Below are 144,179 nucleotides of genomic sequence, written 5' to 3' on the forward strand. Positions count from 1 at the left end.
TCATGAGGTAGAAACAAGGGAGTTCATGAAAGCTGGTGTCAAAAGAGAGTCCTTAAGGTTGTTTAAGAAAGTGGGAGAACTTTCACTGCGACTGTTTGGAGACTGGTTTGTTTTCTGCATAGAGGTGTCTGCTGTCAAAAATGATCTATGGGTACATGCCTCAGGCACTCCACTGTCAATCATCTGCATAAGATCCTGAACTTGTATTGTATTAACTCAAAATATTATTTTATAGTTTCTGATTTTGCCAAAACATAACTTTTGCTTAATACTTTTTCTTTTGCATTTTGTCATGTGCAACAGTGCTTCAGTTTTAAATATCATGCGTTGTGTTATTTAAATTGTTTATATTTTGAACATACTAGCAATCTTAACGGTCTTGCAAACCAGTTATTCATTTCCTCATACATATGTGAGGAAAACACCTAAAACATACTGTTTCAAGAGATGGCAGCCAGCCAAGTAAGGTTGAGAAAATGTTCCAGAGATAATTACTGTGTGCCTAAGTTGTAAATACAATTGCGTATAGTTCAATGTGTTTTGCAAAAACCAAGTATTTTTCACAACCAAAGATGCCTTAAAATATTACCAGTGATAACAAAAAACAATACCAAAAGTACCAACATAAACAAAGGAAAACCAGTTGAGGAAAAGTTATATAGGAAATAATTATGTTGCATTTTATTTGCATTGGAACTCTGACCTCAGATTTGGGAATACATCACAAATGAGTTGAGTGTGTTCTCTGTAAGTCAGAAGAAGATTGGTATTTAATGTTTGTTGTGGTGCTAATTACTAATAGCCAATACCAATTATAATTTATTTCTTCTCATTCTGTGTGTTTAAATGCTAGAAGAACATGGGTGCAAACAGAGGTTGAATGTACTGGGTTCACCACTGGTTTTATTAGATAAAAACAACCAGAAGGGCTAATAAAATGTTTATACTTGCAAGCTATATTTTATCATATTGGGTTACAAACGTAGGGCTAAACAATAAACATTTTCCTAGTCATTTGTATGAAAATGTCTGTACATTTGTAGTAGACACAAAAAGCTGCAGGGTAATCAGAAAATGGCTGTAGTATGAGTAAATGAGGGGAGAGTAAAGGGCACTGTCCTAAAAACAGTGACATGCAAAATCTGAATCCTTTGGGCTTCTTTGGTAGTCAGAACAACAGTAGACCGTCGCCCTCCACTGTTTTGCCCCTTCATTTTATCACATGACACTTCTTACACCTGACTTTTACTTTTACCCAAATCACATGCAAATCTGGCAGTAAATCTCCCTTAACTGCCTCCACATGTAAATTTGTCCCTTGCCAATTCTTACCTATGTATTGCCATATTTTCCTATCCTACTTTTATTTGTAACTCTGAACAAACTATTTTCTACCCTTGTACGTAAATCATGGTGCATAAGTTTATTGTTTTCATTTGTAGTTCAAATGCTCTTTACATTTTGGAGATAATTAATTAATTTAATTTAGCTCTATATTATTACCTGAAAACATTGTGTTATACTCTGTTCCCATGTATTTTGGTTTTGATGCACATTTTGTATACATAATGCTTATTATACAGGGGTTGGACAATGAAACTGAAACACCTGGTTTTAGACCACAATAATTTATTAGTATGGTGTAAGGCCTCCTTTTGCGGCCAATACAGCGTCAATTCGTCTTGGGAATGACATATACAAGTCCTGCACAGTGGTCAGAGGGATTTTAAGCCATTCTTCTTGCAGGATAGTGGGAGATGTTCAACTTCACTTTCATGTTCATCAAACCAATCTTTCACCAGTCTCGCTGTGTATATTGGTGCATTGTCATCCTGATACACGGCACCGCTTTCAGGATACAATGTTTGAACCATTGGATGCACATGGTCCTCAAGAATGGTTCGGTAGTCCTTGGCAGTGACACTCCCATCTAGCACAAGTATTGGGCCAAGGGAATGCCATGATATGGCAGCCCAAACCATCACTGATCCACCCCCATGCTTCACTTTGGGCATGCAACAGTCTGGGTGGTACGCTTCTTTGGGGCTTCTCCACACCGTAACTCTCCCGGATGTGGGGAAAACAGTAAAGGTGGACTCATCAGAGAACAACACATGTTTCACATTGTCCAAAGCCCAAGATTTGTGCTCCTTGCACCATTGAAACCGACGTTTGGCATTGGCATGAGTGACCAAAGGTTTGGCTATAGCAGTCCGCCGTGTATATTGACCCTGTGGAGCTCCCGACGGACAGTTCTGGTGGAAACAGAAGAGTTGAGGTGCACATTTAATTCTGCTGTGATTTGGGCAGCCATGGTTTTATGTTTTTGGGATACAATCCGGGTTAGCACCTGAACATCCCTTTCAGACAGCTTCCTCTTGCGTCCACAGTTAATCCTGTTGGATGTGGTTTGTCCTTCTTGGTGGTACCCTGGATACCGTGGCTCTTGATGCATCACAAAGACTTGCTGTCTTGGTCACAGATGCACTAGCAAGACGTGCACCAACAATTTGTCCTCTTTTGAACTCTGGTATGTCACCCATAATGTTGTGTGCATTTCAATATTTTGAGCAAAACTGTGCTTTTACCCTGGTAATTGAACCTTCACACTCTGCTCTTACTGGTGCAATGTGCAATCAATGAAGACTGGCTACCAGGCTGGTCCAATTTAGCCATGAAACCTCCCACACTAAAATGACAGGTGTTTCAGTTTCATTGTCCAACCCCTGTATATGACTGATTATTATATTTAATTAAACCAAAATAACCCTGACCAAGTTTTTGCTGATGAATAATTTTTTATTGGAGTCATTTGATCACATTTCCATACAGTATGTGGGTAACTGTGACAGTATTAGGGGTTCTGTCCTGTAAGTGGTGGGTTGCCGGTTCGAACCCTCGCTTCGTCCATCTCAGTCAGTGTGTCTTTGGGCAACACTTCACTCACCTTGCCTACTGATGGTGGTCAGTGGGCCTGGTAGCATCGATTATATGGCAGCCTTGCTTCTGTCAGTCGGCCCCATGGCAGCTATGGCTAATACTGTCAGTGTGTGAATGGGTGAACGACTGATTGTGGTGTAAAGCACTCTGGGGTTCTCAGACTAGATAAATACTTATACTCATACTCGCTGTCTTCCGCTTAAGACTTCCCTCTCCCCAGACACCTCCTCCAGCTTTTCCGGGTGGAGCCCAAGGCATTCCCAGGCCAGCTGAGAAACATAGTCCCTCCAGCGTGTTTCGGGCCTCCTCCCGGTGGGACGTGCCTGGAACACCTCCCAAGGAAGGCGTCCAGGAGGCATCCGGTAAAGATGCGCAAGCCACCTCAACTGGCTCCTTTCAAAGTGGAGGAGCAGTGGCTCTACTCCGCGCTCCTCCCGAATGGCCAAGCTCCTTACCCTATCTCTAAGGGAGTGCCCAGCCACCCTATGGAGGAAGCTCATTTCAGCCGCTTGTATCTGGGACTGACCGGTAAATCAAGAGCTTATAATAGTATAGTTATCCCACTATGGTTGGAACGCACCTTCCGGTCACCATCTTATGAAGGGTGACCACCACCCTGGTCTGCCAGTCCAAAGGCACTGTCCCCGACCGCCATGCAATGTTGAAGAGGCGTGTCAGCCATGACACCCCCACAACATCCAGAGACTTCAGGAAGTCCCCAAGCAGAATAACGGAGTCCTCGGGGGGGCACTATGCAGCACCCCCGACAGGGACATCGAGAAGGCCGGGTACTCCGCACTGCCGCTCGGCAGTTAGAGACCTGACCCCGACCCAAAGGCGCAGGGATGGGACCCTTCACTGGGGTAAATTCCAACACAAGACGGCTGAGCTGGGGAGCAACAAGCCAACCCACCCCAGCTCACTGCCTCTCCTCACGGACCACTCCAGAGTAGTAGAGAGTCCAGCCTCTCTCAAGGACCTGGGTTCCAGAGCCCATGCTGTGCGTGGAGGCTAGCCCGACTATTTCAGGTTGATATCTCTCGACCTTCCACACAAGCCTAGGCTCCTTCCCCCCCAGCGAGGTGACATTCCACATCCCTAGAGCCAGCCTAAGCATCCAGAGATCGGGCCATCGAGGTCTCCACCTTCATCCCGCTGCCCAATCCTCTTTGCACCGGTCCCTCGTGGTTCCCCCTGCAGGTGGAGGGCCCCTGGGGATGGCCGTGCATCACTTGTTCGGGCTTGGCCCAGCCGGGCCCTGAAGGAGCAACCCAGCCACCGAGCGCTGTCCGACAAGTCCCGACCCCAGGCCCGGCTCCAGGGTGGGACCCCGCTGCCGCTGTACCGGCGTACGTCAAGTGCCTTGATTGGGTGGTGCTCATGAAGGCGTCTTGAACCGCTTTGTCTGACCCGTCACCCAGAGCCTGTTTGCCTTTGGAGACCCTACCAGGGGCATTTAAGCCTCAGACAACATAGCCTCTTGGATCATTCGTATACCCAAACCCCTCTACCATATTATGGTGGTTCAAGGAGGGGACTAGATAAATAAAACATATAAATTTCTTCACTTTGACAATCAACTCTTATTGATTGTCGAAGTGTAGAAAACGGCTTTCAAAGAAAAACTTTGAAGAACACTTCCGAGGCAGGTGCAAACTGGCAAGTGGGCAGCACTAAACATCACATTTACTGTGACCCATAGCACTACTGTAACCTATCATTGAGCAAAGGATTTCCAATTGCCTTCCTGCTGGTTCCTAAGAACAAAGCCACATTTAGCATCATATACTGTATTCCATTGACTTCCACACAACAACCTATTATTCAGTTTTTGTTTTTGTTTATTTATTTATTTAACCGTGTCCTGTCCGTCAGAGTAGCACTCAGAATTGTTGTCTGAGTGCCAAGAGGAGTCCAGCTGATTTACTTCCAAGTGGAGCATTACGGCTCCACTTGTGATAGGTTAGGGCAATCCTATTATTCAGTTTGATGGAAAACTTCAATCTTTCGGTTAATCCAGCTGGGGTCATTCTGTCAGGGCGTTTATCTGTTGAAAAGTCATGGACAGTGTGCAGATGGTCAGAAGAGCATTTTTCATAGCAACAAAATGGTTTGAGTAGAGATTTGTGAAATAATAGTATGCAGCAATGACATGGAAACATAAGTGGTTTAAATAAACTGCTGCATGATCTCCCGTAAAATGTCTGTCTTTCTCTTTAAAATGTATCCTCCTGAGCATCTGTTTTAGAGTAAGTTGCACATGTCGAACACTGCTCAAGCAGGTGCTCCTTATTCCCATATTTGTAGTTTGACATGTGGTAAATTATTCTATTGAAAGATCTAGATGGTTCTTAGAACACCTTTGGTTTCAACCCTAACATTTATTTTACTGGTAACAAGCTCCATAGCTATTAAAGTTGTACAAAATGGAACAATCTCTCTTACCCCGGAATGATTTTTCATCTTCCTTATGGCTGCTTGTCATATCAGGAATGCTTTTTCACGTTTCAAGCACCCCTGTAAATGTTCCACAGGGTTGAGGTCAGACTACAAGAGTCTTCACTCCTTTGTGAGTCTTACAGCTCATTATCTTACTGCAGCATGAATCCTTCTCTGCAAAGATGAAAAGCAGATGTTGTCTCATCGCTTATCTTTAGTTACAGTTTATTTAATTCAGTGCAAGACGAGACATCAACGTCAACCCGTGGTATATGAGTGCTAGGTCAGGACCCTGTGACATTTTTTTAAACACATTCTGTCCTTTCGCATGACTGGATCCCACTGTGTGCTATAAATAATAACTGTTTCTTAAATAAGTAGTTCAAGAGATAGCGTAGAAGAAAAAAACTGTTTGTTTTATATTTCCCTTTCTCCTGTTTGCAAAATCAACCATACTGTAAAGCCATTGACTCCAGTGATAGTTCAGATACTGTATGTGTGAAAACAGAGGCATATTTTCATTTGTATTACGAAGTCTTAGTTAGGACTTGTTTTCTTTAGCAGGAACAAAAGTGATATGTGAAATTAATACAGTTTGCTTTTCAACAATTGAGCATATTCCTCAAAACAACAACCCTGTCAAACATTTCATCGATACTGCATTTAAGTGAAGAAGTGCTTAGGGGCATGGGATTCTGGTGCAGGCAGTTTGAGCGCTGCTCTGATAATAGGACTGAAATATGGTTTTCATCCCGACCTTACAGGGACGTGCACATACATTTCCCATCCCAAGTATTTTCAGGTTTGCTAAAGTATGTGTATATATTGTGAAAAGCAATTCTATTTGGACCCGTATGCTAGCAGTATGTAAAGTTATTAGCTAGGCCATTTGTTAACCTGGTATATTCTTTCCTAACCCCCACTTTAAAATGTATGTATTTTGCTAACAGTCACAAAGTGTTTGCGTTTCTTTGTTTAACCACCTATAATTTTTTTTTTGGCTTACCAATTGTTTTGGTCATTTGTAAACATATATAAAAAAAGTTAACAATGAACCATCCATCCATTTTTTTTAACCTGCTGTTAGAACAACTTAACACAAGATTAAGACCAACAAATCTGCAAGGCATACAGAACAGAGATCTAGTTGACATAAAATAGTTCAGGAGGATTTACATGATTTAACACGACACCATATCCACGTCTGCTCATATCATTTCATATCAGGATAAACACATCAGTAGCACCGCAATGCTCCTGGTGTTATCTTAAGTGGATGAGTTTGTTCATTTAAGATATCTTTAGCATTTAAGGTACTAGTTAGAGGAAGCTAGTTGTAGCTATGTTGTGCTTTAGCACTTTCACTAAAGGACTGGTCACAAATTCAGTATATAAGCCCAAAAAATAGCCATACCCCTGTCAGATTTATGTTGAACGTTATCCTAAAATGTTTCATATGTCTTGACATAATCGTAATGTTTTGGAGTAGCCCAGCCAGAGTTTCAACTTGTATGCTACAGAGATTCTGTGGAAGGAGCTAAATGATTAGGGAGTAGGTGTCAAAGTCCAGTACTTGAGGGCTGGTGTCCTGTAACTTTTAGATACGTCTGCATCAGCACATCTGAATCCAAAGGCTGGATTATTAGGAGGACTCTGTAAAGTTGCAGTTGTAAGTTGCAGGATACCGGCCCTCAGTGAGTCTCACTGAGACTTTGACACCCCTGGATAAGGGTGATGGCAAGAAACCTTCCAACCTCAAAGACTTTGAGATAATTCCAAGTGACGAGATTCAAAACTGTTATATCCAGTCAGAAACAAAATTCTTAGATGGATGAAAATACATAAAAATCAAATTCTGCAGGCTGCACAGTGGCACAATTTCTGCATGGACTTTGTATTTTCTCTGTGTGCATGCATGGGTACCTTCGGGTGCTTCCTACCACAGTCAAAAGCAAGAATGTTAGGTTAATTGGTCTCTCTAAAATTGCCCTTAGGTATAAATGGGCGTGTTCATTGTTGTTTGTCTCTGTGTTGCCCTGCGATGGAAAAGGCAACCTGTCCAGGATGTAAACCGCCTCTTGCCCGCAGTACACAGGAGATGGGCACCAGCTCCCCCCAATCCTGTACACAAGAGGCAGGTATAGAAAATGGATGGATGGATCAAATTCTGCTCAGTAGCCAGATGACTCAAGGTAGGAAGAAACTTGGGGAGCAAAGATTTACCAGATAGAGTTAACTTGGTACCTTTCAAGAAAAAGAAGCAACCAGATTCCTTTTCCAAAAGCACAAATAGGACTGGAAAATTATCCTGTTTTCCATTCATTAGTCAGGCGAAGTTGCACCGGCAGTGAAACATCCACCAGACTGATAAGGATCTTTCACCAGATAAAAAATAATTTTAGGGAAAAACTGGACAAAAGACATAAAATATTCTTGTTTTAACCTTTTACTGACCATTTATCATCCTAGAGCTGTAACAGTGAGCAGTTTAAAGCTCTGAAGTTACATATGGGTGGGCTAGTTATCAAATTGTTTCTCTCCAGATTCCACAGAAAGTACTAAGCAAAATTTAATTACTTAGGTACAGCTTACACATAGAAATTATAGGAAAGTTAATGTTTCTTCTGGGTTCAGGGATGGGGTCCAGGATGGCACAGAGAAAGAGAGGCACAGTAAATGAGTGCTTGGTGAAGTAGTGTATGACAGTTGATGATGATGGAATATTGGTTCTTACCGTTTTCTGAAAAGGTGGAGTTCCAGGAGGGAGGTGAGTATACCCACAGAAGCTTTGTTATTTTTTCAAGGAGAAGATAGCAATGGTGGTGAAACATTGGAGGGTGGACATACAGGTAAGTGGTGGAGTTTAGGAGGAGTCCAGATAGTGAAACTACAGGTTCAATGAAAAGATTAACAGAGGGAACCTTGGAATGAGTTCTCCAGTGAACTCTGATGACAAGGAGGCAGTGGACTGAAATCCAAGAAGAACCCATGGACAGGAGCAAGGGTTTCTGAAAGGAAGACAATAAGGTGGTACGCTGTGGAAACATAAAAAAGCAGGAGCAGCAAATGATCGGAGGCCTATTTACCGCTCAGTGAATAAAAACACTGCCTCAGGAAACCTGCTCCTCTTTACACTCCTCCTGAATGGACTTGATGACCTTCAGCTGAGAGGAATCACCTGCCAGTCACAACCTGCGAGGGTTAGAAGAGCTGAAGCACACACATACACACCTGTGTTTGGGTCATCCATTTTGGTCACACCTTTTGACATGCGCAGCTCAACAGGCGTCACAGCTGTGACGTCACCAAGAGTGTAAAACCCCCAGGAGACGAAAGTGTCATTGCCATTTCCAGCGTGTCTCACAGGATAGCGCAACGGAGGCGCATATCCGGAGAGACAAAAGCTCGCAGGTGAAGTTTTGCTCCACAAGGTCATTCCCGGAAGAGCTTGAAAGCTGGAAATCTGTCTGATACAAGAAGATCAGCAGATTTATTCGGCGATCGAAGACCGCGCTGACACCCGGCGTAGGTGAAACCACCACAGAGGTTCTATTTCCTAGGAGATAAGTTTCCTCCTTGTTATTCAGTCGACTAAAGGTTCTTCATCTTTTCCCCTCCCGGACGGATGAGAAATTACTGTTTTTTTTTGTTTTGTTTATTTGATCACGGACGCGTGGTGTCCCACCCCCTCATTTTTCTTCAGACCTGATCCCTCCTCAACTGGTGGAGAGAAGAAATCAACGTCAAAGTAATTTCGTTCTTTTTATGTTAAACCGGATAGGTATATTTAGAGGTCTGGGCAGGATGAGGCATAGTTAAGGTGATTTAGAATCACCAGTAGTTTTATCTAAGGTATCAACTTGTTGCATGCAATACTGATTGAAGTATTTTATGCTGAGCTGTGTTTTGATTTGCTGTGCAAGCGCTGCTGAATCGTGCATGTTCATGTTTTGTCCGGCTGATCTCAAATCAGCCAGGAGTTAGAAGTTGTACTTTTAAAAGTTTTTTTATTCAAAGTAACTGCGGTCTGGGCCTTGCCTGACCGCTCCTTTGTTACAGTTTTATTACTGGAGTTTTTCCACCGAGTTCCCGCCTCAGAGTTTTATGACTCTTTGTTCAAGATTTGGGCTAATCTGCTGTATGCCTAAAGGAGCGTGGCCCCACCATTTTACCAGGTGATTGCTGCAATCGAGACATCAGCACACCAGGAGGACTTCTCTTCCCATTTAACCCAAATTGCACATTTTGTCTATAAAACTGCTGGTTTGATCTTCATAGACACTAAATGCATATATATTTTTCTTCTATTATTATTGTTTGGTAGTCATTCTTATTCCCTTTGGGTAGAATGATGCTTGTTAGTTAGGTGAAGGTTTTTGGACCAGAATAATGGTATATCAGGATTATTTGGCTTCAATAAATCTTCATATATATAATTAAGAGAAGCATTTGTGTTTATGTTGTGCAAGAGTGATTTATCTGTCAAAACAAGGTCGAAGTTCCCCCGCCTTTGGTGCAGCGGTTGAATAAACAGTGACAGTTTGTGGTTTTGGTTAATAATTTGTAATTATTAAAGAGCTTTGAGGCCATAATCACAACACCAGAGGACATCTCTGATTTCTATTTGTACGTAATGATTTTTGGTTAAGAAATAAAAACATTTTAAATTATGATTTTAAATTATAATTCTTGATAAATATTAATTAATCAATAATCATAATCCTTACACCTGCAAACAGCCCTGGGGATATGACAAACATTTATTTGACACTGCAACAATAGGCAAGGGCAAACGAGTCATCTATCTGTGTTTTTAATCTAATTTAGAAGAAATTTCAAAAATTTCTACGGCAATTTTGGCTGTGTTTTGTTTCCCATCTGAATACTGCAAGAACCAATAACAACTGAGTGAGTGGTTTGTTTTGCCAGTTAGGCATAATGGATTCTAAATGTTATGATATTATTGAATTCAAGTCATCATGCAGCTAATACCTCTGAATGAACTGTTCCATAGTTAAGTTTCTGAAGGAAATATTTGTCTGTATTAGTTTGGATTTGAAACATTCTTTGTGTGTTGCTAGATAGTTAGAAACTAATTTTACAGATTACTTGTGTGTGTAGGCAAAAATAAAGCTAGCAAAGCATCAGGGATACGTAAACAATTCCTTGATTTCAATAAATGTTACATTTAGGATACAGGATAGTAAAGACTGTGCTGAACTGTGATATACTGATATGTTGATGAAGCCATTATAGAAAAGAGGCTGAAGGCGATGTACTCCCTCTGGTTTATTGGCTATTAGAGTCTGGTGCTTAAAGGGCAACAAAGATTTACTGTAATTTAATCACATAATGTAATGTGATTAAACCAAAATTGAGGTATTTTGCAATAAGGACCATTGTTACATCTAGAGGAAAAAGGGAGAAAACCTAAGAACAGCGTCCCACATGTGAAATACGTTGAGTAGGTTCTGCAAGAGGGACTGGTGGACTTTATAAAATACATGTCATCATGAGGAAAGAATATGCTTCAACATCACAACATATCAGCCAGGAAGTTAAAGTTTGGCCACATGGCCAAGTCTTTCTAATGGACAATGACCGAATAATCCACCAAATTAGTTACAGAGTGGCTTAAGGGTAACAGAGAGGCATCACAAAACCCTGATCTCAGTCCTATGAGTGCACCTGAGATTGTGTAAATAAGCAGGGTGGCCTGCAAACCTGACTCAGTTACACCGGTTAACTCAGAGGCAATTGGCAAAAATGTCCAACAAGCTGTAGTGAGAATCTTATAGAAGGACACCCAAAAAACGTTTGACTCCAATTGGGAAGGTATAGTGACCAAATTATCTGTCATTTTTTCTGACATTTGGCAATATAAATATGTTTGGTAATCCTAACTGACCCAGAACAAGGAAGTTTAGTTTGAAAAAATGTCAGACAGGCAGAAAAAAAGGGTATGCCTTTTCATAGTGTATGTAAACATCAAGTTTCAATTGTATTTTTCTTTACATAACTGAATGGTGCCTTAAAATGGCAGTTTGACTTTGTTTTCCACTGCAGTTCTGTAGAGATGTCATGAGAACCCAGCAGTAGGATATCTGCAGTAGGTAGATCTCTAAATGACGTCACTTTGAATAAACACATCACAAGCTGATTTCTAGAATCCTAAAACAATTTAGTAGTTTAGTAGTTTTAAATGCCACTTTTCTGTTGGATTACCCATTTATTTACATAAGGTGCAGACCCCTCACTGTTCTGTATCCCAATTTAATATAGAAATTATGTAATTTTACCACTACTAACTTCCATTTTATACTAAGAAACCGTTTTGTACCTATGCACTTAAATTTTTCCTTTTTTTGTTCAGTTTTCCCTCTAGTTAGCTATCGTTAATAATTATGGTGATTAAAAAGTAATAAAAATTGGCCAAATCTCATGTAAATTTAAATTTAATTGTACATTACAGCCTATTTACAATGACTGCAGTTCTGATCCCCAACTGGGCCTGTTAACTCTTATGACATATGATAGATTATTTTCCAGCATCAGTCCAAAATAACTAAATGTCTTTTTTGGCCTAAATTTACTCATTGTAAATCTTTGGCAGCACCATTTCATACGCAAAAATATCAGTTAAGAAACTACCAAAACTATGAAGGTACAAAATGAAGAGGAGCAAAAACTACCAGCACCTTACCAACATTGTTTCATGTAAAACACGTGTACCAAAGGAAGATGTGTACACTGCAGTTACTAAAATCATCTGAGGCTAAATTGCATTTCTTTAAAATGTTTTATGTATAAAATGCAGTACTTTTCAATCAGACAATGTAAATGGTAAATGGACTGAACTTATATAGCGCTTTTCCAGTCATATAGACCGTTCAAAGCGCTTTACACTAGAGCCACATTCACCCAATTGCACTCACTAACGCTCACACATTCATACACCGATATGCAGATCGGTAGGCAACTTGAGGTTAAGTGCCTTGCCCAGGGGCACATCGACCTATGGCAGGAGGAAGCTGGAATCGAACCCACAACCTTCTGATTCCAAGATGACTACTCTTCCTACTGAGCCACAGTCACGATGTAACGTATTAGAAGACATGAACTGGACGGCAGATAAACTGTATCAGGATAACTGGCTTTAGAATTCTTATAAAAGAGCATTTTTCAGATTGGGGCTGTTTTAAGATGTCAGACCTTTTCTTAGGTACTGGACCCTGCTGGTTGGTTTCGTTGTACAGAACCTAAACTGTCTTTCTTAAAACTGAAATCATTCTGTCTCTACTTAAAAAACATAAAACAAACATGTAAATAACATTTGGATACATGTACTTTATTAATAATTCATATATGCTTGTTTACATTTATACAAAAATACACAATACAGTGGAGTTTTTTTTATGTTTTTTTTTTTCTTTTTTTTTTTGCCCAGAATATCAGCTGGGCTACAATTACATTGGCTTTTTGGCACCCAGACTTATTTCCTGCCTAGAACCACTTGATTCACCCACTCCATCGGGTTGAATTGGATCACTCGTGCCCAAAAGCACTGTTCAGAATGCGGGTCTACTCTCTTACGCTACCAAACAACACACATGGGAGCAGTATTTAAGGGCAGTCATTCTCTTGACTAATGCATGACACTGCTTTCCTTCTGGCCTCTATGCATCAGACATACCAACGGTTTCTGGCTTCAATGTAGACAGGAAAATGGGAGACCATGTTATTAATTTGTATTTGTTCACAGCTTAGACCTGGTACAGCTTTTACATTTGTCTAGACTACATATAAAAAGCAACTAAATGCTGTATGCCTTGTTTGTTAGGTTTTGGCCAGACTAACCTGTGTCTCTGGATAGAGTCAATGAAACTGCATGGAATGACAGACAACTTTATTTTTATTTATTGAAGTAGAAAAGTTCTATTTAATAATGATGGAAGAGAAAGTCACTGGTCTAAACTGCTATAGATATATTACTCCAATATTGTTTACAAATACATCTTCAAATATATAAAAATCTCAGTTTTTTACCACTAATTTCTGATAATCCTCCTTGGAGTACTTGCACAGTTGTGGTATATTTAGGTAACAAAGACTTAGCTCTAAACTGCCATAGAGATTATGGCACAGTTGATGCTTTACCACTCATAATTTTCAGTAAAAATTAATTTTTGTATGAATATTGTTATCTGGCAGCCTAACACAAAAAAACAATACTTTACCACACCAAAGGAGTTCCAGCTATTTGAGCTGAAAATTACTGCTCATCAGAAACATATGAACACCAATGTGGTATACATTTTCTTCTTTAAATCACATAATCAAACTTGCACAATATACTCTTGTCTTCTATAAGAAAAATTCCCAGTATATAGCTCCAATTACACAGGAAACAAGCAGTTGCTGGCTGAAATGGTTTCTAAAGGTTACAAAAGTTAACAAGTAACGTGAAAAGAAATGTTACAGCCACTGTAATTTGTTCTGCTGATGTAAAAGTACTGCTTTACCAGAAAAAAAAAGTATCAATTTATGACTGATAATGGGTTTAGCTGACTGACCTCTCATTTAGCAGAGGTGAGTGACCTGGGAGGATGTTTCTGCTACCATGAAGACACACAGATAGGCTGCAGACTTTTACACGAGTCAAACACACTAATCAAACAAGGCACGAAACCAAGATTGGAAATCGAACAATATAAGACCACAAATATGATGATGATAATGTGAAATGTTCAGTAACAGATTCTACTGTCCTGTCACTTCTGAGACTATCAGCTAGTTGCCTAACTGGAAAGGTCACAGCCAGCGTGTCCTGTTCTCATTCCTACTTCTTTACTGATTATCAGTTGTAAATCACATTCATCTAATTTTCTGCAATTCATTTCTGACCTACTTGGTTCTTGTTAGTTCAAGGCTCACTTTTCGTTTGACCTTAAAGCCTTTCTCCAAAGTAGTTTTACTGTGCGTGGTGATCACAAAGGGAAGCCCCTTGCATATCAGATCGGTGTGCATCAAAAAAAGGAAGAGCAGAAACATGCATATTAATTTTAATTAAGGTGGACTGATGAGTCGCCGACTGCTTTGACTATACCCTCATTAATTAAAAAGTCTGTCAGCTGTTAAGACCAAAACCTTTTGCAGCCATATAATATTAATAAGAGATCACAGTGCACTTGCTTTGACAGTGTTTTAAGGCAAAAAAACAAAACAGGTGGACATTTTGGTTGGCATGGTATTTCCCTGTGGTGAGCTTAGTTGTTTATGAAGCCAATTAAGCATTTACCATTAACTTTATATTTTAACCTTGACAATGGATTATATTATGCAATCACAACACTTGGTCAGAAATCGATAGGGACAGAATAAGAGGCAGCTTTAACATTCAAGAGCAGGATTAATAAATAGCGCTTAACTTAATCATGTCCTGTCAAATCACTTTTAAATGGCAACAGATATTACTTCACTTCAGGAATGGTGTTATTAAAGGTGGAATGGAGCTTATTCACAGTGAGTCTATAGCATGCAGCAACTTACAACATGCGGTCGCCTACCGTAAGTAAAGACTTGGTATATCTGCCACTAGAGTTTGTAAATGAAGAGCCTGGGTTGGATTGATGAGATTATTGACTACATATGATCCCATTGCAGTCCAAAACAAAAATTGGTTCAGATGAATGTCCATCAAAGATCTTCCTGGTAACAGATTTTGCCATCCAAAGCATATATTTACATATATGCTTTGGATGTTGAGTAAAAAATAATGGTCATAACAAACTTTTACTAGGGCAAGCCAGTTGTTGTTATTATTAGCCAGTTGTTAATCATATTCTTTGGCTGATTAACCTTTATAATCTGAAAATAGTGTGGAGACACATGTGTCATCCCTGTTTATGGGTTAGCAGAATATCATTGTAGTTTTGAACAGCCTAAATGTGAGTTAGTCAAAGCAACATACTTTAAGTGCATGCTTAATCTCCATGTAATAATTCACATTTTCAAAATTGCCCAAGTCATATATATGTCAACTACATTGAAAAAGACAGCGTAATTTGCTAAAGTGAATAATGTGTTCAGTTTTACAATATGTTGTTACAGAAATTATTCTTTTTAAATGTGATCCAAACATAAAAGGTGCCCTTAAATGAAATCTTTCAGCTCTGGAAAAGCAGCCTCTGAGTGTGCCACCACCAATAAATAAATGCACCCTCCCCCCATGGGAACATACACAAGCAAGACTACTGTGGCTAAACGTTGGGACAACCACACTCAGCATTGGTATTCTTTGGAGAACCTTGGACTTGAAAAAGTGGGGAAACTGTTGAAGATGTGGTTAACATGAAGCGTTACCAGAGGTAGTAATTCATGCCCCAGTTCAAACTAGATATTATTGTCTTTTCTTTTTGAAGACTGAGAAGCAGGCATTAAAAGGAAAAAAAAACACGGCAGGCTGAGTGAAGAAAAAGTCGATAAATAAGCAACGTTTTTCCCAGAGGGTTGAAGAAGCAGCAGGTCATGATGGATGACAGTTTGGAGCCTGGAGCCTCTAGGGCTTGGTGGGTGTGTGTGTGTGTGTGTGTGGGTGGGGGTGGGGGTGGGGGGGGTGGGGGTGGGTGGGGGGGGGTGGGGGGGTGGTGTTATCTGCTAAATCTTTGTCCTTTTCAGAAGCATTGGGTTTATTTAGTCTTATAAAAAGGCAAAAACAGTGTCAGGTTTGATTTAACCAGACAACTCGCAGTCATTGTTTGCCACCGTGAATCTGGAGCGCAGTCAAAACAGGCCTTTCAACTCAGCAGTCTCACTTTGGTTCGCAGGTTTGTGTTTGTTTTTCACCTTTAAACACCAACAGGAGAAAAAAAGTGTCCAGCCCTGGGGGTGGGGGAAGAGAACGTAGAGAAACGTGTTACAGAAGTACAATTTCTTTCTTTTTTCAGCATTCATCCGAAACATAAAGGGAAAAAACTTACCAAATGTGAGGATGCACTAGAATCTGCAGATGTTTACACTGTTGCACAGATGTTCAGCACATTTCTGTAAAAGGATAGCAAGATAAACATTGGACAATATCCACACAGACTGTTGGTAATGTTGCAGGAGCACCTTAATGGGGAGAAAATGTAAGCATCTCTATCATTAGAGGAGTTCTAGTGCCTTATGATTTGAAAATAGTATTAATGGACTTTAAACTTTTTTTTTGCATTATTGTTAGAACTGCAAACATTAATGAATGTCAGTGAAATGTTTTTGTGAGACCAACACAAAATCACACATTATAAAATGGAAAGACAATTAAATGTGATTATAAATTAGCTTTTTTTTAAATTACAAACACTGCACATCACACACAAGACAGTTTCCGCACAGTGAGATGTAGTGGTGGGGGCATCATGCTGTGGTATGCTTTGCTATATCACAGGGATGAGGAAGATGGTCAGAGTTGATGGGAAAATGAGTGGAGCTAATAGAGGCTGCAAGAGACATGAGACCATGGTGGAGGTTCACCTTCCAGCTGGACAACAGTAAATATAGATTTAGAGCAACAGTAGAATGGTTAGCTCAAAGCATTTTCATGTAATAGAACCCAATCCAATCCAATCTTATTTATAAAATTTTATAAAGCCCTCAAAGGGAACAAAGTGCTGTACAGTACAAGCAAGAGTAATATTCATGAATATAATAATTAAAACAAAAAAAACAAAAAAAAACTATTAAAATAAAGAAGCAAAAATACCATGAAATCAACAAATTAAAAGGTAGAGAAAGCCATAGTAAAAAGATGAGTTTGAGGTGACGATTTAAAGGTATCTAACGAGGAGGCCTGTCTGATTATGGGTAATGGCAGGTCATTCCATAACTTAGGGCCCAACACAGCAAAAGCCCGATCTCCTCTGAAGTTAAACCTGGTTCTGGTCACATTTAGAATCAGCTGATTAGCAGATCTGGGAGAACGGGAAGGTGTGTAAGCGTGTTGTAGCTCAGAAAGGTATGGAGGAGCAAAACTATTTAAAGATTTAAAAACAAATAGAAGTTTAAAACAAATTCTAAAATGGATTGGCAACCAGTGCAAGGATTTCCAGATAGGTGTAATGTGGTTAAACTTCCTTGTGCCGGTTAGAAGTTGTGCAGCAGCATTTTCACCATCTGAAAACGGACTACAGCAGGCTCAGTGATCCCGCCATAAAGGGCATTGCAGTAGTCAAGCCAAGTAGTGACAAAGGCATGGGCTACTATTTCAAAGAGATGCCATGGAATAATGGGCCTTAAATGAAAGAAAATGGACTTCATTACCTTTATCTGGCTAAGATGACTGTCAGTTTTAACTACTAAATTTGTAATTGTTGGCTTTACAAAGCGGGTAGGGAGTCAAGGTCTAAGGAGAGAGAGGTGCAGAAAACTATTACCTCATTTTTCTTTTCATTAAGCTTAAAACGTTTAAGGACATCCAAGCCCGGACCTCATCAATTCAATTCAATTCAATTCAATTCAAAAATACTTTATTAATCCCAAAGGGAATTTAAATGTTGTTGTAGCTCATTATGAGGGTTTCCTCAAAGAGCCGTTGTAGATGTTGATGGCTGTGGGCAGGAAGGATCTCCTGTAGCGCTCCGTCATACAGCAGATCTGAAGAAGCCTTTGACTGAAGACACTCTGTTGTTGTAGGACAGTCTCATGAAGAGGATGCTCAGGGTTCTCCATAATGTTCTTCATTTTATGAGGGATCCGTCTTTCCACAATGATTTCTAGAGGTTCCAGAGGAGTCCCCAGTACAGAGCCAGACTTCTTTATCAGCTTGTTGAGCTTTTTTAAGTCCCTGGCTCTGATGCTGTTTCCCCAGCACATGATGGCAGAAGAGATCAAACTCTCCACAACAGACTTATAGAAGATATGCAGCATCTTGCTGCAAACACCAAAGAACCTAAGCTTCCTCAAGAAGTACAGTCTGCTCTGTCCCTTCTTGTAGATGGCTTCACAGTTGCATCTCCACTCTAGTCTGTTGTCCAGGTGAACACCGAAGTATTTATACTCATCCACCACCTCCACTTCTTCTCCTATGATAGAAATAGTTTTTGACTTATTCCTGTTTCTCTTAAAATCTACAATCATCTCCTTTGTTTTAGTCACGTTCAAAATGAGATGATTGTTTCCACACCATGCCACAAAGCGGTCCACCACCTTCCTGTACTCAGCTTCTTGTCCATCTCTGATCCACCCCACGACTGCAGAATCATCCGAGTATTTCTGCAGATGACAGGAGTCTGTCTTGTACTGGAAGTCTGAGGTGTACAGAGTGAAGAGGAATGGTGAGAGTACCGTCCCCTGTGGTGCTCCTGTGCTGCTGACTACCTGGTTACACTCATAACCCTTCAGTCTCACAAACTGTGGTCTGTTTGTCAGGTAGTATTTGATCCAGGAGATTGTTGAGGCCTTCACCTGAGTCTTCTGGAGTTTCTGACAAAGCAAATCAGGTTGGCTTGTATTAAATGCACTGGAGAAATCAAAGAACATGATCCTCACAGTGCTACTGGCTTTGTCCAGATGACAGTGGGTTTGTTAAAGCAGGTGTATGATGGCATCTTCAACTCCAACTCCACGATAAGCAAACTGAAGGGGGTCCTGATGGTTTACTGTTTGCTTACTCAGGTGGGCCAACATGAGTCTCTCTAGGACCTTCATGATGTGGGATGTCAGGGCTATAGTCATTGAGGACCGATGGGTGAGTTTTCTTTGGTACCGGAATAAGACAGGAGGTCTTCCACAACACCGGAACCTTCTTTTGGGCCAGTTCTTCTGTGTTCAGTTCATTGGCTCTGTCCAGACCTCCATCGGTCTGATTATCCTTCTGCTTGAAGCCTGTGATCTTCTTCATCCCTGTCCACACATCTCTGATATTATTTTGCTGGAGCTTGCTCTCCAGCTTCTTCTTGTACACCTCCTTGCTGTCTCTTATCTTGACTTTAAGTTTCTTCTGTAAACTCCTCAATAATTCTCTGTTTCCCTCTCTGAAGGCTCTATTTTTCTTGTTAAGCAGGTCCTTCAGGTCACTGGTGATCCAAGGTTTGTTATTTGGGAAGCATCTCACGGTTCTAGTGGGGAGGATGTTATCCACACAGAAGTTTATATAGTCGGTTACACACTCAGTCATGGCATTGATGTCCTCTCCATGTGACTGGCACAGTGCGTCCCAGTCTGTAGCCTCAAAGCAGCCTGGCAGAGCTTCTTTAGCTTCCTGTGACCATTTTCTCACAGTCCTCTTTATTACAGATTGCCTCTGAACAAGGGGCTTATATTTCGAGCAGAGAAAAACAAGATTGTGATCTGATTTGCCTACAGGAGGTCTTGCTGTAGAGATGTATGAGTCCTTGACATTTGCATAAAATAAATCCAATGTTTTGTTTTCTCTGGTAGAGCAGCTGACAAACTGTTGAAACGTTGGAAGTGTAGCAGAGAGTGAAGCATGGTTAAAATCACCAGAAATTGCCACAAAAGCATTGGGGTTTTGTGTCTGTAGCTTAGCAACAACTGAGCTGATGGCATCACATGCAGTGTAGGCAACAGCAGAAGGTGGAACGTAAACTGTTGCCAAAATAACACTGGTGAACTCTCTGGGTAAATAATATGGACGAAAACTTACTGCCAACAGTTCAATATCTGGACTGCAGAGATGACACTTCACAGTTACATGTCCTGGATTACACCATCTGTTCACAAATACTGCCAGTCCACCTCCTTTACATTTGCCACTCCTCTTTAAATCTCTGTCTGCTCGTATGGTTAAAAAGCCTGGCAGAGAGATGCTGGAGTCGGGGATTTGATCCTGCAGCCATGTCTCAGTAAAACACATAATACTGCATGCCCGGTACTCTGGCTGGGTCCTTTGTAGGGCTTGGAGTTCATTCAACTTGTTTCCCAGCGATCTCACATTGCCCATCATAATCGACGGAAGAGATCGTTTGAACTTCCTCCTTCTCTCTCTTCTTTTAGCTCCTACTCTGCATCCACGGCGTCTCCTTTTCAACTCATCAGGGATTTGGGGTTGTAGTTGAAGTATTATTTGAGCTTTTGAGATATTAATCAGCTGCTCCCGGTTGTAAGAAGCAATCCCTTTGCCATGGCAATGCATCATAACAAATGTCCAAAAATAGAAAGTATTAAGAAAAATCCTCCAAGCTGCACAGCATCAGACATCGGAGTGGACAGTCGTCCAAAAAAAATCAACTGTATCCACCAAAAGAGGAATAGTTCCCAAAAAAGAATAAATCAGAATCAAAAGTAACAGAGCTACTCCAACCTGCTGCCACCTTGAGCGGTGCAATTCTAGAAAAAATCAAGGCAGTTAAGTATGCGTCACACTGATACGGTGTCCTTTCTGCTGAGAGGCAGGTAAATTTGAGTGTCATCTGCATAACAGTAGAAAAGTATGCTACGCTTCCTCAGAAAAGAGCAGGGGGAAAGGAGGTAGAGAGAAAATAAAAGGGCCTTAAGGAACCCAACTCACAAGGTGGACAGAAAAGGATGAATGAAGACTTACAGAGGCTGACACAGAGTGTCATTTTGAAGGCATAAATGATGGATTTTTAGGTACTACCCAACATGCTTCTATAATCTCATACCCATTTACTGTCTATAGCAGTATATTACAGTTGTTGCTGGGAATTGAAGTAAAGTTGAGGGGTTTACAAATTCAATACACATTGTCAGAGCTCAAACAACGGCGCCACTGTGATCAAGATTTATTGTTTTGTTTCTATGATTTAAGTTCGTTAACCTTCCATAATGTAACTGTATTGTCTCTGTACTTTTGGACAAATTCCCAAATCTATCAAAACCTACCACTCCACAGTTTTTACAGTGCAAATTTCTCATTCAAGAGCACACCCGCTTTTTATCAAGTCTCCATTACTACTTTTTTCTTGTTCACTGCAGATTTTGCTATTCTGGGAAGTCACAAGATCTCACATTTTTGATGACTATTTACAGAAATAGAGAAAATAATAAAAAACAAAACATTAAAACTAAGCAGTAATAATGCATATTCAATTCTCATTAACCCTCTGGTGTGTCCACTTGCAGTGTGAAGACGTTGACAGAAAATGACAACAAAAACAACAACAGAAAAAACTTACTTTTCTGATGTTTCCCCATCTAGCGGAGGTGCCATCTGTTCTGTAAAGAAGTCTTCTTCTCCAGGATTTGGCTGAGGATGGTCTACGTTCCTTCTTGATCTGACCTGTACAGGGTTAAAAACATATTTAATACTTACTACACAACTAAGCTGCAGTTGAAAGTTGAAAGGCGCTGACAATTATAATAAATGTCATGGAAGAAAGTAATGTCTTCCAACAATACCATGAGAAACAGATATGATATCTGAAGTTTTTATGACTTTGAGTCAGGGGTTAAACATTGGCTCACCTTCCACACAAGCAGGAAGATAAGGGCCAGCAGTGGAATAAACAGTAAGGAGAAAAGACTTTTCTCTACCACCTCGCGAAGAGGACTTGGCGGATCATCTGGAATGGAAAAACATTTAAATAAACTCTTAAAATTCCTAATAACAAGTTTTAATTCTTTAAAGCATTGTTAAACCTTTTGCATCTAGCCAATACTGGATTGGACATACAATAAACAAATGATTAAATGTGTGATTTTTGTTTGTCTTTTTTCAGCTTTTCAAGAAAGGACCACCATTGTACACTTGTCCTGCATAACATTATGATCCAATTTGGAAAAGCTTGGTCTGTTCCAGCAAAATCCGCACTTTACTGTTGAAGTAGAACTAACATTAGACATCTGGTCTGCTGTGGTATCTGGAACCAACCAGTCTGTGGCAGATCCATTAAATTGCATAAGTTACTAGCTGGAATCTTTATGGTACATGCTTGTTTGTCCAGTAAATCCCTCAGATGATCAGTTGGGTTGGCGCTGGAGAATTTTGAAGGCTAAGTTAACACCTCAAGCAAGTTGTTTTCTCCCCTTGATTGTTGACTGGTTCTTGCAGCATGGTATATTAGATTTTAAAGCCAAAATAGGCCCTTGTGGTTAATTATTCCACAGATGCATATAGTTTTGTAGGAAACAGTATTTTGTTTATGTTAAAACTAAAACACCCAGATTCTGGCAGATTCCAGGATATCTCAGTAGACCACTGGGTATGTTGAAAAATAGATGCCATATATACCACATAACAGCAAGACTGCGATGGATATTATACTAGAGCTAATCAAATGTCACAGCAACACAAAAATTGTTACTTCATCTCAAGCTATGTTATGCATGTGCTCTGTCTGTTGCCTTCATCGGCTTCAAAGATTTATTAATCTTAATTCTATGACTACGGGAAGTAGTGATACATCAGCAACATTAGTAAAATCACTCCAAATGTTATGGAAACATGAAACCATAAATAAATTTAACATAAGTAAGCTATCACAGACTGTCTATTACATGTGGCCTGAGGGGCATGAAAGGGAAGTCTTGTTACAAGACAATGGTTTACAGCAGATATGTCAAACACAAACTCTGTAAGTAAAATCAATTAGTAAATGTATACAATTAAAATAATCTTAATAAACACAACCTAAATGACTGGACCTGGTCAAGTATTTTTACGAGATCACATACACATCCACAGAGGCAGTTATTTTTGAAATCGCATTAAAGCTTTTCCTTCATGAATATGCAGTTTTCTATAGAGCATCACATAGGGTAATAATGTTTTGTTATGGTTCTTTGTTAACAGTCTACTCCAGTATTGCTGATGTTGGTGTGAACAGTTGATGTAGTCAGAAAAACCTGTGCTGCAGCCAGACCCATTGGCAGGTAAAATTTCTGTAATATGGTTGTAACTGAAATTGTGAGCTGTTTGAATAAAAATAGAAAGCTAATCAAACAATGCAGGGAATACTCAACGAATGAGAAATGTTCAGCACCCTCCAGACCTCAAAGCTCTACCCCATACCCCCACCTCCCCAACCTCAAGAGGGGCCTTGGCACCTCCAACCCCCACCAGCCCCCTACCCACGCCGAGGACGGCTCTTTCCATCCAGGAGAGGGACGTCAACAAACTCTTCAGGAGACAGAACCCCCGGAAAGCTGCTGGTCCGGATTCTGTCTCACCAGCCAGCCTGAAGCACTGCGCTGATCAGCTGTCTCCAGTCTTCACAGACATTTTTAACACCTCACTGGAGACATGTCATGTGCCAGCCTGCTTCAAGTCCTCCACCATCGTCCCTGTTCCCAAGAAGCCAAGGACCACAGGGCTTAATGACTTCAGACCCGTCGCCCTGACCTCTGTGGTGATGAAGTCCTTTGAGCGCCTTGTGCTCTCACACCTCAAAGACATCACCGACCCCCTCCTTGACCCCCTGCAGTTTGCCTACAGAGCCAACAGGTCTGTAGATGATGCAGTCAACCTAGCCCTTCACTTCATCCTCCGGCACCTGGACTCCACAGGAACCTATGCCAGGATCCTGTTTGTGGATTTCAGCTCTGCCTTCAACACCATCGTCCCAGCTCTGCTCCAGGAGAAGCTCTCCCAGCTGAGTGTGCCCGACTCCACCTGCAGGTGGATCACTGACTTCCTGTCTGACAGGAAGCAGCGCGTGAGGCTGGGGAAGCACGTCTCTGACTCCCTGACCATCAGCACCGGTTCCCCCCAAGGCTGTGTTCTCTCTCCTCTGCTCTTCTCCCTGTACACCAACAGCTGCACCTCCAGTCACCAGTCTGTCAAGCTTCTGAAGTTTGCGGACGACACCACCCTGATCGGACTCATCTCTGATGGTGACGAGTCCGCGTACAGATGGGAAGTGGACCATCTGTTGGACTGGTGCAGCCAGAACAACCTTGAGCTCAACGCTCTAAAGACAGTGGAGATGGTTGTGAACTTCAGGCAGAACCCAGCCCCACCTGCCCCCATCACCCTCTGTGACTCCACAATTGACACTGTGGAATCTTTCCGCTTCCTGGGAACCATCATCTCCCAGGATCTCAAGTGGGAGCCAAACATCAGCTCCCTCATCAAGAAAGCCCAGCAGAGGATGTTCTTCCTGCGGCAGCTGAAGAAATTCAACCTGCCAAAGACTATGATGGTGCACTTCTACACAGCCATCATTGAGTCCATCCTCACCTCCTCCATCACCATCTGGTACGCCGCTGCTACAGCCAAGGATAAGGGCAGGCTGCAGCGTGTCATTCGGTCTGCTGAGAAGGTGATTGGCTGCAGTCTACTGTCGCTCCAGGAACTGTACACCTCCAGGACCCTGAAGCGGGCAGGGAAGATTCTGGCTGATCCCTCCCACCCCGGTCACAGACTCTTTGAGACTCTCCCCTCTGGCAGGAGGCTGCGGTCCATCCGGACCAAAACCTCACGCCACAAGAACAGTTTTTTCCCATCTGCCACCAGCCTGGTTAACAAAGCCCGGAAACCACCCTGACATTCCCCCTTTCCCCCACACCCCCCCTTTTTTTGCTGACAGGACACCTGTAACCTGTAACTCTATGCGTTACATTAACGCTCAGCTTGGACTCCTGCTTTACTTGCACAATGATCATCTGCACTGTTGTATTGCTCTTGCATCTTATACTGCTCTATATTTACTCTCACTCACTTAAAACTGTGCACTTATATTTATATTATATTGTAGATATGTTTGTACTGTTTAATTTGTACTGTATTGCACCGACTACGCCAAAACAAATTCCTTGTATGTCCAAAAACGTACTTGGCAATAAAGCTTTTCTGATTCTGATTCTGATTCTGATAATCACGAAAGTACTTCCTTCCAGTCTGAGCTGTTTTCTGGGATAGAAACCTCTGAAACTCCTAAATCTTATTTGGCTCAGCTTGTGCAGTTGCAAAAAATAGGCTAAAAAAACTCAAGAAAAATAAAAGGTTTCTGTAGTTGAAATACACCTTTACCTGTTGAGTGCGTCAAACTCTCTTCTTTAGTGGTGAGAGAGGGTGATTTGGGAATTTGATCTGTAAAAATAGGAAAAAATGGGAGTTCAGCTCTGGAAAGAGACAATGACAATAACTGAAAACATAAGAGAGACGGAGTGAAACATCACTGTCTGATGATGAAAACATTCATTGTTAGGTGCTAAATAGTCACTTCAGTGCCACTCTCTTTACCCTCCCCATAACAACACACAAAAACACCTGATCTGGCAACAAAAAAAGAAAAGCGTTTGAAAGATTGGAAGATTGCTCTGTAATCAACACGTATACAATCAGGTTTCAGCCCTTTTCTTCCTTTTAACATTGCATTACCTTGGGACATCTTCCCTTAGTCCTGTGACTCAACGTGGTCTCAATGGCCATTCTAAGCACTGGGTTTTTATCTTGCAGAGTTCTTGTGTAGAAATAATGGTAGCAGATTAAAAGCTTCTCCTAAAAAGCCACAGGAGAACTGTCCTAAATACAGCTTGTTCACAATGGTCCAAACTAGGAGGCAAGCGGGAGGCTGGTATGCTGCTAGTTAGAATTTAGAGATGAGTTTCAGGTGGAAAGCAAGTGTGAGCCACATTGTGAACTGCTTCCCTCAGCGGCTCCAGTGGGATGCCGGAATTTTACCCCATTTGCCATTTTGTGTTTTTGGTCATTTTGTAGCTTGTTTTGGTATGAAATGAAAGCATCTTCTAGGGCAGTTATTCTTAACTGGTAGGTTAGGACCCAAAAGTAGGTACATTTTCAGTTGGTTGAGGAGCTTTGTGCAAAAACAAAAATCCACACAGATTTATTTACTCATATTTCCAAACAGTAGATCCTTTAATGGGAGCTAACAACACCAACCGAGTCTTTTAACAAGGCCTGTTACATATTAGGTCAGCCTGTAGATAACTGATTGAACAGTAGGACACTGTTATTATTCAATGAGTGATTAGTCAGCTGAAGCTACATGTTTTAAGTCTATTAGAAACTCAGTAAAATGACGTCTTTGTCAGAATCCTGCAGCTAACCATTTTACCGCCAGGTGCCGTTGCCTGGAGGTGCTGGAGAAGGGACAGGTACAGCTCATCAGGCTTATCAACTGGGCAGTATATGAAGAGGCCGCACCTGCACTTCTTTGCCTGAGCATTTTGCCCTTGTGGTACAGCTACTGGCCTCCCTGAAATCTACTCTCATAGTTCGTTCGTCATCTTCCGCTTATCCAGGACCGGGTCGCGGGGGCAGCAGACTCAGCAGAGACGCCCAGACGTTTCTCTCTCCAGACACCTCCTCCAGCTCCTCCAGGGGGAGCCCAAGGCGTTCCCAGGCCAGCCGAGAGACATAGTCCATACTCTCATAGTTTGAAAGTTATTTCTGAAATTTTCTGTAAACTTGCACTGATTTTGCCTGTCCTGACACTTCCAGGTGCCTTACCTCTGGATCCGATGGAGTTGACCAGAGATTTAAAGAATCGGTCTGAACCGAGTCCCAAATTGAACCTTCAGCCTGACTCTTCTGTGAGCCACCAGCAAAGTGAATCCTGTCCGCCCTCCCAGCACCTTCTGTCGGCCCCGTCTCAACAAACACGGCGGTCAAGGCAAGCCACTCTCTCTTACACCACTGGATCTATGACTATTCCCCCTGGTGGGTTTCCCTGCGCTTACCTGTAAGCTGTACAATCAGTTCTGATGCGTTTTCTGAGGTCCAGTTTGTAACTCTGCTCTTCTCCCGCAGCCAGACCCGTTCCAGTCTTGTTTCCAGTTCCCAGGATCATTTGTTTAAATAAACATTCACTAATCTCATCTGTCTCTGGTTGTTCTCTGCATGTGGGTCAGGTCGGCAGTTAACATCATGACAGAACGCTCAGGCCAGCCGGACCCCGCGGAGAACCTCCAGAGGACCCTAGCTGAGCACAGCCAGCAGATCCGTTCACATGATTCTACCCTCCGGGAGATTCTGGATCAGCAGCGGCAGACTAGTCAGCAGGTAGAGCAGCTGGCTTCGCTCCTCCAGCAGGCTTGTAACCAGACCACCTCAGCACCAGAGCCCTCCACTCCGGTAGGGGGCGCAGCCCTTACCTTCCGCCTCAGCAACACCAGCACTTCCGCGATGTAACCTCCCCCAATCCCGAAAGATATTCGGGGGAGGTTGTCGCGGTTTTCTGCTTCAGTGCTCTTTAGTTTTTAATAGGTCGCCCCATTCTTTTCCTCATGATGAGGGAAAGATCTCTTATATTCTGGGCTTATTAACTGGGAGGGCACTCCAGTGGGCAGAGGCGAGGTTTTCTTCCACAAACAGTTTCCAGATATCATATGCAGACTTTGAGTCAGAGTTTAGAAGAACATTTGAGTTAGGTTTTGATCAGACCAGTCTTGCTCGCAGGTTCTGGACATTAAAACAGCGTGATCGCCCAGTGGCTGAGTTTTCTATAGATTTCGGCACTTTAGCTGCGGCTTCTGGCTGGAACACTAGCGCATTAAAGGCAGCATTTTTTCAGTCTTTGGACGAGGCATTAAAAGACGAGTTAGCCCTAGTGGAGGAACCTAAAGATAACTCATCGCACTCTGCCTCTTGAGTTAGTGGTCTCAGGTAATCATAGGGAAATAATTTATTTTTCAGTCTTCCCAATAGCTCAAAGCTCGTTGGTTCTCGGGTTTCCCTGGTTGCGGCTCCATATTAATTGGGCTGAATGCCGGGTGGAGGCCTGGTCTGAGAGCTTCCTGCAGTCGTGTTTACAATCTGCCGTCTGCCCCAGTTCTGCTCCCGTTATTTGTAACGAGGAGGAGACTCCGGACTTGGCCGAGTCCCTCCCGAGTATCATGACCTCAGACCAGTGTTCAATAAATCACGAGCCCTGTCATTGCCCCTCCACCGGCCCTATGATTGCACAATAGATCTTGTTCCTGGTGCTCCCCTGCCTTCTAGCCATCTATATAAGATCTCTGGTCCTGAAAGACGGGTTATGAAAAACTATATAGCGGAGTCCCTAGCAACTGGTATAATCCACCCATCATCCTCACCCCTGGCTGTGGGTTTTTTCTTTGTTGGTAAGAAGGATGGCACTTTACGCCCCTGTATAGATTACAGGGGTCTTAACACTATAACTGTTAAGAACAAGTACCCTTTGCCGCTCCTAGCCTCCGCTTTCGAGCCCGTTCACGGGGCCACTGTGTTTTCTAACCTGGACCTCAGAAACGCCTACCACCTTGTCAGGATCCGCCAGGGGGACGAGTGGAAGATGGCGTTTAAGATCCCCCTCGGCCACTTTGAGTATCTAGTCTTGCCTTTTGGCCTGTGCAATGCACCAGCGGTGTTTCAGGCCCTGGTCAATGACGTGCGAAGAGACTTCCTGAATATCTTTGTATATTTGGACGATATTTTAATCTATTCTAGAGAGCTCAAGGAGCACCGCCGCCATGTCCGGCTAGTCCTTCAGCACCTCCTGGAGAACAGACTATTCGTCAAGGTGGAGAAGTGTGCCTTCCACCAGTCCACTGTCATCTTCCTTGGATTCATTTTGGAGGGTGGACAGGTTTACGCTGATCCCTAGAAGGTGAGAGCAGTGTTAGAGGGGCCAGTTCCGGATTCATGCAAGAAGCTTCAACAGTTCTTGGGATTCGTAAACTTCTACCAGAGGTTCATCCAGAACTACAGCCAGGTAGCAGCACCCCTTACAGCGCTGACTTCCATCAAGTTGCCATTCAGCTAGAACACTGACGCCGAGGCCGCTTTCACCCGCCTGAAGGAGAGGTTCTCTCAGGCCCCAGTTCTGATCCACCCTGATCCCTGCCTGATCAAAGCAGTTTACCCTGGAGGTGGATGCCTTGGACACCGGGGTGGGAGCGGCCCTGTCCCAGCTTTCTGGCCACGACGGACGACTTCATCCGTGCGCCTTTTTCTTCCGTCGCCTGACGTCTGCTAAACGGAATTACGAGGTGGGAGACCGCAAACTACTGGCCATCAAGCTGGCCTTGGAGGAGTGGAGGGATTGGTTGGAGGGAGCTGAACATCCCGTACTGGTTTGGACAGACCACAAGAATCTGTCCTACATTCAGTCAGCTAAACGCTTAAATTCTAGACAGTCACGTTGGTCACTTTTCTTTTCCCCTTTTTAACCTGTCCATTTCTTTTAGACCCGGCACAAGGAACCTTAAGCCTGATGCTCTCTCCTGCCAGTTTGGACCTGAAGAGTCTGAAAAGAAGGCTGAGCCCATCCTACCTCCCACTTGGGAGATTGAGAACCTGATGCAGCGAGCCCTACCGACTGACCCTGGACCTGGTACCGAACCCCCGGGACGGAAGTACGTACCCGAATCGGTGCGATCCAAACTCATCAGCTGGTTTCATTGCGCCAAGCTCTCCCTCCACCCGGGCGTCAGCCGAACCGTTGCTTCCGTTTCCAGAAGGTTCTGGTGGCCGTCCCTGCACAAGGATATCAGAGACTTTGCGAACGCCTGTACTGTTTGCGCCAGGAACAAGACACCTAACCGCCCTCCTGCCGGCCTCCTCCAGCCTCTTAGTGTACCCACTCGACCATGGTCTCTGCCCAACTCCCATGGGATGACCGTAATCCTAACCATAATAGATTGATTCTCTAAGGCCTGTCATCTGGTTCCGCTACAGAAGCTGCCATCTGCATCACAGACAGCTAAGCTGATGACCAAGCACGTCTTCCGTCTCCATGGCATCCCGCAAAGTTTGCTGTCTGATCGGGGACCCCAGTTCACCTCCCAGGTCTGGAGACACTTATGCACTGCCCTGGGGGCCAAGGTGGCGCTGACCTCTGGCCACCATCCCCAGACTAATGGCCAGGTCAAGCGCCTTAATCAAGAGCTGGAGGCAGCTTTACGATGTGTGACCTCAACCAACCCTGCCGACTGGAGCTCTCACTTGGCCTGGGTCGAATACTCACACAATTCTCACGTCTCAGTAGCCACCGGCCACACCCCCTTGGAGGCCTCCCTCGGTTATCAGCCACCCTAGTTCCCGGCCGACGAAGCTGCTATTGCGGTACCTTCAGTTCAACGTCACATCCGGAGATGCAAGCGGATTTGGGATGCAATGGTTCAAGCGTTCATTGGACGTCTGCCCATAACAAGCGCTATGCTGATCGATGACGTGTTCCCGCACCTACGTACCGCCCAGGTCAGAAAGTCTGGCTCGCTGCTTGGGACATCCCATTAAAGTCCCTATCCCGTAAGCTCTCCCTCAGGTTTATTGGGCTGTACGTAATAGAGTCCCTAGTGGGACCCAATTCTGTCCACCTTCGTCTGCCTTCATGTTTCCGGGTTCACCCAGTTTTTCATGTCTCCCAACTGAAACCTGTCCTGACCAGTACGCTCTGCCCTCCGGCCGTGCCCCCTCCTCCCCTCCTCCCCCCCGGGACTTCCAGGGCCACCCTGCCTACACCGTCCGCCGGATTGTGGCTTCCCCACAGCGGGGAGGTGGGTGGCAGTACCTTGTCGACTGGGAGGGCTACGGTCCTGAGGGTCGCACCTGGGTGCCCAGCTCCTTCATCCTGGATCCTGCTCTGCTCCGTGACTTCCGTGCAGCCCGACCTGCTGTTCCTGGGCCGCCAGGAGGCGGCCGTTGAGGGGGAGGTGATGTCAGAATCTGTGGTGTGTCTGCCTGCAGCTAACCATTTGACCGCCAGGCGCCGTTGCCTGGAGGTGCTGGAGAAGGGACAGGTGCAGCTCATCAGGCTTATCAACTGGGCAGTATATGAAGAGGCCGCGCCTGCACTTCGTTGCCTGAGCGTTTTGCCCTTGCTTTGCCCTTGCGGTACAGCTACTGGCCTCCCCTGAGATCTACTCGCGTTGTTTGAAAGTTATTTCTGAACTTTTCTGTAAACTTGCACTGATTTTGCCTGTCCTGACACTTCCAGGTGCCTTACCTCTGGGTCCGACGGAGTTGACCAGAGATTTAAAGAATCGATCTGAACCGAGTCCCAAATTGAACCTTCAGGCTGACTCTTCTGTGAGCCACCAGCAAAGCGAATATTGTGCGCCCTCCCAGCACCTTCTGTCGGCCCCGTCTCAACGAACACGGCGATCAAGGCGAGCCTCTCTCTCTTACACCACTGGATCTATGACCATTCCCTGTGCTTACCTGTAAGCTGCACAATCAGTTCTGGTGCGTTTTCTGAGGTCCAGTTTGTAACTCTACTCTTCTCCCGCAGCCACACGGTTCCAGTCTTGTTTCCCGTTCCCAGGATCATTTGTTTAAATAAACATTCACTAATCTCATCTCTCTCTGGTTGTTCTCTGCATGTGGGTCAGGTCGGCAGTTAACATTATGACAGTCTTTATTTCATGGTTGTGCTTACATGCAAGGTTAAATCAGTTGTTTCTGAAGTGTTTTGACTTTAACTGATATACTGCTAAGCGTGGAAGGGAACATTTCTCTCTATATGGTCTCACAACCTCCTGGTGATTTTGCTCTATAATTATGCTTGATTTGTTTTTGGGTTTTTGAGATTCTTATCTAAAAATTGTGAGAAATTGATAGGTTTTTAATGTTTGTTCTTAAGGGATAGTGGCAGGTCCTAAAGCCAGACAAGATGAGAATCACTGCTCTAAAACAAATTTTATACCAACCAGACCTTAATTTCTACAAGTCAGGAGAATGTTTGGTACCATTTCTAACACCTAAGGGGTTTAACAAGATCTTGCGCCATGAGACCTGGTGATATTAAAATTTCACATTATTTATCATCAAAGGCAGTCTATCTTGCAAAGAGGTATCCATTTTTTGCCACCATGTGACTCTGTCTGGTAAAATAAGTCTAAATTGGTGATGGCTTTAGGCTTGACGAATTAGTATATTTTTGAGCCTTTTTATTGTAGTTAAAAGGGATGTTGGTCTTGAGTAGTTGCCACTGTTGTGTATACAGGGTTGGGTAATAAAAACGTCTTGTCAGGATACTGAAGCAGCCTCCAAGTCACTTTAACCCACTTGTGATACAGAAAAATGGTGGCAGAGTAACAGACAAGAGACCGTGCTCACAAACAGGATGTAAGCACTATGAAAATGACTCGATTGGCTAACCATCGCAAACAGCAATTTAAAGCTTCTAATTAGTGCTAAACTAAGGACTATTCTATAGTTTGTAAGAGTCTAATTGTTTAAAAATCATATACTACATGATATAAAATGGGGTTGCTACATTAGTTTTTTCGGAGTATATTGCAGAGAGGAGCTTGTCGGCCAGTTTATGTTAAGCTTTTCTTTCCATAAAGTGCAAAACCCACAGCTATGTCTAATCTACACTACCAGTCAAATGTTTCAGAAAAACTTTCTAATTTAATGGCTTTCTTTATATTTATGACTATTTATATTGAATTTAAATTCTCACTGAAAGCATCAAAACTATGGATGAACACAAATCAAATTATGTAGCAAATGAAAAATTTTAAAATAACTTTAAATATGGTTTATATTTTAGATTCCTTAAAGTAGTAAACCTTTGGCCATCTCTCAATGAACCTCTAGGACGTTCTTTCAAGACTCTTTGGAAAACCATTTCAGGTGACCACCTCATCAAACTCATGGAGAGAATGCCAAGAGAGCAAAGCAGTAATCAAAGCAAAGGGTGGCAATTTGGAAGAATCTAAAATATAAAAATGTTTAGAGTTATTTCACACCTTCTGGTAGTGTATGTTCCGCTATACATGCGGTCTTCTCTGTTTTTTCTAAGTCCATAGGATGAAGGATTTACATGTGCTGAGACACCCTCTGGTTTAAAAGAAAAAAACTCTGTAATTTGTTTTAGAAGAATTTAAGCCACCAGTGAGCAATTAAAGAGGATCAGTCCCTTACATCGTAAGTGACAGCTAATATAGTAAAGTTTTTAAGCTAAAGTTCTCCAACAGTCTGAGTTAAGATAACCTTTGTAGTTCTCGAAGAAGCATCAGTTGTAGCATTTTACTTTATGATTGGTGCCATAAATAAATATTCCACAAAACCAGCAGAAACATTTCAAATAGCTAAAACTCTCACTTTTTGAAAAAGGGAACAGCTTCCATTTATGCACATTAAAAGGTCAGTTAATGACCAGAATGCACTGTTGTTTAGATGTTTTGTTTCAGAAGGCTTGCAATATGAATCAGTTATCAAAGGTATAATGAAGTAGCTTTCCTTCTTTCTTAGCAAATCAGAAATAAAGCTGAATATTATTGATAGCAGTAAAACTAACCCAAAACCCAAACTAACATACTGTAGTTCACCCACAAGTCACACACATAACCTTTGAGACATTTTCTGCAAAACATGTTGTTTGATTCTTATTCAGCTTCACTTATAAGCTTATGTTTTCTAAATTAAGAATTAATCAACAATACCTGTTGAATATTCTTTTGTTGGTACTGGTGTTGTGGGACATGGAGGAGGTTCACATTCCTCTGAATAGCTTTCATTCTCTGCAGCTCTAAAGAGCTCATTGACAAAGTCAAAGTATTTCCCAGTATCCCACCTCTCTTCTCTGTAGTGGCACATAAAGTCTAACATAAGTCCTTCCTGTAAGGATGAAAATTTCACTTAGTTCAGATGCTCAGTGTTATCTTTCTGAAAAAAAGGTTAAATATTGAAGTGAAATAACTTAAAATTTCACAGTTTTTCAGTTTTGTGTCAAAGTTGAATAACTTCCATCATGAATAATAAATTACCTAAAAATACAGTTACATGTGAAAAAAATTCATTATTTATATGGTATTAAAAATATTAACTCACCATATCAACATTATTTTGGATGTTTAGCCTTTCTTCTTGAAGGTAATGGATGACTAATTTTATGATATCTTTATTCGATGAAATGTTTCCAAACTTTTTGGATAAATCGCCTAAACTCTGCTCAAGGACGAAAACGTTTAACTTTACCCAACACATCTCACCCTAGAAGAAAAAGAGAGGGAAAAAAGCATATAATCTGTGAAAATGTGCAAAAGCCTTTGTAATAAAATATATCTCAGGACAGTTAGTATCATTTAAAGAAATTCTTCAAGTGGGTTTACACATTTGGGTGTAACAGTATGACCACCTATGACCACCATTATTCTTGAGCAAGTGTAGGAGCTTTGATCAAGTAAGACACATAAATAGCCTGGAAGGGGGCATGGGTCGTCTGACACTGGGGACAATAGAGTCGTCAAGACTGATAGATGATTACCTGGGTTCTTCGTGAATTGGGGTTCCATCAGATGAAACTTATAGGGTCCATCAGGTGCCATAAGTTTGATATCTTAGGGGTCTAAAGAGGGTTACATGGCCTTGAACAACTTTTGTGTCATATTCTTTGACCTTCTCTTAAATTGATTTACTTGTCCCATTGTTGCCTTGTTAAGACTGCTATGGAAGGAGAAGGTGATTTCCATTTTGGGGATTGTCCATAACAAAGTTTGGGTTGTTGGAATTGTAAGAGTAACATTTATATGTGTATCATATTGCCTGTTTACAAGTGCTACTTTGGCTGTCAGTGGTCATAATGTTTTGGCAGTGGAAGTTTTATTTTTCAACTTAAAGATATCCCATAGACAAGCCAAATTGTCAGTAGGATTTTCCTTTATGTATCAATGTTTATACAGGAAGAAATAAAGATGACTTACCTTTTCTTTGGGAATGTACTTTAAGGGAATTTTGTAATCTTTTGGAATATTTTGTCTCTGTTAAAACAAAGAAATACAACAATGAAGAAAACTCTCAAATCAAGGAAACAGTCAAACATTATTTTGCTTTATTTAAAATTTTGAAAACTGGAACGGTATATGCAGTTAAAGCCAGATGTTAAACAAATACTGTATAAAAAGACACACTTTTTCCTACTGACTGGCATAAAATCAGACAAAATATTTCCTGTTTTACGTCAGTTAGGATTACCAAACACACTGCATCCTCATGAGATATCATGGGGCAATCAAATTAACTCAGCCAAAATGTCGGGAAGACAATTGAAGGTATCCAAAAGACTGGATTATCCAGTTCAAAAATGTATACCCAAGTATAAACAGCATTGGAAATATCCAGCAATCATACTTTCAGGAAGGAGATGGGTTTTGTCAGAAAGATAACTGTATTTTTGTGAAATGTGTGTAAACAAAGGAAAAACCCCCTTGAAGATGTTGGCTGAAGCTAGTAAGCTTCATTATCCACAGTGAAATAAGACATATGCTGATAAACCAGTTTTCTTAAAGCAACATAAAACAGCCGGATTACAGTTTGCAAATGCATAGAAGGGGCAAAGACCTTATTTTTTGGTGGTCCAGTGGTCTGATGAAGCTGAAATTAGTTTTTTGTCATTAGAAAAAGGGAGAAGCTTGCAAGCCTGAGAACACCACCTCAAATGTGAAGTAAGGTGGTGGCAGTCTCATGTAGGGTCTCATGCAGGAGGGATTGGAGGTACCATGCAGAAATTTTAAAGCAACATTTGTAGATATATATTTTACCAAATACCAAGTAAATATATTTAAATTTCTACTCTTCATTATTCTGATATTTAGTAAAATGCCTAAAATGTTTTCAAACCTTACCAAAATAGGGAGTTCTCTGTCAATATCATTGGTCACTTTTCCAATTGTAGCTGAATGTACCCCAAGCGTCATGAACAGCAGGAAATGGACACAGACGTGTATCCAACTCTGTAAATGAAGAGAGACAAGAATTGGCAGTCAGTTGAACCATGTCCAATCTCATTATGAACAGATAATTGAAATAGTGATGCCACAAGAAACTGACTTGTGACCCGAATCTGACTATTTTTGTGGCTCGATTGGATAAGTAAACAACCCATACCTCAACGTAATGGGTCACACTGAAATAAACACTATTCAGCCTAAAAGTTCTTACTGAGTGAAGAAGGATTAAAGGGGACCTATTATGCAAAATTCACTTTTTGGTCATTTTTATGCTTCCATTTGGGTTTCTAATGTTTCTACAAACAGTCTAAATGCAAAAAAAAAAAAAAAAAAAAACACATTCAGCCATTTTTTGGCTATTAATGAATGTTTTAAAAGCTATGTAATTGTGATGTCAAAATTACACTGGCACCTAGCAGCATTACCTGAGTCCCGCCCCTGACTAGCAACTGAAACGGAGCTCCACCCACTTGATTTTCAGTAGAGGATCACGTCTCACCGGCTGGTTTTACGTTACACGCGCTTTACAATGGCTGCCCACAAAGGCAGATGTTCCCTTGTTGGCTGGAAAGACCCACATGTGTCCATGCACATTCTCCCGCTGTCGGATAACAGAGATTCAAGGCTTCATTTTATTTTTGAGCGCAATGTTCCAGTCACATTGCCAAAGACAGTACTAGTTTGCGCGAATCCCTTCAACACGGACTGCTTTGAGAACTCACCTCAGTACACGTCGGGGTTTTCAGAAAGACTTAGAGTGAAGTAAAATTCAGTCCCTACTGTCCGTGGTAAATCTGCAGATAACAGAAATGTAAGGTGTTATTATTGTGTCTCATGAGTTTCGGTTTCGTTTTCATGTGTACGAAGTGCTGGTTGGGAGCACGGCCAGATACATCTAATTTATATAAAAGTGACAGAGTCTTAAAACAGCTCATTCTGAAAGGATCTCAAAAAAGTGGAAACTGAGGAGGTCAAATCTCATTATCTGAGAATGATTTTGTGTGAAAATGTAATTAACATTCTTTGTATGTCCCATAGACTTATCCCAAATGTATAAAAGGAAGTATAATAGGTCACCTTTAAAGTTTGCTTTTTTCTCTATTAGTGAGGTACCTTTCGACCTCAGTTTATTGTGGAACAGAATGCTTAGGGGAATGTTTGCAGCCTTTTGAGAAGCTAAATGTTAAGTTATATTTTTACATTCTCTAAGGCAATGGTTTTCAATGCTGGTCCTCAGGACCCACTGTCCTGCATCTTTTAGGTGTTTCCCTCCTTCCCCAAACACGCTTTAAATAAATGGGTAATTAACAGGCTTCTGCAGCATTTGTGGCATGCTAAAGAGGTAATGCAGACATTTGATTCAGGTATGATGGAGCAGGGACACAACTAAAACATGAAGGACAGTGGATTCTGAGGACCAGGTTTGAAAACCACTGTTCTAAGGAATTTACATGTAGACTACTTTTCGCTAATCCTAGCTCCACTAAAAGCGCCAATATAAAAGGCTAAGTTTAAAATGTCACCTCTATTAAAATGTTGTCTTTGTTTTAAAACAATAACGAAAACCTTTGTGACTTTGTCTCATTGTCTATGTAGCTAATATAAATAATTAATGACTGCTCATAGTAGGAAGGCCCGATACAAGTCTTTTTGGATCGACTAGTTTATGTTTTAGGATTAGACTAGAGAAAAAAACAAGTCCAAGCTAATCACAGGACTTCACTAAGAAAAGTGTGACAATGTAAAAAAAAAAAAAAAAAACCAGAAAAAAGAAGTGGAAAACTAGTACAGCTTTGATCTAACTGGAAAGGTTTAGTTTTTCTAGATAACAAAATTTGGCATTTTAATTGACCCTGCTTTAATTAGTTATCTTGACTGACTTGTAAGAAATTACCTGGTTTCAGATTCATCAGAAAAAATATCATCCACGTTGTATATTAAAAGCCATCCTATGAAACCTTTAATTATTTTTAACATTCTCATGGTAAGGTTACTGCTTTGAGGATATTGGCTGACATGCAGAATGACAATGCATGGGAAAACAGAGCAACAAAAGACTGCTGATAGTAAGGATATATTTAAACAGTGCTATATTTTTAGAATTTGGCTTTGTGTTGAGGAAGGAAAGGCTTAGAATGTTTAAATGTTTTCAAGGAGCAACACAATAACTTTTAGCAAAGCCAGTTAATGTAAACATGCCTTTCAACAGGTACTTTAAAGCCTTATTAGCTGAAAGTTGCCATTCGGTAGGCTGACCTCTTTTCTGATGTCTGCGCTGATTTGACAATATTATGCAATACCCGCTGACGATGTCGTCCTCTTAATATAGATCAGAGCCAGTCACTGCCCGAATTAGTTCAGCACCCTTAAATGCCAATCTGCTCCATGGCTAATTAAGCTTTAAAGTGTTCCATAGAGAGTGGAATTAAGATATCATTGTTAGATTAACCACAAAAGCAGGCTTCAACAGGCCCTATAGTATTTATTACTGCAGTTTATTTAGATAAGGATTTTCAGATCATGCCATCTCTTACATATTGTATGAAAAATCTATAACTGAGAACAAAAGCTTTAGAATATTTCACACAAACTGCACTCCTAGACTTCCAACTCTTTCTATACGTTAGTCAAACTCAACCAAAACAGGAAAAGAAAGGAACAATGCTCCATCAATAGCAGGAAAGGCTAAAGGAAAAGCATCATGTAAAAGGTAGATGGGTTGTAATTACATTTACCTCAGCTTCAGCTTATCCATTTGAAACAGACGGAGATGGGTGGAAATGCATATTATGAATGGGTAAATGGCTGGGAAACTGAAGTAATTTTACACTTTCCGGAGAACAAATGCTAAGCACCAAGTCACAAGGAATTATTGGATTTGGATGGAGCTTGATGCACATGGAGACCAGTGTCAGCTTTTAAATTGTTTTATTTGCAAAGAAACTGGCACTGTTTAGGCCAAATTTACAAAATATCCTACAATAAATACTAAAGACATGAGATCACCAAGTGAGAGTGACAAAATTTGATGATGTGTAAGAAATTTTGCAAGACAACATCCAACAGACCTGGATAGTTCTGACAAACCATTCAAGAAATACAAGATTGAATGCAACCACTGTTACGTATGTCTGTTGTTGAAGTCAATGCATGCAATTCAAATAATATATATTCTCTTGAAAATGTTGACAGAGTAGTATTTTCCCAAAGACACAATTCTGTTTTGTGTCCTTGCCTCTGGACAAGGCTGATTTTATACATGGAAATCTGCATTAACAGTTAATCTTGAGCTATGACAAAATGGCTGAATCTCTTACAAACAAAACACTAGAGACCTTTTCTTACTCCAGACATTCTGGAATGTTTAAAAGTCAAAACAGTGAGTAAAGGTCCCCAGACTAAAGGACACTAAATAGATCCATTAGACAGCATTACCAGCACTTAAGACAGATCAATAGGGGTTTTATTGGGGTTTTGTTTGAGGCTTTTGGGGACTACAGAAATCCCTGTGGCCCAATGCTGGAACCAACTGGTATGTAAGCGCATCTGCACATGTGTTCCTTTGCATGGAGATGCAAAGAATATGCCACATATAAAAGAATGTAGCCCAATAAAAATAGCTTGCCACATGCAAACCCACAATGGAGTCCATATCAAACTCCTCCTGTATTTGTAATGCTGTCTAATTTACATATGAGGCATTATCTGTGTCTGGCGCCCTTCACTCAATGTTTTTTGGCCAACTATATGACATTTTGATAGCTGCCTGTACATCATTCTCAGGCAATGCAGGGGTAAGCAACTTTAGTGCGAAGGGGCTGGTGTCCTGAATTGTTTAGATCTTGTCCCCCTTGAACACACCATATGTAAAGGACTGTATCCTAAGCAGGGACCCACAAAACTTAGAGAAAAGCTGAGGCAAAAATGTAATGAACCAAATCAGGTGTTGAAGTAGAGAGATCTACAACTTGAAGTGTTATTTATTAGTCGACTCTATCAATACAATAGGGAAACTGGAAAACACAATAACTACTTCCTTCCCTACTTCAAAATAAAACTCTCAAACATATTTACAACAAGACATCCTGAATAAAGTACTCATCTTCATACCCAGTGTTTATAATATTAGCTTAAAGCTACTTTGCCAAAGATAATCGCAGGATGTTTCCTGAGAGCTCTTGCTACGATCAGTGATACCCATTGCTGGACTATATGTGTATCAAAATACATCCAAAATTGAATCTTCTATTCTTGGTGCTTATTACGCCCTTAACTTTCTTTGTTAGTGAGTTTATTTCATAGATGTATGCACCCTGCACACCGTCTCAGCCATAAAAGGATTGAGAACTTTTGCTGGTTTAAAACAGATTATGATGGAAACAACAGAAAAAGTCCATCCTTTTGTAATTAGATGAATGAAAAGCAAAAACAAAGAGAAGAATGTCTGCTATTTTCTCTACCATGGACACAGTAGATTGGAATTGGTATTTAACTAAAGGCTTTTTATTAGTATTGGTCTATTCAAAGGATGATTTCTGATCTAGATGTTGGCTTATGTAAAGTAAACATCAGACAGCAGATGGAATGATGCTTATTCTAAACCGCTGAAAGATAAACTCACACAAATTATGAGAGTAAACATTCATTTCAAGCATTATACAGAAATATTTTGGCTGGTTTTCTTTTGTTTTTTTATCACATTTAAATGCTTCAGATTCAGATAAGAAAAGCAGTTTATAAACTATGATTTTACGATTGAAGCAAAAAGCTATTCAAAACAGCTCAGGCTTCTGTGGAAGAGTTATGAACTCCATTGTTAAATCAACGTTCCTTTTAGCATCTATAAACTACAGTTAATATGGAAAAAGAGACCATTGTACATACCATTGTTCTTGCAAGAACAATACTATGTACAATGTTTTCATTTTCATATGTTTAGTATCTGTGAGTGTAACAAAAACTGGTAGTTATACAAAGTGTGTTCAGTGTGCTTTGGCAAACATATATGTAATGTTTGCAAAAGCACACTGCAAAAGCCACCATCGCCCCAATGACCGTGTTGGTGGATAATTAAATAGTCAAATATGATGATGATATGGTGATGATCTGGAGCTGCTTTGACCTGGATGACTTGATTTAATTAACCAAACCAAGAATGCTTTATAAGAAAATTATCAGGTAGACTGTCTGGCCATTAAGCTTAAGCACACTTTGCAAGTCCACCTCTAAAAGGCTTAGAAAAACAAAATGAGCTGGTGTGATATGGCCCTAAATAAACTGTTCATGCTCAAAAACCCACCAGTATGGCTGTTTTAAAACAATTCGGCAAAAGAGTGTGGCAACATTACTCCTAGATGGAAAAGAGTTTTTGGCAGTTATTCCAAACACTTGATAAAAAGAATGGCACAACTACTTAGTAGGTTTTGGGGGGCATTAACTTTTTTTTTTTTTTTTAGATTGGGCGTGAATGATTTAAAAAGCTTTATTTCTATAATACATAAATTCATCATCTGAAAACTGCTTTTTATTTTTACTCAGGTTATCTTTGTCCAGTATTAAAACGTGTTTGACGATCTGAAACGTGTCGGAAAAGCAAAAACAGAAATCATCTGTTAGCGCGCAATTACTTTTCACAGCACTGTACACTGTGTGCTTTAAGTAACAGTTCACAACTATTCTGAGATCATCTGATTATACAAATGAACTATATTCACTCATTCAAGGGAATCTGAAAAGATGTCCAAACACCTACAAAACATCAGTTGTGTTTGTTTCAGGAAGTGTGTTCAGTCTTCTCTGTAAATCTAGTCAAAAGCTCAGCCCATTTGAGCGCAAGCACTGCAAATGTAAGCTGCAGAGAATCCCTGTTATTACTCTTCTTAAGCTAATGCTGACCCCTGTGGCTTTTTTGCAAATGCAAATAAAGCCAAGTGAAATCACCTGTTTTCGCAGCAAGATCTGACATGAAAGGTAAGTGACGACAGCTGTATTAGCCGTCAGACAGACTCACAGCGCATGAAGGCAGCAGGCTACAAAGTTATATTAAAGAAGCTGCAAGCTCTGACTACAAGCCCAATGTTCACTTCTCCTCAGACCTCCTGGTGCTGACAAGTTATGAATGGTTGTCAGAAACACATGTTCATAAAGTTTGGTGAGCTGATAGGCCCACTGGAACAGAGCTTTAGATTAAATTTGACGGTGGTCCTGCTCAGACAATTGTGTACCATTAGAGCAGGCTTGCACTTTCAAACAAAATATTTTATGATGATCCTCTTTTTGGGATCCTCTAAAGTGTGTATTTCAATGCTTTTCCACATCATGTTAAAACATCAGAAGATGTAATATTCTTCCACTATCTAAGCCAATAAAATTTGATTATATAATTAACAGGGGATCAATGTTGTAGCAGAAAAATGATTCTCTAATGGCAGGATTCCCAGATTTGGAAGAAGTATAATTAATTGTTTATTTTCTTTAAAGCTGATCTGTCCACAGGGATTTAGAAAATCTTTTCCTCTCAATAAGTTGCTGACAAGCTCTTGACTGGATGTAGCAATTTGTTATACATTTTACTGGTACAAAAGTGCATATGTTCTTGGATTTAACTTGCAGTGTTTCAATAAAAGATCTACCACCTCGACTATGGATGTCACAATCAGAATTTCTTCGCCCCTGAAACTGATCCGAGTCATTTAGAAAAGGAGTCCTAGTCCTGGAGGAGAATGTTGAATGGAGCAGGAAGTGCTTTTGTTTTGAAAAGCTGGAAGTGTCTTTGTAATGAAATGGCTAACTTAAATGTGAGAGAATAAGACATCTGAGGTGGGTTCTGTTCATTTTGTTCTGAAATAACTAGTCATTTAATACAGTGTTCAGTTGGTGAAAAATGTCAGTGTGATCATAATTATAGTGCCACAGCCACAATCAGCTGTCTGTTATGAACAAGTAACAGCTCACAATTTGTGAACATCACAGTCTAAAAATCAAGGGTATCCTTTTGGTTGGCACAATACAACATATCACCTGTCAGATTTGCTGTCTGTAGCTTACATACTTGTGTGCTTTCAGTCCTAATTTCTTGAGATAAGGACTGTTAATGAAACTTGAGTCAATTCACGTTTAGCCTCAGCTTTTGTCCTGTTGATAAATTGATTCCTTTAATATCTCAATGTGGTCCCAATGAAATGTGTGGAAAAATTTTTTATAATATAAGTCTTTGTTGTTCCTGCTTCATAAATGTAGCGCATTGCTTGGAATGACTGGTTAGTGTTTCAGCTGTCCAGGAAAATTGGGGTATATCTGGGCCCAGGGCAGAACAGCTGACATGGCACAGAAAGACTGAGGTTCAGAAGCCCATAGTCTCTGAACATAATTGCAATACATGAGGACTATTTTCATTGTCAAGGAAAGTCTAGAATCATTAGATCAACAAACTATAGTGCCTAGCCTGTAAGACAGTTTTACTTGCTTTGCACTCAGAAATATGGCTTTTGTTTAAAAAACATTCTACACAAACTTCCAACCAAAACTATATTTTCACACCACTATGATGCCAACACAGACATTGACACAGTTCCTTATTGAAGCGTGCACCATTCTAGCCCCAGCTGGTGCCATTTCTAATGCCAATGAATTTAGAGGTGAAGTCTGCAATCAGTGCAAATTGACCACAAGAAAAACAATCACTGAGTTTTCCCTATGATATGCCAATTGTCCTTCCTCATAAACAACAGTAAACTATTCACCCCTCCACCCCTGCTAAGACCAAGAGGATTCCCACAATGGGAGTTAAATTCTGTATCTACAATTTACAGACCCATTCAGTAAATTAGAATATTGTTGAAAACTTCATTTATTTCAGTAATTTAGCTCATTAAGTGAAACACATTATAGAGATTAACACACTAACTGATGTTTTCAAGCTTTTATTTTTTGTGAATTATGATTTTCTGCTTACAACCTAATGAAAACAAGACATTTAAAATTAGAATATGACATCAGATCAACAAAAAAACTTTTCTGATATAGAAATGTGAGCTATGTGAAAGGTCTGTTTTACACTTAATCTGACAAACAATCCTCATTGGAACATTCGTTCTAGTTTATTGAATATGACTGTATATTGAGAAAATCTTAAGCACCAAAATAATCCTGTAAAACAAAACAAAAAAACCCTGTTTACAAAATGTGACTTGATTTCTCTTTAGACCATAGATTTTGATAACTAAATTTTATTTGCTGGGGCAGTTTTGCTTCCAGTGATACTGACAATGCATTCAGCTATACCTGACATCAACAGCTACAGGTCCTTCTCAAAAAATTAGCATATTGTGATAAAGTTCATTATTTTCCATAATGTCACGATGAAAATTTTACATTCATATATTTTAGATTCATTGCACACTAACTGAAATATTTCAGGTCTTTTATTGTCTTAATACGGATGATTTTGGCATACAGCTCATGAAAACCCAAAATTCCTATCTCACAAAATTAGCATATCATTAAAAGGGTCTCTAAATGAGCTATGAACCTAATCATCTGAATCAACGAGTTAACTCTAAACACCTGCAAAAGATTCCTGAGGCCTTTAAAACTCCCAGCCTGGTTCATCACTCAAAACCCCAATCATGGGTAAGACTGCCGACCTGACTGCTGTCCAGAAGGCCACTATTGACACCCTCAAGCAAGAGGGTAAGACACAGAAAGAAATTTCTGAACGAATAGGCTGTTCCCAGAGTGCTGTATCAAGGCACCTCAGTGGGAAGTCTGTGGGAAGGAAAAAGTGTGGCAGAAAACGCTGCACAACGAGAAGAGGTGACCGGACCTGAGGAAGATTGTGGAGAAGGGCCGATTCCAGACCTTGGGGGACCTGCGGAAGCAGTTGACTGAGTCTGGAGTAGAAACATCCAGAGCCACCGTGCACAGGCGTGTGCAGGAAATGGGCTACAGGTGCCGCATTCCCCAGACCTGGGCTACAGAGAAGCAGCACTGGACTGTTGCTCAGGTGTCCAAAGTACTTTTTTCGGATGAAAGCAAATTCTGCATGTCATTCGGAAATCAAGGTGCCAGAGTCTGGAGGAAGACTGGGGGAGAAGGAAATGCCAAAATGCCAGAAGTCCAGTGTCAAGTACCCACAGTCAGTGATGGTCTAGGGTGCCGTGTCAGCTGCTGGTGTTGGTCCACTGTGTTTTATCAAGGGCAGGGTTAATGCAGCTAGCTATCAGGAGATTTTGGAGCACTTCATGCTTCCATCTGCTGAAAAGCTTTATGGAGATGAAGATTTCATTTTTCAGCACGACCTGGCACCTGCTCACAGTGCCAAAACCACTGGTAAATGGTTTACTGACCATGGTATCACTGTGCTCAATTGGCCTGCCAACTCTCCTGACCTGAACCCCATAGAGAATCTGTGGGATATTGTGAAGAGAACGTTGAGAGACTCAAGACCCAACACTCTGGATGAGCTAAAGGCCGCTATCGAAGCATCCTGGGCCTCCATAAGACCTCAGCAGTGCCACAGGCTGATTGCCTCCATGCCACGCCGCATTGAAGCAGTCATTTCTGCAAAAGGATTCCCGACCAAGTATTGGGTGCATATCTGTACATGATTATTTGAAGGTTGACGTTTTTTGTATTAAAAACACTTTTCTTTCATTGGTCGGATGAAATATGCTAATTTTGTGAGATAGGAATTTTGGGTTTTCATGAGCTGTATGCCAAAATCATCCGTATTAAGACAATAAAGGACCTGAAATATTTCAGTTAGTGTGCAATGAATCTAAAATATATGAATATTAAATTTTCATGATTACATTATGGAAAATAATGAACTTCATCACAATATGCTAATTTTTTGAGAAGGACCTGTATAAACACAACTAGGTGTTCCAACACAACAAAAATACCAAACAAACAGAAACTGCATATGAACTAGATAAAGCAGACTAATATTGAGCGACAGGAATGACCTTTCAAAAGCCCTAAATTCAACTGATTCGAAAAAGTTAAGACTCTGCTTAGAGACCAGGTCCATGCAAGGTAACAAACTCATTTAAATGAACTCCAATGCCTGATTTATGCCCTCAGTTTGTTGATATCTACAAAAGTGTTTGGTTGAGATCTAACCTGCAGAGGGACATTTCAACAAACATTAGTTGAGATGTATATATATATTTGACACTGAATTTAAAACTTTAAGCATGTTAGCATTAGAGAAAATTCACAATAAATTCATATTTGTGCACCAAATGTCGTTTTTTTAATCATTACAGTTACATTACAGTGACATGTGCAATCATGTCACCCTGAAAAATAATGATTTCAATAATCTATTAAAAGCCCCTAAGTCAGCTGACATTCATGGCCGTGATGATCATATGTAAACCTCTGACCATAGCTGTATCCAGTCAGTTAGGGATTGCAGTTTTTGCAAACCATGTAAGTAAGACACATTAAGCTGCCAAATAAAGTTAATGTCTGTTAGATATTGGAGATGTTAATCAACTTGGTTGACTTTGGTTTCTGTAAAAACAGAAGGCCGTGTCCTATTGTGCACGGTCGCAATCCAAAGCATAGCTGGAAATTACAACAGACTGCCAGACGAAAGTAGCTTTGAATGCTGTACTCCCATTTAACACAAATCCACCTGATTTGCTTTGTCAGAAACTCCAAAAGACTCAGGTGGAGGCCTCAACAATCTCCTGAGTCAAAGACTACCTGACAAACAGACAGACCACAGTTTGTGAGACTGAGGGGTTGTGTGTCTAACCAAGAAGTCATCAGCACAGGAGCACCACAGGGGACTGTAGTCTCACCATTCCTCTTCACTCTGTACACCTCAGACATCCAGTACAAGACAGACTCCTGTCATCTGCAGAAATACTCGGATGATTCTGCAGTCGTGGGGTGGATCAGAGATGGACAAGAAGCTGAGTACAGGAAGGTGGTGGACCACTTTGTGGCATGGTGTAGAAACAATCATCTCATCTTGAATGTGACTAAAACAGTGGATATGATTGTAGATTTTAAGAGAGACAGGAATAGGTCAAACACTATTTCCATCATGGTAGAAGAAGTGGAGGTGGTGGAGGAGTATAAATACCTCGGTGTTCACCTGTACATCAGACTGGAGTGGAGATGCAACTGTGAAGCCATCTACAAGAAAGGACAGAGCAGACTGTACTTCTTGAGAAAGCTTAGGTCCTTTGGTGTTGTATCTTCTGTTTGTCTGTTGTGGAGAGTGTGATCTCTTCTCCATCATCTGCTGGGGAAGCTGCATCAGAGCTAGGGACTTAAAAAGCTCAATAAGCTGATAAAGAAGGCTGGCTCTAGTTTGGGGACTCGTCTAGAACCTCTGGAGATCATTGTACAAAGAAGGATTCTTCATAAAATTAAGAACATTATGGAGAACCCTGAGCATCCTCTTCATGAGACTGTCCTACAACAACAGTGTGTCTTCACTCAGAGGTTTCTACAGATCTGCTGTAAGATAGACCGCTACAGGAGATCCTTCCTGCCCACAGCCATAGACATCTACAACGGCTCTTTGAAGAAACCTGCATAATATGGACTGCAACTAAATCTAATTTCCCTTTGGGATGAATACATTATTTTTGAATTGAATTGATGTAATCTTAAACATTTGGGCTATTATTGCCCAACTGTCTAGTAGATACAAAATATAGAGTGAGGAGGTGCATTTTAAGCTACTTCTTCCCTTATTGCGATGGATATTTTGAAATCAATAGCTAATTCAATCATGTTAGACCACTGGTGTTGTATTTTTATTTAATCACATTTTTTATGTTAGTCCAAAATATGTCTGCAGAAATGTATCCCAGATGTCAGTGACTCTGTAGGCAGATTTTACTCTACAGAGACAGAAGAAAGTGATATGAGAAAGTCTTGGTAATTTAGCCACACCTTTCTATTCCACTTCAGACTTCCTGTGAGTTCTTGCTACTTAATTTAAAAAAATAGCACCTATTTCTATTCTATGCAAATACAAGATCTTATTTCAGTTCTACTGTCAAAACAATTTCAACACAGCAACACATGTACACTGCATTACGTTTCCTTAATATCTTTTTCAGTGATTAATGTTCTATTTCAAAATGTGTCTTTGGTTTTGTTAAAATCACTCCTGTTTTGATCCTATTTTCATCAAATTTTCAATTCCGTCAAACAAAAACTTTAGTATATTATGGTTCTTGAAACAAGTTCATTATATGTCTTATGTACCTTCACACCTGAATTTGAGGAAAGCAATATTATCATCTTAATGGTGCTAAGAAACTACCAAGTAAAACACCAAAATACTGCTGATTCTTCTGATAGAACTTAATAACACTAATGCTTACATGTACATTTTAATTTTGTATGTTGATCTGGTTAGTACAAATTTAGATTAAACTGTTAATGACAAAAGTTAATGTTCACTGCTTCCAAGATAAACCTAGCAAGGTATATTAAGTAACTAGCAACATAAAGCCTTCAACCTGGCAATTGTCTTGATGAGGGTTGGAAAAACACAAAGTAGTAACACAAAACATTTTAGTGGGCACCCTTATTTTAATTTCACATTTTTAGTTGTAAAAATAACACAACTCATATTACTTGCACAAGTCTGACCCTTTGCAAATGTGTAGAACCAACATTACTGTACTATTAGATTAGTTAAAGCGAGTCCTTCAAACCTAAGAACACTGCAATCCCTCAAGCATGGTGGTGGCAGCATCATTCAGTTTTTCTGCGATTGCTGGGGCAGTTTTGCTGCCAGTGATACTGACGATGCATTCAGCTATACCTGACATTAACAGCTATAAACACAACAAGGTGTTCCAACACAACAAAAATACCAAACAAACAGAAACTGCATATGAACTAGATAAACAGACTAATATTGAGCTACAGGAATGACCTTTCCAAAGCCATAAATTCAACTAACTTGAAAAAGTTAAGACTCTGCTTAGAGACCAGGTCCAAGGTGCAAGGTAACAAACTCATTTAAATGAACTCCAATGCCTGATTTATGCCCTCAGTTTGTTTATGGCTACAAAAAGTATGTGGTAGAGTTCTAACCTGCAGAGGGATATTTAACCAAACATTAGTTGGGATGTATGTATATATTTCAGCCTGAACTAAAAACTTTAAGCATGTGTGCATTAAAGAAATTCCACAATAGGTTCAAATTTGTGCACCAAATTCAGTTTTTTTTAAATCATTACAGTTGTTTGTTGTGTAATCATGTCACCATGAAAAATAATGATTTCAATAATCCATTAAAAGCCCCTAAGTCAGCTGACATTCATGGCTGTGATTGTATGTAAACCTCTGACCACATATGTATTCAGTCAGTTAGGAATTGCAGTTTTTGCAAACCATGTAAGTAAGACACATTAAGCTGCCAAATAAAGCTAATGTCTGTTAGATATTGGAGATGTTAATCAACTTGGTTGACTTTGGTTTCTGTAAAAACAGAAGGCTGTGTCCTATTGTGCACTGTCGCAATCCAAAGCATAGCTGGAAATTACAACAGACTGCCAGACGAAAGTAGCTTTGAATGCTGTACTCCCATTTAACACAAATCCACCTGATTTGCTTTGTCAGAAACTCCAAAAGACTCAGGAGGAGGCCTCAACAAAGCAGTTTTTGCAAAGCATGTAAAAGTCACATTAAGCTGCTAGATAACGCTAATGTCTGTTAGATATTAGAGCAGTTCAAAGAGCAACTTTGCTTACAATGGGCTGCAGCCAAGTAATGTGGTGCTGGGTGGTACTCAGGTAAACATCGTATATATGACTAACATTCTGTGCTAAGTACAACATTTAAAGGAAAATATACATTTCCAGTATGACTGGCACTGAAAATAAAAAGTAGTCATAAAACTTCCACCTGAGTGGTGTTCAGTGTCCATGACACTGTAAAAACATTCAACTCCTGCAATCACTTTAAAGTTCTTTGTTGTTCTTAACAATAAAGAAAATGTTTAAAACATCAACAAACCAAAAATTAGGGTATCCACAAATTCCAGAGTTTTGCAACAGTTTTTAGTAACATTTTTAGAAAATCCTGGCCATTTCAGAAAAAAATCAACCTATCAAGAAACTCAATGTATGTTCCTGAAGTTTATATCTGTATCTATAACTCAGACCTGATCAATCTAGAACGGATTGTCTGATATTTAAAGATTTTCAGTTTTTTTTTTTTTCATCTGTGGTAGCGTCAATTTATTGGTTGAAGTTCCAAAAATTCAGAGTTTTAATGCTGCCTCTGCCATCTAAACTAGAAAAAGATGTCAAGCTTGTAAGTCAAATCAAAGAAGGTGGAGGCAAAACAAACAGTTAAATAACTCCTTCTGATATTTCAAAGAGTTTGCATTCAACAGTAGGGAGTAAGTGAGGAGATAAGTTCAACTGAGTAAGCCATTCATTTTTATAAAAAAATCTGATTTTTATCTTTTAGGTCAAGTGTGGAAAGTCAAACATTTTTGCCCAACCTAAATTAATTTTTTCCAAATGTCAGTCAGTCAGTCATTTTCTACCCCTTATTCCATTTTTTAAATGATTAAAACATGACTTTTAAACTGACTGTTGATCTGGAGACTGTTTTGGAAACTTATATGGAATATATATCTGGTTATATATCTTTCAAACATGTCTGTGAAGGTAACTGCATGTGTATAACCTAAATTATACAAGTAACTCCTTCAAAGTCTGACAATTTTGTTTTGGTGTGTTGAAGGACATTTTTATAAAAGCACTAAACTGCAAAGTATCAATCTCTTTTATTCTTGCTATGACTATGAAATTGTAGCCATTTGGATAAAATATCAGCCATTTGTCTCCCGCACAGCTAAATTAGATAGTTTGTCATGTTTTGATGCAGTCTGGTGCACATGCAGCACACTGAGAAAACCTTGTCTTACTGTGAGCTCTCTTATTTCGACAAGAAAGGCGATGAGAAAACATGTTGGTTAAATTATAACCATCTAAAACAAACACTGTTTCCTTCTAAAAGCTCCAAAACCACTCATGACCTGCAAACAGAGCTCATGCCAAACATATCAATCCACAGTGGGGCTTCAGTGAGAAAAGCGCTTTGACTTCTTGTCACTGATCTAGCCATCTCCCCAACACACTGTTACTCATGTTATGATATTAACAACACACCTACCCCAAAACAGAATGCTCTTACTGGTGCCTGATTTTCTCTGGGAGGGTGAAAACTGAAGCAAATTCAACCACTTTTATTCTCACATCAGCTAATGTCTGATCAGACATACCCCTCTACGAGCACTCTCATCCGTCATTGTGAGATAAATCACAGTTCCAGAGGCGTGCTACGTGAAGCCTGTTGTCTCTGATGCAGAGGATGATGGTTCTCGTTTTTCACCGCTACTTTAAAGTTAAGGTGCCATTAGCTGAACAAGGCTCTCCAGACCGCCGGCCTCATGGCCCTCTCATCTGTATAATCTCATCAGTGCGTAGCGCAGGCCCTTGCATGATATTAGTTCACTGCTTTTTTAGAGAGAGGGATATTTTATCTTAATCTTCTGCCTACATCACAGTTGAGAATTTTGCTGCGGGACCTCACTTCCCATGTTTCATAATAAGGATTAGTGCATATGACAAAGGCAATGCAGAAAAAATACCAGGCTGCTGTTATCCAGATGTTCTGGAGCCGATCCCGGCTATGGCACAGTGCAGCTGGGTTTCAGAGTTTAGGTGATGTTTTTCTTTTATCTTTTTACTCTTTCCAACATTACATGCTTAGGAAATGCCAGTTGAGCCCCATTGACAATACCTGTCACATTTACAGTCAATATTTAACATCTCCTTGAGTTATCTTCCACAAAACCTATGCATAAAACTAAGACAACAAAAGACATAAATGTCTTATCAAAACATCATTTTAGGGGTTACCAGTACAGTAAAGGCAAGTGGCAAAGCTTGTCAAAAAAAGAAAAAAAGACACAGCGACTCTAGCTCACTTAATCTGTGCAAAAACTGAGTTAACAGCCAAGAAAATTCACTTTGGTCCTAATGCTGTCTGCACTGGTGCACTTATAGGAGGCATGTTAGCACAATCAACAACTAGGTGATAGAATGGAGACTTCATGCAAGAGGCAACCTAAAAGAGAACTTTTCATATTCCCTTATCATATTTTAGAGTGGTAAATAAGGAATATATCAAAAGATAGAGACTAGTTGGTTTATTTTTTAAATTGCAGTTTTTTTCTTTTATCATATCTGAATGAAAAAAAAAAACATTTGTTTTTTTTATTCATTAAAGAAACTAAGAACTCCCCAAATTGTGTCTTTGACAGCAGATACTCTAATACCATTGTTTTATTTTTACAAAAATCAGATAAAATTGGGGACATATACTTTGGCAAATAAATAGGGTAATGCTGCAATCCCTTCATTTTCTGCTGGATCCAAAACTACAACCTCTATCAAAGTACCTACAGTGTCTTTATCTTTTTATGCGTTATAATCCATAGAAAATGAAGTATCAGAATTGGAATCAGCAAATCAGACCCAAAATCAGTATCTACCATTGGCTACCCGCTTATCCTTGCAGGGTCGCAGGGGATCTGTTGCCTATCTCCAGCGGTCATTGGGCAAGAGGCAAAGTACATCCTGGACATGTCGTCAGCCAGTCACAAGGCAACACAGACATACAACAAACAAACAACCATGCGCACACACCCTCACACCTAAAGGCAATTTTAGCAGCTGAAATCAGTATTGACTAGGAAAGAAAATTTATATCACACAATAGCTTTTCTTTAAAGCCGGTGCCACACTGTTTAGTATCTTCATATTAGATTAGTGTATTGAAAACCACATTGTGTTGGTCTAAACAAGAGGAAATCCAGAGGATTTAAGGTCCTGTCAAATCTTCAAAGTATATGTGTTTTCACATGCTCCCATACTACGGCACGAGTACTAGAATCAAGATGGCTGAATTTACACCACGAAAGAGAATGCCACCTTTGCTGGGAAACTGACCAACCCCCCAAATGGCCAGATAATTAATAGCTGAATTAATCAGAAAGAAGGTCAAGCCGTCAGTTTCACTTTAAGTTTTAAGCATCCAGCATGCCAGGTGAGTGAATTTTCCTCAGTGCAGACAGGATAATGCAGGATTACATCAAGTAATGGGATTAAGAGGTCAGTGCTGCAATTGCTGATTGATTCTGTAACAATGCGGCACATGTAAATTTAAGAGCTGTGGGGCTCATGTGGTGGAATTTTTTGACATGTCCCAAAAATCTGACAGTCTGTCTTATCTTGTGATCAAATTGTGTATGTTACCCAGTTATATGCATACAGGGGTTGGACAATGAAACTGAAACACCTGTCATTTTAGTGTGGGAGGTTTCATGGCTAAATTGGACCAGCCTGGTAGCCAGTCTTCATTGATTGCACATTGCACCAGTAAGAGCAGAGTGTGAAGGTTCAATTACCAGGGTAAGAGCACAGTTTTGCTCAAAATATTGAAATGCACACAACATTATGGGTGACATACCAGAGTTCAAAAGAGGACAAATTGTTGGTGCACGTCTTGCTGGCGCATCTGTGACCAAGACAGCAAGTCTTTGTGATGTATCAAGAGCCACGGTATCCAAGGTAATGTCAGCATACCACCAAGAAGGACGAACCACATCCAACAGGATTAACTGTGGACGCAAGAGGAAGCTGTCTGAAAGGGATGTTTGGGTGTATCCAAAAAACATAAAACCACAGCTGCCCAAATCACGGCAGAATTAAATGTGCACGTCAACTCTCCTGTTTCCACCAGAACTGTCCGTTAGGAGCTCCACACGGTCAATATACACGGCCGGGCTGCTATAGCCAAACCTTTGGTCACTCATGCCAATGCCAAACGTCGGTTTCAATGGTGCAAGGAGCGCAAATCTTGGGCTGTGGACAATGTGAAACATGTATTGTTCTCTGATGAGTCCACATTTACTGTTTTCCCCACATCCGGGAGAGTTACGGTGTGGAGAAGCCCCAAAGAAGCGTACCACCCAGACTGTTGCATGCCCAAAGTGAAGCATGGGGGTGGATCAGTGATGGTTTGGGCTGCCATTTCATGGCATTCCCTTAGCCCAATACTTGTGCTAGATGGGTGCGTCACTGCCAAGGACTACCGAACCATTCTTGAGGACCATGTGCATCCAATGGTTCAAACATTGTATCCTGAAGGCGGTGCCGTGTATCAGGATGACAATGCACCAATACACACAGCGAGACTGGTGAAAGATTGGTTTGATGAACATGAAAGTGAAGTTGAACATCTCCCATGGCCTGCGCAGTCACCAGATCTAAATATTATTGAGCCAACTTTGGGGTGTTTTGGAGGAGCGAGTCAGGAAACCTTTTCTTCCACCTGTATCAAGTAGTGACCTGGCCACTATCCTGCAAGAAGAATGGCTTAAAATCCCTCTGACCACTGTGCAGGACTTGTATATGTCATTTCCAAGACAAATTGACGCTGTATTGGCCGCAAAAGGAGGCCCTACACCATACTAATAAATTATTGTGGTCTAAAACCAAGTGTTTCAGTTTTATTGTCCAACCCTTGTAGCTTGGTGATGCCAGAGGGTTATTTTCCTGTGGCATCTTGTCTTTCAATGTCATTGAAAAGTAAGATAACAGTATTATAGGGCTATCAGAGTTATGCATTAACCATCAAGATATGGGGAAATATTTAATACCTAATCAGTTTGATTGTAGCTAAAATCCGTGCAAAGTTAAGTCCAGCTTTTCTAAGCATGGATACCAAGTTCTTGTTTTATAGCAGTGTCTTGTTCTCAACATTAGTTATTAGGTTACCTTGCTGCATGGAAGACAATAGAATTTCAAAACAAAATAAGTTGTAAAGCAGAAGGGCACCAATAAAACTGTAAATGATCAGATAAATTGGGAAATTACATAGTATGAGCGCTGTGGCATAAATGCAAGGTCTTTAAGGTCCTTTAAAACATCACAGACCCTGTTACTAATAGAAAAATTACACAATGTGTACAGGGTTCATACCTACATTCCACAAAAATGGTTACTGCCTGTATTCCTTCTGGGGAAGAACAACATGCACGAATCAAGTGCAATAAAGAATACAAATCAAACTGGCATCCTTGAACCCACCCTCTCCCTCCACCATACCCCACATCCATGTAAAGCTGCTAAATTTATTACCACCAGATGAACAGAAAGAGGCTGGCTGAGATCAATCAATTCACCACGGCAACAACATGCAAGCTGTCACACATAACTCTCACTAATGATACATTGTTACAGATATGGCTCATTTAATCCAACGTGAAAACAATTTGTCTTGCTGTGTTTGCAGCTCAGTATATACTGTAGTGGAAAACAGGAAACAATGTGTAATAAGATGGAATCTCATCATGAGTTTTTGGGGGGAAGCTAGAAGATTGCCTGCTGTGTTTTAAACAAATGATTCCAAGGATCAGTATGTACCAAACCCTTTTAACCTAATACTGTCCGTGTGTCAGCGATCTGGGATGGATTAGTGTTTTTAATGCTAAAAAGACTAATTTAATGCTGCTAAGGAAACTGGCAAACATAAAAAACATAAAAAGTACAAAAGTAAAAAATATATGTATTTACTTATAATCCAGTATCTATAACAGCACATATACCAGTACCTATGAATACAGTATTGCAGTATTTATAGAGTATTTGTGTCTCTTTAACTATTTCACATTTTGCAGCATTACGACCACAAACGTCAGTGTATTTTACTACAAAATAGTGTTAAGACAGAAATGTGTATGTATTCTTCTATGCAAAATGGATGGAGAGCATCTTTGAACAGCAGTGTAAGTCTTACGAAAGATTTTAAATTGGATTTAGATCTGGACTTTGACTGGTTCATTCTAACACATGATTTTATCTAAACCATTCTATTGTCTTATTGAGCAAATCTAATGTAATCTTGTCAGATAAATAGCTCTCTTTAAGCTACCAGTATGCGTTTTCAGAGAAAAAGCTTGTTTTTTTTTTTGCTTGAAAATTCAAGGCACATGTTACTGAAAAAAACAGGACAACAAAATGTTTCAAGTGTCAGATGAAATCAGACTTCCATTAATGCTTGGTTTTATAATGGTAACACAAGTGAGAGAACAATGGGAACTATGTGGAAAAAAAACCCCAAATGTATTCCAAGTAGCAGAGGATTTCTTTTTTCAAAGCTATGCTATACTGTTTAAAGGAATCATAGCATATTTGTAGTTTGACATAATGGAACATCAGAAATACCATATCTGAGATTTCTCCAAGATATGATAGAGCATGTGTGCATTCTTATCATATTTTTCTGTTTCAGAGCAGCCATTGTTCATATACACTATGTGACAAATCTGGATGCACAACTACTCCCTGTATAAGGCCAACCATAATTTAACTGAAATAAATTACTGCCTCGCCAATGTACATTTTGACTTGAACTATGATCGCTGTGACTGGATGGACAATGTCCCACTGGTGTCCAGCAGGAAATCTCATCTCAAGGCTGAGTAAAAATATGACAGTGGGAGGATTTTAATTTACTTTTTTTGATGACAGTATGCTCTGCCTTGTTTTCCTTGGAGAGGAAATGTGATGTTTTATAATCCTTTAATAGTCCCTTTATATTGTCGTCCTGAGAGATTCTTAGGATTTCCCATTAAAAATGCTGATCATTATTTTGATTTGCTTATTATTATGTTTACTCGCCATATTGTTCGTTATCATACTGTATCTGTTTCATATTACTTAATTAAATATTAAAATTTAAATGTTGCATTTTACTGTCATTGCCTTCTTGTATAATGAAGTTTATTTTGGTAAAATGACGAAAACAAAACAGAGAAAAGCTGGAGAAAACCAAACTGAACAGGAGCAGAGCCTGCTGTTGGCATAGGTGGTGGAGAAGAATAGATGAGTATTGAAAAGTACATTTGGTTGTGGCATCACGGTGTGAACAGGCATTCCCTAACAATCAATGTGTCGTTCCCTCTTCTTTCAGCACCAGCTTGGAATGCAAGTAGCACTGGTACCTGCTGCATTCAGAAGCTAGAGAGGAGAAACCAGGCCACCAGGGAGCTTCTCCTCAGACAGGGGACTGTTGTAGATGTCCATTTAGGCATAGGCTACTGAAATCATCAAGTAGAATTAGGGATGGGAACCGGATTCGGTACTTTTATAGGTACCGACCGAATTTCCTTAGTACCACAGAGTACCGATTCACATAAAATCAAATGGTACCTTGTTTCGGTACCTAAACCCATCTTTGTGGCACAGGGGGAGTGGAAGAGTGGGTTTTTTCCAAGCCGGACATGAATGCAGCATTGCACGCACAAGAGCATAATGACGTCAGTGGCCGCTGGTACCGTCAACAAAGCATGGCTGATAGAAACCACTTGAAAGTATGGCTCCATGTTTCAAAATGCGATGCAGATTACGCTCGCTGCAATATTTGTGACATGAAGTGCAAGGCCAACGGTGGGAATACTTCTAATCTGAGGAACCACCTGGTTAAGCCCAAGATTTTTTCTCAAGGCTAAAGAGTGCCCAATTTTCATCAGCCTCCAATCTACGCCTGCACTCCTGCATTCAGCACCGTTAGCCTGCTGCATCCAGCAACGACTGGTCGTCTGCAGCCAGCCATATGGAAGAAATGTTTGAACCAAATGTGATGTTACAGCTGGATGTTGTTTTGATATATTCATTAAAGTTTTTATATTGAGAAATAGATATGTTAAATTAAAAAAATTTGAGATTTTATTAATAAACATTTATTACCAGATATACACACACAAAAGTACCGAAAATTGGTTCCGTTGAGTACCGATATGAATTCCCAGGCACCGGTACCATATCAGTTCAAATGTGAAAGGTGCCCATCCCTATGTACAAATACTTATTCACCTCTTATTCAACATCTTCCTTTTATTTCTTAGATTATTGTACTGTATTTTGTCTAGAGGTTGTATTTATATATATATGTTCTTTTTCGAGTTTTTCCAATATTTTCTAAATTTATTTTTTTAAAGCATTTTACAGTCTGGAAATATTTGAATAATTCTGTACTATAGTGTAATTTTGTTCATTTTTTATTCATGATTATTTATTATTGTTTCTATTATTGTTTATTTATTATTGTTTATATTGTTATTATTGTTTCTATTTTTATTATTTATTTGTCCTTCCTAATACTACCTTACTAGAGGTACACCTTTAATCTGTCCAGCCGCTTAAACTATTAAATTTTGCCCTAGGGCAATGATGAGGTTAATCTTATCTGTATATTAATATTTGTATGATTGTTATAGAAGTTTATGTGCTCATTTATTTGACTGTTTAGGGGGTGGATCCCTTCGTGGTCGAGCTGGTTGCATTTTATTAATTCGCTGTTGTTCACTGTACAGAGTATATCTCTCCTTTCTCTCTTTCTTTCTGCCATCTTCACTGCTTAAGACACTCTTAGGGTCAATAAAAGTTCTCTTCACTACTCTTAACATTTCCTCACGTTAGGAGCTCTCTTAAGGCCTGAGATGCTTCATGAATAACTTTTATCTTACCAAGGGAAAACTTTAAGAAAAATCTTAGAATTCAAGGAATGTTAAGATTTTTCTTAGAATGACATCACTGGAAGCTACTTTTAGTCTTAGGATTCTCTGTGAATAGGGGCCCAGATCTTTAGAAAGTTTAGAGCTTATTTATTCTTAGACTTGGTTTATAGAGGTTTATAATCACTATCTACTGCTGCTTTCACAATACTTACATAGCTGAAATCCAATTAATTGTCATGTGGCCCACTCTGATGACTCGGAGAGGAAAAAGCAGCACTGCTGAGCAGCACATGCTCGGTGTGATCAGTCAGGCTGGATTAATGGGTGCTTTTAGGTTCAACTGCAATGGACCTAGGGGCAAGGAAAAGAAAGGAAAGAGTGTGCCACCCACTAAATGAAAAAAGATAAACCTGTTTTCTTTCAGTAAAAAAGATCAGTGCCTTTTTGGCTTCTGGTTTACACTAACCTTAACAAGTTAAAATGTGCCAAACTGGTCTCACTGTGTAATGCAACAGTGAACAGAAAGAATTGCAATTGCAAATTTATTTTATGAAGAAGCACTGTTTTCAGACCTAAAGCTAGAATGAAATCTAGCCTTGGTGTTACATTTCCTCTTGTACCAACCAGCAGAGAGGCCACATATTCCCTTATATGCTTTTGTTGAATGTTGGCAGATGTAAAAATAGTTTTTCTTTTTAATCTTTTGGCCTTAATGTAATGACAAGGAGACTCTTTGTTTTTAAATTTTCGGCCAAATGTTTCTTTTGAATGGAGCCTAAGGATGCTTATTTTGGCCTGAAGTTTAGAAGCTGTCATCAGAAACCATGGGGGATATTTTTCAGGTGCATTTCAGCAAAATATTAGCCTGAGGTTGAAAGAGTTTTGGAAATGATTTTGGATTCATAAAACTGGAAAACAGTTGCAACTGAGTTGCAATTTGACATGCAGCATGTCAGGCTCAGAGCCATATGAACTTGACAAAAAAAAGCCAGGCATACTTTTCTTTAAAGCATCTTGAGCCACCAAGATCAGTTGCATTTTCCTGTATTGCTCTTTACTCAGGATGCAAGGAATCTCAGAGGCATCTGATCAGTCTAGTACAAATATAAAATACAAGGACTGTTCAGATTTATACAGAACTGTTCTACACTTAACAGTTTGAGATTAATTACATTTTTATTAAAATTGTGAAAACACAATAGGAGTATTACCATACATTCTCGCATCAAGACAATCTTAGAGTGAGACAAGCATAAATTATTATACACTACTTCCGAACTTTTAATACTGTAAATCACAGTTAAAACTATGCATAAAAATAGACTTTTACTTTAATAATAATAATAATAACAATAATTGCACAAGACTAATTTAAGAGCAAAAATGGCATTTATGTACAATCTCCACTGGTGCAGATAGTCAACATGGATTCTGACTACTGAATCCAATGGGCTTTGTCTTTTGACTTTCCGCTCTTGAAGGCAAACTGATTATGTGGAAACTGCAACTTCCAAGTTAACACATACTTGGAAAAGGCAGCCTCTACCAACTGATCTGAGTCACATATACACTGGGACTTCACAAAGCTGGAGAGTACTTACATAGGATGAGTCGTAGCTTGTCAAAATAGCAGCCCTTTACGCCTGAGAAGCCCTGGGCTTCTGTTAATCACATCTCTTCAGGCAGCTTGTCAATTTCACAGAGCTGAGACCCCTGAATGGATGCCGGAGCAAATATATACAGAAAAGCACAATGTGCACTGTGTGTTTTTTAAATAAGATTATTCATTTTTTCAGGAACAAGGGAACAAATTGTGCATTCCTTTCTGCAGCTATCATCAGCATCACTCAATGAAATGCTTTCACATAGTCTCAACCCCCCTCTTCATTGCTAAAACGATGTTTGAAGAAGTTACAATTGAGCCTTGAGGGGGATATTAGCATCAACTTTGTCAAACATCAGATTTTCTTTCTTCATTATGTCCAGATTCCAAATTATATTCACAAAACACAATAGTGGTGTTTGAAATGTCCTCTTCATCAACATGTCTTAACAGGGGTGGTTCTTACATGAATGCTGCCCTGGGCATCCTTTCCTTTTCCACCCAGCAAATAAATTTTTACCGCTTCTAAATTTTATTGTTATTATTTAAAAGCAAATTATAATCTTGATTTGATTTAACATAGGTTTCACAAATCCAAACTGTGTTTTAAAGAGTCTGGAGTCAGTATAGAATAATTCAGTGCATATTTTAACATAATTCTCAATCTAAAGCTATCTTAGTGCCCAAAAAGCATGGAAAATGCTTAGTCTTTTTCACAAACTGAATAAAGATTTTAGAAATCTCTAATTGCTGAGTTTAAAGTAATCCAGTTCAAGTTTGACCAGTCCAGGTGTTTTAGATTTAAAACCATGCAAAAAAAAAAATACACACCAGATTAAAAAGCTATGAAATAGCCCGTCATTAGCCAACCGTAATGTGCACTATTATTTTCTTATAGTGCTCACACTCTGCACCCTAATAGGGGGCACCCACTCCATGTTGAATTTGTTCAATGAGGAATTGACAGATAAGTCTTTTTTTCTTTGAGCGTCCATCCCACCCTCAGATAAAGTTGCGCCCTGGGCAAAAAGCCATATATGTCATTTCAAATGTCGCTAATGGGTTAAACCTGTGAAACCCTGTGAAAACAGATGTTGTAGCTGCCCCGAAGAGTCTTCAATCCAAAGATCAAGAGAAATACACGTTTGACTTTGTCTAACTGCCATGAAGTCTAAAGTTTACCCAGGATGTGAAAAAACATTCACAATATCACAATCATTAAAGGGTTTGTCTTACCGAAGCTGAGTGATGCATTTCTACCAGAACATGTGGAGAAACAAGGCTGAGTTAAGTTTAAACCTTTATACCAGAGTTTGCTCATACTACCTTCTGAGGTATTTTTTATAGATCAGAAAAAAAGAATTAAGCATTTTAGCGTTTATGTTGCTTGGGTAGCTCACGATTTTGTCTAATGAACACCAATTGTGAGAAGAGTGATACCCTTAGTTGAAAAAAAAACTTGAAAGGGTCTTTACACTTTGAATTAATGCTTTTTGTCTTCCAAAAAAAATTTGGGAAACGAGTATCCACTGTCATGATTCGCTTGTGTTAACTTTTTGAGTTTTAGTTTATTTATGTCTGTCTCTTCCCTGTTGTTTGTATTCCCTGATGGTGCCATTTTAGTTCATTTGTTGTTTATTGGGCTCTTGGGTTATTCTTGTGTTTTGTTACATTTAGATATTACTACCATTATTTTTTTCTGCAAGAATTCTTCCTTGTGTCCCGCATTGTCAAATCATGTTCTTTAATTCCTCCCTCGGTCTTAGCTGCTACTCATTCCCACCTGATTGCTTTGACCTGCTCTCCGTGCCTTTTTCTCCACTCTGGCCCCAGTATATATATATATATATATATATATATATATATATACCCAATGTGGCTCTAGTGTAAAGTGCTTTGAGTGATCTGCATGACTGGAAAAGCGCTATATAAGTTCAGTCCATTTATTTATTTATATATATATATATATATATATATATATATATATATATATATATATATATATAAATTCTAATTCTCTTTGTTCCTCGTTGGTTCCCTACGTTACTATGTCCCGATACTCTGCTCAATCCCACATGCTCCTTTGCCTCAGTATTCTGCTCCCTACCAGTTTCATGTTCTGTTCCTCCAAGTTCTTTTGTACATTTTTGATTTCTTTATTAAATCTTTTCACTCACCATGCAGCTTCCGAGTTCCTGTCTGAGTTTTGGTCGAGCTCCCACCTCTCAGTTTATGACAACTACTTCCGTTAGGAACTGCACAGTCTGTGTATGCTTTAGCTTAGTAACAGCTGTTCATTGATCAAAAGCATTTTAGTCTATTAAACATTAGAAAACAGCTTAAACAGCCCACAGATGTTTCCAAATTCCCACAGTGACTTTTAGACCAAGATCCCAAACTCAAACATATTTCATGTGCCGTGACAGAAAAGCAAATTAAGCCAGAACATCTTGTCTGAGAAACTAAAAGCTGCAATATTCGTCTTCATGGGTGTTCCAAAGTAATCATGTTTTAAATAGTTTCTGCAGTCATATCAGTGAAAATATGGAGAATACATATAAATAACTCAGTGTTACGACTTGCTGAGAATAAATAGACCTAACCCTACTCCTAACCCCCTCAAACAGGCAGCATGGAAAATATGTTCTGACTTCAAAAGTAAAAAAAAAAAAACTATTGCAAGTAAAATACTTAGTTAAGTGGTTTAATGCCCCTGAGAAAACATTGTGATGGCTTCACCATCTTTCTTCTTCCAGACCTTCTATCAATCAACTTCCTCTTTCACTCTCAAAATAGGTCTGTCATATCAGAGTCTGGAACTGCACTGGATCCCCGCTTCTTCTCTGATTTCTCGCATTATCTTTGCATTCACACAATCATAAAGCAACTGTGCCTATTGTCAAGACCGTAACTCAAACTTAGGTATGAAAAATTTCTAAAGTCTCCTAACCAGTAATTCCCAGCGTGCACATTAGTGAGAGCAGGAAATCCACGCTGAGAGACCATACAACATACTCTGATTTTTGGACTAAGACAAAAAAACTTTTTCCTTCATTGTGTTAACTTATTTTTCTAATTTGCTGCAGTTTATTTGTAGAAGATTATGTTCAATCTTATCCACTTTGGTAAGTCAACTGATACCACCTGGTATTGTATAGAGCAGGTGAACGGAGAAGATTCAGTCAATAAAACTTTACTTTTACAGCACTTTTATACAGTTAGATATAGCACAACATGATTTACAACAATGACCTTCTTTTCAAAGCAATGAAGTAAAAACAAGCCTTATGTTTGCTGTAACAGTTTCCTGAAGCAACTTATCTGGTCAATGATAAGCCAATACTAGTAAGAGTCATTGGTGCTGGCAGATGCGAAGTCAGATATCAGAGCTTTTGATAACTCCTCTCTAGAGCAGCAACCCATTGCATTAACTTTTTATTTGATTGGGCAATTGCATGGTATCGATGTGTTAAGGCTTAAAACCAGCATGTCATGTCCAAACTGCTAACTGTTCTACAGCACTGGTACAATGACAGCTTCCATTCAAGCAAAATACTTTTTACTTCACTCACTGACCAGATATGCTTCAGGGTTCTGTAAAGATATACTCCCTCACTATAGGTGAACAGAATTAAAATAACTTAACAAATCTTGTATAAAACATTATTAGAGCTGCAGTAATCAATGTTTCATATTTTATTATACAAAAAGTAAGAATAATTGTTGGTTTTCTGTTTTTTTTTTGTTTTTGTTTTTTCAATAAAAGCTATGAGATTATTTTGTACATTTCTTGTTTTAAATGCTTGCATAAATACCTTGATGGAAGTCAAGGTTGTCACAGCATGAGAATTTCACACAGGCCCATGGGTGCTAGATACTTATATGTAGGCAGTGGTCGCTACGGTTTAGAGGAATGCCAAAAACGAACAGCAACCTGAGCTTGTTCTACAGTCTAAAATAAATGGGTTTTCAGAGAAAAGCATCCCTGAAATCAAACTGTTATTTTCTAACTAACAAAATCCATCATAAGTAGGGTGTTTGAAAGACCAAAGTAATATTTTGATTCCAGTGGGTAATACACAATCTAGTGGATGAGATGGATCTAATTAAACACATGACGACAAACATATTGATTAAGTTCTAGCCAGTTAGAGACATGAGTAATGAAAAATATCTGAGATGCAGCTGTGAGAAATGAAGACTCTTCCCTAACATAACCTCTTTCATTGTTTCACAACAAGAGAGCAATAGCAATTGCCAGCGCACTGGGGTCATTTATTGGCTCCAAACCTGGCTCCAGGACCATAGATCATGTCTGATGTTCACTGAGATAATTAACCAGGAATGGGGAAGGAGTGTGACTAAGATGGAACACGCTTCAAGTCATGGGATCCAGTTAAAGAAACTAGACATTTAAACCCATGGGACCAACATCATCTAGCTTCCCTGTGCTGTTTCCTACTTATAGCTGTAATGCTAATCTTGTTAGTAACCTAACAAATGTATGTACATTTGATAAGCAAAAAGTGAAACTCAAACACATTATCGGTGTTCTCACAGCGCCCACCTTCTGTGTGTTTCCTGAAACAAGTGACTTAACAAATCCAATGGTGAAGAGCTCAGTGTCTCCCCTTTTCATTCCCTCTTGCCATATCAATCTGCAGATTCAAAGCAAGCATATATATGTCCTGCAGTGCAAAAAACAGTTTTTCTTGGAGATTCTGATATTATGTGCTGGTTCTCAGCAGGCCAGGGGCCACAAAGATACAGACGAGGTAAACTGAATCTGGATTGCATGAGCAATGGGTCTGATAATTTCCAGTCTTTTAGAGTCTGACTTCAGGACAATTGTGCTTTTAAATCACTCTTGTGCTAACACTTTCCAATTTCTTTTGCCTGCATGTAAAACTGTTAAGATCTAACTTGTAAAACTAGTACAACATTTACTAACTAAAAGATAACAATTCTATTATTTTAACAATTGCATTTAAAAAACTGTTAAAGATGAAAAATTAGCTTAAACTGTAAAAATAGTTTAAGATAATTTACACAAGCAAAAAATATATAATTACTTTTAAATATCACTATTTAAATGGAAGTACAAAACATCTACATGATCAATGAACTATTCATCAAAAGCAGAACAACACCATGTATTTAAAATCTTTCAATCTAGCATCATCTTCCTTAATATAGGTATAAAATTTACAAGCTCAGATTGATTTATGCCAAATAAATTTAGGATACAGTTATACAACAGCAGTAAGTAATGGATCAAGAGCATCCCATCTATCACACCCCATTCTGCTAGGTCCACAACCTAATATAAACTGGTTAATTAGTCAGGCTATCTCCTAGGGTGGAGTCTCCAGTCAGCTGCTTTACAGGCCAGAAACAGGTAAAGAAGGGGTAAGCACACCTCTGACTATACTCTGTACAGTTGGAAAAAAAAACTCTGGTCACCTTCAAAACGTTCTCTAGTCTCTCAGCGAAAGGACTTTGGAAGACAATGATGGAAAATGTTTGCTGTTTTAAAACCGTAACTTTTTTAAACTTTGGTATGACTTGTTAGCAGAAATGTCCCATGTCTTATTACAACCTAAATAAAGATATTTCAATATTATCATTACCATCCTCTACTGGATATCTTTTATAAATTGAATAGCAGTTGACTGAACAAGCATCAGTCAAATTTGTTACCAAGACAAAGAAGGTAATGTTGCTGGAATTTAAAGCTGCAGTAGTCAACTTAAGTAAAAAATAGTTTTTTTGTCACTATGTCCTGACTGTAGAATATCAGACAGATTATCTGTGAAAAACAATCAAGCTCCTCGCAGTGGTCCTAATTCAATTTGCAGAACTACACAACTCTCAGTCAGAAACAACCAATCAGAGCCAAGAGGAATGTATTAGCATTATCAATCACACTCGTATAGGCGCTTCTCACAACCTCTCCCCCACACACCGCGTATCGTTGTTCATGACTGCTGATGTGGTGCAGGTGTGCTAATGATTTGAGGACCAAGTTTGTAAAATGGTAAATGGTCTGCACTTGTATTGGGCGTTATCAAGTCTCCAAAGACCCCAAAGCACTTTACAATACAATCAGTCATTCACCCATTCATTCACACACTGACAGTGGTAGACTACATTGTAGTACTACATTGTTTTTTGACAGATAATCTCATATTCTACTGTCAGGACATAGTGACAGTTTTAACAAATAAGTAAAAAATATTTTTTACAACAGTTACCTACTGCAGCTTTAACCCTGATTGAACATTAGATGTGCACATTAATATGCTTGAGTAAAATTTTAAGAATTTTAATGACTAATATTTAACATTACATTTCATCAATTTCCTCTCAGTGAGTGTGCTACTGTATTTGTTCCAGATGTCTCAGTTAAAAATGCCAAAAAAGAAAGATAACAAAACAAACAAAAACATGAAGATAACAGTGTGATGGCATGCTACAATGTGACCCTGAAAATGCACATTAATAGCAAAAGAAATTTAGAATTTATTTATAAGGTGTGATTCAAGGATTCAAACAAAATGCCCCTTTGTTTTGGACCACAATCTCATCTGTTGCTTTTTCTGATGGTGAAAATATTTTCTATAGTAACAACCCTGACATTATTGAATAAAGACTACTACAAGTCAATTAAATAATATTTATTTAAGCCATCAAAGAGTATTTGCTAAAAGATTTATAATTTCTAAAAATGTATAGAGGAATTCTGAACATTTTAATGATGAATATTGCAGCTTGGGTTACAATTTCATGTTTTATGTAAATTGAGGAACATGAATTCCCAGAATTGTGTATTTCAAAATGCTGTAACTTACATAGATGATCTTGATATCATTTAGATATGTGTCATAGCTCTCAGACGTAATGCCTTTGCATTCCTTTCGCAGCCCCAAAACTAAAAATCCCTGTGTGGCAGGCGTCAGGAAGCTAGCGCTCCCTACTGGTGCCAACTGTTCTGTGAAGGTGTGAAGGTCTAGAAATGCTCCCGGAAAGTTGCACGCAGCTCCTGTGCCAAAGCTGGCATACAGGATTTATCTCAGAAGCAAGAACGTGGTTCTCATACTCACGGAATATCACTGACATAGATTTCTATGCATACATTAAAATTGTAGGAATCAAAGCATTTTCAATGAAATATAATGTCTGGTTTCCACATGAAAGAACAGTGAACAGTGAAGCCGCTTATGAGCGCATTAATCCCGAAAGAAAGGTGTCCGTTCAAGCAGTCAGGCTCACACGACTCATTGTTGTCTAACCTCATTACGAGGCGTAAAGGCAGAGCTGCTCGGAGCATTAATAACACCAGCAGTCGGGATGTCCACCCAGCTTCAACTGACTTAAGACACCTTTCCCTCTCCCTTTCTGCATGCACACTCTGATAGCTACTGTATGCATATTAATATGATTTATATTTTATATTTGTTTTAATCTGATTAAGAGATTTGGGAAACGGGCCGCGCAGAAAACACCCGAAGTGCGCAGGGTTTAGGTGCAGATCAAACGGAAAGTGGATCTTCGAAAGTTTACTTTAGATGACTTGTAGCGTGCATTTTACTTAATAGGTTTAAAAAGTGAAAGTGAATACAAATAAAACGGGGCGTTTTTTCTTTGCCTGCACTCTAAAACCTGATATTTCTTTAAGGTGTCACTGCCTTGCCGGCTGTCAACCTAATATGGCCCTAGCGAACTCATCCAACCCCGGGTTGCAGAAGCGGGCTGTAACCTGAGGGGCTGCGTAAACCCGGGAGGAGAGAAAATACGTGGGCCTTTACATCCTTGTGTTTTACCTAAGGAGCAGGAGGGTTGAAGAATCCATATGCATGAAAAACACAGACGTGTATCGCCAAATTACCATGCAGGTCTGGGAAATTAGGAGCAGAATTCTGGAAAGGGTTGCGACCCAGGGCGCAAACAGCTCTTAGAAGTCGTCGCAAAAAAACCGATCGTGGTCATTCCGGTCTACAAATTGAACACACAGACAGTGATTAGTCTGCATGCGTGTGCTCAGGTGGACCACTGTTTTAAATAAATGTGGTAACCCGTTTAAAAAGAAAGCAGGTTTGCCACATTGTCTCTCCATGACAGCCCAGTAGTCTAAGTCACCCAAAAATGTTTGATCCCTTCATCTGCTTTATCCCGATGAGAATCAGTTCGCTCGTTCTTACAGAAGTAAACTGTTTCAGAAACTGCTGAGGGAAAGTGTCATATGTAGAACGAGTTTCTTGCAGCGTGGATCGCGTCCCACTGTAACCACAGCTCCAACTGCTTTTTTCCTCATAACTCCCCAAAACAACCCACAAAACAAGGCAAACACTTACTTTTGACTTCTTCATATGGAATAGCAGGAGTAAATCCAGTGTGCGCGAAAGCCTATTTTATTTTACTTCTACGATGAGGAAAAGGGTTTTCATCATCCTTTGTGCACATATCCAATGCCTAAGTCCGCAGTATCCAAGCAGAGGAGAAAAAAGCCCCAAAGTAAGTGACAACGGCCAAAAAACAAACAGCAAAAAACAAAACAAAAATCTAATTCAATTCTTTCACCCTGTGGTGGGAAGCACTCTCAGTCCTTTCTCTCTTAGCTACAACATAGATCCAGATACTGAGCGCCCAACAGCGGAGAAGAGGGAGGGAGTTAAGCCTTTATGATGCGTAAAATGCAGTCAAAGAGCCGCCCTCTGACGAGCCGCCTTCACTTCAATCTTACTGCTGCCAGTGTAAACAGAGGGCAGAGTGAGAAACAGGTTGCTCAACACCATTTCATATCGATCAGAAGTCTGATTTTATAGGTGGGAATGTATAATGCTAAAGTCATCTTAGCTTCGCATGGAACTGGAGGTTATAAAAGCCAGATGGCTACCATTGTGTGTAGGGTGCACAATGAATGATTCAGTATCTTAAGGAGTCAAACTGTCATAGGATTTGATATATCAGTGGTACAATTACAGGCTAAATCATCCAAAACATCATATAACCAGACAACTGCAACCCACCCATGCTGACAACAATTACTTAATAATACAAGTTGAAAGATTTTTCAGTAATACAGGTACATCTCTATATATCAGAATATCAATGACAGGTTAATTCATTTTAGTAGTTCACTTGAAAATGTATAACTAATAAATTGAATCATTACACGCAGAGTGATATACTTTTATTTCTGTTATTCTTGAGGATTAGGGTTTAAAGTTAATGAAAACCCAATTTTCAGTTTCTTACAAAATAATATCACATAAGACCAATAAAACAATAAATATTAAAAGGTTCTGTTGCGACCATGTCATCGTCTACACAATGATGGAGAAGACTGCCGAGACAGTTGTCCAGCAAAGTCACTCAAACACTCTACAAGCAGTTTAAGTCACAAAAGGTCATTGCTAAAGAGTGCTGTATTCAAGCATATTAGTTGAAAGTTGAGTGGAAGGAAAAGATGTGGCAAAGAAAGGTGCACAAGCAACAGGGATAACCACAGCATTAAGGTAATTGTGAAGCAAAGCCCATATGAGACTTTGGGGGGGATGTGTCCGTGTGCCAGACAGATGCATCCTGGACATGGTTTACAGCTACTGCATTCTTCCTGTTAAGCCACTCCTGAACAACAGATGTCAAAACCGTCTTGCAAAGGCTAAGAAGAAAAATACTTAATGTTGCTCAGAGGCCCAAAATTGTCCTTTAAGATAAAAGTAAGTTTTGCATTTCCTTGGTAAATCACGGGTCCCACAGTCTGGAGAAATTATGAATACCCTTCAATGCTTCCTCCTGCTGACAGGCTTTGTGGAATTGCTGATTTCTTTCTCCAACAGGACTTGGCACCTGCCTACAGTGTTCTTTTACAGTTTTTGTTTGCTACATAATTCCATATGTGTTCATTCACAGTTTTGATGCCTTCAGTGAGAATCTATGTACAATGTAAATAGTCATGAACATAAAGAAAACCATTAAATGAGAAAGTGTTTCTACAACTTGTGACTGGTAATGTATGTAAAAGTAGAAAGACAAATAATTTTGGCAATATAGTGTATTCTTGAGTGAATAAATCTAAGAAAATGTTAAGAAAACATGAGCCTAAAGCATTGAGTGCATTCAATTAACACAAATTATAACCAAAGGCCAAATCAAAAATTACAAAATATTTAAAATTATGAAAGTTTAAAAGGTCATGCTAATAAAATGTTTAAAATGATAAAATCTTCTAATGGGACAAAGGGTATATGAGAATTTCCACCTTAAAACTGAGCAAGGCAGACCTCACTATGTGCAGTGAGATTCAGTTAACTGCAGGAGACCCCTCCCCGACTTACCGTGTCTGACCTTGGCTCTCCTAACAATAGTTAGGTGGGAATGTTACAGAGCGCCGAGAAGGCTCTGACTCCTGGTCCAGATGTAGACAAGTTTTAAAGGAATATTTCCCCATTACCCAGATAGTTAATGAGGTAATGGGGAAATCACCCATATGTGTAATGGGCCTGAAGGATTCTAAGGAGTTACCTCCTCCCCAGGGAGAAACATTTGATTTTATGGTGAAAACATATGAACCATAAAGCACCAAGTGCATCAGTGAATGGGTTAAAGATTTAAATTGTCCTGCTGGGGGTTTGTTTAATCTTACGATTTAACATAAAAGCTGAGGTCATTAATTTCAATCTGTAGTGCAATTTGTTTTTTACCTTTCATAACTTTCCCTAATCATGCAACTGCTATGTACTATGTAAAATGTTTTTTTTGTAATCATGTAAAGCACTTTGAAGTGTTGAAAAGATTTGTTTAACAGTACTCAGTGGATTGATCAATACTCTGAACAATGGGAAGGTCCAAAAACCTCAGTGAATATTTTTGGAGAATTCACATAAATTGTGAAACTCTAATCTTTATCTTATTTGGGATGGTCACCACTTTAGAAAACAGACCCAAACTGTCACTTTTAAAAGAACACACCTCAAAACTGATCTTGGAAAGGATAATGCAAGCTGGCTAACATTATTATTCTATAAAGGCCTTCCCAAACCCTTGACCTTAGCCCTATTGTTGATCTTTGGATGATCCTTAAAAAATACTTTAAAAGAAGGGTTAGGGTTAGGGTTAGGTTAGTTCAAACCGAGCATCAGAATGGGGAAGAAAGGTGATTTAAGTGACTTTGAACATGGCATGGTTGTTGGTGTCAGACGGGCTGGTCTGAGTATTTCAGATACTGCTGATCTACTGGGATTTTCACACACTACCATCTCTAGGGTTTACAGAGAATGGCCAGACTGGTTCGAGCTGATAGAAAGGCAACAACAACTCAAATAACCACTCGTTACAACCAAGGCATGCAGAAGAGCATCTCTTAACGAACAACACGTCGAACCTTGAGGCGGATGGGCTACAGCGGCAGAAGACCACAACGGGTGCCACTCCTGTCAGCTAAGAACAGGAAATTGAGGCTACAATTCGCACAGGCTCACCAAAATTGGACAATGGAAGATTGGAAAAACGTTGCCTGGTCTGATGAGTCTTGATTTCTACTGCAACATTCGGATGGTAGGGTCAGAATTCGGTGTCAACAACATGAAAGCATGGATCCATCCTGCCTTGTATCAACGGTTCAGGCTGGTGGTGGTGGTGTAATGGTGTGGGGGATATTTTCTTGACACACTTTGGGCCACTTAGTACCAATTGAGCATCATGTCAATGCCACAGCCTACCTGAGTATTGTTGCTGACCATGTCCATCCCTTTATGACCACAGTGTGCCCATCTTCTGATGATTGCTTCCAGCAGGATAACACGTCATGTCATAAAGCACAAATCATCTCAGACTGGTTTCTTGAACATGACAGTGAGTTCACTGTACTCCAATGGCCTCCGCAGTCACCAGATCTCAATCCAATAGAACACATGTGGGATGTGGTGGAACCGGAGATTTGCATCATGGATGTGCAGCCGACAAATCTGCAGCATCTGTGTGATGCTATCATGTAAATATGGACCAAACTCTCTGAGGAATGTTCCTTGTACCTTGTTGAATCTATGCCACGAAGGATTAGGGGAGTTCTGAAGGCGAAAGGGGGTCCAACCCGGTACTAGCAAGGTGTACCTAATAAAGTGGCCGGTGAGTGTAAGCCCATAATTATTCATGCTACCAGCAGATTTAGATTTAAAACTATTTATTTAACCAATACATTTGTTTTATTACAGGAAAACATACAGGTATCTTTTTGAAAGAAAAAAAATATATAAAGGACGTGTTGCTTTTGTTTTTATTCACATTTTTTCAGTTAAATTGGTCATGGCCTCTCTGGGGCTGAGCCCTGGAACTTGAGGCAGGGCTGGGTAAAGTGACACAACTGAAATAGTTAATGTTTGTTATGAGCTTAAATAATTGAATAATGACCATGCAGACAGTGTCTGTTCAATGCTTTACAGCAGACAAGATAAGTCAAAATTGGGACCTTCACTTACGGTTTGGCACAATTTTCACTCAGACACCTATACTGCCACAACTTACAGCAACTGAAGGGAGAGTACCAATGAGTACCAACAGTCATTAGATTAGACTTCTAGAACAATGTATGCAGGGAAATTCTGTATTCACCCAACTTGTTAAAGACTGCAACTTTTTCTCAGTTTGTAATTTCTTGTCGCTCTGGGAGAATGCGAAAGTTGGTGTCTTGACTTGACTGGAAGGTCATTTCGGCTATTGAGAAACAAAAAAGCAAATAATCAAAAAGAAAAAACAATGTAAAATTAAACATTGACATTGACATTAAATAAAGAAATAAAAATAAAATGCCGGGGTAATTTCTTGACATGTTCCTTCTAAACAGGAAGACATTTTTGGTGTTCACTGAAAGCAGTGCATTCCAGGCTTTATGAAGTTGTTTTAAAGTTACATTTCTGTTAATATTTTGTATCTCCAGTAGATGAACACTGAGAGTTGTGTCTTTAAAAGTTTAGCACACAGACTGATGTTTTCAAGCCTTTAGTCCTGTTAATTATGATGATTTTCCTCTTACAGCTAATGAAAACACAACATTTAAGATTAGAATATTACATCAGATCAATAGAAAAATCATTTTTAATACAGAAATGTGGGCTTAATTAAAGATGTTTAATACCTGCTTATAGGTTCTCATTTTGAAAAGGTACTTTTAATCTAACAAAAGGTCCCCATCAGAATGTATATTCAAATAATGAAATATGACTGTAGATTACTTTCTTGGACTGTCATTGCTTAATTGTGTCCATATTGAAAATTAGACCCTTACACTTAGAGAACACTGTGTTGCTCCTTTTAAAAAAAGTAATAATGTATAATGTATGGACTGACATAAATTCAAAGTAGAGCCAATGTTGGCATTATCTGTGATTATCTTACCTTGGAATATTAGTTGTTTTACGCCTGAGTGATGTAATTCCTGCACTATAAATGTTAAATATTTTTCACTGCCTTTGCTTTTTGCTTATTATTGACTTGAAGATAAAATTGGGATTTAGCTAGTCTCAGCTGTTAAGCCACTTTATTCCTCGGACATTTATGAATCAAAACATCTGTTCTTGTTCTAGTCTAAGTAGCTTAGAGCTGAATCTCTGCACTCCATCATTTACCACATGCTTTTTTCTAAACCATGTTTAGATTTAAATTGCTGTTAAATTGCTGTTTGTCAAAGCAATTTACATCTTAAATCTTATGAATTTACATTAAACAAAGAATCCACCCTTTGTTGATTGAAAAGCAGCATGGTTGTGATCATAAAAAATCATTTGTACAGTAGCACTGGGAGTATATCAAGAGGTAGCAATACTGCGTTCACTCCGGCACTTCCTCTGCCATACCATTAAAAGGATAAAACTATAGTTACGGTATGACAGAACATTTTGCAGTTTTGAAGCTTTTTCCTAGGTAACAAAGGTATGCCTACTTGATACTATTAGTGGGACATGCATGCAGGCAGTTGATATTTATTGATGGAGCCGAGTGCATCCAAGGGTTACGATGAAAGCTCTTGTACTACCAATAAACTAGCTCTAAAAGGGTTGGAGACAGACAGTCCCAGTCTGCAAGAACCCATTACTGTGTGATCAATGAGGCATATGTCAACTGATGTAAATACTTTCCCTTCTGAATACCGTTCTATTCTATTTTTGTCAAAAATAACAACAATCTACTATCAGATTTGACTCTTTATTTTTTGTTTTTAACCATGTTGAAACGCCAGCCCCGGCGCCATTCGACCACCATGACCTGACCAGAAGGCCCACTCCATCTCCTGGCCTCCAACCTCAGATGGCAAACAATGAACAGGGGTGTGGAAAGAGCTCAAATACATCTGCCTGCTCAAATGTTGTGTTGATGCGTGTTGTTATAGAGTGCATTTAAAAAGAAAAATAGGTGGGAAAGAGGGTCTACCACCCCCCCAGAACCCTCAATATCTACATGCAACTTAACCCTTAGAGGTGGGCGCAGGCACCAGAATTGAGGTTAATAAAACACACTCCCCTCTGGATGTCATTAAGTGTGCTCACCCCCAAAGCCCTACATGTACTCGTCATGAAAATGTTATAAGTGAGTGTCTAAGTTTTACATAAAAATCGCAGAGATGGAAAACCCTCAAAGCACTCCATCCCGCACCCCAAGGGCCTACATGAGTTGTAGTGTGATGGAGCAGACGGAGGGAGGTGTCTGGGGATGGAGAAGGAAGGACTGGGGGGCAAAATGCTCTCCCAGAGAGCCAGCTCCCCGGCTGACCCCAATAGGATCCTCTGTTTGCCAAGTTCTAACAAAGGAGCAGGGCACATCCACCGGGCCCAAGGCTAGGGACAGGCACCGGGCCCTGAGAATCGACCGAAAGCCGGGACCAACATCTCCAGCCCCCTGGAACCGCTCAAACCCTAATCCCAGCCCAGATAGCCAGTATCCAGTCCCCCGTCCGAAGAAGCTGGAAGCATGCAGTAACGACCAAGAGTGTGGCCCCACTCAAAAGAAAGAGCAGACCAGCCGGCCCAGCACAACAAGAGAACGCCACACAAAGGAGGGCACACGACCAACACGCTCAACCACCCCTGAACCCACGGCACAGAGCCAACAGAGCACCCAGTCCCCAATGCACCCCAGGCTGGCACCGGATCGCAGCCACAACCACGCCAGCGGAGCAACAAAACATGCCCCACAACAACACCGAGGTGGCAATTGAGTCACACCCAACCCAAAACGGCAAGCCCACCCAAATGCAAACCCCCAGCTATCTAAGGCACATGCACCCCTCCATGGACAAACACCTGAAACCACCAGTGCCAGCCAGGCAGTGAAGCAGAAAGGCCACAGCCTGCACCACAAAGAGGGTGCCATACACATAAAGTCTGTCCTACATCTAGCCAGGGTTCATCTAGAGGACTGTGTTTAAACCATTTTCAGATGTATTGCAGCCTCTTAGCTAAGACGTAATGGTGAAACTTAGGCAGATCTAGTCCTCCAATATCATTGGTCTTCTTCTGTAGCATTGCGGGGGTTTATCTTTCCAAAGAAATTCAATGATGGAGGAGTCCAGAGATCTATACCAGTCAGATGATGGTTAATTTGGGATCATTGAAAATAAATAACTGATTTTGGCAAGACTATAATTTTTATTGAAGCAACACTGCCCATGAGTAAGATAGGTAGAGATTTCCATCCAGTTAGATCAACTTTCACTTTTTTTTAAGAGTGGGATGTGGTTTAGTTTTGTGCAATCTGCCAATTTAGAAGAAACATTATTACCCAAATAAGTAATATTCCCTGACTGCAGTTGTGCATTAATGGATTTGTGTAAAAAAACTATTAATTGGAAGAATGGATTTAATTTTCTGCTGCAGGATTGACAGATAGTATTTTTACTGTGTATACAAAGACCAGTTGTTGACATCTCTAACAAACGTCAAGCTGCAGAGCATACTTTTGGAGATTTTGAGTTACTAGGAATTCGTAATAAATAGCAAAGCACATCAAGCAAACCTTTCTCACTGCCTGCATTTCAGGAGCTCATTAGAGCAGGTGATTTGTCTGTTGCAATAAGTAGAGGTGATGCCGATGATTTCAAATACCAGTGGTTTACAGTGCTATGAAATAGTTTTGACATTTTTACAGATATATTCTGTTTTTTGGAGAGCTGAATTCAGTTTCACTAAACTCTCACAGATCTGACTGCTGCCTAACTTGTAAAATCAAGAAATCACCTAAATAGAACCTGTATGACAAGATTAGGAATCGGCAAGGAGATTATAAATAACAAAATAAAAATCTAAAAAATATTCAACAGATAAATCACAGTGAGAGTCAATATCCACAAAAGCTTGCCATCCATCAAAGAATCTCAAGGCAAAAACTATTGCTAACCAAAAAGAACACAGATGTCTTACATTATCCAAAAGACATCTTGATGACCCATAAGACATTTGGGAATATTCTGTGTACTGACAAAAGAGTAAGATGTGTTTCCAATGATATGGCATAAAATGAACATAGTGTTAATATCGCTGAGTTTTGGTTGGACCAACGTGCAGATCAACGCTTGGAAGCAGCATATTGAGTTGCAGAGTGAATTTATTATTAATAAAGATTAAGCTGGAACTTACAGAAAATGTCCCAACATGGAAACATAGGCAGGAATTCAGACATGGAGCCGATAGGAAACAGGTAATAGCCAGGAGAAACCAGTGGAGAACAATGAAAACCAGAGGATAAAAACACAGAGGTTGGGCGGAGAATGGGCCAATGAACAAAGGGGGCTAATCAGGAGAAATTGGGAGCAGCTGGTGAGAGAGAATGTAGGGCAACTGAAGGAGGGGGCTAATTAACATAGAAAAGCAGAGAACTAGAGAAATACAAGAGGAAATCTAACAGAACTCTAAAGTAAACAATGGGATGTACTAAAGAACATAAACATTCAAACTAAAACACCTAACACAGAGAACCATGAATTCTGCTCTCTTATCCTGAAGGACCAGCAATCTGTGACTGAAGCACAGTGAAGCATACTTGGTGTTGGGATTATGAATCTGAGAATATTATTTAATATTAATATTTTATTATTTTATCAAATAATATTTTGGTCTGTTAAGGATTATCCTGTGAATACCAGCCCAGTAAGGCGATGGTATTAGGACAAAATTGAAAGAGATGAGCCAAGCTCTGACATTATTGAACAGCAAAAACTCTGCAGACACATGGAATGAATTCACACAATTTCTTAAAATACAAGAATTTATTAACAAAAATAAGTCAACTCAAAGTCAAACATATTTCAATCAACAAACTCTTTACTATGCTAAAACAATCCAACTAAACTACCAAGCAGAATTAAAGAATGACAAAGACTAATGGGCTATGTACAATATAAACAAGTTGATTAAAGATGATTGAAAACCATGACCAAAAGAGTGATGCAACATTACCATGCAGTGTTTATGTTTGAGAACCAAGGATTATCTTGAAGAATCTGGAAATGAAGTTAAGTTAGTCTTGGAACTAAATTAGGCAATAATCAGCATACCTTTAGACAACCATTCACAATGCAAAATCAGATAAAATTGTAGGATCTCAGCTTCTCTCCTCCTGGTTGGTTCTGGCAGCTCATTATCAGCAGCTGCAGCTCATCTCCTGATGAGCTCACTGGGCTTCTTAAGGCAGCTGCTGGAACAGGTCTTTGCTGGATGGACACATAGCAGCAGTTTGTAAAGGGAAGCAGAGATGTCCAAAATGTGGTGAAGATCACAAGTTTGAAGAATGTAAAGAAGAAGTACAAGAAAAATGTTGTAACTGTGGAGGGCAACATAGAGTTACGTATAGAGGATGTGAAGTAAGGAAGAAGGCAAAAGAAATCATACACATTAAAATGACTAAAAACATAAGCTATGCAGAAGCAGTTAAAAATGTGAAGGAACAGAAAACAAGAAAGATTGAACAAATAGCAAATCAAATTCCACAGCAAAGCAAAGTACAGTCAGAAGAAAATGTTACAATATCAGTAGAAAAACTAATATTATTCGTAGCCTATGTTATCAACTGTACTGACCAAGCCAAGCATAAAACTGAGAAGATTAAAATAATAGTGAGAGGAGCTGAAAAGTTTTTGGGGTTTAAGGAGGGATCGTGGGAGAACATAAATAAAAAGTTGGAGGTAGATGGGAGACAAGGAACATCTGGTGAAAGTACATGTTAATATTACAATGGAATGCAAGAAGTTTAATTGCTAACGGACAAGAATTTAAAGGTTATATTGATAGTCTTGAAGAACAACCAGAAATTATTTGTGTTCAGGAAACATGGTTAAAAACAACATTGGATTTTGTGATAAAAGGATATGATGGTGTAAGAAGAGATCGACAGGAGAGAAGTGGAGGAGGATGTGGAATATTTATTAAGCAAGGGATACAATATCAGGTATTAGAGAAAGGGAAAGAACTTGAATATATAGTAATTGAGATATGGGAACAAGAAGGTAAATTTAAAATAATAAATTTTTATAATCCATGTAAAACATTGTCAATTGAAATAATGGAGGAGTTAAATGAATATTTGGAAGGGAAAGTAATTTGGTGTGGAGATTTTAATGCAAATAGTACATTGTGGGGTAATTGTAATGATAAAAATGGACAAGTTATAGAAGAATTAATGGAAATAAAAAATCTAGTATGTATTAATGATGGGAGGGGAACAAGAATCAATGTAAGAACAGGGATGGAATCAGTTATTGATTTAACAATGGTTTCAAATGGTTTAGCTGGTAGTTGTGAGTGGGGCATTGATAAAAAATCAACAATAGGTAGTGATCATTCTCCCATTACAATAAGAGTAGGATTAACTTTAAATAATAAGAAGATAAATGTCAATAAAAATCTAAATTTTAATAAGGCAGACTGGACTAAATTTAGATACTTGAGTCAAATAAACTTAGAGAAAGTAGATATGAGAATGGATATAAATGATGTAAATTAAAAAATATGTAAGGTAATCATGGAAGCAGCAGATAATTCTATAAAGAAAGCAGGGTGTAAAAGTAATAAGATAATGGTACCATGGTGGACAAATGAATGTAAAGAAGCAATAAAGTTAAGAAATAAAGCATTTAAGGTACTAAAAGGAAATCCAATTTATAAGAATTTAATTGATTATAAAAGAAAGCAAGCAAAAGTAAGGAGAACTATTAAGAAAGTAAAAAGAGAATATTGGAGAAATTTCTGTAGCACAATAGGGAAAGAAACAAAAATAGAAAAAATTTGGAAAATAATTAAAAGAATGAATGGCATAAAGAGAGAGTTTGAATATCCTATATTAAAAATAAATAATATAAATATAGTAAAAGATGAAGATAAAGTTGAAATATTGGCAAGAATATTTAGTCAAATTAACAGTTCAAATAATATTAGTGAAGAGGGCAGAAAAGGAAGAGAAAATACAAAACTTATATATAAAGATGTATTACAGAGTGTTGAAGAAACAAATAATCTGTTAAATGTTGAATTTACTAAAGCTGAATTAAATTATGCACTTAGGAAGACAAAAAATACAGCACCAGGTAAAGATCAAATTTGGTACAGAATGATAAGGCAACTTGGTGGAAAATCGAAAGATATAATATTACAATTATATAATAAAATATGGGAGGAGGGAAAATTACCACTGAGCTGGAAGGAATCAATTATAGTACCAATAGCTAAACCAGGAAAAGATAAATCAAATCCAGGAAATTATAGACCAATAGCCTTAACATCAAATCTATGTAAAATAATGGAAAAAATGATTAATAGTAGACTAGTATATTATTTAAATAATAAAGGATATATGTCAAAGTATCAAAGTGGTTTTAGAAAAGGGAGGAGTACTAATGATCCAATGCTATGCTTAGAGCATGAAATTAGAAGAGCACAGGTAAATAAAGAAAGTGTAGTGGCTGTATTTTTTGATATAGAAAAAGCATATGATATGATGTGGGTGGAAGGATTATTAATTAAATTACAAATACTGGGCATTAAAGGGAAAATATTTAAATGGATCAAAGATTTTTTAACAAATAGGAAAATACAAGTTAGAATTGGGGAAGTGATCTCAGGAAAATATATAGTAGAAAATGGAACTCCACAGGGGAGTATTATAAGTCCGTTATTGTTTTCAATTATGATAAATGATGTATTTAAAGATATTGGAAAAGTAATGGGATGTTCACTTTTTGCAGACGATGGAGCTGTTTGGAAAAGAGGAAAAAATGTAGATTTCATTGTAAAGAAATTACAAGAGGCTATTATTGAAATAGAGAAATGGGCGTTACAATGGGGATTTAAGTTTTCAGTTGAAAAAACCAAAGTAATGATATTTAATCAGAAAAAAATAAACAAGGAAATAAAATTAAAATTATATCACCAAGAATTAGAGCAAGTAAAGTAAATAAAATTTTTAGGATTATGGTTTGATGAAAAACTAAAATGGAATATGCATATTCAAAAAGTTGTTGATAAATGTAAGAACATTTTAAATATTATGAGATGCTTGGCTGGCAGTGACTGGGGAGCAGATAGGAAATCACTAAAACAGATTTACACAGGAATGATAAGACCTAACATAGACTTTGGTTGTATAGTTTACGGTTCAGCAGCTAAAACACATCTGGTTAAATTAGATATTATCCAACATCAGGCCTTAAGATTATGTACTGGAGCATTTAAAACTACACCAACAGCAGCAATAGAAATAGAAATGGAAGAAATGCCGTTAGAGTTAAGAAGAATAAAACTAGAAATAAATTATTGGTTAAATTTACAAGGTAATAACTTGGATCATCCAATTTGGGAAATTTTAAATCCATGTTGGGAAAAAGAAAATAAAGAAATGAAGAGTTTTGGATGGACAATTGAAAATAAAGTAAAAGAATTTAAAATGATTGATTTAGAAATTTGTCAAACATCACCAATATCAATTATACCACCATGGATTCTACCAGAAGCAACAGTAGATATGTCAATAATGGAAAAGAAGCAAGATAAATCTTCCATAGTAGATAGTTATTCAGTACAGATACATTTAAATAATTATTATAGATATATTCAAATATATACAGATGCATCAAAAATAAATGGAAAAGTAGGAATAGCTTTTGTAGTACCAGAATTCAATCTAAAAATAGGAAAACGAATTACAGACGGCTTATCAGTATACACAGGAGAAATATTGGCTATATTATTAGCTTTACAATGGGTAGAAGACATAAAACCATTAAAAACAGTCATTTGCTCAGATTCAAGCTCTGCATTATTAAGTTTAAAATATAATCAATCAGATAGTAGGATGGACATTTTATTAGAAATATTTCATACATTATACAGAATACAAAAAATGGGCTTGATAGTTATATTTGTGTGGGTTCCAGCACATATTGGAGTAGAAGGAAACGAGAGGGCAGATAAAATAGCAAAGAGGATAATTCAAAATCCTATTAGTTTTATAGTTAAAACAAGTAAATCTGAGGGAAAGAGTATTGTTAAAGGAAAGCTGATGGAAAAATGGCAAAAAAGGTGGGATGAAGGAAAAACAGGAAGATGGTTTTATAAAATTCAGAAGATAGTAGGAGAAAGAAGAAATGGAAGACGAAATAGAAAGGAGGAAAGAGTGATAACAAGGTTAAGATTTGGGCATACAGGACTTAATTATACACTTTTTAAAATTCAAAAGCATGATACTGGTAAATGTGATTACTGTGGAAAATATGAAACAATAGAACATGTTATATTAGAATGTCATAAATATGAAAGAGAAAGAAGATATATGAGAAGAGAGTTTGAAGGTATTAAGGAAAGGGTTAATTTATTAGATATTTTGAGGAAGAATTTAGGGAGTAAACATGTACAAATAGTGATTTGTTTTTTAAAGAAAACACAATTATTTAATAGAATTTGATTATAGTAGATAAAATTGTGAAAGTATGGAGGATATAGAAGGGTAGAATACAATGTAATGTGTAAGTATGTCTATTTGTATATATACATATAGGTAAGATATATTTATTTATTTAATTTGTAGAATTAAATATATATATATAAATAGATAGACCGACACGAACCACACTCCATACCAGTAAGTGGCGGTAATGCTACTAAAAGTTTGTTGCCAACCGCCAATAAAACCAACAAGAAGAAGAAGAAGGTCTTTGCTGGAACATAACCTCAGTTATGTGGACTGCCTGTCTGCCTACCTGCCCGGCTACCTACCTACCTGCCTGCCTGCCTGCCTGCCTGTCTACCTGTCTACTTGTCGACCTGCCTGTCTACCTGTCAACCTGCCTGCCTGCACCTGGTAAACGCTCACCTAAGGACTGCACTGTAAATATACTCACCATCAGCACTCTCACCTTGCATTCCTGGATTCCGTCCTCCTCCCCTGGTTCCTGGACAACACCAACTTATTATCCTAGGCAAGCCTACACTAGGAATAAAACTTCACTTACCGTCTACATCCTGTGTTTTGAGTCTGTTTTCATTCTCTGGTTTGTTCTACTTCGACTACCTTAGTGATTCATGATAAAAATATTTTAATAAAATAATGTTTTAAAGAATGATCTTGTTGAATAAAACCAATCTTCTGGATGACTAATTCTCAACGGTGTCTCATTAGCTCCCTTCATTTATTGAAATAATATTTAAAGAAAACACAACATTATGACGTTATGATCAATCTTCTGTTTAAAATCAACCATCAAGTAAAGTTTGTCTTAACTTTAAATACACACAAACAAAGAACGCAAAACTGATCACGTGTGCTGCAGTTCAACCCAAACAAAACCAAACTTCATAAAATGAAAAACATTTAAATAATTTCATTATAAATCCTTCTCTATTATTCTGCCCAAACCTAACCTCTTATGAAAATGTTGAGGAGTTGTCCAGGCGACGATGAAGTTTGAAGAAACGCGATGTAAAAGATTAATTGGTAGCTATTGCAAAAGTTTGAAGGCAGAAATACCTGTCAAGATTGTCACAAACAGTTATTAGTTTAAGGGACAATAACTTTTTCATATAGGACAAGGTTGGTTTGCATAGCTTTTCGCTTGATAAATAAAGTTGTCTTTTTAAAACAACTTTTTGCATATAATCGGGTTATCTGTGTGATGTTAAAATGTGTTTGATGATGTGGAACAGTTTAAGTGCGACAAAAAAAAAAAGTAAAAACAGAAGAAATGTGTCAGAGGCAAATACTTTTACAGAGCACAACAGATAGAATGTTTCTTATTTTGATTAAAAGGTGGTTTTTCTACAGGATGAAAATTGGATTAATAATAACTTGGTTCCTGAATGACCACTGCTTAATTGTAAAACAAAAAAGCTCTCACTGTAAGTCATTGGATTTTCTATACTTATGCTGAGAGTCTCCTATGGAATGTCTGAAAAATCAACACCCTGTTTTAGTTCAGCTTTTGGCCATGCTGACAAAACAGATAAATGCTCTGGAAATATGTATTTCACAAACAGACTTAAAATCTACTGACTGACTTAAAAGACTGATGAAGACAGTCCAGCTAAAACAAGTTCCTTATAATATGTCTTGCATTTTCTTTTGTCTTCTTTCTCACAATTTTGTCCCGCATTTTATGACTACATATTCATTGATAGTATATTCAGTCTGACTTGTGTCAAAATGTTTTTGTATAATAACAAGGAGTTTAAAATTTGGAATAGACTGCTGTTTTTTATAGTCCCGTGATCAAGCGTCCACGTAGTATCCTTCCTCATCCAGGTTGATAGCTGGGATGTGAGTTCCATATTTTTTATTATCTCTAAACCTCATTTTGCTAAACTTACACTAAAACAGTTTTTAGATCCTAAGTCTATTTGTGGATGATTTTGAAGCCAAAATTTTGGATACCTTTCTGCCCTAAAAAGCATGAGATTCAACAGATCAAGGCACATTCAAGTATTTATTAACCACAAGTTTCGAAGAAAATGTGATGTTGGAGAAACTCATATTTCTCTTATTTTTATTCTATATATTTTGCAACATTTTAATTAGTATTTTCCATGGATTGAACAGGTGGTTATGACCCAAAAGGTTTCTCTGAAGGAATGTTTAAGGTAGAGACAGCAGAAAGATGAAGGACAAAAATAAACTTTAATGACTACTCAAAAAGAGTTAAAGGGAGAAAGAGCACTGGCAAACTCAGTAAACCAACAATATTTCAACCCTGAAATAGACAGCCAGTCGGACCTTGTAGGGAAAATAGACAACTGCATACATTCATGGACAGTATACCAGAGAGCAAATAGTTACAGAGGTAACTCATATGTGAGATATTAAAGAATAATAACACTAAAACTCAACTATATACGGAAAGGAAATATCAGAACATTCCAATATGCAATAAGCTGACATAAAATAGATGTTTTAGATTCAGCATCCAAAAATGAAAAAAATAAAATAAATCAGTGTTATGACAAGCACATGAATGAGAAAGAGATCCAAACAAATACAAGCAGTATATCTGCAAGATTTTACACCTACGTGTGGCCCAACAATTATTGGTTTGGTTATCAGCAACTATTAATAATTATAATGAATTATTAACAAGTATATTAATGACTTTAGAATATTTTCTTTGGCAGTCAGAACTAAGAAGTTGGGGCACCACTTAGTTATCAGGAATCATTAGTCAAACAACAATGTCTATGTCAGGTACTGTTCTACGAATACCAGTGTCACAATCCTGAGGTGCTTGGATTTTTATTTTCTTGTGTGTGTATATTTTGGCCATTTGCTTACTGCTTACTTTGTTCTTTAGGTCTTGCTTTCTGAAGTTTATTTCCCCACGTTTGCTATTGTTAGGCGTTTCACTTATTAGTTCACTCTTGTGTGTTTGCTTCCTTTTAGTGTTCTTGGTACATTTGTAGTTATTTTCTGTTGGATCTCTGTTAGATATTTTCCTTGGGTTTTCTTGTATTTCTGTTTCTGCTCTGCCCTGGTTAATTTGTCTTCTACCCTCAGCTATATCCACCTTGCAAACAAGCTGATGCTGCTCATCTGTGCCACCTCATTTTGTCCACAGACTGCACCTGTTTCTGTTCCCTTTAAGCTCTCTGTTCGTCTTTGTTCAATGTGTGTTATTCTGCTTCATTCTCGGTTACTCTAAATGCTCATTGCTGCCTGTTACTCTGCCCATGCTCGATGTCTTGTTCTTCCAGTGTAACTCTTGTAAGTCCTCATTTATTTTCATGATTAAAGAACTCTTATTTTACCTCAGCCAAGCTCTGCATTTGGGTACATCACACACTGGATCGCAACACCCTGCCTAATGAGGTATTATAGAACAAAAGGTGACAGAGTGAATTCTTGCACTGGTCTTCTCAAACAGCAAGCTTTACACACATACATATAATAAACACAAACAACGTCTCTCCAAAACACGAGAATTTAATTACACAATACTTCAACTTTACAGTCAAATTCTGTGAGCCAACTCTACAGCTAAGCAAGCAACGTTTAACTAAACTACAAAGGAAAAGAATAATAATTAAACCGATAAACCAATCAACTAATAAATGATAACAAAAACTAAAAGACTAATGAGAAATAACTAAAAAGCTAGTGAACTATTTCATAATAAAAAAACAACAGAGCAGCAATTATAAAGTTCGGCATGAAGATGTATATGTTAAAACCAAAATGTGTTATGAGGAAATGGAAATGAGGGCTCAAAGGCTAACAAAGAACCACTAGTATATATGTGTGTTTGTGTGTGTGGCTAGACTAACTAGCAAGCAAGCTAGTAGACAAAGCAAGCTGAGGGCACACCACACTGAGGCAAATTAAAATTAAGGTAGTGACTGCCAACAGTGGGAAAGATCAGTTTAAACTGGCACAGTCTAATGAGGTCTGCATGCATGTGAACACAGGTAAGCTAACTAGGAAGCAAAGAATCAATTTATTTTGTTTGGACTGGGCTGATCCTTGCTATGATAAAGGTTTGGTTCCAAGTAGGAAACATTACTAGTGTTGTCAACATTTACTGTGCCCAGGTAAAAAAAAATGGGGCTGGGATGTATTTTGTTTTACTAAAGATAAGGAACCAAATAAAAATTAACCCAAGCTTTTATTAACAGAACAACAAAAGGTAAACAAGATCATAGAGAGTAGCTGTGACAAAGAGTGGGAGAAATCATAATAAGATGATTAAACATCTCCATGTGAAACACTGCTTGATTTCGGGCAGTGGCGCGCTACAGTGTCAACAGTGGTTTGTCGAAAGTAAGATGCTTTAAAATCAATTTATGGCGTTTAGTTTATATTTTCAGAGCTGTGAGTTGTTTTGCTTATTTATTAATGTGATTTGTGAACATTGTTCTTCTGAGTTTGGTGTGTTTGTCTACTGCATTACAAAATTACAGGCCCATCTCATATCTCTCATTTATCAGTAAGGTTATTGAAAAAGCTTTGTTTCAACGTTAAATACCCTCTTAACATTGACCAGCCTTTTTGATGTGTTCCAGTCAGGTTTCCGTGCTCACCACGGTTCTGAGACTGCCCTTGTCGAGGTGTTCAGTGACATCAGGATAAATGCAGAATGTGGAAAACCACAGTGCTGGTATTATTGGACATCAGCACAAAATTCAACACTGTTAGTCACGGTATATTACTGGACCAACTAGAACTAGGTTGATCTTTCTGGTACAGCACTTGACTGGTTTGAGTCTGAAGGACAGGGACTTTTTTTGTATTATCTGGTAACTTTACATCAGAGTTTCTACAATCACATGCGGAGTTACCTCATCCTGAGACACCTCCTATTCAATATCTACAGGGGTTGGACAATGAAACTGAAACACCTGTCATTTTAGTGTGGGAGGTTTCATGGCTAAAGTGGACAAGCCTGGTAGCCAGTCTTCATTGATTGCACATTACACCAGTAAGAGCAGAGTGTGAAGGTTCAATTAGCAGGGTAAGAGCACAGTTTTGCTCAAAATATTGAAATGCACACAACATTATGGGTGACATACCAGAGTTCAAAAGAGGACAAATTGTTGGTGCACGTCTTGCTGGCGCATCTGTGACCATGACAGCAAGTCTTTTATCAAGAGCCACGGTATCCAGGGTAAGGTCAGCATACCACCAAGTAGGACGAACCACATCCAACAGGATTAACTGTGGACGCAAGAGGAAGCTGTCTGAAATGGATGTTTGGGTGCTAACCCGGATTGTATCCAAAAAACATAGAACCACGGCTGCCCAAATCACGGCAGAATTAAATGTGCACCACAGCTCTCCTGTTTCCACCAGAACTGTCCGTCGAGAGCTCCACAGGGTCAATATACACGGCCGGGCTGCTATAGCCAAACCTTTGGCCACTCATGCCAATGCCAAATGTCAGTTTCAATGGTGCAAGGGGCACAACTCTTGGGCTGTGGACAATGTGAAACATGTATTGTTCTCTGATGAGTCCACCTTTACTGTTTTCCCCACATCCAAGAGAGTTACGGTGTGGAGAAGCCCCAAAGAAGCGTACCACCCAGACTGTTGCATGCCCAGAGTGAAGCATGGGGGTGGATCAGTGATGGTTTGGGCTGCCATATCATGGCATTCCCTTGGCCCAATACTTGTGCTAGATGGTCACTGCCAAGGACTACCGAACCATTCTTGAGGACCTTGTGCATCCAATGGTTCAAACATTGTATCCTGAAGGCGGTGCCGTGTATCAGGATGACAATGCACAAATACACACAGCAAGACTGGTGAAAGATTGGTTTGATGAACATGAAAGTGAAGATGAACATCTCCCATGGCCTGCACAGTCACCAGATCTAAATATTATTGAGCCAATTTGGGGTGTTTTGGAGGAGCGAGTCAGGAAACATTTTCCTCCACCAGTATCACGTAGTGACCCGGCCACTATCCTGCAAGAAGAATGGCTTAAAATCCCTCTGACCACTGTGCAGGACTTGTATATGTCATTCCCAAGACGAATTGATGCTGTATTGGCCGCAAAAGGAGGCCCTACACCATACTAATAAATTATTGTGGCCTAAAACCAGGTGTTTCAGTTTCATTGTCCAACCCCTGTACATACTCCCTTTAGCAGACATCTGATAAAGAGACAATCTTAGTTTAGTTTATGAGTTACTGAATGGGTTAGCCCCAAAATACAGTACATTAAAGATTTATTGCTGTTGTATCAATCTTCCAGACCACTCAGATCTTCTGGTTCAAGTTTACTCTGCTGCTGTGCAATGTGCTTAAGTTATTTCATATTTAATTAAATAACTTTTGGTCTGTTAAGTATTGGGCTGCACGGTGGATCCTCCGTTCGACTCCCGGCCGATGGTCTTTCTGCATGGAGTTTACATGTTCTTCTCGTGCATACGTTGGTTCTCTCTGGGAACTCCGACTTCCTCCTACAGTCCAAAGACATGCCTGTGAATTGGTCTCTCTAAATTGCTCTTAGGTGTGTGAATGAGTGTGTGCTTGGTCGTATGTGTGTTGCCCTGCGATGGATTGGTGACCTGTCCAGGGTGTACCCCGCCTCCCGCCCATAGACTGCTGGAGATAGGCACCAGCTTCCCCGCGACCCACTATGGAAGAAGCGGTAGAAAATGACTGACTGAAGTATTGTCCTGTGAATACCAGGACCACCAATTCATGGTGATGGTCTTAGAACAATACATAAAAGAGTGATTTGAGGACTGGCATTCACAAAACAGCAAACTCTATACACATATGGAATAAATTACCACAACTCCTCTTTAAAATATAAGAATTTGGTAACAAAATCAATTTAAGTTAAACATGTTTCAATTAACAAACTCTGGTACTAGGCTACAAAAAATCAACTAAATTACTAAGCAAAATGAAGGAATAAAGAACTAATCAAGGAACAAGCACACCAATAAAGTTGATGCAAAAATATTACAGTTTATATGTGGATGTCTATGTTTAAGAATCAAGGTTTATCTTGAGGAATTTAGGATGCGGTCATATTAGTTTCAAACTAACCAGTCACAATGCAAAATCAGAAGATAAGTCAAACAGTATTTTAACAAAATATTTTTTAAACGACGATTTGCCAAATTAAATGTCAGTAACCTAAATTGATTCTTGATGTTGTTTTAATCAGCCACCATTATTTTTGTGAAAATATTTTTTAAGTAAATATTATTTGCCAAATTATATGCCAATAAGGGGGGCCAGCAGGACCACGTCATCTGCAAAAAGAAGAGACAAAATCCACTGGTCCCCAAACCAGACCCCCTGCGGCCCTTGGCTGTGCCTAGAAATCCGGTCCATAAAAGTTATGAACAGGACCGGTGACAAAGGGCAGCCCTGCCGGAGTCCAACATGCACCGGCAACAGGTCCGACTTAGTGCCGGCAATGCGGACCAAACTCCTACTCCGCTTGTACAGAGACCGGATGGCCCCTAATAAAGGGCCCCCAATTCCATACTCCTGGAGCACCCCCCACAGGGCACCACGAGGAACACAGTCGAATGCCTTCTCAAGGTCCACAAAACACATGTGGACCAGTTGGGCAAACTCCCATGAACCCTCGAGTACCCTGTAGAGGGTATAGAGCTGGTCCAGTGTTCCACGGCCAGGACGAAAACCACACTGCTCCTCCTGACCTCTAGCCAAGCATCCACTGGGGGCGGTTCGCAGCCGAGTGTGAAGCGGCTGGGATGAAGATCAGCTCCTCCAAGTCCGAGGCCATGGTTCTCGACCGGAAAAGGGTGGCTTGTCCTCTTCAGGATGGAAGGGAGTTCCTGCCTCAAGTGGAGGAGTTCAATTATCTCGGGGTCTTGTTCACGAGTGGGGGAAGAATGGATCGTGAGATCAACAGACAGATCGGTGCGGCTGCCGCAGTAATGTGGGCACTGTGCCGGTCTGTTGTGGTGAAGAGAGAGCTGAGCTGAAAAACGAAGCCCTCCATTTACCGGTCGCTCTACGTTCCTTCGCCTTCCTTGGGAGGTGTTCCAGTAACGTACCACTGGAGGGAATATGTCTCTCGGCTGGCCTAGGAACGCCTTGGGCTCCCCCCGGAGGAGCTGGAGGAGGTGTCTAGGGAGAGGGACGTCTGGATGTCTCTGCTGAATCTGCTGCCCCCGCAACCCGGTCCCGGATAAAGTGGAAGACGACGAGTATGAGTACGAGTAAACCAATGATTGTTTTGGATAATTGATTCTTAATTTCAGTATCCACTACATGGAGTAATGGACTAATAGAATGGCAGGGAGGAATGTCTATAGACTCTTACAAGATGACGACGAGTTGTATGTAAATATTTGACTTTGCTGGAGCTAGCATTAGCGTTTTTTTTTACCAGCACAAAGAACACAAACACCTGTGCCATGAATTAAATAATATTTAGATTTTATTAATATTTCATCCTAAACTAATTTTCTCTATCCACACACTACCTCATACATAACCTGTTCTGAAGAACACGAGGTCCAAAGGGTGTTGAGTTTATTATCGAAAGTGGGGGAAAACCGCTTCATTCGACATAATTAGTAACATGGTCTCATCTTTTTTATTATGAACGCTTGATACTCAAACAGCTGGTCATTACTGAACTTTTGTTGTCCTCCATTGGCATGCACAAACACCACATTGTAGTCAACTTTGGATGCGAGGATTTTTCGAGGTAGTAGAGTCTTACCCTGGATTAACAATGCATCTGTTGCGCTCCACCCTTCTGATTTACTCCGCATCTCCTCTTCTCCGCTCCAGTCTGCTGCAAAGCACCGAGGTGCTCCAAGAAGCATGCGCAGAATGCACAATAAAACCCAGTGTCAAATTCGGAATATTGTCTAAAACAACTCATTCTGTGGAAATTAAACCCATTAATACTGCTTCACTTTTGCTTTTGCACCCAGATATTTTCATGTGTTTTGTGCTACCATCTAAAGTGAATTATTTAAAAAATCAGGATGTTTCCTGTTGGTGATTCCAGCTGATTCACAGCATCCAACCAAATTACACTCTTGTTGAATTTTGCCCGATGACCATCCGCACGCCAGTGTAAATGCTCTTATTGACTAGAATTGGTGCGTATTTACTTCGCTGTTCGTACCAGATGTAGTGTTAATTAGTGGTTATACTTGCCATGTGAGTTTTAAAGACCTTCAGTTTTGTGTGCTGACCTCACAATGTGACAGCTGTGCTGAAATGGGCCAATGTGAGCAAGGTGTGGCTTGAGGAGTGTTTTGTTTAGTGATTCTTGACATTATGGGAATTTCAGCTGTGACTCCTCCTTCCTGGGCTGAACTAAAAGTGTTTCAATGCACAGTGAAAGATGCACAGTTTCCTGCCATCCTCTTTGATTGTGTACAGTTCAGACCATGTTTCATCCCATGGCAGAGGCACAACATACAAGGCACTTAACCTCAAGTTGCCTACTGATCTGCATATCAGTGCATAAATGTGGGCGCGTTTGAGAGTGCGGATTAAAGCGCTTTCAGTAGTCACAGAACTGGACAGGTGCTATATAAATTCAGTACATTTACCAGTTTTACAGTGGTTACATTCTAAACTAGAAGTAAAGTTCAGGTCCAGCTCTTGGCGTAGACCATATATTTGCTTGCCTACTGCAGCAACTAAATTTAATTTGCAAGCGCATTCTGTTGCCCATATAAGCAAAAGTTCACATACGATTTTTAGCATCTAAAAGGACTGTTTAAAAGCTGTTTCGCTTGTTTAACAGTTGAATTGGAAGCCTTGAAACAGATGCTTTTTTTTTTTTTTACCTGAAACAGCTGTGAACCGATGTTTGATCGGCATTGATGATGCATTGTGTCCTCTTCATGTCAGTTATACATTTTATGTAGCAACTGAAGATGGTTGGGGGTCATCTCACTCTTAGACAAGATATTTGTGCCTGTAAGGATTATGATTATTGATTAATTGATATTTATCAAAAATATTTAACTATTTAAATATGTAACAAAGATTTAAAATCATAATTCAGAAAAATAATTTCTTAAAAATCTTTACTTATGAAAATAAATCAGAGATGTCCTCTGATGTTGTGATTATGGGCTCAAAGCCCTTAATAATTACAATTAGTTATTTATCATTAATAAATTGATAATTATTTACTAAAACCACTAAATTTCACTGTGTATTCAACCGCGTCACCTTTTTTCACAGATAAATTACTCTTGCACGAAATAAACACAAACGTTTTCCTTAAATACATATGTGAAAATTTATTGAAGCCAGATAGCCCTGATATACTACTATTCTGGTCCAAAAGCCTTCACCTAACTAACAAGCACCATTATACACAAAGGGGATAAAAATGACTACCTAACAAAAATAATAAAATAAAATGTACGTGCATTGAGTTTCTATTGGAATCAAACCAGCAGTTTTATGGACAAAATGTGCAATTTGAGTTAACTTGGAAAGAGAAGCCCTCCTGGTGTGCTGATGTCTCGATAGCGGCGATCAGATTGTCGACGGTGGGCTGCGCCCTTAGCCACTAGCAGCTGATTGCCCCAAATCTCGAACAAAGGGTCATAAAACTCTGAGGCGGGAACTGAGTGGAAAAACTCCAGTAATAAAACTGGAACAAAGGAGTGGTCAGGCGAGGCCTAGACCGCAGATGCTTTGAAAGGAAAAACTTAAGAAGTCCAACTACTACTACTAGTCCTTTCCCTTGGCTCTCGGGTGGAAGACACATGCGTTTTTCTCTCCCTCCCTCCCTGCTGATCCCTGATGCTGCTTGTTGTCTGTATTTTTCTCAGAGCCTTGTAAATTATGGATTTGGTCAGCTGGTCTCTCAACATTATTAATAAAATTTCTTTGATGGGAAGACAAGGTAAAGGAGACCCTCTTGTCCAGATGGGACGTTCTTCTCTGGATACACAATGGATTTTTGGCAGCAGTGGAAGATTGTGTGCCTGACTACAATGTGGAGGACGTAGAAGATATGTACATATTTGGACTTTTCATAACAGGATTTGTGCTTTTTGGAGTTGGTGGTTACCTGGCTTATCGAGTGATTCGCAAAACGTGGGCGGCTGTTCAAAGCATTCGAAAGCTGCCTGCGATGTTAGATGGAGTCTGTAGAGCGATCAACACTCAGACTGAAATGTTAAGAGAGCAGAATCGCAAGCTGGACGCGATTCTTGACCAGAATTGCAGCCAGGCAGTGGTTGAACTCAGAGGTTAAAGGATATAATCTTGGAGAAGTTGTACGCTCCAGATCTGTGGAATGTACCAGAAATTTGGATATTTGGATTCGCAATTGAGACATACCAGTAAAACTCTTGAGGTAGTTGAAAATTCACAACTGCCTGAACCACAACATTTATTGTTTTTCTAAATCTGCCACCCAAATGTGGCCTTGGCAACTTCTGCTAATTGGCTATCGACAAAATATCTCCTGGATGTTATATAAACACGACGCTCTTCCCCAGCACTCCCCTACCAGCTGTGTGCTGATAGGACAATGCGGCCGATTGATAAAACTTCCACCTCTCAAGGACAATGGTGCTTCTATTGGTGTTGACAGTCTAATTCTAGAAAACACACTCAGACTTATATATTCGCACCCTCAAGATTCCACCGTACCCTTGCTGAATCTTTACTTATGTGTGTGTTGCTTACCCCTGCTGAGGTTTTTTGTACTATTTCAGACTCTATTCTGCTAAGAATAGAGTCTGAAATGTGATTTTTACCCCCTCCTATCTTACTTTACCTAAATGTGTGATTTCATTACTTTTCATAGATTTTCAGATTTCTCAGAAGGATCACCAGCAAAAGCCAAGTATTATAGGTATTTGAAAATTTGGACTAAAACTGTTTTCACACCAATGACCATAGATTTTTAGATTTCTTAGAAGGATTTTATCACAACTATTTCATACCAGTGAAAGCCAAACATAAGTATTTAAATACTTATTTAAATACTAGTGACCAAGCTAATCTACTTAGACTTCAGTGAGTCCCCATGACTGTTACTATTTGAATAATGGGACCACAACTGCCTCAAACCAGTGACCTCAAGGATTAATATTATCATTTTTCTTCTAGCACAGGATGAATTCCTTACCACAAAAGACTTAATGAGCTAATTAAGAATGATTGGATGAGAATCAGCTCTTACCAGTAAATTCCCAAGATTATTAATGTCATTTGATTTGTTTTTCTGTGTTTGATTTTCTGTATCATTGTAATGTTTTTCCTCATGTACAGCACTTTAAGTGCCTTGTTGCTGAAAAGCGCTATATAAATAAACTTGACTTGACTACTAACCTTTAGCTGATTTAGGATCAGCCGGACAAAACACACGCCCCTTGCTGATCGCACCTGCATTTCACGATTCAGCAGCACAGCAAATCTAACAGCTCAGCATAAAACACTTCAATCCGTATTGCATGCAACAATTTGATACCTTGGATGAAGTAAAAAAGTCAATTTTCACATTGATATTGAAGACATTAACAATTCTTTATCAATAGTAAAACATTTAGCAAACTTGGTATGTGTACAGATACATATTTTACAAGTCAAATAATTTTTTTTAATTACTTTCTACACAATTTCAACCAATCAAACTCCTGCTCAGATCAGCTCACTTCCTATATCAGAGCTGGGTTTGAGGCGGGCCTCCTCTTTAGCTGAACTCCAGATGGCTGCCACAGAAGACACACCCACATGGTAAACAAACAATTCAACAGTGTTCAACACAGTGTTTGCAATTAAACCCAACAATTTGATACCTTGGATGAAGTACTGGTGATTATAAATCACCTTAACTATGCCTTACCATGCCCAGACTTCTAAATACACCTATCTGATTTAATATAAAAATAAATAAATTACTTTGACGTTGATTTCTTCTCTCCACCAGTTGAGGATGGGTCAGGTCTGAAGAAAAATGAGGGGGGGATCACGCGTCCATGATCAACTCAAAAAAAAAAAAAACTGTAAACTTCTCATCCATCCAAAACGGGGAAAATATGAAGAACCGTTTAGACGACTGAATCACAAGGGGAAACTCATCTACTTGGAAATAAAACCTCTGTAGGTTTCAACCTGCGCCGGAATGTCAGCGGGGTCTTTGATCGGTATATGAATCTTCTGACCTTCTTGTATCAGACAGATTCCCAGCTTTCAAGCTCTTCCGGGAATGGCCGTGCGGAGGAAAAGTTTGCCTGCAAGCTTTTGACACTCCAGATATATGTTATCCCGTGAAACATGCTGGAATGGCAATGAAAGTTTATTTCATTGCCGTTTTATAATCCCGGGTGATATCAGAGCTGCTACGTCTGTCGAGGTACGCATGTTGAACTGCGCAACCCAGCTGATCTATCCCCAAAAATGGATAACCTTAGCATGCCTTTAGAATGTAATTTATGCAGCAGATCTTTTTTGAGTCAGTTTTGCTCCAGAATATTCTGTAGGTGACATCTAACTGTAAATATTACTGGTGGACCTGATAGGATTCATTGCAATTTATAAAATGTGTGTTATAAAATAATGTTAGCTGTTGCTTCCACAAACTGCTGCTCATTTGAATACACAACTGTTATATATTTGACATTTTCAAAAGGAGTTCAATTAAGAATTCCAAAAGCAGTCTTAAATAGCCATATCAATACAAAAGTTGCACAAAGTTGCCACTGAGCAGCAAAAAACAATCTGGCCCAGGGCACCAAAATGGCAAACTTTTGAGGGAATGTGAAAAGTTAGTATGACATGTCCCATAAAAAATGTAAAAAGTTGTGTGTGTCTTTAAACTCATAAGGACTCCATTCAAGGCCCACCAAAGAAAACACAACATTCTGACACGTTGCAGGTAGTTTTCACTTCTCATTCCTGAAGGAAGTTGTAAAGCCACACTGATAAAAATATTCTGCTCTATCTACTTAAAAAAATTAAGGCAACTATTTGCATAATTTATGTTGATCAAGCAAGACTGTTCTTTGTTTAAAGTACTTACTTATTTCTTTACATGAAAAATAAAATCCAAGTAAAGTGAACTTAATTTTGTCAAGTAGATTAAGCAAAACTAAACTTTGTATTAATTACTCAACTTTTTTAATGTAGTAAATGAAATTTGCAAGTAAAAGCAACTTCATTTAATTTTCTAGAACAAACAAAAAACCTTTGTATAAATTACTTATTTTTTTCAATGAAGTAAATTAAATCAACAAGTATAACCAACATGGTTTTATAATGTAGATGTTACACTGTGAGGCATCAGTATGGAAAAGAAAACATTACTCTGGCTTTGCAGTACAGCAAACAAAGCTGGTTTTGTTGAATTTTCAGGCCATCACGACACTTCTCAAAATGGCAGTCCTTCAGTCCGATTTCTACTACATCCAGCAGTCATCTTATATACATTCCAGACCCCACCCCAATTCAAAACAGCCAATCATCTCCGTCTTCCAGAGCGGGAAAAGAAAAGTCAATTTTCACATTGATATTGAAGACATTAACAATTCTTTATCAATAGTAAAACATTTAGCAAACTTGGTATGTGTACAGATACATATTTTACAAGTCAAATAATTTTTTTTAATTACTTTCTACACAATTTCAACCAATCAAACTCCTGCTCAGATCAGCTCACTTCCTATATCAGAGCTGGGTTTGAGGCGGGCCTCCTCTTTAGCTGAACTCCAGATGGCTGCCACAGAAGACACACCCACATGGTAAACAAACAATTCAACAGTGTATGAATACACAGTGTTTCCAATTAAACCCACACTGGAACTAATGTAAAAAGGTTAAAGAAGAACTTAGTGCTTCTTAACAGTAGATCAAAATTAAACTTTGTATGAACTACTTAATTTTTTTTAAATGTATTTAATGATTTTTTAAAAGTAGAATTAACTTAATTTTTTCATGTAAATGTAAAAGCACAACTATTTGTATTCAGCTATTTTTTTTAGATATTTACAATTATTTCTGAAAGTGAAATTGATTGTGTTTATAACACATTGAGCACAAATACCGATTCTATTCACTATTTCACTATTCCTAACATAAAATGAGAGTTATTTTAAAATAGCATAATATATTGAACACGTATTGAATCTTATCTGAATTGCATGCCTGATAATGACAAAAACTTCATAAGCAAAACAGTGATATTGGGGAAAAAAGCATTCCTCATCTCAGATATTATCACTTTTGTGTGCCACTTGTTTTGTTTTGAATATGCAAAAATTTGGTACAGCAAATCAAAACAGCACGTATAAGAAAAAAGCTTTTTCACAAACTTTCTCCTATCAAAAGGAGAACGAATCATTTGAATCTTCTCAAAACATTTCACAAGTAAAACAGGCCTCAGAGTAAAGAACTGTTGACTCATGTGTTCAGTTCTGCTCCCTGCCTTCAACATGATTTCCATGAATCAAATAGCTAGCTCAAGCTATTATACAGAATACAAGCTAAATAAAAGCATTGAGATTAAAGTGGTTTCCATGGGTAGAACAAAGGAAATATAAAATACAACCAATCAGGCTCAAAAACAACAGTGAATTCACTGAAACTTACTGTCAATTCACCAGAGTCACATTTCTTAAATACACTTAGAAACTAAAAGAAAAACAGGTTCTAATAAAGGAGTGACAAGTTAATTCAATTGAGTAAACCAGAGCTATTTAAAGTGCAAAATAATGATAAATTCTGAAAAAACAAACAAACAAAACCCAAATAAATACATGCAATGTACACTAGCATCACAAAGTTACACTTAACAGTGTAACCTAAGAAAGTGCAACATAAAACAAAAGAAAAAAACAGAGTTCACTCAAACTCTCAACCTTTAATGAAGTATGTGTGGATTTTAGGCATGGAGACTGACCATAAGGTCATGAACCTTTGAGGACATTCTTTCGTTCCCATCTTCCTGCTCAAGGAAGATCTTTTGAAAGACTTCAAAGGTGTACTTCAGTTTCTTAGGGTAGCTTAGTTCCAAAGCATAGATCAGGAACATAAGGTAAGCACATGCAAGTGCCACATTGGGAACCCCAAAAAGTACCTCAGTCCCCTCGATGGCTATCCCAACTTGCCTCTGCCCTTCGCTCCCAGCTTTTCCGACCACAAAGATACTGAGGACCAATGTCGTAAAGGCATCCTGGACAGCTGCAGCATCATCATCACCATATATCTGTGAAATACACCAAAGAGAACCAAATCTTCACATTTAACAATTAAAGTGATGCAGATTGGCAGAGGCATAAGATATCTACCTGGTAGTCCTTGATTAAATCCTAATCTTTTCTCCAAGGTAGAGAATAAGGCCTCTGATTACAGCTTCTCTTCGAGACTCAATGCTGCTGTCCTACAGTAAATTAGATATGAAAGAATGTTATGTCCAAACATATAGCTACAATATAAACTCATTTGTAAACAGTTATAAGTCCATACCTCATCTAACATTTCAAGGGTCGTATCAAGTTTCTTCCCCACAGCGCCTCCCTTCCTCCTGTATAGGCTCAATAGTTCGGGTGAGAATTGATCAAACTTCCCCAGGAATGTGGACAGCAACGGTTTCAGCGTGATTCTCTGAAATTCTTCCTCAATCTGAGAGAGACCAAGACAGAGAGAGAAAAAACATCACTAGACAAAGAAACACTGTAGAAAAACAGGAAACCAAGATTGGTATTAAATTAACCAAAAAACAGCAGTGAAGGCAGTACAAGGAATTCTGTCAAACTTAGAAATGAATGAAGTCAAAACTGAAAAAAAAGAATTTCAAAATCCATTAAATACTCAAGATATTAAAATATACACTTTGGGAACGCTCAAACAGGGCAGGCCATCGCACTTTGATGTCAATCACTGGTGGTTTGTTGAGGATAACATCACTTCAAGTAATGAGAATGTTTTTGCCATCTTCTCACTGATTAACTTGTTGTTATCTCTCTTCTTGCGCTCATAAAGAAGCTCCACTCTCTTTTTCAAGGGTTGTGTCAGTTTCACCTTGAGGATGAGGTGGGAGGTAGTTTACCTCAGATTTATTTGCCTTTTTTAGTTTTTTTGCTGGAGTTTTATCTGCAGTTGATTTTCTCTTAAGACAGTTTACATTTAGTTCTGGTATTCCAAGGTGTTTTACTTTTGCTCTGTAATTCCCAAGTTTGTACTTCAAGCTGTTGTGCCAACTATATAAACCATTGAAGGACACTGGGTCTCTCAAAAATGGGTGCTTCATAACCAAGGCCTCTGCAACCTGCTCCCTTTGTGCCTGAGAAGGATAGGCAGTGTAGGTAAAGATGGTCTCGGCAAGTTTGTCCAGAATGTTGAATTTTACAGCTGGATTGTTGAGAAGGGTTTCATCCTTCTTATGAGCTTCATTAGCAGCTTGTAGAATGAGCTCCGTGTCAAGGGAGAAGGTAGGTACCTCAAACTGAACAGGCCAAGATTCAGAACGAAGGGAAGAGGCACTTCCTAGAGAACGTAGAATAATGGTATCACTGGATGCAGCAGAACAAGAACTGGTATCCTCTGATGAATCAGCACAACTGCTACTAAAGCTATCTTGGACTTTGACATTCAGAGAATCCTCAGGGGTTAAAATTATCTCTGGTTCCACAAAAACCACTTTAATGGTGTCTTTGTCCTGTATTTCGCTAGTTTGAAGGAGGGTGAAAAACTGTCCATCAAAATCTTGGTCCTGTAACTGCAAACTAAAGTCTTGCTCAATATCAAATGTTTCTTGAACAATAGTCTTTAATTCGTCCACAGTTTGGGGAATTCCAGATGGCAAGGAAAGTTTGCGAATGTTTTCTTTTAGTATGACACGAAGTCTAGCAGACATATTGAGTCTGTATAGGAGAGGAAAAGAGAATAAATCAAGTTACTGTTACATATTACAAAAAAAATAACTATTTAAAGATTTTTAATGTTAAACACAGCATAATGAACTGACCATTAATGAATTAAGTATTGCAGAATTACTTCTGTTAAGTTTGATGCATTGCCATGTCATTAACTATTAAGTGTAACGAGATTGCCAAGAACTGAAACTTCACAAGTTTTAAAATAAGAACCACATATAGGTCACTTTTCAGGGAGACATTTAGATGTGGTGTTATTTCCTTTTTTTTTAGATCTTGGGAATTTTTACAATTATCAGAAAAACTAACCTATGACAGTAAATTGAGAAAAAATGAACAGCTGTAAACATCAATATATACTGTATTTCCTTAACTACCTATTCTTGAATAGGAATGTGACGCTTCAAGGTGAAATATCGCTTTCCCTCGACAGTATATGCTGCAAGAGGGTAGGAGTCCGTTAAGTCTTGTAGCTGGAGGACTGTGTGTGTCTTGTGGATTCCAGTTCAAAAGAACGAAAATGCTCACTGTACCATGACCCTAGACACTTGACAGCAAAAAGAGGCTGGCCATGAACAATGAAGATCAGACTCAGTTCAACAAAATCTGGAAGCCCTCCAGTGGATCCATAGGGCAAAATCATTCCCACTGAGTAACTGGTGCCATAGCAGGTCACAGTATCGGCCACCTCAATACATGTCTCCTCTGGAAACTTCCTTTGTACTGCTTCCTGTAGGTTTTCTTTTAGGACATCTACAGGAACTTTGGAAAGATTTGAGACACTCAGTGCAGGTTTCAGTATGTCTGGGCAATGCAAGTGGTAAGCAAGGATTAACTGATGCTTAACAGCAAGAGACAGTAAAATGCTGCGGAAACAGCTGTTATGTCGAACGACTCTCTTGAAAAATTTATGTTTTGCCTCGAAGCGCATTGTCCACAGAGCTACAAGTGGTCCAAAAGCCCTGATTCGATGTGGATAATGCTCAAGGAAATGGTGCTTTGGTAGAAGTTTTGCTTGAGGGAAATCCTGCATATACCTATGCCAGTGTTCTGAAATCTTGATGTCAAGGTATCTAACTGTGTCATTAGTGTGATGTGGAGAAACTACCACTTCAACAATGTCTTTGAGATCCATCGGAAGATGCCATGCTGGTTCCCTTCCTGGCACTTTAAATCCAATGATGAAAGGAAGAAGACGCAATAAGCTCCAATTTTCGTGAGCGTTGCCACCAACACTTTTTTTGCTGGAAATATTCAGTGGGACTTGCTGCGGGCTGTCAGTTTTGTCAGTCCACTTGAAGGGGAACTCTGATTCGGTCATTGAGTTGAGACAAAGTAAAGAACTTTTTCTGTATGAAAACATTGATGCACAAAGCTAGCTCAAGAGGAACTATTCCCTCAAATAGGTCATGGAGCAAGTCTGGTGGATACCCAGACAAAACATGAAAATATTTCAGTTTATTAGTTAAGGCACACTGCCTTTTCACACCGAAGCAGTGAGTGCCAGTGGGACTCTCTTGCAGGTATAAGCAAATCTAGTTTAATGCTTTTTAATGCCATTTTTAATGCTATTTTTAACAATTTTAATGCCCATGTCCAACTGTGCATATAATGTATATATGTAGACACACACACAGAAACAATTGTAACCGTTTGAAAATGATAATCTTTAATAATTGTGTATGCTTAATACTGCATAAGTTTAGTTCATTTCCTTTTTGCTGCAACTCTGTCTCAACGTTTATGAGTTCAAGGCATTTCTCCTTGAGTGTCCTCCTCAGAGTATTTGATTTGGTAATCATTTGAGCCATGAGTGTGCCTGCTTTGTTTTCAGCTTTCTCAGCAAGTTCATCAGCATCCTTCTGAAGGCTGGTGCACACCTCTGTCAACACAGCTTTTTTCTTTCTCAGTGCTTCCAGATCTTCCTCCACTGCTTTTCTTTTAAGTCCACGCATTGCACCCTCTCGTTTCCTTTTCTCTTCATCGAGGTACATCCTTTATTTTGCTCTGGCTGAGGCTACAGAAGCCAGTAGTTATTTAGTGAGTGGTACTTTGAGAACACCCCCACAAGCTCTGACCTGGTCACAGACTAGTCTCTGGGCCTCAACAGTTTGTTCAGTTATGTTGCAGATTTCCACTTCCTTGTTGACAGAGAAGCCTCTCTCCACTGTAGCTTGGCCATGAAATAAGAGCAGCAGGCATTGAAAAAAACTCTGCAACTCAGGATAAGCCTGGTTGAGAGTTTGATGAAGAAAAACATCAAGCCGCTGATCCATGGGTTTGAAGGAGAGAAACTCCTGGCTGTTGCCATGCTGAGAGAGAAAGCTGTCAAACTGTTGCACAAGAGCATCACCTGAGATGGACAAACAAAAATAAGACATTAAATTACAATGTAAAAATTGCTAATTTATACATGTCACACTGATACAGCATACTAATGTTTGTAAAATTTGAGTTAATAATGTAAAATTTATTAACTCATTAATTTCTTCAGACAATCTTACACTCTTCAATAACCCTAAGGGTCAGGATTTCCTCTTCATTTGGCTACAACTTTAACTGTATTACCTGTTTATTTACAAACTTTACAAACTTTGCAAAAATATAATTTCAAAATCTTTCTTAGTTCAATAATACACTGTGGACACATTTACTACCATCTGGAGTATTTGAGGCTGAGAACAGCCACTAAAATAAACTGAAAATATTAGATATCAGGAAACTGACATTTAAAGAGTTAGAGAAAACATATTTATTAAATTTACAAATTTAACGTTTTGATCGGAACTGAGATTGATCAGATTTATATGAAACCATTTGGAAAAAATATTGACCCGATGTGTTTTTACTGCAGTTTAAATTTAGTAGCTGTTCTCAGCCAAACAACTTCAGATGTTAGTAAAGTGAGACCAGGTCAGTTTACTAGCATGCACATAAAAAAAAAAAAACTACCGTATTTAGAAGCAAAAAATTTAACATCATCCAAGTTTTTATATCTTCAAGACATGCTTGTAGTCTATCTAACTGGTTGGGCTCATCAGGATTTATGGATAAGTAAAGCTGAGTATCATCAGCGTAATAGTGAAAATTTATCCCATGCTGCCTAATAATTTGACCTATTGGACGCATATATATAGTAAAGAGAATTGGCCCAAGTACTGAGCCCTGTGGTACTCCAAAATTAACCCTGGAGTTTAAAGATGATTTATCATTTACATGAACAAACCGGAATCTGTCAGACGAATAAGATTTAAACCAGCCTAGCGCTGTTCCCCTGATCCCTGCAGCATATTCTGGCCTTTCTAAGATAATTTTGTGATCGACTATATCAAATGCAGCACTAAGATCTAACAGAACCAGAACAGACACAAGTCTATTATCTGAGGCCATGAGAATATCATTAGTGACTTTCAGCAGCGCTGTTTCAGTGCTATGATGAGCTCTGAAACCTGACTGAAACTCTTCAAACAGGTCATTGTTGTGTAAATGCTCACACATTTGATTAGCAACAATTTTCTCAAGAATTTTAGATAAGAATGGAAGATTGGATATAGGTCTGTGATTTTTCAAGTCATCTCGATCAAGCGAAGGTTTCTTAAGTAAAGGTTTAATTACAGCTAACTTAAAAGCCTGTGGTACATATCCATTTTCTAAAGATAAATTAATCATATCTAAAATGGGGCTGGTAATCAGAGGGAACACTTCCTTAAATCATTTGTTTGGGATTGGGTCTAACATACAAGTTGAAGGTTTAGATGAAGCTAATATTTCTGAAAACTCAGGAAGCTTCACAAGATCAAAACAGTCCAAACACAAATCAGGTTCTGCAGTTATTTCCAATGTTGTCTCACTTGCTGAGGATGAAGTAATCATCTTCGGGAGTATGTCAAAGATTTTATTTTTAATAGAATACATTTTATTTAAGAAGAATCCCATAAAGTCATGGCTGCTGAGAGCTAAGGGAATGGATGGCTCAACAGAGCTATGACTCTGTGTAAGTTTAGCAACTGTACTAAAGAGAAACCTAGGATTTTTTTTGTTCTCTTCTATTAATGATGAGAAATAAGCTGTTCTAGTTTGGCGAAGTGTCTTTTTATACAACAGTAGGCTATATCAGTCCTCAATGACTATAGACCTGTTGCCCTGACATCCCACATCATGAAGGTCCTAGAGAGACTCCTGTTGGCCCACCTGAGTAAGCAAACAGTAAACCATCAGGACCCCCTTCAGTTTTCTTATCGCTGTGGAGTTGGAGTTGAAGATGCCATCATACACTTGCTTCAACAAACCCACTGTCATCTGGACAAAGCCAGCAGCACTGTGAGGATCATGTTCTTTGATTTCTCCAGTGCATTTAATACAATCCAACCTGATTTGCTTTGTCAGAAACTCTACAAGACTCAGGTGGAGACCTTAACAATCTCCTGGATCAAAGCCTACCTGACAAACAGACCACAGTTTGTGAGACTGAAGGGTTGTGAGTCTAACCAGGTAGTCAGCAGCACAGGAGCACCACAGGGTTCTGTACTCTCACCATTCCTTTTCACTCTGTACACCTTAGACTTCCAGTACAAGACAGACTCCTGTCATCTGCAGAAATACTCGGATGATTCTGCAGTCGTGGGGTGGATCAGAGATGGACAAGAAGCTGAGTACAGGAAGGTGGTGGACCGCTTTGCGGCATGGTGTGGAAACAATCATCTCATCTTGAACATGACTAAAACAAAGGAGATGATTGTAGATTTTAAGAGAAACAGGAATAAGTCAAAAACTATTTCTATCATGGGAGAAGAAGTGGAGGTGGTGGAGGAGTATAAATACCTCGGTGTTCACCTGGACAACAGACTAGAGTGGAGATGCAACTGTCAAGCCATCTACAAGAAGGGAAAGAGCAGACTGTACTTCTTGAGGAAGCTTAGGTTCTTTGGTGTTTGCAGCAAGATGCTGCATATCTTCTATAAGTCTGTTTCAGTAGAGCCTGAAAAACAGTGAATTTTGAGGATTCCTCCGCCCCTGACTCCATTCATTCCTATGGGGATTTTGGGTGGGTGGTTTTTCGTTAATTACGTCGCCACGGTAACTCGAAATGCCAATAAAAGTAATAGCACACCTCCCGGGACCGAGCCGGACGTTTTGATGTATATATTGTGGGGGTGCGCGCTGCGGTTCGGGCCGCATTAACGGAGATAGGTTTTGACCAGGTGAATAGTAATTGGGGCCTGCCATAGCATTGCATAGGAGAGCAGTGCATTGCATTGCGAAGCAATGCAATGCACTGGCAGGCCCCAATTACTATTCACCTGGTCAAAACCTATCTCCGTTAATGCGGCCCGAACCGCAGCGCGCACCCCCACAATATATACATCAAAACGTCCGGCTCGGTCCCGGGAGGTGTGCTATTACTTTTATTGGCGTTTCGAGTTACCGTGGCGACGTAATTAACGAAAAACCACCCCCCCAAAATCCCCATAGGAATGAATGGAGTCAGGGGCGGAAGGAATCCTCAAAATTCACTGTTTTTGAGGCTCTGCTGTATCGCCATACTTTCACCTAGAAACACAGTTTGGCTTTCAGTTTGTAGGAAAATCCGCCGGCTCTTCAGAAGTGAAAACGGTTTGTTGATAACTGCTACGGTTTCTCTAAAATTAGACTCCAAGCGACACAAAGTTTGAGAGAAAATCACACTCTTAACAGTGGAGATGGCAGTTACTAGAGTGTAAAAAGAGGGGATTTTTTTCAGGAAAAATGAGTTTCAACTGGCACTCACGGCCACAAATTTCGCTCTACAGCCACAATTTTCGGTCAGATTGTAGGGGCGGGCCTCTGCTTTCACACAATAATTTCAAAATTGTTCGAAGTCTCATAGATTTCTGTCAAAACACCCTCGATCACCAAGACTCACAGGAATTCTGTAGGCCTTCTCCCATGTATTTTCAATGAGAGCTTGACCTGTAATCCATGAGTGACACCATTTATTTCCATAATCATATTTTATACTGTGAATGACATAGAGCTATAAAAATCTCCATGATTGGGAACGAGGGATAGCTGTCGACCACAGTTTAAAATAATTTCAAATACCTTGTACGGATTCCGAGATATTAGACTTTGTTCGGGAGCATGTTCAGGCATTTTTGCCTTTTTCTCCATTTTCCCTCTCTTTTCACCCAGTGTTCTGTCTTTATTATTATATTTTCACTAATAAAGGATGAATATTAATGTTCCCCTGTCCGTTCTGATAAAAACGGTCCAAGAATGACATCGATCGCCCCTACGGTTTCCGAGTTATGGCCAGTTGTTCGGGAGCATGCGCCTCCATGTTATAAAGCCTAGACCAGGGGAGACACAGAGTGAGGTGCTGCGTGAGTGAGAAACAGCAGGTGTCAAGTTACACTGACGCTCTTTGCTGATTGGCTGATTCATTCCTCACTGTTCTATTTATAGCTCTGTGTATCCCCTACTGTATATGTCTGGATGGGATTCTGTCTTTCTTTCTGCCTCTCTGTGTCTCACACTGGGACACACACCCACACACACACCCACACACACACACACATGCATGGATTACTATCTTTCTGAGGACTTTGCATTGACTTTCATTGATATTCATTCATTTCTATGGCTTAAACCTGACCCGACCCCTAACCCTTTGACCAGCTTCATAGGAGGCAACTACATGGCGGCCATGTTGTGTGGGGAACTTAAACAGCATGTACTGCTGTTCCAACACCCAGACAACAGTGATTGACCCTAAAGGTCAATTTCTTTCATCAACCCTCCATGCTTACTAATGATTATTTAAAGCTTATAATAACATACAGAATTGTTTTACAATAGCAAGCAGGTTCTATATAACTAATAGAAATAACCCAGACCTGAAAGGACAACCATACTTGATTTTCAAAATAAGACAAAACATGCTCTACAAAATAAAAGCCTTTAATCAATAGATGATTGCAGGAGTGGGCTTCACACTACTGTTGGAGCTCCCCCAGTGATGGGAATGGGACTATGCTGGTCCTTTGAAACAGGCTTACTGAAACTTTCAAAATAAAAGCCCACACCTTCCATACTTACTAATGATTTTTGAAAGCTGATAATGGCATACACAATGGTTTTAGAAGAGCAAGCAGGTTCAATGTAACTAATAGAAATAACCCAGACCTGAAAGGACACCCATACTAGGTTTTCAGAATAAGACAAAACATGATCTACAAAATAAAAGCCTTTAAACAATAGATGATTGCAGGAGTGGGCTTCACACTACTGTTGGAGCTCCCCCAGTGATGGGAATGGGACTATGCTGGTCCTTTGAAACAGGCTTACTGAAACTTCCAAAATAAAAGCCCACACCTTCTATAGTTACTATGAATTTTGTGAGCTGACAAGTGCATAGAAAATGATTTTTAAATAGGAAGCGGGTTCTATTTAACTAATGGAACTAACCCATACCTGAAAGTACAACCATGCTGGACTTTCAAAATAAGACAAAACATGCTCTACAAAATAAAAGCCTTTGCATTTTAAACAATAGATCATTTCAGGAATGGGCTTCACACTAATATTGGAGCTCACCCAGTGTTGCCCATTTAAAATAAGGCTTACTGAAAATTTCAAAATAAAAGCCTCAGTCTTCCAGAGTTGTTAGTAATTTTTTAAGGTGATTATTGCATACATAATGATTTTTAAATAACGGCCAGAGAAACTTTGTGGTCCCAGAAGCACGCACCAAGAGGCAGGCCCCGTCTAAATTTCTTCCGAAATTTTCTAGTAGGTGCCTGCCATGCATTGCTATGGCAGGCCCCAATGAACACATTTCAAATTTGTACCATAATGATAGATATCAAGCAATAAACATGAAAGTTAGATACAAGCATCCGAGATTTCCTCCTCAGAGTCAGTTTCGCTGTCAAAGTGGGAGAAAAGAATTTGGCTGACCCTTGCTGTCCAGGCAAAGGAGCTACTAGTAGCCACCGAATGTTAAGAAATTAAGGAGAATAAGCATCATGGCGCATGTTTGACTGTCTCTCTGTTGCAGACGTCGCCAGTCCATCATCCAGAGAAAGGTTATGTGCAAATGTGTAGAGGTCTTCCCTGTATGGTTCCTATGTGTCTCTCACTGTGGTGTGTGTGCAGTGAGGCAAATGACCTCATGATTTCTAACTTTCAGGCAATGTGATGGCCTTAAGTAGATTCTGAAATAACGTTGCACTGCCCAAGGGATTATTGTGCCCTTGTAAGAACAGTGTTCTTCAACCACCTCTTCAATCACTCGCCAGTGATCAGCTTACAGTTCTTTGTCTTTTGGTGGTCCGCTGTCCTCACACCTTTCAGGCCGTGGATGATCCAGTTAGAAGATGACAGAGACTAAAATACACCCTTCAATCAAACATTCATTGCTTTTTAAAGGGTAAGCAGGAGGCTTCAGAGAGACTAAAGTACACCCTTCAATCAAACTTTTTGACAGGTGACCTTTGACCTTAAGGGGGGGTCATGGGTGATGGGGGCAGGGAGGTGATGGGGTCAACAGAGGTGTGTCCGAGGGGCGTAACCGTGGATGCTGATTGGTTGTTGTCATTAGGGGCGATACCTTAAATGAACCAATAATAATACAGGGGTGTGTTTAAGGGTGTTACGGGGAAGTCCTTAAATGAACCAATTATAACACAGGGTGTGTTTAAGGGTGTTATTAATAATCTGTATGTTTTTCAGGCGTTAATACATCTACAAAAGACATGCATCCTTTTATATTTTAAAGGTATAATAAACTTAATGTTGACCTGTCACGTGAAATCCTAATAAATGAACTGTGTAACCTGACAGAATTGTAAGTTCATTTTGCTTTACAGCAGGACCTATTTGCTGAATATATGAGCCAGTCTAAATCAGTTCAAAATAGAAAAGACCTAAAAGGTAAATAAAGATTGTGCTTCCCTACATCGATGGAACGAGCAAACCTTCCACTTCTGCATCAACAGACTGGAAACCAGGAGAAAAACAGGTAAGACAAATATGAGATTAACAGAAAAACTTTATGAGCCCTCAGTATACTGTTTCCAAGTTATAAATTGACTCTAGCGATGATGTGTTTGTTTTGAATCATGAGAGACTCCATTTTAGGAAAAGGAATGATAATTTTAGTTACCTGTAACTTTTCTAAAACATTTTATTTTTCTTTTTTTTTCATCTGAGAGCAAAGGTTATTGAGAGACTTACTGAAACAGTTATTCTGTAACTGAACTCACAGTCAACATCAGCCTTCTGATTCAATTTCCTGACCAAGTGTGTGACACAGGGCAATAAAGTAAGTACAACTCTCCCAACCCCCCCTCCAAAAGAGTCAATACATAGGTTCATGAACAGGTGAGAACCCCAGGGGCCTGATGTATGTCAACGTTCGCTGGTTTCTCATTGCTAATACGTGCTTCTAAAAGGAAATTCTTGTTTTTTGATTTTGGTAAAGTTTATAGAGACAGCTTCCCATGTCAGAGTTCACTGAGTTATGTCCACAAGAAACAGTGCAATGAATAGCTAATATGGTAATTGGACCTCTTTTTTTTACATTTCAGTGTGCAGGCAATAAAAACATGTTTAGTTTCACAGTAGTCACAGAGGCCTCAGTGTTGCCTACATCATCGTCAGGTCTGCTACAGCTAAATAAGGTTTAAACTTGTTACACTGAAAAGTACTAGTAGAACTGTAGTTTAAACTTGTTACATTGAAAATACCAGTAGTGACAAGAATAAAAAATGTCGGTAAATATTTCAGGAAACGACGGAATTGTTATATCTTCTTCTAACGATTCTCAGAAATACGATGCCATCTTTACAAGTACGTATTCATCTTTAAGAAATCATTAAATGCATGTGAATGTTCTCTAATATTGTTTATATATATATATATATATATATATATATATACAGGGGTTGGACAATGAAACTGAAACACCTGATTTTAGACCACAATCATTTATTAGTATGGTCTAGGGCCTCCTTTTGCGGCCAATACAGCATCAATTCGTCTTGGGAATGACATAAACAAGTCCTGCACAGTGGTCAGAGCGATTTTAAGCCATTCTTCTTGCAGGATAGTGGCCAGGTCACTACGTGATACTGGTGGAGGAAAACGTTTCCTGACTCGCTCCTCCAAAACACCCCAAAGTGGCTCAATAATATTTAGATCTGGTGACTGTGCAGGCCATGGGAGATGTTCAACTTCACTTTCATGTTCATCAAACCAATCTTTCACCAGTCTTGCTGTGTGTATTGGTGCATTGTCATCCTGATACACGGCACCACCTTCAGGATACAATGTTTGAACCATTGGATGCACATGGTCCTCAAGAATGTTCGGTAGTCCTTGGCAGTGACGTGCCCATCTAGCACAAGTATTGGGCCAAGGGAATGCCATGATATGGCAGCCCAAACCATCACTGATCCACCCCCATGCTTCACTCTGGGCATGCAACAGTCTGGGTGGTACGCTTCTTTGGGGCTTCTCCACACCGTAACTCTCCCGGATGTGGGGAAAACAGTAAAGGTGGACTCATCAGAGAACAATACATGTTTCACATTGTCCACAGCCCAAGATTTGCGCTCCTTGCACCATTGAAACCGACGTCTGGCATTGGCATGAGTGACCAAAGGTTTGGCTATAGCAGCCCGGCCGTGAATATTGACTCTGTGGAGCTCCCGACGGACAGTTCTGGTGGAAACAGGAGAGTTGAGGTGCACATTTAATTTTGCCGTGATTTGGACAGCCGTGGTTTTATGTTTTTTGGATACAATCCGGGTTAGCACCCGAACATCCCTTTCAGACAGATTCCTCTTGCGTCCACAGTTAATCCTGTTGGATGTGGTTCTTCCTTCTTGGTGGTATGCTGACATTACCCTGGATACCGTGGCTCTTGATACATCACAAAGACTTGCTGTCTTGGTCACAGATGCGCCAGCAAGACGTGCACCAACAATTTGTACTCTTTTGAACTCTGGTATGTCACCCATAATGTTGTGTCCATTTCAATATTTTGAGCAAACCTGTGATCTTACCCTGCTAATTGAACCTTCACACTCTGCTCTTACTGGTGCAATGTGCAATCAATGAAGACTGGCTACCAGGCTGGTCCAATTTAGCCTTGAAACCTCCCACACTTTCAGTTTCATCGTCCAACCCCTGTGTATATATATATTGTTTCTTTCTCTTAGAACCCACCACTGATGGCCTTGAGGATTTCATCTTGACTCAATCAGAATATGGTAAGTAATGTTAAATGCATCGATATTTTATAGTTAACGAATAAATCAGCTAACATTGAACACATTTATAGATTTCATGAGAGAGGTAAACCCGAATGATAAACTTGGAGGAATCAGCGGCAGGAATCGACAGTCAAAGTTGCGAAGGCGTATTATCTCCAAAAATGAGAAACCGACAACTTCTGAACTTTCTTCTAACAAAGAATTAAAATCTGAATCTTTAAATACGCCTCCACAAATTATCATCATTTCCCCTGAAAACACACCGGATAAGTTACCAGCTGCTCCCAGGCCAGAAAGTAAGCCCTAAAAAGTATTTGTTTTCTTTGAGAGTGAATGTGTAATTATTAGAGACTTGTTTTAAACCTCAGTTAAAAACTGTTTACAGATTTGACGGTGAGTGTACCTCTGGAAGACACAGCTGATTTGATCAAGCAAACTAAAGCCGAACTTGGAATACAGCCATCAGCTGTGGAGGAGCAAGGTGGGTAAAAATAAATAAAAACAACCATATATATATATATATATATATATATATATATATATATATATATATATATATGTGTATTTTAAGCATAGTTCAATAAAATATCATATAAATCTGTTTACAGATACACCCAAAGATGCGACACTGAAGATCCCTACCAGAAGGTCGCTCTTCAAAGACAGCGTTCAACAGAAACGCATCAGTCCTGTACAACAAGAAGCGAAATCTGGATGTTTTATCGAACAGTTAAAATTCCTTTATAAACCTACAAGTAATAAAGTTATAGGGGTTCACATCCCCTTAAAAAACTTGTTTATTTAAAAACTATTATTATTATCGTTTATTTATGAACGCTGAGCTGCGCAGCATATGGTAACTTTATTTTATTCTGTTTTTACAGAATATTTAACCCCAGCCAAAAGACAGCGACTCTCTGCTCTGCATACCAGAGCAACGTTAGTGAGAGCCTTAATGAGCGGTACGTTTAATTCATACCTACTGAATTAATTTGAATTCCTCCTTTTTTTTTCAGCTTTAATTTGTTTATTTCAATATATATATATATTTTGTTGTTCATTCTCTTTACAGAGGTAACGTTGATGGTAGGACAGATCCGTTCCAGACCTACACATCAACGTCGCAGAAAAAAAGTTTCTACGGCCACACGGGACCATCGAAATAAAGCCTCATCTTTAACGCTTCTGGCAGCATGTCAGATTCTGTTACAGAAACAGTTCGCTGACATCAAAGTGATTTTAAACTGAACTAATCACTGTTTGTTTTTATTTTTTTGTTTTTTTGTTTTTCTGTAGGTTTGTTTGATTTTTCTTATGCTCATATAAATGGATAACCGAATCAGACTTGCCCTGGATGAAATAAAAAATTTAGTAACTGAGCTTAACGAAATCCCTATACCTGCACATGAGGATGAAGCATCTCTAACCTCTAAAGAGGTGACTGTGGCTCAGTAGGAAGAGTAGTCGTCTTGCAATCAGAAGGTTGTGGGTTCGATTCCAGGTTCCTCCTGCCATATGTCAATGTTCCCCTGGGCAAGGCACTTAACCTCAAGTTGCCTACCGATCTGCGTATCGGTGTATGAATGTGTGAGCGTTAGTGAGTGCAATTGGGAGAATGTGGCTCTAGTGTAAAGTGCTTTGAGTGGTCTGTATGACTGGAAAGGCGCTATATAAGTTCAGTCCATTTAACCATAATGAAGATCAGCACGGTGCCTTTTTAAACTTATTCGATCAGGGTCTTGAAGATTTAAATAGAACACCGTCTCCACCCAGCATTGAGCAAAATGAATCAGATGGGTCTTCTTCTTCTTCTTCTAATATTCATGTTAATATGGATAGGCAGATCACACATGCGCTGAATGAGATAAGGAATGTTGTTGCTCAACTTAATGAAATTCCTGTTAATGCAGAAGTAGCAGATAACATCGGGTTAAATGCATCTCCTGCTAACAGTGAAAATGTAATAAATCAAAATCTGCACTGTGACTTTTTACGCTTATTAGAACAGGCTCTTGAAGATTTAAATACATCTCCACCTGACAGTCATCAAAATCCTTCAACATCACACAATGCTGATCAGCATGGGGGTAATTTCAATCAGGAGGTGGCAGTCAGTTCTGATCAAATAGGGCGAGATCCTCCAGCAGTTGTTGAACGTGAACGTTTTAATAACCATGAAATAAGGAGACCTTTTACCATTCCGCCGCCCTGTTCAGGTAACGTTCCAGATTTAGCCGCATTCTATACAAACATCATGCGTATTCTCATTGAATTAGCCGACGCCGCAAGATCTTTAACCAGACGTGACAACGTTGTGCAGCTGGAATTAGTGGGTGAAAATCTCAATCGTCACGTCACATTTACTGTTACCGATTATGGAAATATGATCCTGCCTGCTTTTGAGAACTTTCTGGACCATTTAGTACAATTGAATGCTGATGTACCTGTAGATAATAACCTGGAATTTGTTCTTCAGGTAGTTAATGACCCTGCAGGAGGGTCTTAACGTAAGGCTACAGGAACGTTAGACTGTGAACTGATTAATAAGAAAATGCGTCACCTGTATATTGTAGATAATACCGGTAATCAGTTATGCTTTGCAATCTGCCTCGCACACGTCTCTGATCCTGAGCTTACTGATGACCGTGCTGTAGAACTAGGGAGGAGATGGCAGCATCAGGCAGGCCTCGATGAGCAGACAGCAGTTACTTTTAGTGATATTGGTAAATTTGAAAACATTCTGAAGAGAAGAATTGTAGTGTTTCACAGAACCACGGGCTCTACAGCTCTGTGTAAATTTGAGACCAGTTTCCCTGATCATTCAAACCCTCTATTTATGCTGTTATTTCAAGGTCATTACTATGGGATAAAAAATCTCAAAGGTTTTATAGGGTGCAGATATATCTGTGGATACTGTTACAGCGGGTATGAGAATACAAACACACACTATTGTGAAGGTTATTGTTCAGTGTGTCAAACATATAAATGTATGCAAGAAATTAGCAATCCTGTAACCTGTGCAGGCTGTCAAAGAATCTGTCGTAATTCCTCATGTTTCAGCAGACACAGAGAACCGCGCAACAGAAATAGTGCTGACAAACCTATGAGTGACTGTGAGTTGGTAAAACTGTGTAAAGTATGCAAATGGATATACGTTATTCCAATCAGTAAACCGAATAAACCACACGTGTGTAATGTAAAATGCAGTATTTGCGGTGAAAATGTACCTCCCGGACTAGACATTACATGCGATGATAATAAGTGTTACATTCAGCCTTGCAGTGCAATTAATCAGCTTGATGATAAACTGATTTTTTATGATTTTGAATGCTTCGTCAATGAGAGCAGCGTGCATACCCCCTTTCTGGTCTGTGCTAAAACATTGAAAGGGTTTTTTCCCCCACCTATTCTCCTCCGAAGAGCGCCTCCGGAACGTGGGGTCATATCCTGCTCCATTCTGCTATGCTGTAGAACGCATGAGTCTTCAAGAACAACAGGTGTTTAACAGCTGGTACAGAAAAGCGAGCAAAGAGGTCTTTGACTTTAAGAAAGAAGCTATTTGTTATTGTAAAAATGACGTTGAAATTCTTTCTCAAGGATGCTTAAAATTCAGAGATGAGTTCTTAAAGGAGACAAGTGTGGATCCATTGAAATGCATCACGATAGCATCTGTGTGCATGAAGATTTTTGAAACCAATTTCCTTCCTCCTAAAACCTTAGCCATTCCCTCACCTCTGGATTACAGACGTAGCAGTAAAACGTTCTCCAGTGCGTCCATTCAATGGCTCGGCTGGATTGCAGACAGCAGAACCATATTTATCGAGCATGCTTTAAATAGGGGTGAAAAGAAAATTGGTCCATATTCTGTGGATGGGTATGCAGAGATTAACGGTGTCAAAGTTGAGTTTGAATTTTACGGCTGTTTTTTCCACGGCTGTAAAAAGTGTTACATGCCTCATGACAAGTGTCCGTTGAGAGGGGTCGCATTTGAACAGTTTTACGCAGCGACAATCGAGAGAAGCAAGGTGCTCCAAACTGTGTATGGCCTTCGTCTCGAGGTTATCTGGGAGAATGAATGGACTGAAATGAAAAAAAACCCACCCGGGGGTGATCAGCTTTCTTGAGAAAGTTAACGCACCCGAACCGTTATCACCCCGGAATGCTCTGTATGGTGGACGCACCTGCGCTATGAGACTGAGGTACACAGCGGGGCCGGGTGAAACTGTCCATTATGTGGATTACACATCTCTGTATCCTTATGTAAATGCCAACTGCGTTTTTCCCCTCGGTCGCCCCACCATCATATGCAAAGATTTTGATGACCCCAGCAGCTACTTCGGAATAATCAAAGGTGTGGTGTACCCACCACGTGACCTGTTGTTCCCCGTTTTACCTTACAGAACATCCCAAGGTAAACTTGTGTTCACTCTCTGCCGCACATGCGCTGAAATAAATAACCAGTCAAGTCCCTGCGTGCATAATGATGAGGACAGAGCTCTGACGGGTGTGTGGGTGAGTGTAGAGTTTAGTAAAGCGTTGCAGTGTGGTTATTGCCTTGCTAAAATCACAAAGGTGTGGCATTTTGAGAAGACCAGTGACACAAACTTTAAAGGTTACATTCATTGCTTTTTAAAGGGTAAGCAGGAGGCTTCAGAGAGACTAAAGTACACCCTTCAATCAAACGTTTTGACAGGTGACCTTTGACCTTAAGGGGGGTCATGGCACCATGGGGGCGGGGAGGTCATGGCGCAAACAGGGGGTGTGTCCGAGGGGCGTAACCGTAGATGCTGATTGGTTGTCGTCATTAGGGGCGAAACCTTAAATGAGCCAATGAAAACACGGGTGTGTTTAAGGGTGTTACGGGGAAGGCCTTAAATGAACCAATTAAAACACAGGGGGTGTGTTTAAGGGTGTTATCAATAATCTGTATGTTTTTCAGGCGTTAATACATCTAAAAAAAAAAAGACATGCATCCTTTTATATTTTAAAGGTATAATAAAATTAATATTAACCTGTCACATGAAATCCTAATAAATGAACTGTGTAACCTGACAGAATTGTAAGTTAATTTTGCTTTACAGCAGGACCTATTTGCTGAATATATGATCCAGTCTAAATCAGTTCAAAATAGAAAAGACCTAAAAAGTAAATAAAGATTGTGCTTCCCTACATCGGTGGAATGAGCAAACCTTCCACTTCTGCGTCAACAGACTGGAAAGCAGGAGAAAAGAGGTAAGACAAATATGAGATTAACAGAAAAAAAACTTTACGATCCCTCAGTATACTGTTTCCAAGTTATAAATTGACTCTAGCAATGATGTGTTTGTTTTGAATCATGAGAGACTCCATTTTAGGAAAAATAATGATAATTTTAGTTACCTGTAGCTTTTCTAAAACATTTTATTTTCATCTTAGAGCAAAGGTTATTCAGGGACTTACTGAAACAGTTATTCTGTAAGTGAGCTCCCAGTCAACATCAGCCCTTGGCCTTCTGATTCAGTTTCCTGACCAAGTGTGTGACACAGGGCAATAAAGTAAGTACAACTCTCTCAACCCCCTCCAGAAAGAGGACATACACAGGTTCATGAGCAGGTGAGACCCCCCCCAGGGCCTGATGAATATCAAAGTTTTTGCCGGTTTCTCATTGCTAATACGTGCTTCTAAAAGGAGATTCTAGTTTTTGTTTTTGGTAAAGTCTACATGTCAGACATCACTGACTTATGTCCACAAGAAACAGTGCAATATGCTAATATGGTAATTGGGCCTCTTTTTTGTATTTCAGTGTGCTTGCAATAAAAAACAGGTTTATTTTCACAGTAGTCACACAGACATCAGGGCTGTGTACATCAACGTCAGGTCTGCTACAGCTAAAAGAGGTTTAAACTTGTTACACTGAAAAATACTAGTAGAACTCTAGTTTAAACTTGTTACATTGAAAATACCAGTACTGACAAGAAAAATGTCGGTAAATATTTCAATCATATAAGTAAACATTTTATTTACCTGATAAACTTCAGGCTAAACTGTGAACTGTGGCATGAACTGTGCTATGTCCTCTCTCCTGAGGATTTGGTTGTTCTTTCACTTAAATTCAACATTCAGATTGTTTTATAATCCTGGAGGGAAATAAGTTTACGGCACCTGGACTCCACAGGAACCTACACCAGGATCCTGTTTGTGGATTTCAGCTCTGCCTTCAACACCATCGTCCCAGTTCTGCTACAGGAGAAGCTCTCCCAGCTGAGTGTGCCCGACTCCACCTGCAGGTGGATCACTGACTTCCTGTCTGACAGGAAGCAGCGCGTGAGGCTGGGGAAGCACGTCTCTGACTCCCTGACCATCAGCACCGGTTCCCCCCAAGGCTGTGTTCTCTCTCCTCTGCTCTTCTCCCTGTACACCAACAGCTGCACCTCCAGTCACCAGTCTGTCAAGCTTCTGAAGTTTGCGGACGACACCACCCTGATCGGACTCATCTCTGATGGTGACGAGTCCGCATACAGATGGGAGGTGGACCATCTGTTGGACTGGTGCAGCCAGAACAACCTTGAGCTCAACGCTCTAAAGACAGTGGAGATGGTTGTGAACTTCAGGCAGAACCCAGCCCCACCTGCCCCCATCACCCTCTGTGACTCCACAATTGACACTGTGGAATCTTTCCGCTTCCTGGGAACCATCATCTCCCAGGATCTCAAGTGGGAGCAGGGAAGATTCTGGCTGATCCCTCCCACCCCGGTCACAGACTCTTTGAGACTCTCCCCTCTGGCAGGAGGCTGCGGTCCATCCGGACCAAAACCTCACGCCACAAGAACAGTTTTTTCCCATCTGCCACCAGCCTGGTTAACAAAGCCCGGAAACCACCCTGACACTCTCCCTTTCCCCCACACCCCCCCCTTTTTTTGCTGACAGGACACTTGTAACTTGTAACTCTATGTGTTACATTAACGCTCAGCTTGGACTCCTGCTTTACTTGCACAATGATCACCTGCACTGTTGTATTGCTCTTGCATCTTATACTGCTCTATATTTACTCTCACTCACTTAAAACTGTGCACATATATTTATATTATATTGTAGATATGTTTATACTGTTTAATTTGTACTGTATTGCACCGACTACGCCAAAACAAATTCCTTGTATGTCCAAAAACGTACTTGGCAATAAAGCTTTTCTGATTCTGATTCTGATTCTGATTCTGTGTACAGCCAATGTTTTTCTCCATTTTTTTCATCATTGTAGTTTCATCCATCCTTTTTCTTCTGTTTTGCCACTAAGCAGACATATCCATTTTATATATTCCTGCTAAAGAAGGTACTTTTTTCTCAAGAAAACTGTCCCTTATGTGATTAGAGGAAGTGATTTAAAGAATGTGACCTGACAGATACTATCTATGTATGGTAGCGCCTTCTTGTTTTAGTAAGGGTCTTTTTGTTTAAAAGAAAACACTTAGTGACTATAAACCCAGGTAAAGTCGACAACGTATTGATAAGTTCTAGCTGTTGAAATCCCCTGATTTCTTTGTTGTTTTTTGGTTCAGAGCCCTGATGCAGTTTGTAGCTCTAGCAAGAGCATGAATCTTGGACTGAGGTGTAATTCACTTCACATAATTTGGTATTAATATGAAAAAGGGATACAAATATCTTAGTTTAATTCATGGCATTCCTGAAAAGAGAAATAATTTGAGTACACTGCAAAAATACAGACTGCCCCCTGCCTCTCAGATGACATTGTACAGCCATCAGTCTGCTCATGACCTTTTCAACCCTCCTATCATACTGATCCAAATAAGCATAGAGTCAAATGGGATTATGGGGCTGATGCACATATTTTTGAGCTGCTGATGGTCAACAATTTTTGCAAGCATTACACATTTTTACTCTGACAGTTTTAATGGCAAAAAAAAAAAACATGAGCTAAATCCAACCAGTCAGTTGTTATGGCAAGATGGAAAACCAATGGTCTGGAGCAGCATGTTGATTCTTAAAGGACACGTTTCAACAGGAAAACTCTGGACTATAATTGGAAAATAGATTAAATGAATAAATATGTGAAAGATAAATCATATTAATTGAAAAAAGTCTTCTTGTAAAAGATTATGCCCTTTTCCAGCACTTCCACAATCTTCACCAACTCTGCTGCTTTTTACAAAGCAGGAATATAATGACCCAAGGTATTTGAACAACTTATATATTTTGTCTCAAATACAAAAATCCTAATGGATGGTAAATGTGGTTAACTACTTGTTAGTGAAAGGGTTGAGGTGGGTGAAAGCAGAGGCACAGTCAATAGTTTCCTCATCACCCTCTGTTTTCTATTATGTTGTAGTTGTGGTTGGGAATGCCAGCCTGGTATGTGGCGGTGTGCCGTGCCAACGTGAAGAGTGGTGCCATCATGTCCGCCCTTTCGGACACCGAGATCCAGAGGGAGATTGGAATCAGCAACCCCCTGCACAGGCTCAAACTTCGTCTGGCCATCCAGGAGATGGTCTCCCTCACCAGCCCCTCGGCCCCACCCACCACCAGAACAGTGAGTTGTGCCTTCAAATGGACTAGTGGACCTAGATTTTTATAAACATTTTTGTAAAGCTGCAACTGAATTAAAGGAAGACATAATTCACAAGTTATTTAGGCAGAATTAGGAAATAATTTAATATATTTTTTAGAAACCTCAGGCAAACAGCAGCCTTCGTGTTATATTTATACTTTTTACTATATACATTTTTAACACTTTAGATTTCACCTTTTTAAATTCTAAGTATGTTTTTATACCTTTTTAAAGTTACAGGATCAAGCTGTTTTGAAGAGTCACAAATTGTACCTCTAAAGCAGGTCTGACTGTAATTAACAAAATACAAAACATAATACACTTTAGGGAAAATCAGACATGTTGCTTTTATAGCTCCCTGATGCAGCCAGCATATGTCATGACAGACTGAGGTTTAAAGCTCAGAAAGATATAACAGAGCACTTTGAATGGAATATGTTCAGCGTTTCAGTTATCTGCTGAAAGTCTTGCTCTCTTTCACTGTCTGCAGCCTGAATGAGGTGCAGAAATGTCCTAGGAAAACAGTTTCCTTCTTATATCTAAAGGGTTCCTCTGTCATTGCTAACATGACTGAAAAGTGACGACCTTTGAATTTTGCTGCCTCAGAAACAGCATCCACACTAAAGAGTTTTGCCCGCAGAGCCCAATAGAGCTAGGATAATGCATTTAATAATAAAAAAAAAGGACATGCATTTAAGTTGGATGTTTTTGCACGCAAACCTTCATAACTAAAATGCTTGATAACCTTTTTTTTTTTTCTTTTTTTTCAGTTCTTTATTAACTGTGATGGTACTCGTCCCTCATGTTCCTTTTTCTATTCCCATCTCTTTGACCAATTAGCTCCAGATCCCTTGAAACTTCACTAAAGCACACTACCAGTTTGAAATTCATCATAAGTGACATGCTTTCTCAGGCTTTGATTTTATTTTACGAGTCATTTTCAAACAAATACCAAAAGTGAATGACCAGGGTCAGGTTAAAAGAGTCACCTTAGACTAAACATATTCCTTCACACCAGTTAGACATTAGGGTTATTGATTTGCTTCACAGGATATAGCTGGGAACTATACATTCACTTAACTGGTTTTTAGTGCAATTATTGTGCAATTTTCAGCAGCACAGATGCATTGCTGGATTTAGCAAAATAGCCTATTTTATAACTTTTATTTTTAGTTAAGTATATCTTTTTGTGGGGCTCTGACTGAAAGCAGATATAGATTTAAGAGAACAGCGAAAAAACAATATCATGATTAACATTTTTGGTCATTATCACTCCTCTTCGCACATCAGTGTTTGTCTGATATTAGTTAAACCTTTTGATGAATTTTACGGATATATTCCTAATAGTTCTGAGATCACTTACCTATGGTTTAATGTTATTCTGAAGATAATATAATGCTCCATAATTCCAGAAAAAACCCTGAGCGACCTACTGTTGCTATTTTTTATTTATTGGGGTCATAACACAATTATCAAGGCAATAAGAAAAATTGCAGTTCTTTAACTAACTTGCTATAAATCATTGTCTATTAAAACACCTTTAGGTGGAGTATTGACAACTTATTGTCAGAATGGACGTCCCATGGCAGACGAAAAGTTGGGTACAAATTGACCAAAACAACAGAAGTACAAACTGGTGAATAGGTGAAATCACCAGCACCCAATATATTTTCTCCAAACACCTGTTGGCCCATTCATTAGGAAAAGTTTGTGCTTTTAGATCCTTCAGTCTACTTTGTGATCTATACATCAAGTGAAATAAAACAGATGGATTTCTTCTTATAACTTTGATTACAGCCAGTTATGTGGCACTGGAGTAGCATGGATAGTGAGGGATGAGTAACATGTCATATTTGTGTCTCTTGGTGTAATGATCTTTGTTTTGCATGGCATTGCATTTGTTGATTGTATGCCAACATTGAGATGTTCTGTGCTGTACTGTGTTTTTTGTCCTTTGCACATTTTCTTTGACCCCTGGTGGGTTTCATCATCTGACTGTGATGCTATAACACTATTGGCTTACAGTGGTGCTGCTCTTCTTCTTTAAAACCTTTCATTTTTTCAAAAAATGACAGTGCGCTTTGTAATCCGGAGCGCCTTATATATGGATCAATTGGTTAATTGGTTGATCCATACTGGTTGTACACGGCGCTCTGTCAAAATGTTTCAGTACGACTGGTAAACTACAAAGCCGCACCGCTTGCAGCATTACGGCTACCGTAGTCAGGGGCGTCGCCGAAGTAATAGCGGTAAACACCTGTACTGTGCTTACTCCTAGTCCAACACCACTTGTGTGTGTATAACGTTTGAATGTACTGTTGCAGGAATTGCCTGAATTATATGTGATTAGAAGCTCAGTGTGTGTGTATGGAAGATGTTGACATTACTCCTCCGGACAGAGGTGGCGCTGTGTGTTGCCGTAGCTGAGAATCAAGAGTGAAGGAGTGACGTCGGTATTATTGTGTTTGTGGGGTGGGTAGAGACGGCGACCGGAGCAGCGGTGTATGAGTCTGTAAGCCCTGTGTTTTTACGTGCTGCAAAGTCATTAAACAGAACCCCGAATCTCGTCAACAACTCAGTGTTTTGATGCTGTTTCTTCATGCTCAACTCAGCAACGTATGAGTGAGGGAGTTAACCCCGAGGAAACTAGTAACTTCGGCCCTGGAGAAAGCGTCTCCCCTGTGTCATCAGACTACAGTCAGGGGACAGAAACAGGAAAGGTTAACAGTACTAACGTTTGATTTAGTGCATCAAACTGTTTCTTTTACGTGTTTACTGAATCAGGGAAAAGTTCCCTTTCACGTTTTAACTAACGTTTGATTTCAACTTCAACTTCATAGACTCCAATGCATTCCTAACGTGCGGTTGGCTCTATTCAATAGAATTCTATGTAGATGAGACCTTACCATGAGAGTGAAAGGAGTTATCAGAACGCTGGTTTGTAGTGTATTAATAAAGTTTGACTGACTGACTTATCTGACTGTTTTGTTGACATTCTCTTTAGCACAGCTCCATCTAGTGGATGCATAACGCAACCCCAGTCAAACGTTTGACTGCAGTAGCTTCTATTCTATGCGCCTTATAATCCGGTGCGCCCTATATATGAAAAAAGTTCTAAAATAGGCCATTCATTGAAGGTGAGCCCCTTTTTGGTGGGATGTTGTTTGTGTAGGTGCTCGGGCCATGTCCCAGAATGGCCTATAGTTCCAGAGCATGTGTCAGGCTGGTTGTGGGCAACAGGGGCTATGGAATGCTGTGGTGGGCATCCCTCCCTGCGAAAACCCGTGATAATAGACTTTAAAAAGACAACATCTGATTCACAGTCTCTATCTTTAAATGGGAAACAGGTAGAAACAGATACCGGAGCTTAAGCTTCTGGGCGTGCATTCAGATGAAGACCTCTGTCAGGACACCAGTAGTAGAGAACTGGGGAAGAAGGCACAGCACTGACTCCATTTTCTTAGGTTCAAAAGGAACGACTTGTAAAGTTAGCCCTCTTCTGTCAGAGTTTAAGTGTGTTGAGATGCTGTATTTATGTTTGGTTCTGATGTTAGATGTCCATCAGAGGACTTCTGTTAGGTTTGTCTATACCATAAAACCACTGCTTCTCTTTCAAAGTCTATTGGTCTGTTGGTTAGCCATCTGATGGGGACAAAAAGATCTAGGAAGTTGACAGATGACCGAAGCTTCAATTATCTTCATATGTGTTTAGTGCTACTCAATTGTCTTTGCACTTCCCTGTGTATTGTGCTCTGACATAATCTGGTCTCACTGGTCAGCAACCAATTCTCTAAATTATATGCAAACCCAAATGCAGATGAGTATCCATTGAACTCATTAACCACATTGGGGCAATTTGACAAATAAAATGGTGGTGATATTTTAACCTACCTTTTAACCTAATTTAACCTAATTTCAAACCATTGCAGTCAGGGAAAGACATTTTTATTTTTCCCTTTTGCCATTGGATGGCATTGAGTTCAACTTAGTTATACAAATATGTTTTTTTCTTACAATGCCTTACAGAAGTATTAATACATTTTTCTGATTTTAAAATTAGCAGGCTTCAAGGAGATTTCATTGAGATTAGTTTATTTGGATTTTATGTGACAGAAATGAAAAGAAAAGGTCAGTCAGGCAGTCAGTCAGTCTGAAAAGACTGACTGAAAAGAAAAGGTATGTTGTTTAAATTTTTGCATTGAGTCCTGGGTCTACTGGGTTTTATGTAGTATTATGTAAGAAAATGGGATCAATAATTACAGATGCTTCACTTTTTAGACTTGTAAAAACAAAAATGAAAACCCTGTATCCTTTTACTGCTTTTTAAAATTTATTTGTTTGGTCTACCACATAAATTCATATGTTAAAACATTTAAGTTGTAAATTTATAAAATGTGGAAATGTTTAATGTGTTCGAATATCTTTGCACTGTAATGTAAGTGAGCCTTTTTGAGATGCCAATGTGATTATGAATCTGAGAATATTATTTAATATTAATATTTTAATATTTTATCAAATAATATTTTGGTCTGTTAAGGGTTATCCTGTGAATACCAGCCCAGTAAGGCAGTGGTATTAGGACAAAATAGAAAGGTGTGAGCCAAGCTCTGACATTATTGAACAGCAAAACTCTGCACACACATGGAATGAATTCACACAATTTCTTAAAATACAAGAATTTATTAACAAAAATAAGTCAACTCAAAGTCAAACATATTTCAATCAACAAACTATTTACTATGCTAAAACAATCCAACTAAACTACCAAGCATAAATAAAGAATAACAAAGACTAATGGGCTATGTACAATATAAACAAGTTGATCAAAGATGATTGAAAACAATGACTCAAAGAGTGATGCAACATTACCATGCAATGTTCATGTTTGAGGACCAAGGATTATCTTGAAGAATCTGGAAGTGAAGTCAAGTTAGTCTTGGAACTAACTTTGGCAATAATCAGCATACCTTTAGACAACCATTCACAATGCAAGAGCAGATAAAATATTATTTTAATAAAATAATGTTTTAAGAATGATCTGCTGAATAAAACCAACCTTCTGGATGACTAATTCTCAACAATGTCTCATTAGATGCCTTTATTTATTAAAATAATATTCAAATAAATATTATTAAGGGGATGGTAAAATATTTAAGGAAGTATTTTGGAAAAGAGCCAAATCTTTCTGGAGAAATGGAGCTTAATGGTCTTTACTTTGTTATCACGTTTAGTAAAATAATGTTTAGGGAACTATTATTTTCTACTTTGAAAACTGACAACCTTTCTGGGTAAATATTCTTTAGCAGGCAAGCGACCTAAGCCGTTAGCAGTTAAAGCTAACAAAGAAGCTGATAGCTTAGCACCAGAATCAAACACACACCTTAAAAAATACCGTCAATAAAAGGGTTAAAATGCATAAGTGCGTTATGGCCGATCTTCTGTGTTTAAAATCACCCTCTAAATAACTTTATTTGTTAAGACAAATAAAGTTTGTCTTAACTTCAAAAACACACAAACACAGAACACAAAGCTGAGCATGTGTGCTGCAGATAACGTGCTAGCACCAAGATAGCTAAGTTCAGCACAAACAAAACCAAACTTCATAAAATGAAAAATGTTTAGATCATTTCATTCTAAATATATCTCTCGGGCCAAACCCTAACCTCGTTTGAATTGTGTTGAGGAGTTGTCCGGGTGACGACGACGTTTTAAGAAAGCTCCGTGAACAAAGGGTTAGCTTCGAGCTAACCTCCGTAGCTGTGGATGAAAGACGGCTCGTTCTGTCCGCCAACCAACTGCACATTACCATAACCACAGTGATGCGGGGCCGTTGTCCTTCCTTAAGATTCGGCTTGTAGAGACAGCGTCTCTCAGGGAATTCTCTGGAAGGCTTCTATAGGCCTCAGAGAGAAAGTAAAGCAATGCTTATACCTTAATTTTCCTTTTTTATGAATGAATACTGGATTCTTTCAACAATAATTCATCAGTACTTAACTTGTGCACATGATCGTGTGATCTTATAACACCCTTGGATCCAGTTTGAAGTGTTTATGTCTTTTTGCCAGCAAAGAGACATTAGCGCGCTGCCTCTCCGGCCAGCCTCGCACAGATTCCGGGTGGAAGAGACAGGATGTAGCAAGAGCAGTGCTTTTATTTGGACAGTGACGTCACAGGAAGTCCGCAGTTACCCCGTTTCCTGGCTGTGCCGGAAGTAGGTTAATGCAATTTATTTTTGAAAGTTCCAGGAAAGTGTGTACTGGCCTTTCACGTTGTAACCATGGCTGTGGTCCCAACACCAATATACAGTCATATTCAATAAATTAGAATATAATCAACAACTTATTTTATTTTGGTAACTCAATTCACTAAGTATAACACATTATATAGATTAATTACACATAGACTGATGATTTCAAGCCTTTATTTCCAATGATTTTTTGTTAATAGTTAATGAAAACACAACGTTTAAGATTAGAATATGATATCAGACCAATAATAAAAAAAAACGTTTAATACAGAAATGTGACTTTAATGAAAGTATGTTTAATACCTGATTAAACGTAATTATTTTCCAAAGGTAGCCTTAACAAATGAGCCTCACTGGGGCACATTCAGATTGAACAAATATGACTGTAAGCAATGCTTCTGTCTCAGTCCAGATTAGTACCATTTGTTGGTATGTTGACACTGGAGCTCCTTCCCTAAAAATAATATACTGCCAATGAATAAGTGGCTGTGCTTATGTAGCCTAACCTCAAAGCACCCAAACTATCCTTTTAACCTTTCAGACAAGTTCACCAGAAAGATTATCATTGAACTAATTGTTTGCTGCTCGAGGTAAGGCAAGGAAGTCTTCGACCACCATGACCAACTTGTTTAAGGTCACGAACAGTGAGGTCATGAACCTTTGATCCGTTTTAATGCAGAGGCCAAAAAGGTTAAGTTGAACCCCTCTGTACAGATTTTAAGGGTTTAAAGGCTGAGCTGGGATTGCAAACTAAGAGATTGCTTTTTTCCGCTGTGAATTAAGATTTCTATTTTGTAATGCATTTAGCTTTGACTCATAGGTTAATTTGTCAGTGTAGGGTTTTGGTAGCCTGAAACTTCCCATAATTATACAGCACTGGGCCTTAGTTAATGGTTAATAGAAATACATGTTTCAGTCAATTAGAATGCAATCAAATGTATCCTCTAACATTCTGACAGGAGTCACTGACCCACCTGAACACTGCTGGACATGGTTTCACCATGAATTATGCTGTTGCCAACTGAAAAGTTCTTGTTTGATCCCTGGCTTTCTCAGTCCACATGTAAAATGTGACAGCTACAAATGTAGATTAGAGGCAAAAAACTCAACCCCCCGTGTGCTTCAATTCATCAGCTTAAATATGTGTATGAAAGAGAAAGCACCCTTTAAAAATAAAACTGTGAGACATTGTAATGTTTGAGTCACGGCCATTAGCTTCCTCACACCTGGCATAAAATAAATGTAACTAAAGCATCTTTACATCTATATTTTTAATTTAAAGTTGTTCAGACTGTCTAGGAACTACAATTAGTTACTTATGATGTGATAGACAGGCATATTTCTTCTCTTCTTATCTTTAAAGAACATCCCATTTAGGTAAGATGATGCTTGTTGATCTTTATCAGCCAGGAAGTAGAAACAAGGAAATAGCTAACTGCCTAAATATGACCCTACCTGCAGCCAGATTAAAAAGTTTAAAACAACTGGAATTCTGACAAGAAAGGTACAAGTACAGCTCAAAAAATCTGAATGTCGTACAATATTTCTGTTACTCATTTCACAAAGTGAAACTCATATATTATATAGATTCATTACACACAGAATTAAATATTTCCAGCCTTTATTTCTTATAATTTTGAAGATTATGGCTTACAGATAATAAAAACTCAAAATTCAGTGTCTCAGATAATTTGAATATTACAAAAGATCAATACAAAAGTATAATTTGAACAGAAATGTCAGGCTTGTTAAAATAATGTTAATTTCTTTGTAGTCAATATTTGGTTGGGCCAAATTCAAACTATTTTATAGAATATCCACAGTATTGTAGAGTTGGCATTTGTTGTAATTAAATTGCTTAAATTATGAAATGGTGCATGTCTACATTAGTTTCTGCCTTGAAAAAAAAAATTGAGAACTTGGTCTGATAAGACTAGACTTAATTTATTATGCCACCATTTCTGAGTAACACTATGGTGTCCACCATTAAACATCAAGGAGGTGAGAAGTTTGTTGAAAAAACACTGACTTTAATTTAGAATTTGTGAAAAATGTCAGTAACAGGATGGGATTAAACAGTTGAGAAGTTAGGAGGGGAAAATATTTTTTTTTTCGACAAGCTCAGAGAAAAAGTGATTCCATCCTCAGTTCACAAGACAAAGGCTGTATCTCCACAAATATCAAGCCTGAACCATGGAGCAGGTGTAGGTGCTGCCCCACACCCATTTTTAAAAGTAGGGCAGCAAAAACATAAGGTTACATTTTTTGATCCAAAGAAATCTGATGACTCCCTCCAGTCAGGATGTCTAGGAACTTCAACTAGTTATTTATGATCTGATAGACAGGCATATTTCTTCTCATCTTCAACGAGCATACCTTTCAGATAAGATGAAGTTTGTTGTTCTTTATCAGCCAGGAAGTAGAAACAAGAAAATAGTTAACTGCCCAAATATGCCCCCACCTGCAGCCAGATTAAAAAGTTCAGAACAACTGGAATTCTGCCAAAAAAGGTTGAACGAGGACCCAAACAAGTTTATTTAAATTAACTATGTCTTTTAATGTCTTTTATACAAAGATAAACGACATTAGTAAATTTGAAGGTAATAGGAGGGTTAAATGTAATGCAGCACTCTGATTTTTGGGAACATTGTGTGTCCAATAACTAAACAATAAATATTGTTTTTTTCTTCCATTTGGGTCCTAATGATTCTTTTCTCAAGGAAAACACAATGAAAAGTTTGGCAAAATCAAATATCTTATCTGTCTGGGTGTGTGCACTTTATGATACTCAGGTCATTTTTACACAGCAGTGGAATACTGAGAATAGAAGTAAGAATAATACTTAGAATCACATATGCAAGTAAGGTTTGCAGACAACTTGTGTGTGTATATAGTGTATCTTGGCGCCTTTTTATCTTTTGATAATCTCTTTTGAAAAACCTGTGGAGCAACAGGGATTCATCAGGGATTCCAACTTTTAGACAGCTTCAGTTTGGACATGCATTCACATTTTTAACTGAAGTATTTATACTCGTTATAATAGTTCACATTTGCCACATGACTAACTTCAATGAATTTGTTGGGGATTCTTGAGTTAACAGCAATCTTCAAGTGTTGCCACAGGTTCTCCATTGGATTTAGGTCTGGTCTTTGACCACACCAGTCTGACACATGAAGATTTATTTTTATTCTTGGTATTTGTCCAATGTAGGCAGAAAGGAAATAGAGAGGAGAGATGGGGAAGACATGCCAAATTGGTCTCCAGGGACGGCACTTGAACACGGGGTGGCTGCATTGAGAACTGAGGCCTCTTTACAACTCCAATTCCAATGAAATAAGGACATTGTGTAAAACTTAAATAAAAACAGTATACAATGATTTGCCAATCCTGTTCAACCTATATATGAATAAAACACTACAATGACAAGATATTTATGTTCAAACTGATAGACTTTACTGTTGGGGCAAGGGCTTTGTGAACAAGTGCGTGAGCAAATAGTCCAACAGTTTAAGAACACCGTTTCTCAGCATACAATTGCAAGGAATTTAGGGATTTATTTATCTACGGTCCATAATATCATCAAAAGATTCCGAAAATCTAGAGAAATCTCTGTACGTAAGCAGCAAGACTAAAACAAACATTGAATGCCCGTGACCTTCGATCCCTCAGGAGGCACTGCATTAAGAACCGATATCATTCTGTAACGGTTATTCCGAAATGGGCTCAAGAATGCTTCAGAAAACCATTGTCAGTAACAATTGCTATTTTTTTATTTTTTCTGCTCTTGGTGGAGGAGGACGCTTTTTCTCTGTCTCCCGCACCCCTTCCATATCTGCCCTGCTTAGCTCTGTGTCTTGTCTTCTTTTTGGAGCCTCTTTTTGCATATCTTCCAAATTCTTAGTTATGGATTTGGTCAGCTGGTCTCTCAATGCAATTAATCAAATTTTCTCGAGGAGAAGACAAGGTGAAGGAGAGCTCAACTTGTCCGGACAGAACGTTTTTCTCTGGATACACAATGGACTCCTGGCAGAAGTGGAGGATTGTGTGTTTGTCGATAATGTCAGTCGAGGATGTGGAAGATATGTATATAATTGGATGTTTGATATCAGGATTTCTGCTTTTTGGAGTCAGCGGTTACCTGGCATATCGAGAAATTCGGAGTGTCAGCAGCTGTTCTGGCAATTGTGAGTCTGCCTGGCATGTATGATGGGATCTTCAGGGCGATCAGCACTCAGACTGAGATGTTACGTGAGCTGAATCGCAGACTGGATCTGATCCTTACACAGGATCACAGGCAGGTTGTGGTTCCTGGACTCAGGGGTGAAATGGGATAAATCTTTGAGAAAGTTGTTCACTCGGATCTGGCGAAAGACCAGGAATTTGGCTGTTTGGATTTGCCTTTGAGAAGCACCAGCGAGACTCTCAAGGCTGATGGAAAATTAAGAGTAAGCCTAACCCAAATAATTATTGTTTTTCTGAATCTGCCTCCCCTGCACGGACTTGATGGCTGGCTATCTTCAACCTCTCCTGGAAGTTATGTAAACATGACGCTCTGCTCCCTCTGCCCCCTCCCTTCCCTGAGGACATCTGTGGACCTGTTCAGAACTTTGTGGCTGGTTGATGAACATTCCATCATACCATCAAGGACAATGGCCTCTGTGACAGTGCTTCATGGACTTACTTGCACACACTCACTTGCACACACACACAAGATAAACATATGCACCCCTTCACGCCACCTTCACCGTTCCCGGCATGATGTTGTTTTGTAAACTTGTTGCTTCTTTGTGCTGAGGTTTTTACCATCTCAAACTGTATCCTGCTAAGGATAAAGTGTGAAATATGATTTCTTTCCCTCTACTTGCCTAATGTGGCCTCTGTTCTCATCTAGCAAGGGCAGCGCCTGTGAGTGGGCAGCAAAGCCTCGGTGACCCGTCCCCCCCTTGTGTTGTGTCATGATGTATGTTTAGATGGGTTGTACTGGAATTCTAATTTCTCCTCGGGGATCAATAAATTATCTTTGAATTGAATTGAACAGTTTGTCGCTACATCTACAAGAGCAAGTTAAAACTCTACCAGGTAAAGTGAAAGCCATATATCATCAACACCCAGAAACCTTGCCGGCTTCTCAGGGCCGGAGCTCATCTGAGATGGATACGTGGAAAAGTGTGCTGTGGTCTGACAGTCCATGTTTCAAATGGTTTTTGGAAATCACAGACGCCGTGTCCTCCTGGCCATAGAGGAAAAGGATATCTGGATTGTTACTATCGTACGGTTCAAAAGCCAGCATCTGTGACGGTATGGCTAACCTGCTCATCTGTGAAGCCTCCATTAATGCTAAAAGGTACATACAGGTTTCGAAGCAACATATGATGCCATCCATGCAACGTCTTTTTCAGGGACGTCCCTGCTTATGCCAAATGCCACATTCTGCACGTTTTACAGTAGCCTGGCTTCGTCTTAAAAGAGTGTGAGTACTAGACTAGCCTGCCTGTAGTTCAGATCTGTCTGCTATAAAAAACGTGTGCTGCATTATGAAGCGCAAAACACGACAACGAAGACCCCGCACTGGAGAGCAACTGAAGTTGTACATCAAGCAAGAATGAGAAAGAACTCCACCTTCAAAGCTTCAAAAAAAAGTGTCCTCAGTTCCAAAATGCTTATTGAGTGTTGTTAAAAAGATAGGTGATGTAACACAGTGATAAACATGTTCCTGTTCCAGCTTTTCTGGAATGTGCTGAAAGCATCAAATTCAAAACAAGTATTTGCAAACTAACCAAAATTTTATCAGTTTGAACATTATCACGAGTAATATTGAGAAGCTGGTAGCAGGGAGAATGCAGGGCAACTGAAGGAGGGTGGCTAATTAACACAAATGAGCAGGGAGTCCAGTGCAGTAACAGAAACATCTCAACAAAAGAATGAATCATGAACCTAAACTACAATAAATAAAACTAAAATAACAGCAACTGAAGGACATAAACAACACGTAGGAAACAGATCACTAAAGAAATTCAAACAAAGAAGGGGATCTGGTTTTTACCTGCTCAAAATAAATATTTCTCCTTACAACTGAGGACACTTTCCTCTGTGCCTGGTTCACGCGATGAGGAAAGTGCTCACATCATGCCCAAAATAAATATATGGAAAATCGTTCAGAAGGAATGGAAGTGCATTATTGGGAGTGCATTATTTCATTATTAACTTAATATGCCAGATAACACTGAAAAGCAGATCACATGCCAAATTTGGACTCGCACTTTGCAGCGTGCCTACCAATTAATGTTATCTTAGCATGCGAGCAGAGTAAGATGCAAATTTGACATCATTCTAAATCTTGGTCCTGTTACTTTAAGTCCTTTAAGAAGCAACATCCTTTTTTCCATCACTGTAAATTTAAAGAATCCTTAATAAAGCTATTGATAGGTATTATTTAGTCAACTCAGAGGTAAGGAAACGACACAGTCAGTTATACTTGCGGCAAGGGTAGGTCACACTCTGCAGTGCAAAACTACAAAGTATTAACACTCCTCCCTCTTTATTTATACATGCTTGGTCACACACAGTTCAAACAACATTCAAGGTGTGTGTGTGTGTGTGTGTGTGTGTGTGGGGTCAGAAAGGTTAGGGTTCATGTGTCTTGACTTTAGAGAAAGGAGTGAGGATTGGTGCCAGTCCCTAGATGTTGCTGATAATAGCATAACTCACCCTTCTTTCTTATCTCTTTGTCTATGACATGTGGGGGAAGAAAGCACTTAGAGCAGACACAAGTGATAAACAATATAAAAAGTCATAAAAACCCTAACAGTTCCCCCCTGTTTTATCACGAATAAGTCATGAGTAAATACATGTAAAATGAAACACTCTGTGTAAGCACAAACCCACACGACGGAAAATAGATTATTTTGTGGGAAACACTTACACGGTTCCTCCGCCCTAGGCAACCACCAATCATGGCAGAGTGAAACAATATAATAAAGCAAAGAAACAAAATGTAATGATAAAAAAATAAAATAAATAAAAGAATTAAAACAAGCCTTGTTCTTATCATCATTGCACTTTTTCTCATTTCACTTAAACAGCAACTTCTTTCGATTTTCCGCTATAAGATCATTTTATGAAGTACAAGTATGAATACACTCAGGCATTGAAGATATATTCATTTACAACATGTCATCATAATCATCTGCTTTTTGGGTCCAGTGTTCATCTTGTCCATCTCTTCTCGTGTGATGTTACATCCTGTGGATCTTGTCTTAAACAGAGAAAGAACCCTGCTACCAGGTTTAAGCTCAGGCTTATCAGTCCTGTCCACATGTCACAGAAAGCCATGCTAAATTCGGTACAGGTCAGTTGTTTTCTTCGCTGGTTTGAGATGTTGGACCATATGGGTCCAACCCCTTTGTACCCGGTCATTCCCCTGTTACCCCGTCGGTTGGTTTGGCTCCTGTAACGGTGATATTAGCTTACAGTGGCTCTTGTGGATCCAGGATGGTCTCTCTGCGATTTTCAGAGCTGTCGGTGTGGTCAGAAGAACACGGTATGGCCCTCTCCAGCAGGGGGTGTTCCAGTCCTTTCTGTGAAGTGTCTTAATCACAACCAGGTCCCCAGGCCTCAGGTTCTCCTGTGAAATCGGAGCAGAATTTACTGGCAGACTATTGGACAACTGTACTTCTTTTGTTTGTAACATCTTATTCATCCATTTAGCTAATGATGTTTCCTGCTGTGCTTTTCCTATGTCATCCATTTCTGATGGCAATGGAAAAGGTCTGTCATGTACTATTTCAAATGGAGTGAGACCAGTTGGATTTGGAGTTATTCTCATCCATAATTTAACCAGAGATAGACATTCAGGCCATGGCCTCCCTGTTTCTTCCATTGTTTTCCTTAATCTATTTTTTATTGTTCCATTTGTTCGTTCAACCAGCCCAGCAGATTGTGGGTGGTAAGAACAATGGTTTTTTAACTGAAACCCTAATGCTTTAGAGCACAGTTCTATTACATTATTTACAAAATAAGTCCCATTGTCTGATCTTATGATTTGTCGGATACAATATGTAGGGAAGTAATGTGTCACTAAACTCTTCGCCACAGTGAGCGCATCACAGTGTTTTGCAGGATACATCTCAACCCACTTCGAAAATGCATCTATGACCACTAAACAATATTTCTTTCCCCCTGACCATGATAACTCTATGAAATCCATGTGTATCGTGTGAAAGGGATGGATTGCTGCTGGGAACTGGCCTCTTTTGGGTCTCATGTTCCCCTGTGGATTATGTTTGCAGCAAATAATACATGATCTACAAAGGTTTCTTGCATAGTCAGAAAAATTTATGGTATGGAAATGTAGATTTACTAAGTGTATCATTCCCCCTCTCGACACATGGGAAACCCCGTGTGTCGCATGGGCCGCCGTCTTGTATAAATTCTTTGGTAATATTGGCTTATTTCCCAAATGATAAATGTCATCTTTCTTATGGCCCCTCTATTCAGCCAAGATTTAACTTCTGCAGCTGGTGCAGATTGTTGTGAATCTTTCAGCACATCTGTATCTATAAATAAGAGATCTGACATTTTCAAAGTGAGGGGAAGCCTCGAAGCTATTTTAGCAGAAATATCAGCAAATGTGTTCCCCTTTGTTTCCATGGTTTCATCAAATTGATGCGCTTTACATTTACAAAGTGCTATCTTTGCAGGTAGTTGGATAGCTAACAGCAGTCGTTTTAACAGCTTAAAATGTGTCAATTCTGTTCCAGCTGATGTTTTAAACCCTCTATTTTCCCATATTTTAGCAAAATGGTGAACAGAACCGAATACATATTGGCTGTCTGTATAGATGGTTAGGATTTTTCCTTCATATAGTTCACACGCTCTGATAACAGCATACAGCTCTACAGTCTGTGCTAAGCATGAATGGGGTAGGACCTGTGATTCTATAATTTTAGTTTCAGTGGTTACTGCATAACCAACTCTGTTTTTTTCATATTCATCTTTTGATGCTGATCCATCTACAAATATTATTTGTGAGTTTTCTAGAGGTGTCTGAGAGATATCTTGCCTAGGTTTTGTACCTTCCTCAACCTTTGTTTTGCAAGAATGTGGTTTCCCATGTTCTGCTGTTGGAATTAATGTGCTATGGTTTAGTGGACCACATCTTTGCAGAGTTATATTTGGTTGTGAGAGTAACAATGAGGTCAACGTAATATGCCTTGCATGAGTCAAGAAAGGAAGTGAAGTTTGTAGCAATATAAGTGTCACTGAATGAGGAACTTTCAGTGTGAGCGGGTGGCACAACACAATTTCAGCTGTCTGCTTCACGGCTTCTACTGCTGCGATGCAGCTCTGCAGACAATTTGGAAATCCAGATGCCACAGAGTCCAGTTTTTTAGAATAAAATGCTAAAGGTCTGTTTTTGGAGCCAAATGGTTGGGTTAATACAGCTTTCATATAACGCTTACATGCATCTACACAAAGTGTGAAAGGCTGGCTATAATCCGGCAGAGCTAAGGTGACTGTTGTTTGAAGCAGATTTTTTAGCTCTGTGAATGCTACTTCTCCTTCCTTAGTCCATATGATTTTGTCTTTTAATGTCATGTCTTTGCCATAGATCATAGATTGCAAGGGTTGTGCAATGACTGCATAGTCTGGTAGCCATTCTCTGCAAAAATTACACAGTCCCAGAAAGGACTTCATTTGTTGTTTAGTTCGTGGTTTTGGGGCTTCTTGTATGGCTGTTTTTCTACTACTTAGAAGGGAACGACAATGTTGTGATAACATATGTCCCAAATAAATCACTTTCTCCTTGCAAAACTGCAGTTTATCCCTAGAGGCTTTGTGCCCCGTCTGGTAGAGATGTTTCAAAACGGTTATAGTAGCTTCCTCACAGTGTTGTTGAGTGTCTGAAGCTATAAGAATATCATCTACATACAACAGGACTTGACTATGTTCAGGCAGCTCACAGGTGCTCATAGAGTATCTTAAGGCTTGTGTATATACATGTAGGCTTTCACTGAAGCCTTGTGGTAGTCTGGTGTAAGTGTATTTTTTCCCTTTAAACTGAAAGCCAAATAAATGCTGTGACTCTTCATGCAGTGGTACTGTAAAGAAAGCATTGCTAAGATCTACCACTGAGAAATATTTTTTATCTGGAGTTAATGAATGCAGTAATGTATGTGGATTCGGGACATTTGGAACCACATGTCACACTATTTTATTTATCGGTCTAAGATCCTGAACCATCCTCCACTTTCCTGTGCTGACTTTCTGCACTGGAAAGATAGGTGTGTTGCATGTAGCATCAGGTGCTTCCCTTAATATTCCTGATTTCAGCATGTCCTGTATTACTGGCTTAATACCCTCTTCAGCTTCTGGTTTCAAGGGATACTGGCGAACTACTGGCCGTTCTTAAGATATTAATTTAACCTTATATGGTGGAAACCCCTTTATAAGTTCTACATCAGTCGATGATTGGGACCACAGTTCAGGTGGGACAGCAGCTAAGGCAGGGTGCCTGTTGCTCTCTTTGCTTTCAGCTGTATCTGTCACTTTGCCTCATCCAAATGTGTCTTTGGATGAACTTTGACTATCCACCCTAGAGTGAGTTTCCAGATTCCTGTGTTAGGATCTACTTTCCAGTCAGAGCTTGTTAATGCCTCATATCTCCCTCTTTCAGCATGCTGTATAAAGTTTTCTAATTCTTCCCACTGACCCCCCACAGGTTTAGTTAATGACAGATGAGGTGTACTGCCTTTAAACTGTTGAAGCTGTCTTCCTGACAGTATGATTGAGGTGGAAGATTTCCCTGTTTTGGGGTCAACATACAGATGCTATATGGTAACAGTCTGATTATTTTCTCTGTGAAAAACAGTATCATACTGATAATCTGGCCCTGCACTATTTTTATATCTCATGGTTACATGGAGCTCAGTATCTAGCATGTACTGTGCCTCCTGGGAGGTTTGTTTTTCTCTGGTTCTCCTCAGCAGTTCTCGAGCTGTTGGTGTGGGGCCTAGATCGAGGGATCAGTAATAATGCGGCTGTGAGAGTTAATTTAGGACTAGGGCCCCTTCTTCCACTACAGCTTTCATACCTGTTTCTGTTGATAATATATTTATATGCAACTTTTGCATAAGATCTCTTCCCAACAGGTTTACTGGGCATTTTTGACTTATCAGAACGGGAGCCTGACAAGTAAGTTTTGTCTCAGGTTCTGTTATTGTTACTGGTGCACTTAGGTAATGTACCTCTGATGTGCTAGCTGCTGATCTAACATGCACTGCGGTGTTAGAATATTTTATTCCGGGTGGAGGTTTAGTTAGTACAGTTCAAGATGCCCCTGTATCACACAAACAGCTATATACTTTGCCATTTATTATGATGTTTTTATATGGCAAATCTTGCGTCCTACTTAGTGCTATAAGTTCTAATGCTGCTTGTATATCAACCTCCTCCATTTCACAATTGCTTTTCTCTGCTAGTGGGGGAGGAGGTGGTGGCTGTGGCTGTAATTGTCAATTCTGGGTAGAATTGGGGTTATACACCTGCTTTTCATTACATTCTCTTGCAAAATGTCCTGGCTCATTGCAGATCCAGCAGTTTTTATCTCTTGCGCCAGGGTTTTGTAAAATTGTCCTACATTCTCTAGCATAATGCCCTATTTTCCCACACCTCAGACACACATTGCTCTGTGTGTAACTGTGTCGTGGCCCGCCTCCTCCTCCTCTGTGACCTCTAAATCCCCTCCGTCCTCTTTGCCCGCTTGCCCCTGAGCGATGCAAAGCCATTAAACTGTCTTGCATTCCAAACGTATCTGTCTTCCTATCTCTCTGTGTTTTATGAGCGTGCTCTGCGTATTCCAAAGCTTGTGTAACAGTTCCTGTATTTTGATGAACCCAGTGTTTATCTATATACCGTCTGAGTTCAATTTTAAGGCCTTGCAAAAAGGCTCTCTTCAACTGTTGCTGATAGGCTCCTGCCTCTGCTTCATCATATGGTATAGCAGAGTTTGCTCTAAAAACACGTCTCATCCTATCCAAGAAATCTTGTGGGTCTTCTTCGTCCTTCTGTTTGCATTGTGAGATTTTACCATAATCTGCTGTCTGTATATAAACTCTTCGAATTCTTTCAAAGAGTAAGCGTAAGGCGTCCCTTAAATCTAGTGAATTATGTGCTAGTATGTCACCATTATCATCGCATCCAGTGAAACCTCCTGCTACTCTGCACCAGCGATGACCAAACAGCTGGGTAAAACACTGGAGCATCTCTCTGCCATTAAGATGAAAACTTCCTCTGAGTTCTGTAATAGCGTCTAGAAATTCTTCCACGCCTTCTTGTATCGATGGGATACCTTTTAAAGCAGCAGTTCTGTCTTCCTGTGTCCATGGTCTATATACTAGAATAGTTGGCGGCTGTCGGTGATTAGTGTCACCTATGTTTGGATTTGCTACCTCAACTAGAGGGAATGTGTCTCCCTCTAAATGTATTTCAGATGGATGAAATTTCTGTTTGTGAGCCATTAACGCTTCGCCTGGGTACATGCTGGGGGTAGTTTTCTTATTTTGACTCCTAGTTCACACTCCTGTGTCCCACCAGGAATTAGGAGACCAGGGCTCACCAGAAGAGCTCTGTTCTTCTGTTTTAGAAGGATTACTTAATTTTTCTTGCTTACTTATAGGGGTTTTAGGAACAGCTCCTTCTATCTCTCTAATTTGCTGTGCTCCAGCTGCCTGCCCTGCAGCTGTCTGCACGGCAGGGGGCTGAACACCTTGCTGTCTGGATGCGACCACTGTTTTCTCATGTGGGCGCTCCAAGACTGCAGCTGTCAGCTTCTCCTGTCGCTTCTCCTCCTTATCTTGCCTCTGAATGTTTCTTAATTTACTTTGTTCCAGCCATTTGTCTGAAAATTTATACTCAACCTTTCTCTTTTCCTGTTTAGTTGGTTTCTTGGTATTCATTATTTCTAATTTTAAATCCCTTTGCAATTTTAAGATATCGTTAATATTTAGTTTACCCAAGACCCCATGTTTTTTGTTCCATCTATGACAGATCATACCTGCTCCTTTTACATAATTCTCCATAAACTTTACATCCCCTTCTAAGTTAGTTAGTTTACTTTGTTTCTTCCCCATGATGTTTAATTTTAGTTCACAATACTATAAATGTCCCAGACAGAGGTTCACTGGCATGAGATTCAAGGAGAGGACATTAACACGCCCTTCTACTGCGACTAATTCGCAGCGGTGTTAATTTTCTGGCATTAAACCCGACCTTTATCTCCAAGAATCACCAATACGTCTTTCTATTCTGGGCGAAAGAAAACACAAGACCAGCAGAATCCTACTAAGATTCTTCCAAAATGCTTAGTCTTCCAAACACACAAAACAACACTCACACAGTTAGTATTTTTAACATATTTATGTCCCTTCAGCAATATGTATGGTCGACCTAGTTTAGTTTATGAGCTCCCTTTATTATTTAACATTTAATTTCATTCCCTTCCGGCGGAATGTTACCAACGAAATTATCCAGTTCACTTTACGGCGCCTAGTCGTTTTTAATCTCTTTACGGCGAGATCCTAACTAAATTTATCACTATTTCTTTGCGGCGAAATAACAACTTTCCAATGCAGTCTCCTTTCGGCGAGACACTACCAAACGACTTGTAAATATTTTTCTTCTTTCATTTATATAGCACTTACTCTTATCTCATGTACTGTATTTTAAAACTGTCTCACCTCGGAGTTGACTTCTAGGTGACTCTGTCGGACCTTCAGAGTCACCCGGCGCCGAGTAAGACAATAATCCACCGGCCAGATGCGAACGTCACACACCGGGACTTTCAGCCACCAGGCCTAAATGCGGCTGTGCGGCAGAGCTTAACTCGACGTCAGGCTGCTCCTGGAGATCCGCCAGTCACTGCAAAGAAGGATAAAATCAGTTTAGTTCTTATAATATCCGGCTCGAAGGACCAAATTAATGATAGGTATTATTTAGTCAACTCTGAGGTAAGGAAACGACACAGTCATTTATACAGGTCCTTCTCAAAATATTAGCATATTGTGATAAAGTTCATTATTTTCCATAATGTCATGATGAAAATTTAACATTCATATATTTTAGATTCATTGCACACAAACTGAAATATTTCAAGTCTTTTATTGTCTTAATACGGATGATTTTGGCATACAGCTCATGAAAACCCAAAATTCCTATCTCACAAAATTAGCATATCATTAAAAGGGTCTCTAAACGAGCTATGAACCTAATCATCTGAATCAACGAGTTAACTCTAAACACCTGCAAAAGATTCCTGAGGCCTTTAAAACTCCCAGCCTGGTTCATCACTCAAAACCCCAATCATGGGTAAGACTGCCGACCTGACTGCAGTCCAGAAGGCCACTATTGACACCCTCAAGGAAGAGGGTAAGACACAGATAAATTTCTGAACAAATAGGCTGTTTCCAGAGTGCTGTATCAAGGCACCTCAGTGGGAAGTCTGTGGGAAGGAAAAATGCGGCAGAAAATGCTGCACAACGAGAAGAGGTGACCAGACCCTGAGGAAGATTGTGGAGAAGGGCCGATTCCAGACCTTGGGGGACCTGCGGAAGCAGTGGACTGAGTCTGGAGTAGAAACATCCAGAGCCACCTTGCACAGGCGTGTGCAGGAAATGGGCTACAGGTGCCGCATTCCCCGGGTCAAGCCACTTTTGAACCAGAAACAGCGGCTGAAGCGCCTGACCTGGGCTACAGAGAAGCAGCACTGGACTGTTGCTCAGTTGTCCAAAGTACTTTTTTCGGATGAAAGCAAATTCTGCATGTCATTCGGAAATCAATGTGCCAAAGTCTGGAGGAAGAGTGGGGAGAAGGAAATGCCAAAATGCCAGAAGTCCAGTGTCAAGTACTCACAGTCAGTGATGGTCTGGGGTGCTGTGTCAGCTGCTGGTGTTGGTCCACTGTGTTTTATCAAGGGCAGGGTCAATGCAGCTAGCTATCAGGAGATTTTGGAGCACTTCATGCTTCCATCTGCTGAAAAGCTTTATGGAGATGAAGATTTAATTTTTCAGCACGACCTGGCACCTGCTCACAGTGCCAAAACCACTGGTAAATGGTTTACTGACCATGGTATCACTGTGCTCAATTGGCCTGCCAACTCTCCTGACCTGAACCCCATAGAGAATCTGTGGGATATTGTGAAGAGAACGTTGAGAGACTCAAGACCTAACACTCTGGATGAGCTAAAGGCCGCTATCGAAGCATCCTGGGCCTCCATAAGACCTCAGCAGTGCCACAGGCTGATTGCCTCCATGCCACGCCGCATTGAAGCAGTCATTTCTGCCAAAGGATTCCCAACCAAGTATTGAGTGCATAGCCATACATGATTATTTGAAGGTTGACGTTTTTTGTATTAAAAACACTTTTCTTTTATTGGTCGGATGAAATATGCTAATTTCGTGAGATATAAATTTTGGGTTTTCATGAGCTGTATGCCAAAATCATCCGTATTAAGACAATAAAAGACCTGAAATATTTCAGTTAGTGTGCAATGAATCTAAAATATATGAATGTTAAATTTTCATCATGACATTATGGAAAATAATGAACTTTATCACAATATGCTAATATTTTGAGAAGGACCTGTACTTGCGGCAAGGGTAGGTCACACTCTGCAGTGCAAAACTACAAAGTATTAACACTCCTCCCTCTTTATTTATACATGCTTGGTCACACACAGTTCAAACAACATTCAAGGTGGGTGTGTGTGTGTGGGGGGGGTCAGAATGGTTAGGGTTCATGTGTCTTGATTTTAGAGAAAGGAGTGAGGATTGGTGCCAGTCCCTAGATGTTGCTGATAATAGCATAACTCACCCTTCTCTCCTATCTCTTTGTCTATGACATGTGGGGGAAGAAAGCACTTAGAGCAGACACAAGTGATAAACAATGTAAAAAGTCATAAAAACCCTAACAGCTATAAACTGTAAAACTGGCAAATGTGTTCACAGGTTTTATTGGATTTACACTGTTCTTCTTTTCAGACCTTTTTCTCACACTGATTGTAAAGCAGTGTAAAGTTCTTGGACAAGTAATTGACAGCACCTGAGGGCTAACGTTCAGAAGCAACCCTTAATAAATATGCAATCATACTGTAACTGCTGATATACTGACAACTTTTCAGTTAATCTAAAAGCACGACGAAGTGATGCAAGAGTTGCCATTCTCAAACCGAACTAATAGTGCACAGATGTTTCCTTTTTTCATTTTTAAGCTTGCCTTGCAAAAACACCTTAGTAAAACATTAAAAGGCACATCCAACACTACCTCCTGTAAACCAGTAAAATAGCATAAATGCTGACACAGATCTGAAAATGAAATATTTCTACCGGGCTATTTTTCAGAATTACATCATATCGATCAATAGATAGATAGATAGATAGATAGATAGATAGATAGATAGATAGATAGATAGAGTACTGTGCAAAAGTTTTAGGCAGGTGTGAAAAATTGCTGTAAAAAAATTATGCTTTCAAAGTGGAAGTATTAATCATTTATTTTCATCAATCAACAACATGCAGTGAATGAACAAAAGAGAAATCAAAATCAAATCAATATTTGGTGTGACCACCCTTTGCCTTCAAAACAGAATCAATTCTTCTAGGTACACTTGCACGCAGTTTTTGAAGGAACTCGGCTTGTAGGTTGTTCCAAACATCTTGGAGAACTAACAACAAATTCTCTATGGATGTAGGCTTTCTCACATCTTTCTGTCTCTTCATGTAATCCCCGACACACTCGATGATGTTGAGATCAGGGCCGTTTGGGGGCCGTACCATCACTTCCAGTAATTCTTGTTCTTTTTTATGCTGAAGATAGTTCTGAATGACTTTGGCTGTATGTTTAAGTTTGCTTGCTTAGCATTATATACATTAGCTGTACATATGAGAGACTAAATGTACATCCTTCAATCAAACGAGGTGTGAAAAGTTTGACAGGTGGGCGGGACTTCCGGTGACTGGGACATCCTAGGGCGGGACTTCCGGTGGTGGGCCTTCCGGTGAGGTAACCGGATATCGTCATTAACCGGATGTTGCCATTAGCCGGATATCATCATTAACCGGATGCTGTCATTAACCGGATGTTGTCATTACAAGGAAGCGAATCTTTCTAATTGTATGTTTTTAGATGTTTTTTACATCTAAAAACAAAACATGTAGTTTATCCACTTTAAAAGGTCACTCAGGTTAATGCAGTCACATCACACAAAATTCTGATAAAAAGAGAACCTGACAGAATTGTAAATTCATTTTGTTTTAAAACAGGGGTTATTTAGATGGATGTTTTTACATCTGAAAAACAAGGAGACAAAAAGTAGATACAAAACCTTTCTTCCTCTGCTCAAATGTTTGAGTAATCTAATCTGCACCAGTAACTTGTAGAGATGATCTAAAAACAGAGAAACAAATGAACTGAAAAAAAATAGTTAAAAAGTAAGCCAAACATGGAATTATCTAAAATGTTATGAGTGCTCAGTACGCTGTTTCCAAATTAGAAATGGATTCTACAGCTAAAAGACTTTGTTTGGAATCATGAGAGACTCCATTTGGTAAAATGGATGATAATTTTAGTTACCTTAAGCTTTTCTTTTTTCATCTTAGAGCAATAGTTATTGAGGATTTAGAGAAAACAGTTTTCTCCTAATCCCACGTGGGAGCCAGAGGTTGTAACCTGTATGTCTATGTACAACGTCACAAGAAACTGAAAAACTAAAAAAATAAAGGTTATAAAGTCCTCAGACATGTCACTGTTTATTGAATTAAGGCAGTCATCCACAGCTGTTTCTTGTGTATTGTCTCAGACAGTCTTCACACCAACTGTAGTCGAAGTAATTAAGAGGACTGTGCTCTTTTCCTGGCCATAAGTCTCGAGCATTGCCTCTGACAATTCCCATCCCCTGTTTATTGAATTAACACGTCTGCGCTGTTGCTGAGGAGTCTCGGGGGGGTGTGGCCAAGGGGCGTAACTATGCGCGGTGATAGGGTTTCGTCATTAGGGGGCGAATCTAGAATCAACAAATTAAAAAAACAGAGGGGCGTTCTTCAGTGTTTGTTTTAAATACTAGTGGAAAACGCAACAATTTACCTGCAGCATTCGCTGGAAAAGAACACTCGTTTAACAATGGTTAG

General features: G+C 39.4%; 1 protein-coding gene across 2 annotated transcripts; it reads right to left on the bottom strand.

Moving 5' to 3' along the window:
- Window positions 1–12,706: 12,706 nt before the first annotated feature.
- kitlga (kit ligand a) lies at window positions 12,707–68,775 on the bottom strand. 2 transcript variants are annotated; one of them, XM_047352135.1, is made up of 12 exons: window positions 68,489–68,775; window positions 36,666–36,737; window positions 36,414–36,544; window positions 35,839–35,946; window positions 34,918–34,974; window positions 34,046–34,207; window positions 33,658–33,832; window positions 25,310–25,369; window positions 21,805–21,902; window positions 21,516–21,619; window positions 16,359–16,422; window positions 12,707–16,260 (listed from the first exon to the last, which is right to left on the bottom strand). In XM_047352135.1, exons 4-11 carry the CDS (start codon window positions 35,908–35,910, stop codon window positions 16,392–16,394), a joined length of 759 nt encoding a protein of 252 aa, XP_047208091.1. In that variant the 5' UTR covers window positions 35,911–35,946; window positions 36,414–36,544; window positions 36,666–36,737; window positions 68,489–68,775; the 3' UTR covers window positions 12,707–16,260; window positions 16,359–16,391. The 2 variants fall into 2 exon arrangements, with proteins under 2 accessions (XP_047208091.1, XP_047208087.1); XM_047352131.1 differs by lacking the exons at window positions 36,414–36,544; window positions 36,666–36,737.
- Window positions 68,776–144,179: the final 75,404 nt, after the last annotated feature.

The sequence above is a fragment of the Girardinichthys multiradiatus genome, chromosome 2, assembly GCF_021462225.1.
Source record: "Girardinichthys multiradiatus isolate DD_20200921_A chromosome 2, DD_fGirMul_XY1, whole genome shotgun sequence".
Classification (NCBI taxonomy): domain Eukaryota; kingdom Metazoa; phylum Chordata; class Actinopteri; order Cyprinodontiformes; family Goodeidae; genus Girardinichthys; species Girardinichthys multiradiatus.

Excerpts from the sequence above, each read along its gene's own strand:
- kitlga (XM_047352131.1), bottom strand. Across the intron at positions 25,370-33,657 it reads AACAAAAGAATATTCAACAG|ATCAAATTCCCAAATCACCC; the intron begins GTATTGTTGATT and ends CTATTTTTACAG. Across the intron at positions 21,620-21,804 it reads TCTTCCTGCTTGTGTGGAAG|GTCAGATCAAGAAGGAACGT; the intron begins GTGAGCCAATGT and ends AACCCTGTACAG.